We start from the raw sequence: 119964 nt of genomic DNA, 5'->3' as shown, positions 1-119964 counted from the left end.
AGATCTGAAGCAGCTTTAAGTGCTGTTTATATGATGGGGACAGTTTTGGTGTCTATCAGGTCTTGCACAGTTGTTAGCACTCATTTAACCCTTTAAATGGTCAGGGCCCACCAGCAGGCCCAAAGTTTTATTCCGCACTTCTATAGCCTTAGAATAGCTCAGCCAGTTTGTACTGAATTCCCTGTAGTTACTGAAATAATAACCTTAGTAGGTTATTAGTCTGGGATTTTAAGGGGTTAATGAGAGTTTTGGAACCTTCTTTTTCTTTCACTTTCTCCTTCTTTAGGCAAGTGGATTATCTTCTATCTAATCTCCTCAGAAACACCTTCTGAAAACAGAACAGCTTGGGATGGAAGATAAATGAAGGGACTTTTGCACAGTACTGCAGCTTATAATACTCTATAAAGTCACTTGACATTCTTATGAAGTGGTGCTGCTATGAAGATTTGCATCTTTTCTATTCAGTTAATTCTTAAAATTAACCCTAATGTTCAGGCTGAAGTCACGGAATAGAACCAAACCTAATCAGTATTTTATACGTTATGTTCAAAAGTATCTTGTTTTTAGTCAAATCACATAAGAACATTTACGTTAATATATATTGGTAAGTTGACTACACAATAAATATTACAGTTACGTCTGTTCTGTTATCAAGACTCAAAGCCTTGTTCTCATGAAGTGTGACATTTGAGTACCTTCCATACTTCTCATCTACCGTTTGAAGAATTTCATGATTTTGGACCATGAAATCATTTTGCACACTGTGCACCTGAAAGAGAGTGTGATAACTCTTTAAATCCAATTATTTGCAGACCTTTATTCAACCTGCAATTAAAAATGACCTCTTTTACCTTGTGAGTTCATGTCTCCTTTAAGAGGGTTTTATGTGACACCAAAATGGGCTCTACTATGGTTACGATGTCACTCGTAACAGTAGAAGAACCCTTTTTGGTACTACATAGAACCATGTTCAAAAATGTGCTACACAAAACCATCTACAGCACATTCTCCATCAATCTGAGGAACTCTTTTAAGATAATCAGGCAAAGGTTTCCTTGAGTGTTCATGGTTCTATATTTAAATCCGTTTTCTTTACTAAAGACATCTTAAAGAATAATCTTTTTTAAGTGTGTACTGTTTAACAAATCATATGATTTTGGACTTATATTTCCAGAGCACAAATGTTGCCATATTATTCAGAGTACAACTATGTGATTCCAGGCATCAATCAAGTGTATTATATTAACTCAAAATATGTTTTTAATATTACCATAAAAAGGTATTGCAGTACCAGTAAAATGAGTCCATTTCATTGAAAAACTAATTTTCCTCCAGTTTTTAGATTGATGTTCACTCTCAGAAGAAAGGTAGCAAACTCTCACATTACATTTTCTAAGTTGTACTGACTCCACACACCCCGTCTCGTCTCCAGGCTTTTTATTTTATTGTTCTGTTTTAAAACATTCGGTGATGGACAGGTAAAAATACATACTTTTAAATTCGTTTAAATTTATTTAAGGTGCACAACTGAACCACTGTTGTACCTTTGAGGGAACATTTACACTGTACCTTGATGAATGAAAAATGTACCAACAGTGTAGTAAGTTGTTAAAGTTTCAAACATTAAGTTTCAAAACTTTTTGAATTCAGTGTTCTCCGTGATGTCACATATACCTCTCTATTCACCCTACTGCACTTTAGCCCTGCCCACTCGTGCTGAAGTTAAAAAGTGTGTTACAGGATATCCAACCCGAACAAAGGTCATTTACATATTTCAGTCTTAAAGGCACAATAACAAAAATAGGCTTTTTAAATTCTGTGGACAAAAGAGAGTAGGAACTGTTTTGCTACATAAAACCACAGAATTTTTTTGTAAGTGGACATCAAAGTAGAAAAAATACAAGGGAAATGTAGGATATTAACTTCATATTAACTAAAATCATGTTCAAAAGTGCAAATGGTTAAGAAATTCAACCTAAATGGGAACACTAAAGCATATAGTAATCTAATTGGGCCATGGCAACCTAATCTCCATACATGGACATATATACATGCGTGTGTGTGTATATATATATATATATATATATATATATATTTTAAACGTGTACATATGTACATAGACATAAGTATTAAATAATGGACATATATGCATTATCAATTAATTATACATACATGGATTACTATTATATGTTTGCTTTTAAATATTAAAATATTAAATTATTTAAATGTGTCAAGGAGCAACATTTTTTATTTCTTTCATTTTTGAATGATTTTATTGTATAGCTTACAATGTATATGTTTTGAGAGTTTAGTTAAACAGCAACAAAGAAGATGCATAGAAGCCTTACATTGTATAATATGAATTTAGCATTATGAGTAATTTATTTGATTCATATTCAAACCGTGTTTAATATCATATATTGTTAAATATTTGTGTTACACATAATTGTTTGTATATGTTGATATACGGCTGAAACGTCCCATATTATAAAATGACCAGTTTCAAATATGTTGGCATGTATGTCACATATATGTCCATATATCACAAATATTAGAGCTGTGATTAAAGAAAAATTTTATATATGCTTATATATGTCATATATTTGAAATCTATATATTGCCATATATCAGATATCAGATGGGAAAGTTAACTAGATTTAATTTAATCTAGTTAGTTACATTACCAGATTATTCTAGATTACTTCTTGTATTTGATGTGCAAATTTTGTCATTTGTAAATAAAAGGAAAAGAAGATGAAAAGTAAAGAAAACATTTTTTATTTATTTATTTAGCGTTTATCATGTGTAAACAAAAGCAAAAGAAGAGGAAATGGGAAAAGAAAATATAAAATATTTATTTATTTACATTACTTTTTTCATTACTACATAAAGGGAAAAGGTGCAGAAAAGCAAAAAGAAAAGAGAAGAAAAAATATGTATTTTTTTATGTTAGTTTTTCATTTATAAATTAAATTTAAAGATGAAAAAAGAAAAAAGGAAAAATGAACGAATGACGAGAAAGAGCGAAAGATCCACCGGAGGTTCGTTTGAATGAATTTCCCCGAAGCATCGCGTTAGTCCGCTGTGTTGTGCTGCCCCCGTGTGGAGCGGATCGGCATTACATCCAGCGCGCCGGTCGTGCTGAACCGGTTCACTCCGCTATGGACTCACTGACCCCGGCAGCCTCGCTGAGCTGAAGGCTGCCAGTGCACAACACCAGGTGCCGCGGACAAACGCGCGTTTTGACACGTTCAGTCCTCTCTCTCCTTCAAAACACTGCCCCTGTCCATTCCGCACCGAACCAGGACACCCGAGCCATCCCCGGCTTTTGAAGCCTCCCGCACCAAAAGCATGTCTGGATTATGGCATCCCTGTCGCTTTAACGCTCCAGACGGAGCGCCCCATATGATTTTGGAGCTCCAATCACCACTTGCCCTCCGCCAAAGGCAGCCGCCGATCACTCTGCATGCAAACATGGCGAGAAAGAACCGCCGTCCGAATCAAAGGACGCCGTTTAAATACAAAGAGTAGCCTTTCTGTTCTGTTGGACAGGAGCCGTCCGAGCGCTGAGGAGGGGGAACCAAACGGAGCTCCTTGGAAGCAGCTAACGCCTCCGGATCGCAATGGTAGCGGCTCGGTCTCCTCTTTGATGTGTCGTTCTTGGTTGGTCTGAGATTTTGGGAATCCCGTTTAGGCCTCTGCGTTTCAGACAAATCCTTCATGCCGTCAGTGTGGAGGGTGGGATGGGGCATATCTCGCCCCCAGCTCAGCTTGGTTGTTAATCATTTTCTCACCATTCAGCGCTGTGTAACTTTTTCTAGGTTGCACCCTCTCTGAGCTCTGGGTAGTGAAGGTGCGCGACGGTCTCCATAATTACCCTGTAGATTCTAACAGTTTTACTCGGTTTAGTTAGCCTGGTTTAGATTTTGCCTTGGTACAAAAGTCTTCACACTACATTCCCATCTTCAGATCTTCAGCCTAGAGGCACCAAACTTGGAGAGAAACTTCAGAATGTTAACTTGCAGTTTTGTATTTACCTCAGAAATACAGTGTCTGATTAAAGGGGAACGTCACTTATTGTTCAGCACTTCTGAATAAATCAGTTGTTGGGATGTAAACAGTCATTCAGGGCAGTTTGTCTGTAAAATGATTCTTTGTAGAGAAACTTACCGACTGAGATTTCTTTACAGTGGCGGTGATGGGAACCAGGGGTCACGATGATCCACAATCACCAGTGAACATACATGTGCCTTCTGAGTTTTTATATATAATATTGATGGTGGTTAATTTTTTAAAAATGTATTTTTATTTGGGACTGTTTTGATTTACTACACCCTGCCTGGATCTCTGTGCCATGGATGCCTTTTAAAATGTGCTTTAGGCCAAAATCTTCTCTCAGAACAGCATCTGAGACATCAGGCAACATATTTGTAACTGTTCCATGTAATAACTGTTTGTAAGGGAGCTTTTAAAGGCAGACATCAGGTTTCTGTCACCACCACTGAACCTTAAACCAGTCTGAATGACTTTGTTTACATTTTAGTGACTTAATTTTACAGACATTTTGTAACATCAGTGAAATTTCTCTTTAAGGTATTCTTGTTTTCATCAGAAATTTTGTTTTTGGAACAGATTCATGATGTATTCTAATCAACAAAACAAAAAACGTTCCACATCGAGAATGCTTTGTGAGCCTTCAAGGGGAATTCCACCCATTTTTCAAAATTTCTGCATAATTCAGTCGTTGAGATGTAAACAAAGTCATTCAGAGAGATGTGATGTGAAATGGTTAATTGTAGAGAAGCTTACAGAGGTAATGATGGCAACCAGGGGTCACAGTGCCTACAATGCAAATATAGACACTTTATTTACTATCCAGAACCACCAGTGAACCTACACGAGTCGTCTGAGTTTAGATGGAATGTAGATGATGGTTTAAAAAAAAAAGAAAAAGAAGTTTTCTTTGGGGGGTGGTTTCCCCTAGAACACCCTTCATGTACCCCTCCACCGTGAATGGATTACATAAATTGTTTTTACACTGAAACCTTATCACAAAACTAGACATCAGACTATATGAGTATTCAAAACCACTTCATGTAATACCTTTCTGTGAGGGAGCTTTTAGAGGTGGACGTCTGGTTCCTATCACCACCACTGTGAACAGTCCTGACTTTGTATGTTTCTCTAGAATGGAGCATTTCACACCAAACCACTCTGAATCACTTTGTTTACATGTTAACCATTAAATCATGCAGAAATGTAAGAAATCGGTGGAATTCCCCTTTAACCTTCTGTAGACACATGTCCGCTTACAAGTGCTGACATCATGCTGTGTGCATGCATTTAAGAGTCATCTAAAGTGCCTCATTCACAAGGTCACTGGGTTCAGATGCTAAAAATGCTCAGACTTAGCCCTCTAGTAGTTTGAGCGGATTGCCAGCACACTCAGCATCTTCAGAATTAAAGGGGACTTCCACAAATGTTTCAAAATTTCTGCATAATTCAATCACTGAGAAAAAAATGAAGGAATGCATTGCAGAGAAGCACACAGCTGTTATGGGTTTATCCATGGGCTGTTTTTGATTTGTCTATTGATCGAACTAGGGCTGGGCAATATGGCGATATATATAACGCTATCATGATAAATTATGGCACAATACATTATGCTTTTCTGAACATATCGTGCATATCGTCAGTGTCTGTGGAACACTGATCAACTACCTGTTTGATAATAAAGAGAGCAAAATTAGTCCCATTTAACTGGATTTAGTGCAACACTAGGCCAAATATTGAATAAAAATCATTGTATTCATAGTTTTTTATAGCATGAGCAGTATATATTATAGTGTAGTAAAAATGTAGCATTGCTGTTTTTTGTGCTCCACCTGGTCAGATGTCTGAAAAAATAAATATTGTGGTATATGGTGTATCGTGAAAATTTCTTGAAGTATCGCAATATTGCAATATTTTTGCCATATCACCCAGTTCTAGATCAAACCGTTATGCCTTCCATGGTTTCCTCTCACTTTGGTGGTATTTTCAAAATACTACCCCACACATTCCACACCAAACCTAGACGATCGAACCAGCGCCAGTTTCTGAAGCCTCTTGAAAAACGTGGGCACTGACAGATTTCTTTACACTGGTGGTGATAGGAACCAGGGGTCGCCATGTCTACAACACAAATATAGCTATTTTATTTACTATCCAAAGTGACTAGTGAATCTGCACGTGTCTCCTGAGTTCTTAAATGTAATGTTGATAATATTCATAATGGTTAAATAATGGCAGCTCTCTGGGTGACATAATTTAACTTAACTATAATTTATGTCTCAGGCCACAAATTCAGTATAATTTTGTGCAACTTTTACAGGCATTAAACTCTTCAGACAGTTCTGGCTGTAAGCTTCTCTTGAACAGAGCATTTCACACCAACCTACTCTGAATGACTTTTACATTTTAACCACTTAATTATGCTTTTTAAAAGTGGAGTTTTCCTTTACATCACAACTGTTTGAGCGCTCCTCAGTAGGAGCCTATTTGCTATTGTATCTGTCTTTATAGAGGAGCTGAAGGGAACCAAATAGAAATGATTGGAATCAAAACACTGTTTTCTAGATACCAAAACAGGAGTGTCGTCTTCATTCGGATCTTTTTATCACATTCAGCTTATCGGCCTCTTTTTCAGTGGTGCTGTGGTGGAGTACAGTGAAGTAGGCGTAAATGTCACTTATTTCTGTGCTGAGTTATGTGGGATTTAGAGCCGAAGGCAGTGTTTGCTGTAAGAATGTGACTAGCCGTTGATAAATCGTGATTGTATCAGGGGCTGGTTAACCATTTATCTGTTGGAGGAGCTGGGCCTTGCTGAAGGCAGAGCTGAAAGATTAATCCTTTTTTATTGAAATTGCAATTTGAAGTGCAACTTTCAAATAAGAGCTGCTGTTTTAGCTACAAGAGGAAAATTCATGAACAAACTTCAAGTTGGCTTGACAAAAACAGCTAAAAACGCTTGGAAAACATTTAAGCGATTGAAGATAACTGTCAGTTGTTTTTCCAGGTAGCTGCTAAGGTGTTGCTAGATTATTGTTATGTTATCCCAGATGATTGCTAAGGAGTCACAAGGCCATTACTATGGTGTCCCAGATTGTTGTGAAGATGTTGCTTGGCGATTCCTGTCGTTCCAGGTGGTTGCCGAAGTGTTTCTAGGCCAAAGCCATTGTTATGGTGTCCCAGGTGGTTGCCGAAGTGTTTCTAGGCCAAAGCCATTGTGATGGTTTCCCAGGTGGTTGCCGAAGTGTTTCTAGGCCAAAGCCATTGTGATGGTTTCCCAGGTGGTTGCTGATGTGTGGTTAGTCCGTTGCTAGGGGTTCCCAGTGTTGCTAGCTAGTTGCCTGGTACTCCAGGTGGTTGATAATGTTTTGCCAGGCCAGTGCTGCGTTACCTTAAATGGTTGCTAAAGTGTTGCTCGGTGGTTGCTAAGGTGTTGCTGTGTTATTACAAGTAGTTTCTAAGGTGTTCTAGACCGTTGTTCGGGTATCCTTGCCAGAAAAACTGGATATGCTGGTCTACTTGGTCATAAAAACTCTTAATTTATAGGAAAAATTTCAGTTTAAATTGTATTATAGGGCCAAAAAAAACACAATTAGATATTTTGCCCAAAGAGCCATATAGATAATAAATGGCTAGTCTAAAAATAAAACAATGTGTCTAGCCCTCAACATGGTAGGATGGTCGTTTATGCTGCAGGACTGAAGGACATTTAAACAAAAAGCAATCTGTGTTGCTTTCTTCTCATAGCCGGGGATGGTCAGTCCATTTTCATGCACAACATAATGAAGAGTGACCTCAGTAATCAAATCTGTGCAGTGATTGACAGCCAAGAGGTATGAAGGTATAGTCAGCAGTTATGTCAGTAAACACAGTAGCACACAGGGGTTAACTGCACAATCCTTCTTCTGTTAATAATAATAAAAAATATTGTGCTACAGTCGTGTGCAAAAGTTTGGGCATATTTCGTGTTTTGTTGATTTTTTTTTTTTTCCTAAGTGAAAATAATTTGAATGCATTTTAATGCATAATGACTGTTTATTCGTGGAACTTACCAAATTGAAAAAAAAAACACTTAAAATTTGGGCTGAGGTTATTGAGGGTGATTCAGTCTGGACTGTTTTTTGAATGCGGCACTAAACTGGAATAGAGATAATTTACCTTATATCGGTCTTAAAGGCACAGTAACAAAAACGGCTGATGTAGTTTTATATATTTAATAAGGAGAGGTTGGAAAATGGTCATGTTTCAGGCATCAGGCAGAGCATTCATAACCATTTCATCCAATAACATTTTGTGAGGTAGCTTTTAGAGGTAATATGTCTGGTTCCTATCACCACAACTGTGAGCAATTTTGACTCATTTCTCTAGAATGAGAACCTCTCTGAATGACTTTGTTTGCATTTGTTTACATATTTGTTGCATCCCTAAACATAAACTTTCCTGTTTAGCTGATAGTGGAGAAGACTGCTGACCTCCCGTCTGTGGAGTACTCTGTGGTGGAGGATGTGGCCCTTCACTGCACCTTCCTGATGGACCGTCTGAACGAGCAGCGCCTGCTGCAGCCGGACCTGTGCGACGTGGACATCGTGCTGCTGCGCCACAAGGCCACCTTCCAGGCCCACAAGGGCGTGCTGGCGGCCTACAGCCCCTTCTTCCACTCGCTGTTCGCCTCCAGCAAGGAGCTGCAGCGTGTGGAGCTGTCGCTGGAGGCGCTCCGGCCGCAGGGCCTGCTGCAGATCCTCAACTTCATCTACACCTCCAAGCTGCTGGTGAACAGTGGAAATGCACAGGACGTGCTCCGCGCTGCCACCGTGCTGCAGATGAGCAACATCGCCTCGTCCTGCCGCGAGCTCATCTCCCGTGGCTCGCTGCACGCCCGGCCCACTCCAGCAGATCTGCCTAGGCACCAGGATGCTGACGACAAGGCCTGGAGCAACGGCAACAGTGGCAATGGAGGCAGCGGCTCGGCGGGCTCTGCTGGTAGGACTGGGCAGTATGGACAACAATCATGATATGTTTTTCCATGTTGTTTGATATCTAGAATATTAAATACATTTCCTAATGCTCAATAATAATTTGGAGAAAACAAAAATACACAGTATATATACTCTTTAGAAATACCTAGTTTTCTAATTGGTCATAAAATGTGATCTTCACAAGCGTAGACGCACATAATGTGCTAAAGCTAATGACACAGTTATAATCCTGTGTGTCTTTATTGTGCACACCAGCTTAACATTCACAGTACCAGTGGAAAAAGTAAGCAAACCCTTGGATTTAATAACTGGTCGACCCCCTTTGGCTGCAGTGACCAAAAACAAATGCTTCAAGTATCTGTAGATCAGACCTGCGCAGTGTGCAAGAATAATACTGGACCATTCTTCCTTAAAGAACTGCTTTAGCTCAACCATATTCTTTGGATATCTGAAGTGAATGGCTCTCTTGAGGTCATTCCACAGCATCTCTATTGGGTCTGGGGTCTGGGGTCTGGGGTCTGACTGGGCCACTCCACAAAGTGAATTTTATGCTTTTTTAAGCCATCCTGTAGTTCATTTACTTTGGTGTTTAGTGTCATTATCCTGCCATATCACCCAGCTTTTACTGAGCTTCAGCCAGCAGACAGCCACCCTGACACGATCCTTTAGGATACTTTGATAAACTTAGGATTTCATTTTTCCCTTGATTATGGTAATCGGACCAGGCCTAGAGGCAGCAAAGCAGCTCCAAATCATAATGCTCCCTCCGTCATACTTCACTGTGGGGATGATGTTTTCATGTTGGAATGCAGTGCTCTATAACCTTAGTTTCATAAGTCCACATAGCATAGTCCCAGGAGTGTTTTTTAAATGTTTGGCAATCTCCTTCTTCTGTGGTGTCCTATCATGGACACCATGCCTGTTTGCATGTTTTTCGTATGGTAGACCCACCAAGAGAGATGTTAACCAGTTCCAATGGTGCCTTTAAGCCTTTAGGTTGTACTCTAGGGTTCTTTTCTACTTCATCGAGCATTCTGTGTTGGAGTGATCTTAGCTTTGGAGTGATCTTGGCTGGATGCCCACTTTTAGGTAGACATAGTTCTAAATTGGCTCCATTTAGAGATACTTTGTCTAACTGTAGACTTATGAACATCTAAACTATTTGAGATTACTTTGTAACCCTTACCAGCTTTATGGAATTCAGCAGTTATTGACTGTAGGTTTTCTGAGATGTCTTTTTTGCGAGGCATGATTCACATCGGCAGATGCTTATTCTGCATAGCAAACTCAAAATATTTGAGTGTTTTTATCAGTCAAAGTAGCCTTACCCACACCTTCGATCTCAATTCTTTGTGTGGACGCTGTGCAGGTTTGCTAACTCCTGAGTCCAGTTAGCTGTTGTTGAAGTCACATATTTTTTTGAATGATATATTCGGTATAAGGACAAAAACAATACTTTTATTTTTTGTGTTATAAGAGATTGTGTTTGTTCTTTATCACAACTTGGATGAAGATCCCACCATATTTTAAGATGACTTTAAACATAAATGCAGATATTTCCAAAGGGTTCACATACGTTTTCTTGCCACTGAAATAATTTATTTTCAGATTTATATCTGTTGTTCACCAAGTTATGAGTTCTCTTTGAATTTTCTTTCAACACACTTGTAATCATCAGATTCATCAGCACGGAGAAGGGGTCCAAAGCACTACCCATGTTATGAAATGTTCATCCACATGTTGCATGAGGTCCCCAAATCTTACACCATGTAGCTTTTAAAAATCTCATTGTGGTGAGGAAATAGTGTGCAAAAAAAAAACCAAATATATATATATATATATATATATATATATATTCCTTAATTAGTTTGTAAGATGTATGGGCTTAAAAATAGACATGACTGTATTGGCTAGGAGATACTAAGGATGTAACAAGAGAACCAACTCATTAAAATCCACCTATTCAGCCTACAGCAGTTAAGCTCCGCCCATTCACACTGAAATTATAAAGGGTGTTTCTGTCCAGGCCCCTATTTTAATGAGGCAAAATATTTTATTAATTAATACAGTTAATTAAGACTTTTGCACATGGGCTTTTAATGTTAAAATCGTCATTCGTTTCCAAGACGTAGAGGCTTTAAAAAAAGTGGGAGTGGCCTTAATTTTTGCTATGGAAAATGATGCTAGCTAAAATTTAGGGATTATTCTTTGGTTTAAACATGCAAACAGAGAACATGTGCATTTTATGTCTTGCTAAAAATTTGAAAAAGAAAAAAACAAATTGTGCATTTAAACACTGAAGCACATTACATTAACATTATCCCCTGCAAATAAAAAGGTATTCAGTCAGAAACTTTTTAAAGAGGCAATTATTCTGTTTATGTGCATTAAACAACATAAAAAAAATAAATGATGGCCATCATTTTATCACTCAGGCCTAGGCACCAGCTTTTATGTGGAGATCAAGGAGGAGCAGGACCTGTCCAGCGCCAAGATCTTTGCAGGGAAAGGCGAGAGGAGTCCGTATGCTGTTCACATCGGAGATGGACAGGCGGGACAGTCATGTAAGGTGGAGGAAAAACCGGAGGTGTCAAGAGATTCCGATGACCTTGCAACGTTCAACAGAGAGCAGATTATCGTGGAGCTGAATCTGAACAACCAGACCCTCAATGTGTCCAAAGGTCTGGAAGGGGGCAGCTCTTCCCCTACTGCAACTCCTTCTGGCTTTGAGACAGAGGAGAAGGACAACATGGATTCAGAGGAAGAAGATGACCAAAGCGAAGGTGATGATGAGGCACCTGGAGGTACCAGCGAAGAAGAAGAGGCTGAGGTCCTCAACCTGCCTGAGTTCCTCCCTCAGAGGTCGCGCAGACAGACCAGGACCTCCATGGACACCATGGCGACGGTTACTATGAGAACGAGCATGAGAGTGAGGCGGGGTGGTGGCGGGAGTAGGCGTGGTGAGGAGGAGGAGGAGGAAGATGAGGGTCTGGGGCAGGACGCACAAATGAAGGAGAGGCGGAGCTTCCCATGCATGAGGTGCCCGCGGGTCTTCACCAGCGGCTGGGACATGGAGAAGCACGTGAGCGTCGCACACAGCCACATGCAGGTGTGCGACAAGTGTGGCAAGCGCTTCCTTTTGGACAGCGAGCTGGTGCTGCATCAGCAGACTGACTGTGAGAAGAACATACAGGTATGAATTCACACAACTGCCCAAATCACAGTCAAAAAATATAGTAGAATTGGCAACCGTACAGAGCCGATGGCTCCATGTAACGATGTAAACGTTGCCGTGGTAACAGCATAACTTGTGTCTGTGGCGATGGTGGTGCCACTATTTCATGTAACTCTAATGTTTCCAATGGTATTTGACATTCATGACTTGATGTACGTTCACAGGTATGCCTTAACTATGAATATGACCGTTCAGCACAATAAAAATCCAACATATGGTTTATTCCACCCCCACCATCAACAGCAAAAGTTGGGAAAATGGAAATTGTGCTGGAATGTTCCACATCACAGTTTACCACTGCAGCTAGTGGAACAATGGTGCTAGCAGTGGCCGAATTTTCAATTGCTGCTCCAGTAAAATAACAGAATATCCAGTTTGCCATCTACTGCTAAAATATGAATGCAGCAAGGTTACCCTCAGATACTAGGTGTGGGCTACGTTACTATAAAGCTGTGGTTACATGGTGGTAGGAGGTCGATGACAAACCAGATATTCCATTGTTTTCGATGAAGCAGCGACTGCAGAGTACCGCGGTGAAGTCATGGTTGTAGGAACATTTTGTCATGTTAGCATGTTGGCATTGAAAATGCCTTATTCCATACCTCAAAGCAGTACATGACCAACAGCAGCACACAGCTGTGGAGACAAAAATGGTTAATTATCAGAGGACAATTTTAGCAATGGCGATTCCTTATTTAAGGTCTGCAGCCAGGTGCTATCGGAATCACTGCTCCATGGAAAACAAAGGAATATCCACTTTGCTGTATGCCGCCAACATGTAAACGCAGTATCAATACTCCAGGTTTCTCAACTTTTGCCTTCAACTATGGCAGTGGAATAAACAGAAACAAACCAGAGGCCATGGTTGCCGAGCATCTCATTGTTGAAGTCCAGACGCACCAAGTGTTAAATAATCAATAATAACAGAGTACAGAGGATTCTCCTTACTGTTTTTCCCACCTTAAATATACAGTTAACACTGCTAAAGCTGTACTTTGATATTCCTCCATTTTCACCAGTGGCGCTGTCACCATGGCAACATTTTCAGGGCTGCATGTCGCCGTTGCCAAGGCACGAAACTATCCCTTTTTTCGATGCCAACATAAGCTCCCCGAAAAAAAAAATAGTCACCTTGCGTGTTTAAGGTGGTGGTAACTTCAGGCTCCTGCAGATGGCATTGCACAAGGATAATCTGGCTATAAATAGCTGCAGGGTGGGCGACAGGATTCATAGATTGAGAAGAGATGGTACAGTGCAGTGAATGTCTTGTTCAATGTGTGGAAAATGGGTCGCAAAGCAGATGTTAATAATTGGGGAAAAAGGAGTGGTTGCATTTGGGCAGCCAAAAGCCATAGTGTGAAGGAAGTAGCTGAATTTGCTGGTGTATTGAAGTGTACAGTCATATAGGTCTCCCAGCAATGGCAAAATCGCAGTCTACAGAAAATTCTCGTCAGAATTGTGTCTGAAAGACGAAACTGACAGACAGGGACCGCTGGTGTATTTCATGGCTTGTGAATAAAAATCGCCTCACTTCCAGGCAAGAATTGCTTCTAGAAGTCAACGCAGGTCCTTCACAATCATTTTTTGAAAGAACACAGTGCCTAAATTGAGCTGCTGGACAACCCGCACCATGGGAGTTGAGAGATTTATTCAGCAGCCTTTGTATTTATCCAAGCATTCTTCGTTATGGAGCGTAGCGTGGGCATCTGAGCACTTGCAGCTCTGTCCAACAGCCAGTTCTGCCCTCACTTTCACAGCACAGCCATTGGGGCTGAGCACTGGCAGGCTTGGGAGGCAGTGCTGCCGAGAGTGGTGCTGAGGAACTCACTGCTGGCCTTTTGGTGCCCTCTGGGGCACTAGGCAGTGCTTGGTAGCTGGTTGCTGGTCTGTCAGTTCCCTCTTGGGCTCTATGTGGTGTTAGAGAGCAGGGCACTGGCTATTAGTGCCCTCCTGGGCATTGATGTACTACATAAACAAAGTTTATGCATGCCATTTACTCCCTACTCTGTACAATACATATATAGAAGCTAAGCTAGAGAAGGTTGTGATGTCACAACCAAACAATTGTTATGACAAGTAGGAACCGAATCATATACGAGAAAAATTTCCCCTTCAAAAATGTCCCCTTTAATTTTGGCTTCCTGTACATTTTGTTTATAAAGCGATGATGTCATGCTAAATGATTTCACTTTGCATCAAACAAAATGTGTCACATTGTGCTGTAATGAGGCGAGAAGTGACAATATGTACATATAACTGACACATAAAACCACTGATGCACATCTTCAAAGAGGAAGATGTTTGTTTGTACTGGACTAACTTTATGCAAATGAGATGAGCAGCAACCATTCAGATTGTTGATGCTTGGCACAGTAACTGCTTGTGTCCACAGTCACACAGTGTGATTTAACACTGGAACGCACCTTGAGGGGAGATAACGGTTGATAAAAGTTTATTTTCATTTCGCTTTTGGAATGAAAACTGGTCTAAAATACAGCCGTATTTCCAAAAAAGTTGGGACGCTGTGCAAAATGTAAATAAAAATAAAATGCAATGATATGCAAATCTCATAAACCATATATTTAAAGAAAAATACTACAAAGACAACATATCAAATGTTGAAACTGAGAAATTGTATTGTTTTTTGAAAAATATATGCCCATTTTGAATTTGATGCCAACCACACATTCCAAAAAAATTGGGACAGGGGCATGTTTACCACTGTGTTTCATCACCTCTTCTTTTAACAACACTCTGTAAGTGTTTGGGAACTGAGAAGACACTGCTGTAGTTTTGAAAGTATATACTGGCTTTTGAACTGTGTCCTGATAACAAGCTGAGGGGTCTTTAGCTCAGAGGACACAATGTCCATGATTTCCAAAAAGAACTTAAAATGTTGATTTGTCAGACCACAGGACACTTTTCCACATCACCTCAGTTCATTTTAAATGAGCTTGGGCCCAGAGAAGGTGGCAGCATTTCTGGATCCTGTTTATATATTGTTTCTTCTTTGCGTTTTAGAGTTTTATCTTGCATTTGTGGATGCAGCGGCGAACTGATTTCACAGACAGTGGTTTTCAGACATGTTTCTGAGCCCATGCAGTGATTTCCACTATAGAATCATGTCTATTTTTAATGCAGTGTCACCTGAGGGCCTGAAGAGCATGGCCAGCCAGTATTGGTTTTTGGCCTCATCCCTTGCGTACAGAGATTTCTCTGGATTCTTTGAATATTTAAATTTTATTATGTACCGTAGATGATGAAAAGCAAAAGTTCTTTGTTATTTTATGCTGAGTAACATTATTCTTGAATTGTTGCACTGTTTGCCTGCGCAGTCTTTCACAGAATGGCGAACCCCTCCTCATCTTTACTCCTGAAAGATTCAGCCTCCCTGGGATGCTTTTTATACCCAATCATGTTACTGACCTGTTGCCAATCAACCACCAGGTGTTTTTTTAGCATTCCACAACTTTAGCAGCCTTTTGTTGCCCCCATCCTAACTTTTTTGGAACGTGTTGTTGGCATCAAATTCAAAGTGGGCAATTTTCAAAAACCAATAAAATTTGCTGAAATAAGCACAGTTGAGTCTACTACGTTCAAGTCTTAGTATTATTTATTTTGTAATCCTGAAATCGGGGGGCTGCAGAACCCTCGGCACCCTCCCTTCCAACGTCCGTGTATCAGAATGCCTCCCACATGGTGTTGTGCCTCTTTCAAATTGAAGTAGCCAACTACATGTACTGTAGTATGTATATATTTACGTTAAAATCTCTTCTTTCTCATCATTTTTATTTTCTTTTCTATTTACGTCTCTTCAGTGTCTTGCGTGTGGCAAAGACTTCAAGAAGCTCTGGTCCCTGCATGAGCACAATAAAATTGTCCATGGCTACGCTGAGAAAAAGTTTACTTGTGAGATATGTGAGAAGAAGTTCTTCACTATGGCTCACGTTCGCAAACACATGATCGGTGAGTTACGCCTTCGGACTGTTCTGTTTCTTCATCGTGAACACATGACCTGAACTCTCCTAACCAGTTCTCTGTGCTTTCAGCTCACACAAAAGAGATGCCATTCACCTGCGAGACCTGTGGCAAGTCCTTCAAACGGAGCATGTCTTTGAAAGTTCATTTTCTCCAACATTCAGGAGAGAAGCCCTTCAGGTGTGAGGTAAAAAACTTTCCCTGGAGAAAAATTGGGCAGCATTTGACATACTGGATATCCAAATTACAAGTATCCCACGCTCATCAAAGAGTTTTTCAGAGAAGCACTGAGTTGTTACAGTGTCACCCTGAGGCAGACCAGTAGCTCAGCTCTTTTTATGGGTAAAAAAGGCTAAAATAAACAAATTAATAGTTATTTTTCCTGAATTCATCATTGAGAATATCTGTTTCCATAATGGGCACCATAACACCATAATATGTTTATTTTCAGGGACTTTTTTCAGGAAATTTTGATTTTGGTGTTATCGGGGGGGGGATCCAAAAGCTTAGTTATGGGGTCCTGGACCCCCCCAGCACTACCTGTATTTTGTTGGCTACCAGGCTAACATAGCTAAGAAGTGAGGAAAACTTATACTATGCTATTTTACCTGGTTGAGTTGTTAAGTAATCTCAAATAGACTTGCTAATGAGGTTTGTGTCACTGTATGATATACACATACGTGTGGTATTAGGGTAATGTTTGTAGCTTTTCTCATGCTTTAGAAAAATTTGCTATGCCAGTCATCTCTTAAATCCCTATTTTGCAGAATTGCAATGAGCGTTTTCAGTACAAGTACCAGCTACGATCTCATATGAGTATCCACATCGGACACAAGCAGTTCATGTGTCAGTGGTGCGGCAAGGACTTCAACATGAAGCAGTACTTTGATGAGCACATGAAAACCCACACAGGTAAGAGTTCGGGTCACACACAGTGTATTTGAGCCATTCTGTTCCAGAAGCTCATAGCTTAGTTTAGAATTAAAAACTGTCTTTCATGTTCGGACTGTGGTAATCTTTGTGTCGAGTGTTATGCAGCTCCCGGATATTGATTATAATGATGTGTGGATGTGTGGTGCTCTTTTCTGGGGACTCAGTAGAAAAGCTTTTTTTTAAGCCTGTGCATGTAGTTTAAAAACATGAAGCACACTGCAGAGGGTAGAAGTGTGCTTGCTTTACAGTTGCAGAATGTGTTTCTCCATAGACTACAATAAAAACAAGTGTGCTTGAGAGTTTAAAAAGCCAGAAGTAACAAGCTGTTCCTTAGAAATCAGTGAAATGATAAAGGTTTGATAACAAATGTGCTGCTTTCACATATAGTAACACACGTTTCAATCAATCAAGGGTGCATTTCCCAAAAGCTTCCTAATGCTAAGTACTTTGTTAACTCGAGTGTATGAATGTTTGTTAATTAGTGTTTCCCAAAATCCTTCTTAACTAAAGTTCTGCCCAAATTTGTATGTAAATTAATAACTAAGCTTATTTATTTGTTCTGCACCAAAAAGACCCCACTTTCAGTAAAAAAAGTATAAATAATAATAATTTAATACAGTAAAATATAATATTAAAATAATAAATATATACAAATAATATAATTATATACTACTGTTGTCATAGCCAATAAATATTAAGTTCATAATAATGCTATTAATAATAATAATAATAATAATACAAATGTACAACTTCTCTTACTAATAATAACATTGGGCCTCATTCACCAACCGTTCTTAGGAAGAAATTTCTTCTGAAAACCCACTTCTGCAGTTTTTTTACATTTACCTGTGTTTTCTTATTTGGGATTTGTTCTTAGGTAAGAACAGGATCTACACACACTCAGGAGCACAAAAGTGTGAACAGTTCTGCCCTTTAAGAACACATGACGAGTCTGACGTAGACTTTTTTGTAGGGTTTTTTTCAGGAATACAAACTTAGGAAGGTATTGAAGAATGAGGCCCAGTATTTAGGAAATGATATTTTTATTTGCCGCATAGTATTCTGGGGCTATTATTTGGGAACCACTGACAGAAGATTTCTTAATAATTACCTTAATGATACCTTGATAGTTGTATTAGCAACTATTAGCAAAAAATGCTAATTACACTGTTAATCACAATTTTTTATATGGCAATTAATTAACAGCTATGATTTGCATTGGTCCTAATATTGAAATAATGGTTACAATTTAGTTATTTGCAGTAAAATTTCTCATTTGGTGGAATTTGCTTTTAAATGTATCCAATCTCACAATAGTAACTACGAAAGAAGTTTGTGGGTGGAGCATGTATTGGTCAATGAATAAATAAATAACAGCCAGGTATTGTTTAAGGATTTGTGTCGCTGCTATCCTTTTTTGCGCTGACCCTATAATAATATGTCGAATAATAAATGAAAAATTTAGCAGAAACTCTGTTAAACTCTGTACAGTAACATTAGCTCCTCAGACCTCAGCTTCTGCATAATTGTGACTGTTCAAATACTTGTTTTTTGTAACACAATAAAATATTCAAATAAAATAGACATAATAGACAACAGTATCCAAAATAAAAATGTGTGTATGTGTGTATATATATATATATATATATATATATATATATATATATATATATATATATATATATATAATAATAGTAATAATTATTATTATTATTAGGAGAATATCGGGATATTATTCGGATATGCTTGCAAAACTGACTGATTCTCATGTCCTTCAATAGTTTGTTGTTATAAGCTAAGATCCATCGTTTTTGGGAAACTCACCCCACACTGTGTGGTTGGAACTCACTGTTACATTTGTAAACCACGTGTTGACACATTTCCCCCAATTTACATGTTCTTAATATTTTCCTTGGCTGTTAAACTGCTTGTGATTTACGATTGTGTCTTAGGAGAGAAGCCGTACATATGTGAGATCTGCGGGAAGAGCTTCACCAGTCGACCCAACATGAAGCGACACCGGCGCACTCACACCGGAGAGAAGCCGTATCCGTGCGAGACGTGCGGCCAGCGCTTCCGCTTCTCCAACATGCTGAAGGCCCACCGAGAGAAATGCTTTTCGGTCAGCAACCTGCCAGCCTCTGAGGCCTCTCCCACTGAGTATGACTCCGCGGAGTGTAAAGACACTGGCCTACCTGCTCATTCAGCAGCAGCAGTGCCGCAGTACCCCTCACACCTGCTTCCTCTGCCGCCTCTGTTCCCCAACGCAAGGACCGACTCTAGCGAGGCCTAGCTAAGGTTCTGTGTTCCCGTCAGGCTACAGGTACTCGTTGTGTAGCGTGTTAGGCTTTTCTATGTGTGTGTATTAGGGATGGGCATTTTCAATATTCATCAATAACTGAATAGTAATGTGATTATCAATCAAATGGACATCTTTACAGCACAACCACAAACACAAATACCCTATATGAAGCATAAAAATGATTCAGCAATTGACCTGTCAATGCTCCGCCCACAAAAGCATTTTGGATTGGTTTGTAGCTACTTTAGTACTGTTGAGCAAGCTCGACAGAATGTTGACAAAAAGCTCATTGAACCTAATGAAACATTTTTACTCACAACTGATTTTGTCAAAATACTTATAATTAGAGTGTTTTGTTACTTTCAAATGATGCGCATGCGAAGAAAATATCTTTTAGAAATTAATAATGCACTTTATTTAGCAGGTTGGAACCCTCAGAGAACAGAAAACAGATCCCAGCTTGTATTTAAACTCTGCAAGTATTGCAGTTTACTTTTGTGCAATTGTTAAGTTTTGGATGAAAACTTCTGGTGCCTGAATGTGGTAGACTGTAACTTAAGGTGGAATGGAAAACTTCAGCCTCGTCAGAAAGTGTTCATGTCCATCACCATTAGCTTAGCGCTAACAAACTACTAGAATTCTATAGAGATTCTACCACAAGTTGGCATTACCACTGAGGTGGCTTTTTACTGACATTTATAGCATTTTCAGCCTGAATTGAAGGCCTAGCTCTAATATTCAAGGTTCACCCACTGCTATTCCGGTATTTCAAGCTGTGTGTTACAATTCCTCATTAGGTTAAATGAGATTTTCGTTACCATTCTGTGAAGCTTGTCCAACCTTGCAACGGTGGGTATAAAAGAACCCTTTTTGCTATTGGTCAAAAGAGTAAATATATAACCGCAGTGCAAAAATATAAAATGTTGGGTCAAATTTTCAACTTGCTGTTTAGCTTTTTTTTCAATTGTCTCAACTTTGTTTAGTCAAAAGTTCTACTTTCGTGCATCTCAGTTCAGTCAAGAAAATTAAGTTGAGCTTTCTCAGAAAAAAAAAAAAAACAGTGGATTGTTACTCGTTTCCTCTCCCAGTGTAATCATTGCTAATTCCCACCCACAGGCTGTGACTCCCACTTATCACAGTAGAGCGTGGGGGTTGGGGGGGCTTCTAGGACTTCCTCTTCTCAGACTTCTGACCATAGAGGACTGAGACCCTATCCACACATATACGGATATTTTTGATAATGTATTTTTTTGCTCTGCATTTTGGCCTCACGTTCACAATAACACGGCATTTTAGGTGACTAAAAATGGATTTTTTTTGAAAACGCTCGAGTTTTGAGACCTCTGACTTCTGTGTTTTTATGTGGATGAAGATTTTTTGAAAACGGAGGAAAAACATTTTTTTTAAATATCCAGGGGCCTGTCTGAAAACGCTCTCCCCCGAGGCTGTGGCACTGTGTGACAGGGGGGTCGTAACCTGTGGGTGGGAATTACCAACGACTGTTAAACTGGAGAGAGTAAAAGTCCAGCAAAAAATTAGGCAAGTTCATCAACCAGAGTTGCTGGGCTTCTTCTTTTTTTTTTTCAATGTAAATTGTTACACCAAATTGCAATTGCTGCAATAAAACTACCAGTTAGGTGAACTTTTGAGGAAATATTTATTAATTTAATATCATAATAAATAAATAAATAAGCTATACAGCCAATTGACCTGCCATTTTCTTCTACATTGACTCAAGTCTATATTGAACATAATTCGAGCGACAACTCTGTTAAAGGTTATTACAAAAAAAAGACTTTACATAAACAATACAATCAGCTCCTCAAACCTCAGCTTCTCCGTAAAGTGCGAGAGATCAGACTCCTTTTTTTCATGCCCATCCCTAAAGTGTGTAAGTTCAGTCTCCTGACCATCTCTCATCTCATATCATCTGTACAACTACATTTAAAAAAAATCTGTCGTCTTTTTATATATAGTGAAAATCACCTCCACGGGCAAAAACGTGATTGTGCCATCTTTGGTATTATAGTACATAACTCTCAAATGTATAATGAAACAAAACTAGACTAAAAGTAACCTCGAGGTATATATGTATGTAATTATAGTTATATTTACTATATATATAAATATATATTCAATATACTACAGAGATATAGAGCTATAGTTAATGACATCACTTATACTATATGTCTAGTATCACAGACATGTTAGCATTCCACAGAAATCCAAGGTTGAAATGCAGTCTTCATTTAACATGCAGTGAGTTCTTCAAGTCTATTTTCATACTGAAGGTTGGGATGGAAATGAAAACCATTAAGTGAATGAATGTGATTGTTACGAAGGTGTGTTTTCTGTTGAAATATTCGTCTGTAAATGGATCTGTTTATTCAGTACCATCAGAGAGGAAAAGTTACGGCAAACTGAATATTTTGGATTGTCGCTTATTGTGTTTTTATTATTTTGTGAATCTATTTTATCTCCAAGCTGTTATAGAGACAGATATACTAACATTTTGCACCATGGCAAACCCTATTTTCGTGTTAAAAAGTAGCTGTTATACTTAATATACTGATATACTTAATAGGCGCTTTTGCACTTTTGCCTCATTAGTTTTGCATTTATAGGAATTTTGCTCTCAGAGCGCAAAATGGAAAGAGATTATTATAATGAAGCATCAAGTCTGATTTACTGAAGCTGATAGTAAATACTGAAATGTTGTAAGTGCTGAAGAAACACAGTTATTTATTTTTGATTATTCAGAATCTGATGAAGGAAATAAAAAAAAGCTAAAAAATACTTTTCCAAAAGCAGTGTTTTAATGTCATTCTCTAATATTGTGGGTTTATCTTACAGCTCTGTCAAAGAGCAGCTTTTTCCTAAGTAATGATTCAACAGTTTTTTTTTCCCAAATGATTGTTTAAAGCACATATTGAGCCTCTTTGACTCCTCAATCCCTGCTTAACCAAAGCTACTCCTTACTTTGTTATTTGTTTGCACTGTAGACAAGATGTTAAGCTCAAAATCATAGTGTTCAAAAATGACCAAATGACATGGTTTCCAAATGCATTTGGCACAGAACACAAGTTCAGCTCAACCCAACAGCTGAAAAATGAACTGTGTTTCAAAACAGTCAAAATAATACTAATTTTTCATTCTGATGTCAAAATAGCATCATATTTTCCATGGGACTACATACGTTTAAATAGTCGTATGCTTTCTCAATGAGTAATAACTCATTGTTTTGACTTAAGTCAAAATAAGTCATTTTTAGTCATCTGGAAATAAACAGGCTTTAATACACAGCATGTGAGCCAAACACATGCTAATAATGTGTTGGTCATGTAATAATTACAAAGTTGGACCCATGTTCATTTGCATGGAAGTTCTTAATAGATAACCTGCTAAACTGGCCATGAAAGTGTCGGTAGACTGTCAGTAATTAGTCTCTCTTAGTAAATCTGGCCCATATGTTAAATCACAAATATTGTCAGTTATTTAGTGTTTTACAGATTTTACAGGTTTGTTGGACTTTTTTCCATTTTCATTAAAACTACACTGTATGCGTTTTGGGGATTTGGAGACCTCTCTGGTCGAAATGTGTAATTGCATGCAACATGCGGAAGAACATTTTGTAAGGTCGGTTGTGCTTTGGACCCTTTCCCAGATGATTGCGAGCACGGTTTTAAAACATGAAGATGTATGATAGCCCAACAGCTCTAATCTCTAAACCATTATTTCAGGCTTTACACAGCGACTCAAATGCGCACCATAATTTAGCATTTTTTTCCCAACTTAATAATACTATTTCTTTCCATTTTAACAAAATCATAGTACATAGTGCAGCTTTAAGAAAAAGAGATTTTTTTTTTTCCAGATTTCAGTTTGTACAGAAAATAAAATATATAAACATAAAATTACAAAAAATAAGTAATAATAGGATGTTTTTATACAAATTCCCACTCCACTGGGATTAGATGTTTGGCCAAGATTGTGAAAGACTGTTTCTAATGCCAGTGCCAAGGCAATTCCCAACATCCCTCAAAGCAGACTGGAGTTAAAATAGTTTTCTATACGGTCATTTTAGGGTTTTCTCAATGGATGTAGCCACATGGTACTGTATGTTCGTATTGCTAAATGTGCCCATGTTAAAGAATGGCATATTCATTTGTTGAAGTCATGTATTACGTGAAAAGCTTTTATTTTTTATATTCTCTGTCCTAATAAAATTAGGCTAAATATAAGGGCAGAATTAGTTCAACAGTCCAGTGGTTTATCCTTCTAGTATGGTTGCACTGTGTGGTTTAGTGTTTTCCCTCCTCTAATACAGCCAATTCATCTAAATAGGTCTTGACAACTGGCCTGTCCGTGCTCCGTCCACAAATGCGCTCTTGATAGCTACTGCTAAGATTTTAACTTTCAAGTTAATGTTGTTAATTTTTGACATAATTAAAAAAAAAAAACACGTTCAATTATGCTGTATCTAAATTTCATTTAGATGAACGGACTTGTAGAAATGGTCCAACATAACTTACAATAAAATCTTAATGCATTAACTCACATTGAAAGTTAAGGTTTTTATCTTCTCCTTAAAAGTTACTTTTTTTGGAGATACAATGTTTTGTTGCAACAGTGGCGATATGATTCTTATGTTTCCATAGCTTTTACAATACCATGATTTTTAAACAGCATCATCAAATTTTACCACTAAAAGTGTCAGGTGATGCAACCACATGTTAATAAAAATATACTTTAAAATTATTTGCCACTATTTTATATCAGTATAAATTAGTCTGTACTTGGACACCCATATAAACTTTAGTCCTTGAACTCAGGTTTATGCATGTTTTTGAAATAAATGAACATTACTATGATAATAATTCTCTACAAATAATTTCCTTGCCTTAGTAATACACGTTGAATGGTTTTCCTGGGGTCGCACCACCTGACTTGACTCAAAAATGACAGTTTTTTTCAGTATTTGTGAAAAGTCTGCTGACCATGGCATTGCACCATGAAGGTCACTTGGGGTCTCCTTTATGGGGCAATACCCTGGCCACTCCTTCTCAAAATCATGTCAGATTTAAGGTTATAATTTCTCATTAGGTTGAATTGAACTTTTGCCGGCATCTGTAAAGCTCATCCAACATTTTCTACGAAAGAACGCATTTGTAGGTGGGACATAGCTGGGTCAGTCAGCTTCTATCTGAGTTCTATGAAGTATTATTAAAACTGATATATTGTCTGTAACATCAGGGTCAAAGACTAAACTACACAGTGCATGCGATTCCCCCGGGGGGATCGTGTAAGCCACTGCAGTAGGCACTTTAAAATAGTGGTTTTAACATGTTGTACTGTATACAGTTGTTATGGTGGCTTGTAGCCCAAATACATATGTATCTACTCTTATGTCTTTTATATTGTATTCCTTGTAAATTATAATGGCAGTCAGAGTATATATGCTGCTTTCTGAACATTGTCACAATGTCTTTGCCAGTTTGTTTTCCCCAGTTGAACTTAAAATGGTTCAGGTATTTCTAAACCGTTCTAATTGGAGAATTGGAAAGTGTAGTTCAACTACAAGTGCAATGTTTTCTGTACCAGAAAGAGGGGCCTGTACTGTTAAAGGGGCATTCTGGCCAAAATGAAAAACGTAACTATCGCTACATCTGTTCTAAACATGCCGACTTGCCTCTTACAGCAGTGCTGCATAGTCTTATGAGGAAGATCTCCTGGTTTAAAGACTAAAAAAGCCCCCTTTCTGATTATGTATTTTGAAGGAGGAAGTAAATACTTGAAGTCTGTCAAAGAAAGACAAAGTTTGACGACCAATTGAGTTTAGTGTTATATCACTAATGCCAGCTAACACAAAGTTATTTTTTAGGTCAGTGGCTAACAGTGAGGATTTATCGAGTGCTGGTGGGATTCCCAGTGATTGTGATGTATTTGCGTAATGCATGCTGGGTATTGTAGTGAGAAAACAGTGATGGACAAAAACACAAAATCTTGATTTCGGTGAAACGAATGAGAATGAGGGATGCGAAGCTGCTATACGGAATATTACATAACATGATAAATAACATACTAAATAATAAGTTTTAAGCCAGAATGCCCCTCTAAGCTGCTCAGGTTCTTTTTGAAGCAGCTTGTTTTTGCTACTTTGTCAGTTCTGGATGGAAAAATGTCAGCTGTGAAGTAAAAAGATACAGTATGTTGGTTAATCATACTATAAAAGAAGGTGGTAAAATGGACAGTTTGAACGGTTTTTGTAGTGATACTGGTATGTCTAAAGTTTTGCTGTTACATGAAAGGCAATCTTTTATGGAAACTATGGAATCTAAAGGTGATGTTTATATTCCGTCATCTACTGTACTGCCTATTATATCTGTAAAAACCTAAAGGAACATCCTTGTTGATTCTCAACACTCATGTACTTCAGATTTTTTGGATGGATGAACACTAATTGCTTTGTGTACAGTTATGTCCTTTCATTTTTCTTTGTTTGTGGAGCACTGTGCAGAAGTCAGAGACCACCCTTCATTAAATTAGTTTCCAGTCAAAACATTGAAACTGCACATTTGAGATGTGGGGTACAGTTTTATAGACTGGTGAGCCTAAATTTGTAATTGGGATTGTGAGATAGTGAGTCTCCTGAAAAGAATTGAAGCTGTAAAAGCAAAGAGGACACAATAGATACTGAATGTTTTATATCACCTCACAGCCAGAAGGGCCTGGGTTCGATTCCCCGTCCAGGCACCTTTCTGTGTGGAGAATACATGTTCTCTCCGTGAAACCTCCAGGTGCTCCAGTTTGCTCACACAGTCCGAAGACATGCAGTCAGGTGAATTGGAGATGCTAAATTGTCTCTAGGTGTGTGTGTGTATGTGTATGGCTGTGTGTCTGCCCTGTGATGGACTGGCCACCTGTACAGGGTGTTACCTGCCTTCCGCCCAGTGACCACTGGGATAGGCTCCAGCACTCACTATAACACAAGAGGATGAGTGGCTATGGTGTGTCTGTGTGTATCATCGCTGTCCAAAGAAAAACATCTCCAAAACAGTAACTTTACAAGAAGGAATTCTTAACTTTTAATATGTTAATGTTAAGGTTTTATTCCAAATGATTTTGGAGCATTTCTATTGGTCTATTCATCCCAAAATTTTCACGTAAAGGACAGTTACCATTTTCAAATGTCATAGAAAAATAAAAATCAAGAGAAATGGAGACACTTGCTTTTTTTGTTTTGGACAGCGACAATATGTTTTCTTCTTTTTTTTCTTGTCACTGAAAAACTTACTGAAAACTTACTCACTGAAAATGAAGTAAATGCAGGGTGTTCTCTGACTCTTGCACTGTGCAGTACATATTAGACTGCCAAATATCATTCAGTTTCATCATGCAAGTGGATGGCATATGGATATCTGTATTTTCACCAACTTTATATTCCAATCTGTTGTGATGTCACGCATTGTAACTACTACATTTGTTATTTTTCACATGGAAATCATAGAGCGAATATTATTCAAATTCAGCATAACTCAAATAAAGATGTGAATAATACAAATACACAAACATGGACATGTAAATTGCATCAAACTTTCCTGCAGTCCAAAAGTTCACCATGAGTTCATGTTTCCACGCATTGCTTTGAAATCCTGTAGTGGTCCATTCTTTGTCTCCCCCTGCTGTCCGGCTTTTACACTCTTCCAGGAACATACATTATCTTCAGAAAGTGTGTGCACTTTATATGTGACCATTAAAACCTCTCAGTATATTCCAGTACTCTAAAATGAATGTACATTTCTGTCTATTAGCTTATGAATGCTGTCGATCACATCTTGGTGAGTCGCAAAGCATTGAGATGCACTCCTAATACTGTGGCTCCGGAAGCGTAGCTGATCTCCCTCAGCATCCCGTTCCAGCAGTTCTCCTTTTCATCGAACCTGTGAGGCACAGTACATCTTTATATGAATATTACAGTGATTCGATTCAGTTATGATTCTTTAAAAGAATGCAGGCACCACTGGCCTTAGATCACAGTGCTGATTACCTTCACTACTGGCCAAAAGTTTGTAATGGACAGGAGATAATTGAGGTTCAACATAGAAGAGACAATTATGTCTAACCAAAGTGTTCTTATTTGCTTTGCTCTTGGTGATTCTCCTGTAGAGTTTCATTGCAGCTCTAATCATATCAACTTGATTCACACATTCAGATGACAAATGGTTCATTGAAGGGGATTTACATTGATTTTTCAAAATCTCGGTACAGTTGAGTTCAATAGTTGAGATGTAAACAGACATTTACAGAGTGGTTTGTTGTGATATTGTTCATTGTAGAGAAACACACTGATTTCTTTACAGTGTAGGTACAGTGTAGTGTAGTGTAAGTTTGTAATGTTTACAACACACATATAGCCATTTTATTTACTATGCAAAACCACCAATGAACCTATGTGTGTCTTCTAAGGTTTTATATGAAAATGTTTCCTTTGGGAACTATTTTTAAAAAAACTAATTTTAGGCCAAAATCCTATTTTAAAATGTGTGAAGATCGTAAAATAATTCTCAGACATGAGGCAATGTATTTATAACCCATGGTTTCCTGATTTGGGGCAAAAGTAACAGAGCATTTTTTATAGGGAGTTGAATAACAGCTTTTATCATTTGTAAATGTGTGTTTAATGTTATAGGGGTGTAATAATGAAGGCCGGTGCTGCACATTTACTATTTTAACATTGTGGAAATATCCTGTGACAAATAAGACATTATTTTGACATAATTAGTCATAATTTCTGGATAACAAACCATATTTAGACAGTCAAACTCTCAGGCAATTATTTTGACATAGTCATGATCTCAAGAAAAGAAGCCATCATTTTGACAGTCAGTCAAAGTGATAAAACAGTGATAAACAGTGATAAAATTCTAATAAAAGGCATCTATATTATAGTTGATGACTCACCTCCAGATATCATTCATCTCAGTGGGCTCCAGCTTCTCAGTGGTGTCATTGGGCATCACGGCGAAGCCTCCCACTGCGTACAGACAACCGGCCAGCTCAATCAGGTTCAGAGAGCTTCTCTCCTGAGGGAACTCAGTGAACTCTGACCACCTGCGACATCAGGAACGTATGAGACAACTTTTGATGCTTTCCCATAGAAACATTACCATCTATGTCGTAATTTGGTGCATGGTTACAGTCCGAAGGAACTGCAGTGTAGATGGGTCTTCAAGGGTTCTTTAGTAAATGCAGTGTTTTTTTTAGAACGATGAGTTCTAGAACTATTTCATACTTAAATGGTTCTTTGCATACTGAAATGGTTCTTTAATGTTTGTATATGGTCCTTTAAAGAACCTTTTTTTAAAATGGTTTTACATAGCAACAAAAGGGGTTCTGCTATTGTTGCAATGTCAAGCTTTTAATAATAGAAGAACCCTTTTTGGTCTATATATAACCATATAAGACATACTCCATCAATCTGAAGAACAATTTCACGATGCAAAAAAAAAACCTTTAAGTATGAAATGCACTCTTAAAAAAGATGGTTCTTTGAGGGTTCCTTAGTAAAGATATATCATGGATATATGATATATGATGGTTCTATATCATGAACATTCAAAGAACCATTTGCATGACTAAAGGGTTCTTTGCATGGTGAAATGATGGAAACTGCTGCAATGTAGATGGCTGTATATGAAAATGGTTCTATGTATTACCAAAAAGCGTTCTTCTATTGTGATGTCAAGCTTGTAGCAATAGAAGAACCCTTTTTGGTGCCATATAGAACCGTTTCAAAAAGATTCTATATAGAACCATATACAGCACATTCTTCATCAATCTGAGGAAACATTTCATGAAGCAAAGAACCTTTAATCATGCAAGGGTTCTTTGAGTATTTATGGTTCTATATAAAACCATTGCCTTTACTAAAGAACCCCTAAAGTACCATCTTTTTTACTTCTGTTGTCCTGTGGATCTCCACACTGGTTAGCATAAGTAGTGACCTCTACAGTAGGATTTTCCCATTTAAAGAATAAGAAAACCACCTTCTGATGATGCATCTTGAAGGTGGGAGGATCGTTTGGGAAAACTACAACTCCTTTGGGATGGACTGTTTTTTTTTTTTTCTTCCTTACTAACTAATGCAGAAGGATGCCCATTAGCTAAAAGCTACTATATATTAGCAGTTGTCATTTGTATTGCCATAAAAAGATGGTTCCCACTTGCATGCTGGGTATTGTAGTTAGAGAACACTGATACACCAAAACACAAAAACGATACAAAATTGTGAGTCAAATTGATGAGGTTGAGGGATGCAGTGCTAAGAAGATTATAACATTACATGACAGAACGTTACCTAACATGACAACTAGCATAATGAATGCTAGCGGTTTTAGGCAGCAATGCCGCTAAGAGGTTGCCATGGCAGTTTGAGATGTGTCACTTACGTATTCTTGGCAATGTCGTAAACCTCTGAGCTGCTGGTCAGGCCGTTGTCGGTGACTCCGGTCACCACGTAGATTTTGTTATTATGGACGGCAACACCAAACAGGGAGCGAGCAGTTTTCATAGGGGCCAGCTCCTTCCACTCAAACTTAGATGGGTTGTAAACACATACTCTCCTTAAGCACTTCCTTTAACACAACATAAAACCTTCAGGTGAGGGCATGACCTCAGACATTTTCTCTGCAGTAATATACAGTTAGTTTGTAAAGAGCATTATGTATTTGTAAAGGCAATTCTTCACCCAAAAATGCTAATAAAATCATGACCAAGTGCCTAATGCTAACTGGCTGCCACCCTTAGATAAAGTGTTCCCTTATTTAGGTTAGAATAGACAAGAAAGACAAGCATACTTGCTCTCTGATTTTCCACCCAGTACATAGATGAGCCCATTATGAGAGACGGTGCCGTGCCCATAGACTGAGTATGGAAGAGGGTCTGATTCTCCCCATTTGAATGATCTGTGGGCAAGAAAGAAGAACAGATAGTGTCATTCTAAATTCTTAAGAAGGATTATTAACAATTCTTGAAGGACATTTGTAGTACTGTGCAACAGTTAGAGACCACCTTTTTGTCCATTCTGTTTCTGGTCAAAACTGCCATTAATTACTAGTTATTCATTTTTGTTACAGGCAAATAAGTTTCCAATGCAGAGAAAATGAGATTCCTAACAAACACCCGCAAGACCTGGTAGACACCAAAACTGTCCTCATCAGATAAACAGCACTTAAATCTTTGAGAGAGAGGAGAAAATCAAGCTGCTTCAGATCTGAAAACATCCACAGGTGTTTCTGTCCATCCTTCCACTGTGAGAAGACGACTCAGCGCTATGGGTCTGAAAAGTTTTATAGCTGTCAAAAAGCTGTTACAAAGAAAAGGAAATAGACAAAAAAGAAGAAAAGTTGCACTGCAACATCGAAAATGGACATCTGAGATGTGAAGTAAGATTTTATGGACTGTGAGAAGCAGAAAGTGGAAGCAACTTCTAAGACCGAACTTTGGAGACTCGGATTTATGCAGATTTCTTTGCAAAACCGAAAAGAAGTCTCCCAAAAAGAATGGAAGCTGCAATAAAAGCAACATTACATACTGGAAAAAAAGTAACATTTTTTCCAAAATCAATAACTTGTACTTAATGGCTGTTTTAACTGAAAATTAAGTAAATGGGCGGTCTCTGACTTTTGCACAGCAAATGCGACATAATTGGGCAGGAAATCAATTGATGGGATTTTTATTCCATTAGTAAGAAGACCATGCTGTACTCACTGTCTGTCGTAGATCATAACAGAGTGTAATGCGTGTTCTCCTTCTTTCAGCTCTTTTCCACCCACGATAAAGATGGAATTGTTGGCTTCGGCCAGCCCAAAGAGGCAGCGGGGGTTGGGCACTGAGGGCATCCCCAGCCATTCAGAGCTCATGGGGTCAAACTGGCCGAGAGAGACATAAGACAATGTACAGCATACAAATGAGCTTGTGCTGTTCCTTTCTGTGATCACTTACAAAATGTAGATGTGTGGTTTTCAGTACATACACTGAGTTGCGCAAACTGCTAATTCAGGACGTTTATAACATGGTAATGAAGTCAAAGTGTGTCATGCAAAATGTAGCCACATTGATAGATGAGCTATGTAGTCGTAACAGCTGTTTTGATCCCTGATGAGCAATAGATGAATCACTGATTGTGTTTAGAGCCAGTGATGTATGACATACTATATTCATTTGTAATGCAGATAAATTTAGTCATGTCGTGAAGGGAACAAGGTACGGAAAAGAATAATGGAAAGATGAATAACAGTGTTCCTGTAATGTTACCTGTAAGAAGTAGGAGCTGAAGGCATCCTCTGTGTTCTGCTCATTGTATAGGAGACCTCCAGCCACAAAGATCTGATTCTCCTTCGTCACCAAACTGCAGTGATTCTTTGGGATCTCGGTTGATGAGGATGCTAAGTAGCATTCATTTTCAGCAGGGTCGTAGGCGACTGTCCCCGTGTTGCTGATCATGAGAATAAAGTCTGTTTGAAACATTCCAAAGCGTGGGTTATCGTTCAGAATGCCTGGAAGCAGGCCCTCCTCCTCATCCTCATCTTCATCCTCCCCATCCTCTGCGGCTCCGGCGGCTCCTGCCTTCCTGCCGGATGACCCTTTGACTTTAGGCAGCTTCCCTCTTTGCACATCCTTGATCAGTTGCAATTCTTTCTTGATCTCCTGGTTGACTCTGATCAACCGATGCCCCTCCACTTTCTCCTTGAAGTAAACTGGCGCCATCAGGCGGAACCGTATGCAATGCAGGAGGTCGGGCACATCCTTCAGCCTTTCCCTTGGATCGTACTCCACCCAGTCCATCAGAGCCTCGAAGACTGTCTCTTCCTTCTCCACGTTCAGGGAATCGCAAGTGATGATGGCAGCTAGTTCTCCGGAGCCCAGCTGGTGGAAGTCCTTGTCCCTGACAATGAGCTCAAAGCGGTCGCAGATGTAGTCCCGAGCTGTGGCGGCCAGCCTGGGGCACTCCAGAAGTAACCCCAGCCTAAAGATGGCCAGACAGTTGCTCAGGACCATCTTCTGCTCCAGGTAGGACACGCAAACGCTGAAGATAGAAGGGATCTGGTACATGTTGGCCACCATGAAGATGTCCTGGACATTCTGCTCAGTAAGGTTGATGTCAGAAGTGTAGATGTACCTCAAGATCATCCCCATGATACCCGGGTCCACATCTTTCAGCACAACTTCTCGTTTCTTGCTCTCCTCCACGTCTGAGAGGAATATTGCCTTGAAGTACGGACTGCTGGCAGCAAGCACCAGCCGGTGGCATGGGAACTCCTGGTCATTGATCTTCAGGACACAGTCCACAAACTTGTCATTCTCCAGAAGCTCACAGAGCCCATCTTGCAGGAGTGTCTGCTGGTACATCCGCGGCTCCGTCACTGGGTCTACTAGCTCGGCGGCCATCTTGTCTGGGTTTTCGGAGCACTAGCGTGATATGGCAGTAGGAGGGTCTGGGTCTCCTCTCCCACCGCTGGACTGACTGCATTAACTGTGTGACCCAAAGAGAGAGAAATGGAGGCTGGCGTGGTGGCGTGGCTTCTCCGTTCAGCTGTCATGGACCATCAGCTGTGTTTATTTTTAGTCCTGAGCAAAGCTGTAGGACTCACATTTGGAGAAGCTGTAACCCGAGTCTTCTGCCCCCCCCCAACTTCTTCTCCACCATCTTCACCAACAGGCAAACAGCTGACAAGTTGCCAAAGAAGACCATCACACATTAGGTCTTACAGATAACATAGTGTTTTTCTTGGGGGTGCAAAGTTCTTACTGACTAAAGTGGGAGAACAATGACTGTTGAGCAAAGTCCTGGTTTGAGGTCAAATTAACAGCTCTCCAAGGAACCAGTCACAATATACTCTTCCACAGGACTTTTGCTTGATTTAAACACTATGCCACTAGCAGGCAGGTTGCACTGTGAATTGAATATTAAGTCTCACTTAACTGGAGAGCATGGAATGATGATCAGATATCAAAACCTCACAGTACATCATGTTGTCAATTTGGATTGCAGTATTTATTACATATCACTCTTTTGTTTATTTCCAGACAAAAGGCCACTAAGTACAAGTTATTAATTATTTTTTCAGTGTCAGAAGAACAGAAACATATTGAACAGAAATGTCAACAACTACATTTAAAATTTAATATGAATTTATTCAGCATTTAGAGACATGCTTTCAGTTTTTCAAATAAATCTGCAGGAATATTGTTCAGTTCAGTAGCTGGTTGCATTTTCTGCTTCTCACAATCCAAACAAAAGTAAACACGAACATATGCAATGATGCAGACTCTGTGGTGGTTCTGAAAACATCAGCAGCCTTTATGTTTTCAAAATGTTTCCTTTTTTGTCAATGTCTTTTTAACTTTATCTTTTGTTTCTTTCCGTTTCTGAGTTACTTTCAGCTACACATCCTTTCAGACCCATAGTGTTGTGTTCTCATAGTGTGGGATGGTCAGAAACACCTGTGTATGTTTTCAGATCTGAAGCAGCATGTATCTGATGGTGATAGTTTTGCTGGGCTGTCAGATTTAGATTTCTCTAGATTATGAAGACCACATCATACATTTTATTGTACTACAGCACAGCCAAAAAATCTGTAGCTGGTGCAGGTTACAGGCTTATTCACTGACCCTATTTCCCCTGTGGTACCCGCAGTCTGATGTAGGGCACTCTCACAGACACATTTGTCCATATTGTATCATGTGACAGAATAATACAAAACTGTGTCAGTTAATCCTCTCACTGAGGATAACAAGGGTAACTGTAGTTCACAGGCTGAACCCATTTGTGTAGTTTCTGACATTTTTGCTTTTTAGTGACGCTGCTTTTCAAACAGGGCCTCCATGAAAAATGCCTAAATAACTGATTTTTAATTCATACATTAGGTTAAACCAAATTTGATGAGGAGAACAACAACAGACAAACACAAAATGGCATTTCTGGCTTTAATGGTTTTATATATTACATCTGCATAAAATATTTGTCAAGCCCATTCTCTGAAGATCCAATATAGTTTTAAATAAAATGAATTAAATAAAAAAATGCACTTGGTTTCAGTGTGTGAATGTGAGAGTCTGTGGTAAAGGGCAGTTGGCATTTACACAGCAAGTGCACTTGAGGACTTTTCACAGTTAAAAACGCCTTGTGCTTAAAAAACAGGCTTGTGTTCAGCAGTGGTCATGGTGACGGGGGCTGCTCAGGTTTGGTATGAAAGCTTGGACTCAGTGAACCGTCACGTTGCACTTGTTTAATCAGTTTTGGGTTTGCCAGGCTCTGCCGGTTCCGGCTCCTCCAGGAGAGCCAGTTTTCGCTCTCGCTCCTTCACCAGTTGAATGCCGCAGTAGGTCACAAAGAGCACCAAAAGAGTGGACAGAGGGAAGCCTGAGGGAGAAATAAAAGCAAACACAGCTGGTTTTAGAAGGCAGTGTCTCTGTTGAATGTTTTACTGTTGCACAAAAACACATTTAAGCTTAAAGAAATGTACTGACTATATTGGACTGTGGATAGTGCTCTGCTTCTGCGCAATACTTCAGTAATTCTGTATTACTTTGCATATTATTACAGTACAATATGTCACTCACCCTTGAAAAGCAGTCTCTTGGCCACCAGCTTAGCAAAATCAAGGCTGTTCAGGGCGAGGACGTTATAAAGGACAATTTGCCAGAAGTTGACAGCATTGAACAATCCCCTGATGCGGCGTGACATTGCCTCAGACATAACACCCTTTGAAATTAAACACAAGAATATGATAATGCCATTTGTCCTTATTGAGCTTTATCACAAAAAGTTTAAATTGTATTATTCACCTCTTAAAATCTTTTATTTTTATTACATTATTACGATTATTTTTAGCAATTACAAGGAAAACAAAGCATATTCTTGAGTTATAGAGGTGATGAATGCAAGTCTGTAACCACCGGCAGTTCTGTGGAGTTTAAGATGTTATAAGGCCCAAACAACTGTTCTTCTTTGGTGGATTTAAGACTTCTGTCTCTCTTGGTGAGACGCTGCTCATTCAGCACAAAGAGTCCAATCTGTCCATCATAAAGGATTAAGCTATATTTGACTGACAGGTGTTACAATCTAGGGTGTTCCCAGAATCTTACCTCAATAGTAGACAAAGGTGGCAGAGAGAAGAGCTTAGCCACCCACAGCTCAAAGTTCAGGCCAAAGCAGTTGAAGAAAGACCAAATATAGACCAGTTCACAGGGTCCAAGCCACAGAGTTGTAATGGCAAAAGTAGAGATTGTCGCAACCAGCTCCTTGAAGATTCCATCATGATTGCCTCCAATGTAGTCATAGACGTACCTTGATAGTAAATAAAGGATGATAATTTCTAAACCTGTTGATATCTGAGATACAAGCATGTGAAGCACTCATAAAGAAAAAAATCCTAGTGCTTGCCAAAGATCTGAGTCCAGCTACAATGTATTCAAGTTTTCTAATTACATATCACCAGTGTCAAGACACAACCTTGTTTTTTTGTTTGTTTGTTATTTTGTTTTTTACAGAATTTGAAATTGCTCTTTACATTGTGTGAATAATTCATTATTTCATAATGAATGGTCAACTAGAAATTGTCTAAAATGTCTTGGAAAAACTTCCACTGAGGTAAAGAAGGTTTTTTCCTTCAGTTTTCAGTTTTCAGTTTTTAAGTTACCATCTTAGAGATACAAGGTTTGGCCCTGACAGTGAAGCTTTTTAAGTAGCAAAATACAAAATCTTTCAGTACTGCATTATGTATACAATGTACTATATTCTGCAGAATTATCACAAACAAAAAACAGAAAACTAGCTGGCAAAAATATTTTGAGCATATATATTGATTGACATGAATGAATATTACTTACTTGCACAACCAGTCATTAATTCCTCTGTCAAAGTGCCTGTGAGATGGAAACGATACAAAAATTGTTAATTAAAAATAATTACACTATTCTATAACATTTAAAGTGCAAGATAAATACGAATACTTACGTTTCAGCAAAGACATACAGCATGGTGATACATTTAGGAGGCTGGGGAGGGTCCAGGTGATCGAGTTGTGACACAGTGTTGATAACACCAAACATGACAGCTGATTTCACCCAGTCATATACAAGGTTGGAATAGGCCAAACCAGCTGGAAGAATGACAAAAACCATTCATTAGTCCCACCCAGAAAATAGTATGTACTGTGTAGAATGTAGTTAAGGCCTATTTTTTATTTAATGGAATCATCATGCTTGCTGTATTTGAACTCTGCAGGTAATCCAGTAATATTTTAATTTCACTGTTTAAGTTTTGGTTTGTAACAACAGGGCTTTTGTCCAATCAGGATTTTTTTTCCCTGCAACATCTACGTGGATTGCAAGCTCTTCCACTGGTTAGGCCTTCAGGAGCTGGGCAGAAGGCCTCACGCTTTAGATTAACTACCAACATCATTAGGAAGTGACGGTGGAATGAATGAATGAATCGTGTTTTAAATTAACAAGGGGTGGGACCAATTTTGTGAGAAAAAAATCATTGTTCTCTCTTGAATTCCTAGATACATCACTGACTGTGAATGCCACTGGTAGTTTAAATAATTTTTAATCAGTCATTAGCAATGGAGAACAGTATTGCCAATTCTATGCCAGGGGTGTTAACCGAAAGACACACTGTAAAGCTGGTGAAAGGTAAATATATATGTTGATGTCTCTTGAAAATATAAATAAAACATATGCAATGTCTTTTATAATCTTTAAATGCGTGTGTGTCCGAAGTGAAGGCCTAACTCTAGTAATCATGGCTTGCCACTGGTAATATCCAATGTATTTGCAACAGGTATAAATAAAATGCTCATTTTTATTATAAAAAAACTGACCCAAAGACCAGTCAGAGAGCTCTTTCACCAGCTTCATGTCGCTTGGGATGGTCAAAATATACAGAAAATGCAAGAACACATCCACCACTAAGATGGCTCCCAGGTGCACCAAAGCATGGATGGTTATGTTCCACATTTCTCTGGGTTTACGTGTCAAGTTAGGGTCATTAGCCTGAAAATACAAGAACACAGTGTTATGTAGTGAACTATATCAATGCACAGATGATATCTGAATATCAGATATACATTTTACAGAAATAGAATGGTTACAAATAAGCTTGATGGTTGTGGTATCAGAGTGGTATTAACAGTACAAGGGAAATACCTGGACGTGGAATCGATCAAAAGTCATGATGGGTCCGAAGAAGAAGAAGGGGAGGTAGAAGTTGTACTTAATCAAATCCATGAAGGTATAGTTGCCATCCTTCTTCTCACAGTTCTCCAGGGCAAAACTCATGCAGCGCATGATGGAGAACCCACAGCCTCCATAGAACAGGATATCCTGAAGCTCAAATGTGCCAGTCACAAAACCAGCCTAGAACCCAGAGAATAAATAACAAAGCTTAATTAAGTTACTCAGACTTAGTTTAGATAGATCTAAAATGAAGAAACAGTGTGAAGACTTTAGACCATTCTGTGCTTGTGTGGTGCATGGCTCTACTACTAACAATTAACCGCCAAACTCCAGGTAACTGTGCACGGTTTAGGCAACTCTTTCTCATGACTACATAGATTACATATTAGTTTCATAACAGTTACCAAATAATCAGTAGTATTTATTGAGTAATATAATAATATAATATAATAAACCTTAGAGCTAGTAACTGAATAATAAATCTGGAGTTTAAAAAGTTAATCATTAGTGCAATCACTCACCTGCCAGGAGTTGAAGGGCTCCATCTTGAAGGTGGCCAGACTGGTGAGGCCAGCCACAAAGCAGAGCCACTTCCTCTTGATGAGGGCCACACTGTAGAGGATGATGCAGTGGGACAGGATGAGAGAGATGTATGTCCAGCCCATAATGATGAGCACCGTCAAGCAGCCATAGAGCATGTAGATCAGCGACCTGTTCTGTGGATCAGGATGTGAAAGGCTATGGCATTAGATAAGTGTCAGGGAAAGACAGCATAACTAAATGTTAGTGTTATTTTTTTCTAGAATGTGTGAACGTACGAATTAGGATATCATTAAATGGTTATCATGAAGGGGGTGTATTAGAAGAAGTAAAAGATGTATAAATTAGATTCATTTACAAATCTATGTCCCAATTAATAAGGTAATAGCACAATATACCTGAGTTATGATGCACATGTACTTAGTAAAATTATACTTTTTTAAGTAATTCTCTAGTTAGTAATCCTTTAATAAGCACAGAGTTTTTAGGAGGACCTAATGTAAATCTGTCTTCAAATGCCTCAAAATTGTTACCTTACACCCATCAATACCCATCTTCAGTGGAAGCAGAAAACAGAAAAACAACAATGCATATAACATTACAATGCACAGAAATAAGGAGTAGCTTTGTTATGGATTTCTCACAATTGACATTTTCTTTAGTAATCAGCTTCCAAAGCACAACTGATATGTATACCAGCTGATGCAATCTTAAAATGCACATGAATTTTTAATAGCTACTAATGTTACAGCACAGCACTGCTGGGAGAGCTCTCAGGAACAATGTCAGGAACAAATACCCACCTTGGGAGAAATCATGGAGCAGATTTTGGCAAAGATTACATGGCCAGAGAGGGCAAACAGGATGTGGTTGCGGAAAGTAGTGAACCACATCGCCCACTCAAAGTCAGTCACATCCTAGAGAGAGAAAATCAATTAATGCGCAGGTGAGATTTCATCGTAGAACAATGATCACCACACTATATGTCCAAAAGTATCTAGACTATTGCCAGTGGAACTGGAGGCTGTGAAGCATCTGCACATGAGCCTAAGGCCATCATACACAATGCCAATCATCAGCTAGCGCAGGGGTGTCAAACTCAACCACTAAAGGAGCCATATCAAAAAATCTCAACCAATCTGGGGGCTGTAGAAAAGAGTGTTATAACCCGGACTGGCCATTGTTTATTCAACATAGCAAAAATTTCAGTAAAATATAGGAACTTGTAGTAGAATACTTGAAATATTTGCTTGAATCTATTTGCTTGAACTAGACACTTGGCATCCTTTTTTTGCTGCAAGTTCATTAATACTTGGGCTCAATTTCTGAGCTGTTGAGCTGACATTAGGTGTTTCTATTGGTTGAACTGCAGCTGAAATGCAGCTAGTGTGTTTGGTGATATGACAAGTGTGGAATTGTGTGGATCTGAGGTGTAACCACTATCCTTAGATTGTTGTTAGGGTAGTAGAATAGTCATACAGCATCTGTACCTGAACTCACTAATGCTCTTGTGGCTGAATGCAATCAACAAAGCAATGTTCCAACATCTAGTGTAAAACCTTCCCAGAAGAGTAGAGGCTGTTACTACATAAAAGGGGACAAACTCCCTGTCAACATCCTAGATTTCAGAAGAAATGTCGGACGATAAAGTGTCTTTAAACACTTCTTTGGACACGTAGTGTGGTTCAAGTCAAAAACGTGATATATATGCTAATTGAGACAGTTCGGTTTCATGGTTATATCTACAGCTCTCTCAGTAAGGATGCTTAGAATGTATGATTCCAGTGTAGTCTTTTTTACCATTTTTCTTCCAAAGTAGTGCCATCCTGGTGTTACAGTCTCCTTAAAGGTCTTCCTGTTTACATTCTCTGTAAAGCAAAGGGAAATACTTCACATTCCAGCCTCCACAAAGCAAATATTTTAATTTGCATCTCAATTATTAGTTTTTTTTTTTTGTCCAATGTGCAATATGTCAACTACATTATGTATATCTATGTAATGTATACATAGACTTGGAAAAGTCTTACATAGCACAAGAAAGTACAGTTTTGTCAGACACAACCCTTCATTTATATTTCTGTTCAATGTATGATAAGTACAAGATATACATTTTTCAGGAGATATGTCTGAGATTAGGTAAAAAATAATCCACTGGCATAAGGAAGGTGAAGGTCAAAATAAATGAAAAACAGAAGTTGATTAATGGTCAAAGATATGTAGAAAACTCCTAACAGCTGTGGATGACCTGGCAGACCATCATAACTGCCACCATCAGATAAAAAGTACTTAAAGCTTTGATCTTTTAGAGAGAGGAGAAAATCAAGCTCCACTCTTGCTTCAGATCTGAAAAAATACACCATTGTTTTTGTCCATCCTTCCAGACAACTCAGCGCTATGGATCTGAAAGGATGATAATAGATAATGGACAAAGAGAAAAACAAATAGACGAAAATGTGAATCAAACAAAGAAGCTGCTGGGATTACTTGTATTGTAAGAAGCATTAATACAACCGATTTCTAAGTCTTAAGTTTCATTGTATGGTGTGGGAAAATCTCTTTGCAGATTTCTTTAGAAAACTCAAAGCAAGCCTCCTCAAAAAGAATGGAAGCTGTAATTAAAGCAAAGAGTGGATACACTAAATACAGTTTTTTAAACTGTATCTAGTGGTTGATGTTTATGTGTAATTTTCTGTGGAAATCTATTGGAAATAGATGCTTTCTGCCTTTTTTCCTGATGCTGAAAAATGAAGAACTTGGACTTAATGGTTGTATTAACAAGAAATTAAATAAATAAATAAAAGGTGATCTATGACTTTTGCACAGCACTGTATGGACTTCTGTGAGCAAACTGATTAGGACAAGATATTTGTTTAACACTGCAGTAATCTAGGGCACCAGATCTATTTCAGGAACATCTTGTTTGTTTGTTTTTTGGAATGCAAATAATCATAACATAATATGTGTCACTGCATACTGGTGCTGGTGGTGTGTGTTTTTGTGTGAGGGTGGTGATGGGTTAACTCTTGGATCGATTTTGCCACATTTGCACAACTCACTATGAACAAATGACTTTTCTAAGAATTTGATGGCAGAATATATTTTGCTCTCATGCCAGCACAGTGCTTGGCACCCTTCAATTGCTAAACCAAACTGCCTGTCCATGCAAAATGTAGGTCAGCATGCTGCACAGGTCAGTGATGACATGGAAAAATGAAAGACCTTAAATACAGAGCACAGTTTATATCTTTTTTTCCATGATATGTGCAGAAGTGATGCTTTTCAATATATAATACTGCAATTACAACTGTGAAACGATATTTAAATGTGTTATTTTATTTTTAGCAGAGTTAATTCATCTCAGTATATGACGATGAGAGAAATGGTTCAGAGGCACTACTGGGACAACATTAATTGGGTCTTTTCCTTCAGGGATAATATAGTCTAATCCTCGCCACAGGCTAAAACTGCACAACCCTTCAGAATTGAGTGTGGCCTTGTGTTAGCCATATTTTCATCACTTTTCAGAAAGATGGCATGACTTACCACTTGATGCCTCTATGATCCAACTGCCTGCCCATAAAAGAGCTAGTGCGAGGACAGAGGTGTAGAGGTAGAGCTCAGTCTTAGGAAGGGCTGTCTTGATCCCCATTGTCAAAATCTAGCACCGAATTCTGAGGGGAATCTGTTTGATACAAAAGAGGGACAGTTGTGTTGATGAACAAAAACACAGACAAATAAATATTATACACTTATCAGCCATAACTTTTAAACCACCTTGTTTCTACACTCGTTGTCCATTTTATCAGCTCCACTTACTATATAGGTGTACTTTGTAGTTCTACAATTACAGACTGTAGTCCATCTGTTTCTCTGCATACTTAGTTAGCCTTTTGTAACTCTGTTCTTCAATGGTCAGGACCCCCATATGACCACCACAGAACAGGTATTATTTGGGTAGATCATTCTCAGCACTGACGAGGTGCTTGTGTATTAGTGTGTGTTATGAGTGGATCAGACACAGCAGTGCTGCTGGAGTTTGTAAACACTATGTCCACTTTCCACACTATTAGACACTCCTTGTTGGTCCATCTTAAAACTCACAGCAACTGCTGTGTCTGATCCACTCGTACCAGTGCAACACACACTAACACACCACCACCACGTCAGTGTCACTGCAGTGCTGAAAATGATCCACCACCCAAATAGTACCTGCTCTGTGAGGGTCCTGTGGGGGTCCTGACCACTGAAGAACAGGGTAAAAGTGGGCTAACAAAGTATGCAGAGAAACAGATGGACTACAGTCTGTAATTGTAGTGCACCTATATGGAAGGTGGAGCTGATAAAATGGACAATGAGCATAGAAACAAGGAGGTGGTTTTAATAATATGGCTGATCAGTGGATAACTAGGCCACACTAGCATATAACAGCCCTAATGTTAGCCCATTCTATATTATCTGTAAAGTATGAATATAAAACAGACAAAAAAATATATAGCTAAGCCACATTCATGTAACGACACCTATTATGACCAGCTAGCAGCGCAAGCTAACTTTTCTCTTACTCTATTGTCTGAGAGGTTTGGTCACCATAAACCAAGCTAAGTTATATTTCTAACTACCTTACAGTGAAACCATTTCATTTACAGAACAATGATAACATTACTGTATGTTCAGATGTGAGACATGTTAAAATATTGATATTTCACTGTCTTTGTAGAGCCCAAACGTGCAGAGAACCGTTTCTAAATCCATATTAAAGAGTTCTGTTGGATTTTTATTATTTTTCTTATCCTTACAATTACACTATCATTATCTCTCAGAAAGCTAATGTGTAAAGAAAAGCCTACTCACAAAATATGAAGGTTACGGTGGGAAAAAAAAACAAGATCATACACTAAACATAAAATGTAACTATATCCAAAAAACCATCGTTTTTATAATCTATAATAAGAGGCTAAAGGCGTTTGATGGAACAACAGCTATCAAGATGCTAATAACGGTAACAGCGCGTGAGTTTTGTTTTGTTTTTTTCCTTCAGTGGAATTCGAACGTTCCAAACAGTTCCGCGCGCTGATTGGCTGACTGATTTTGGCGCGTCGATCGCGCGGAGGCAGCAATCATTAATCCACCCTTACCTGATGTCGTTTAAAGCTTTGGAGCCAGTTACATTCGGTGGCCGTGCAGCCACAGTAAACAATTCTGAGTCGGTATTTCACAACAAACTACTCTGAATTACTTTACTAATATGTCAGTTTTTTAAAAAAAAATCCCCCTCAACACCTGTGAGTTTTCTTCTCCTGGCTTTTAATGGTGTTCTGTCCACATTACAGTCTACGCAGTGATGTCTTTGCATGACTGTGTAGCTGAAACGTTGTTGTGAATTAATCAGTCAGAAAGGCTGTCAACCTAATGGAACAGGCGCCTCAGGTTTTAATGCTTTTCACCCAGATTACACCATTCTAATTTTTTTTTAGTTTATAATACTCTCAAATATGCAGTCAAGCAAGTACATGCATACATACATACATACATACATACATACATCATCTAAACCGCTTATCCTTCTGGGTCGCGGTGGGGTGCTGGAGCCTATCCCAACTGTCATTGGGCGGAAGGCAGGATACACCCTGGACAGGTCGCCAGTCCATCGCAGGGCAGACAGACAGACATACACATTTACACACTCACTCACACCTAGGGGCAATTTAGCACATCCAATTGGCCTGACTGCATGTTTTTGGACCGTGGGAGGAAACCGGAGTACCCGGAGGAAACCCACGCAGACGCGGGGAGAACAGGCAAACTCCACACAGAAATGACCCTGGTCGCCCGGCCGGGAATTGAACCCAGGCCATTCTTAGTCAAGCAAGTAGCTCAAGTTATTTGCTTTCTGAAAGCTGTAGATTGCAAGCCAGACCAACTAGCCCAGGTTGCGTCAGAAACGGGCATGGACATTATAATAACCATGCAAACCATTAATTCAGTCAATTTTAGCCTTTCATTTGAAGTCTTATGTGTCTTTATGTCCACGTCTGTAATGCAAATATAGCCATTTTAACCATCAGTGAACCTACTCGTGTCTTTTGAGTGCATACATGTAATGTTGATGATGATAAAAACAGTAAATCTTTGGGGACTGTTTTGCCCTGCATGTATCCCTCCGCCTTGAATGGATTAAAATAAAGGGATTGACGAGACGTTTATGCCAAAAATGTAGCACAAAACTACCGTAAAACAATATCTCAGACATCAGGCAGCGTATTCATAACCATTTTGTGTAATAATGTTTTGCGAGGGAGCTTATAGAGGTGGACGTCTGGTTCCTATCACCGCCACTGTGAACAAGTCTGACTTGTAAATTCCTCTAGAACGAAGCATTTCAGGCCGAACCACTCTGAATGACTTTGTTTCCATCCAAACCATTAAATTATGTAGAAATTTTGAAAAGTTGGTTGGAGTTCCCCTTTAAATTAACTCATTCATGCTCACCCCCTAAAATTAGTACCACATGGAAAACTGCTTCTGTCCTGTTTGATCGAAAGTGAGAAAATGTTGTATGGCTGTGCCTTGAAAGAACATCAAACAGCAATCATTTGAATTATATTATGATTGACATCTAATTTTCATACTTTCAGTCACAATGGGGCTTATCTATAGCATTCCCACGTGACCAAAAGACTGAATTTAATGCGAGAATTTTAGTGGAGGGTGAAAAATAAACTTTTATCCATATGGTTTAGTCGATTTGATAACACTTCCGTCAGATCTGTGCTCCGACAACATATAGACTGAATGTAAATGAAAAGTTTAGACATGGACATGAATGCAACTTCATTCTTTAGCCCAAGCGCATAAAGGTGGAAAGGTGGATCAAAAACTCAAGCTGGTTCTATAGAAGTACAGTCATTCGCCCATTAAACCCCAGCGGACTGTAGGCTCGAGAGTTAGTGACTTAAATGGGAGTGCCTCGGTTCACAGCTCCTCAGAAAGAGCACCGTCAGCTGCTCTGCACAGCCTTCTTCCTATTTTAGCTACAGCGCGCGGCATCTGCTGTGCTATGTGATCTCCAGCAGCAGATAATTCACAAGAAACCCCTGTAAAGCCAGCTTTGACTGGGTGCTCATTAAAGTTGAGCAGAAAAAGCAAAAAAAAAGCACTATGAGCGAGCTTTAATGGACGGAGGTGAAGAGAAGCGCATGCACGCTGGAAATGCCACTGTAAGGCAGTGCTGATTAGGGCAGAGATGCACAGCGCGCGCTAGTCCACTGCACTGAAAGAGTAGCCCCTATAAGTGAAGATGAGCTTTTAAATACTGACCTTAGGTCCGCTTTTCTGAGGAGGTCAAGCAGTTTTGGAGAGCAGATGTAGACCCCCACAATAAAGGAAAAAAAAAGAAAAGAAAAAGGTGGGGGATGAGTGTTGGGTTTGTCTTAATGCATCCGTGCTGATTGTACAGTGGGGATGTGCGGTGGCTGGTGTGGATGTTGTGAACTGCGAGGTGCGGGGTGTCGTGGTGTAAGATGTGGGGAGGGGGGTATATTTAGCTCTTTTTTCAGTCCAGTACTGCAGTAAAGGGGGGGAGGGCTCCAGTGCTGCCCGTCACTGAAATGCAGCTAAATGTAAAAGAGAACCTGAGTGGAGCACGGCGTTCATAATCTGTGTATTTTTTTAAGTTGTGTGTGTGTGTGTGTGTGTGGGCATGCATTTAGCTCTTTGGGGGGACCCAACATGATGATCATGATCCAAAACATGCAAAATCTGACGCTGGTGGGACATCCAGCTGGTCTCCATGCACAAACAAACAAAAACAAATGCATTCAAACAGCCCAAAGACACCAAGATTAAAGGGTAACTTCACCATTTCTTTTCAAAATGTCTGCACTATTAAACAGAGGTGTTGCCAAGAGGTGGCCAGGGTGGCCAGTGCCATCCTAATAAGAAGCTTGGCCATCGTTAACCCTTGTGTGGTGTTGGTAAACATTTTAAATGTTTACCAAAAGACAAAATGATGCGATTTATTATAATTTCAACCTCAGGTTTCTTGGCCTTCCCTCATTTTCTTTGAAGAACATATAAAATAACACGTTTTCAGTGTCTTCACTCTGTTCACCCCCCACACATTTGTATTACACATGTGGTGTTGGGTGAACCCATGGGAATAAAAGTGTGGAGGTGCTGTGTCCTTCACTCTGTTCTCCTCCTATATGGCCTGCTGTTAGTGTGTGTGTGTATGTGTTTGCATATGTGTGTGTGTGTGTGTGAGGGTGGACAACATGGACAGGCTGCTGACTGGCTACACCTGCTAAAGGAGAACCCTACGCTGGCCACGTGTGATATTTTAAACATCTGGTATTTTTACATTAATTGTGATGGCTTGTTGTTTTTTTGTTTATTTGTTTGTTTTTTATTAGGCTGATGGCGCTGCAGTTAATAGTTAGTGTATCTTAAGGCGAGCTACATTATGAAGTAAGCTGTGAGATGGTTAGATGAGTTAACTATCAAAAATTAGCCTGTTATAATCGTTTATTATGCTAACTACTTTTTACAGTTGAACACATGCATAGCTTTCCTGACACAGTGCTGTCGGGCTAGCTTTCTAATCATTAGACTCGTGAGTAAAATGTTTTTATTAAAGTCGAAGTTATGCACTGTACAAAAGTGATGCATTTAATTCACTTGATTCAAATACATTATTTCCTCAGGAATGACTAAAATATGTTACATCAACACATGCATTTATTGGCTCAGTTTTATATTCAGAAGTGTATATCCTAAGGCAAAAGGCCAATTTTTGTCACCTTCGAAAAGGAGATGGAACATTATATTGAACAAATCCAGCCCTATTTAAAGCAAAAAGCTATAAGAACTGTTAAAGCATGCATGTACTTCAGTATTTTAGTGTAATTATGTATATCCCCCTATCAAATGTGTGCATGTATATACTATATTTGTATATTTTATATGCATCTGATACTGCATGCTGTGTTTTGCTGTCAATAATAAAAAGTTACATCAACACAGTTTTGCTTTTCTGTTTACTTTTGGCAATAATTGTGCTGATGCTATATTTAATTCAGGTACGGATAGATTTAGTTATGCACAGAAAAAACAACGCATCACTTTTTGTGTCATTTTAATGCAGAAATGCTATTTTATTTCGATTTTTTCTTTGCAGTGTGCCACACCAATAAAACCTCTGGTTCTCACCTGTCCACCCCATTTTAGAAGTTAAGATGTAAACAAAGTCATTCAGAGTGATTTGCCATGAAATGCATAATTCTAGAAAAAATAACTGAGTCAGAAATGTTTACAATGGTGGTCATGGGACCACCTCAACAGGGCAAAATGTATTTTAGAACATTAGATTATATTTTGTTATCAGAATACTTCAAAATACAACTTTAAACAGAAAATAAGAATTTAAAAAGTTACATATAGCATCATATCATTTGCTGAGGGAGTGGTGGATTAGGGTAACTTTCTGGCAGGCCAAATCAAATGGCCTCACAAGCCAGCTTTGGCTCGTGGGAGACAATTTGGGCAGCCCTACCTTTTAGGAAGCTATTACATGAGGGGGTACAAATATGCCGTCTGAGACATTGTTTTATGACAGTTTTGTGATAAGGTTGTGGCCTAAGACCGTTTTACACCACAGCCTTATCACAAAACTGTCATAAAACAATGTGTCAGGCATCAGGCAGCATATTTGTACAATCTCACATTTACTTCTTTTTCTATATTTCTATATTCACTTCTCTGCCCTGCATTTGTTTTACAAATACCTTTTAGTAAAAGATATTTGTCAAATAAATGCAGGGTGGAGAAATAAACGAAGGGTATTGTCAGGAAAAATAGACGCCAAAGTAAACATCAGATTTAAAATTATTTTTTCACAATCAACTTTGCATATAAAACTTAATGTGAGTCTCTGGTCAGTTTGGATAGCGAACAAAATGGCTATATTTGCACTATTGAGAGTGCGAGCCAAGGTTCCCATCACCACCACTGAAAAGAAATTTGAGGCAGTAAGTTTTATCAGAATGCATCATTTCAAATCAAAACAATCTGAATGAATTTAGAAAAGTTGGTGGAATTCCCCTTTAACTTGGTTAACATGAACACACTGTACTATATTTACATACATTCATTTTTTTGTGTGGTACATTTCTAGGTGTAATATTTCTCCATACATTTTAAAATAAATGTATTTCAGAATATATTTGGTTAATATGGAAATATATTCTGAAATACATTTTAGTGTTTGGAATGTATTTCACCATGAATTGCAACGTATTTGAAATGTATTTTTAATATATACAGTATATACATATATTTTTTCTAGATGGGTTATTATTCTTTGGAATAAATCTTCAGGGTTTAATTAAAGTGTTAATTTGTGTCCATCTGGTGTTAATCCATCACTGGTTGGACACAGGTGACCATTTTACAGAGACATCTCAACACCGCTGATTTTACGGCATGGTTGATGGAGCACGTTCACTTCGAGCGTACAATAATTATGTTGCACTGTCAGTGTTTAAACACTAGAGGGAGCTGGACTACATCTCAAAGAGTGCTGAAAGGAAAATACCACATTTAAAATAAAAACATGCATTTAGCCATATTTTAGTTCATCTTTGTAAATCTCCTTGTAAAAACAGATTATTTTGGTGAGGTAAGGCCACAGTAGTTATGGACAAATGTGTGAAAGTGAAATTAAAGATATAAATAACACAGCATACGAGGCATTCAACTCTATGACAAAGGGGAACTCCACCCATTTTTCAAAATTTCTGTAGAATTCAGTCCTTGATATGTACATAGAGTCATTCAGGGCGGTTTGGTGTGAAACAGTTAATTATAGAGGAACGTACTGACTCTGATGTCTTTACAGGAACCAGGGGTCGCGATGTCAATGGTAAATAAAATGGCTATATTTGTACTGTGGACATCGCAACACCTAGTTCCTAGATACACCACCAGGAAACCTAAACGTGTCTTCTGAACTTTTATATGTAATGTTGATGATGGTAAAACTGGAGTAACGTTGGGAAAAAAAGGTTTCCTTTGGGACTATTTTGCCTTACATGTACTCCTCCGCCAGGAATGTGTTAAAATGCATTTTTCTGCCAAAACTATCATAAAACAATGTCTCAGACGTCAAGCAGCAAATATCTAACCATTATATGTAATAATTTTCTGTTAGGGAGCTTTTAGAAACATTGAACTCTTCAGACGTCTGGTTCCTATCACCACCACTGTGAACAATTCTAACTCGGTAAGTTTTTATAGCACGAAGCGTTTTACACCAAACCACTCTGAATGACTCTGTTTACATCCCAGCCATTTAATTACGTAGACGTTTAGAAAAATCGATGGAGTTCCCCTTTAAAATGTGAATGAAAATGCACTGAAAAGTGGCCGGACGATGATGTTTTCGTAACATTAAAGCGTTTTTATTCAACTGCGTCAAGCATAACATCAGTTATGGATAAAATAATCATTGAACGGTTCGCCTGGGGTCATAAAAGTCCTTGAAAGCGATGAGCGCGCAGCTGGACCATGCTTTTATTTTTAATGTGAGGGGAGGAGGAGGTCTCCTCACATCTATCTGGCGAATTTCAAACACTCGCCGCCACCATATTGGAAGCAGAATACAGAAAACAGACCTTTGGCTTAAAACACGGGTTTTTTTGACGACTTAAACGTATATTATTATTGGATATCAGGCACTCCTCTCCACATTTACTACGTTTAATCAGGCGTGTTTACCGTTACACGAAGCGGCCTGTTTCCTCAGCCCGTGTTTACTATTGCTTTTATAGTTTGGAACAACTAACGTTAGCTGCGACCAGGTTAGCTTAGCTAGCAGCGCGAATAGCGCGAAGTTTTTTTGTTTGTTTGTTTTGTTTTATTTTATTCATCTTCAGAACATTTTTAGGCATTTTTTGGGAATATTTAACCTTTAGCAGATGAGTACGTGCGAAGCTCAGTTCGGTGCTAAAAATACTGGCGCGTTTAAGAGGGAGCGAGTGGCCGAAAGCTGACTTCAAAACAAAACGGTTTGCTAACTAAAGCTGGCTGCAAACTCAGTTAGCAGCTACCTCGGACGGAGCTAACGTTATCTAGTTAGCTTGTTAGCTTGCAAGCAAGACTGCCTGATTCCCCATGACCGTAGACAGCTATAATAACTACAATAATCGTACGGCTGTATTATTTTTCTCCTCAGGACTTAACGTTAGCTAGCCAGTTCGTCTCTGCTCTCCGTCTCGGGCACCGTCGCTACCCTTCGTTAGCCTTCTATCGTTAGCTCGACTACAGTTGAAGTGGAGAAGAAACTAGCGGAGTTAGTAGCTTGCTGCTGGGGAAGAAAGAGGACTAACGCATTTGTTTTCCATGGACAACACGTCCATAATAACGCAAGTTACGAATCCTAAGGAGGAGGAGATACTATCGTCAAACCCTGAAAAAGGTAAGGTGGATTTGGCGAAGTTAAAAATGCAGTTTTATCAGCTGAACGACCGCGTTGCGTTCTTTGGCGAGGCTAGCGAGCAGAAATTGTGAATGGGAATGCTTCAGTGCAGATATCCGCTGATAATCCTTTCGGGGGGAATGACATTCAGTTATCTAAAATTGGCAATAATATAACCTATAGGTCTCAGATAATTAAAGCTAGCCGCTGCTGACATATAGCTTTTGTAACTGCAGGGAGAGTAGCTACTAAACAGCTGTAGCTACGCAACTGGCTGGATTTAAAGGGCAATTCCACCAGTTTTTTTTCTCCAAATTTCTGAATAATTCAGTTACTTGAGATGTAAACAAAATCATTCAGAGTGGTTTGACGTGAAACGGTTCATTGTAAAGAAACTTAGAGACTCTGCAGGCTCTGATTTCTTTTAAGTGGTTGTGATAAGACCCAGGAGTCACGATGTCTGCAACACAGTTAGCTAGATATAGCAATTTTATGTACTGTCCAAAACCACCAGTGACCCTACACGTGTCTTGAGTTTTTATATGCAATGTTCATGATGGGGGAAATAGTGGTAAATCTGAAATCTGAGTTTTCTTTGGGGCTGTTTTGCTGTACAACACCCTTCATGTACGTATCGGCCATGAATGGATTAAAATAAATGGAATAAAATACATTTTAAGCCAAAACCTTATCACAGAACTATCATAAAACAATGTGTCAGATATCAGGCAGCATATTCATAACCATTTAATGTAACGATTTTCTGTGAAGGAGCTTTTAAAGGTGGACATCTGGCTTCTGTCACCACCACTGTGAACAAATCTGACCCTTTAGGTTTCTCTAGAACAGAGCATTTCACACCGAACCACTCTGATAGTTTTACATCTCAGCCATTAAATAATGTGATAAAATTCGGTGGAGTTCCCCATCAAGAGGATCTACCTCTGGTTTATAGTAACTGTATGGAAATAGTCATTTAATTTTACGAGACATGTCTTGTAAGCAGTTGCTGTCTTTTATTGGTTGTAGTGTTTATAGGTACTAGGATCAAGAGTGTGTGTGCAAAGTCCATGCCTTGATATCACATCATGCAGGTTGGTGTTACATAATTTTTATGCGCCGTGACTGGAGCTGGGACTAAAGTTTAGGGCTTATCCTGTGATCAGTAGACTGGTGGTGACCATGTCATATGTTTAATTTTGTATTTTTCAGTGTTTTGAACTGGGAATGTAATGTAGGCCTGTTTCTGGGAATCAAGAAGCAAGACTATTTTTTTCCCCTCCATGCTTGCTTCGGAAAAAAAGACTTGCACCCTTTGTGGATTTAAAACTATTAAAAAGCAATAACTCACCGCAGCTAAACCTTTATGAACCATGCAAAGCTTTGTTAAAGTGGGAAAAAATTTGCTGTTTTCTTTTGGCAGTCGAATCAGTATTTTCCCCTTTTTTCTCCCCCCTGTCTGAGCTTGGCTCTGAAGTCATATGTGCATAGGTTTGTTTCAGTTGAGCAGTCTAAAACAGGACGCTGCACCTTGCGTAAAACTCTGGCTGTTTATGGTAAGCTATCTGGGGTGAAAAGTAACCCAGGGATGGTGGCATTTTTGCCCTGTGAGTCAGTTTGAGATGCCCTCTGTCCTCCTTGCTGACCAAATTGAGGCCTGAGTACTTCCAGGTATTTACCTTTTGACCTCTGGCTGTGTGAGGATAGAGACCTGCCAGCAGCTGCCTTTTCATTTAGACAAAGAATGAACTAGGCTTGGGAATGTTTTGTAGGACATGTCTTAAGGTTCTCCCGACTGTAGCCTACAGCAGATTAGGGCTGGCTGATATTGATGCACTATAATATTATGTTTTCCAAATATATCATTGCACCGGGTTATATACGTATATATAACATGAATAAAATTAACGTTAGCATTGCTCAAGTAGAAATGCTTGGGTACATTAACAGAATGTCTGACAAGCCTGATATATAATAAATAAATATGAAAAAGCCTCGCTTATTTCGGTTGGAATATTTTGCTCTAATCACACCAAAGTGAATCAACGTGGATTCACTAAGAATGTGTTACTAAGGTTAGTATTAGCAAAGATTAAACACTTTTCCAGAAAGAGAACCTACTGTTTATTCAATCTCTATGGGTTCTTTATTAACAGGTCCTAGGGAGCCTGAGTAAAGGACAGAAAATAGAATTTAAAACTGAAGACAAACCTCTTGGCAGTTGAAACACTGCTGTTTTATAGACTTTACATTGTGGTTATCATTACTAATCAGGTATATTGCTTACAGTGGCCCCAAAAGTATTTGGACACTAGCAGTTCAGTCATTGGTAAACTTTAATGAAGTTCTTAAGGTTACTTTGTAAAGTGTTTAACAAAATGATGTTTGTTTCAGAGAAAAACACTCGAACAACAGCGAACAGATAGTAGACTCTTTGTGCAGGGAATTCCAACTAGATAGCACTAAAGCCACTGAAAAGCACGGGGACGGAAACGTCAAAGTATGGGGTCTTTTTCCTACATTGCTGTCAGGGGGGTTGTGCTCATTGATGGGATCATGAACTCGGAAGCATACAGAGGCATTTTGGATGGAAACTTGCAGAAGTTCTGCAAGTCACTTCAAACAACAACGGTCTTGAATAAATGTGAAAAATTGCGTTGCCAAAGAGGAAGTTACAGTATTGGAACAGTCCGTTTAAAATAAATGCCATTTGAACACAAGTATGGCACAAATGTCCGATTACTTTTTGGGGCCAGTGTATATCGCTAAAACTGAAAAGCAGCGTCACTGTATATTTGTACTAATATGTCGCTCAGCACTTCTGCAGACCAGCTTGTTTGATTTTCAATCAGAAATGAGAAAGGAGATATGTATTTAAGCTGGGCTGGCAACTTAATATGGTCATAGCACTAAGGTGTCTTTGAATAGGAGTAGGGGAATGAGGAGGTGTAGAGTAGAGCGAGGGAGTGGGTGAACGAGTAGAGAGCAGTTTGAGGCAGCTGCATTTTAACATAGCTTCAGCTCCACTGGTGCCTCATTGCCTGCAGTGATCAGTGTCTTTTCCATGTTGTGTGCCAGATATTTTCTATTATCTCTTTATATAGCATGACTTGGCACTTGTGATTGGCTGTGCTGTTTTGAAAAGATACTTGGATGCTCTTTCGATAGCACAGTGATTGTAACACCCATTAGATGTTCAGATTGCCTCCTTTCTCCATTCCTTTACATTAGCTCTATTAGTGGTGTGGAACTCTTACACTGTGTCACGTCGAACCTTATTGCTACATGAGGTTTTTTAACCTTAAGTGTATTCTGTGCTGTTTGTGAATTCTGTCAGCCTGCCATCTGCTGCACAGCCATCGTTGCTTGACCGCATTGCTCAAACAGACCTCAGGGCTACACTTTAACCGAAGCATATTCAAGCTCTCATTCATGTTTAATATTTGACAGGACCATTTTCCAACCTCTTATTATTACTTAAACAGGTGATTTTTGTTACTGTGCCTTTAAGACTGATATAAGTAAATTACCTCTGTTCTGATTGGCTGCTCTGCAGTGGGGTTCATTCAAAAACCAGTTCAGACTGAAGCACTCCCTACAGCCTCAGTGTCAATGGGTGGGGCTAAACTGCTCTGTGCTGAATACTGTCGTATGCAAAAGTTTGAACAGCCAGTTGATTTCCTAAGTAAACAGAGGTTAACACATGTTCTACATTTATAAATGTACAGATTTTAATGGAGTTTCTATTTTTTGGTGGGTTAAACATAAGAAACAAAAATATAAAATGTGCCATAACTTTTGCGTAGACCGCATTTTATGTTTTGCTTTTTTCCCCCAAAGACGGTAAGTTCAGTAAATAAACAGCAATTGTGCATTAAAGTATGAAGGAGTGTTTCCAATAGATTTATTTTTTCACTTAGAAAATATACTTTGAGAGGACTTTTGCATACAACGGCCTTTTTTTGCAGCTTAGACTTACTGTATTGACTGGAGAGTGAATTTTGAAACTTTAACGGTTTTTAACATTAAATTTTATTATTTCAGTTTTCCGTGGGCCCTTTAATATAGTTTGTGTAAGAATTAATAAGCTGTTTCATTTCTGTTGTTGGCAACTTGTAAATAAAAGGATATGTTTTTCTAATAAATTATCTTATCTCATTTGTGTTTTGGGTGTATCAATTGTATGTTTGTTGCCAAGTCAAACATTCATAAGCAGTAATGTAGATATAACTAGAGCAACATTTGAGGTGAACACTGTTTTATGGAAAACAGTATGCAGTTGGTGGCATATTACGCAAAGATGGTTTCGTGACCTGTTTTCCAACATAACTCTTATATTTGTATATGATAATGAAGTGTACCAATAAAAGCAAAGTCTATTGATGTGTTCATGAAATGTAGTTTGGTAAAAATGTTGTAGTTGTATGTTGTGAGTTTAAATATTTAACCACTGGATATGAAGTTCCACAAAGTATTAAAGGTCCACTACTTTCTGTTGTTAATTGAAGTAAACCAGCACTAGAATTACACTGTATTTCATTTACAATTAAAGAGATTAGTATTGATACAAAAACTAACTTCTTGCCATACCATTTGCTATCATTGTGATACACTTATAAGTATCAATATCAACGTTGTGCTATCGAGACATCCCTAGTTTAATGTATATTTTTGTTTTTCTTTTTTACTTGAGGATGATTTTGACTGGTTAAAATGTTATTCTGTATATTGTGCAAATTGTTTCCATATATAAAATGTATGCACTACCATGCAAAAAAGGGCCAAGCCTAAAATGGCAAAACAATAAGCTTTTAAAACTCTTCACAACAAATCATTAAATAAGTAGATAAAGTTACTTAATATGGAATATTTTTCCCTTTGATTTCTTCCAATATTAAAGTCTTGCAGGTAAACTTGCAGACAACCTTTTACAGAAAGAACAGTCAGTGTTGTTTCACTCAACACTGATGGCTTCAAACAGCTGAAAAACATTGCCAAGCTTGTGTTTAAGGTGAGGTCAGATGTTCTCTGTAGGGTAAATCTGGACTCTGACCAGGACAAAACCATCAGTAACAACCATTATTGTTTTGGTCTTGGCCTATTTTTTTGCATCTCAGTGTATATAAAATGATCCTTAATTGCAGGCAGTGAAGACAAACATTGACCCATAAAATATTCATAATATTGGAGTTGATTCACTTCTGTCTATCCCCTCAGCACGTTCTCTTCTGTATATGTTATGACTTGTTTGTAAACAGTGCAGTTACAGTCTTCACAATTATATTTAGCTACGTGAGCAGTGGGTGGCAAAACCCCCAAGAATCATAGATTGCCACACACGATAAATATAACCTTGAAGTATTCACTGTAGCTTTGATTGCATCCTACACTCTGAGCAAAGAGGGTTCTTTGTAGTACCAAAATAAAAGTTCTGGGAACCCTTTTAACAGACTTGTGTAAATTATGAAAACTCTTTACAACAGCTTCTCAGTCATGGAGATTATAAACAATATAATAATAATAACATTAAGAATATTAATAACAATAAAGGTAGGCCTAAAAAATTGGCAAATGTAGCATAATTAGAGTGGAACACAAAAAAACCCAGAATCAGCGAAGCATTCGAATGGTTTGTCATGGTTTTAGAAATTTGAACTATTGTTTTTATTAAGGAAACCCTGAAGAACCCTTTTTTTGTTTTTTTTTTAGAGGGTACCATTATAGACTGGGAAGTTTCTTTTTCTCCGAAATGTGATATTTCGGTCTGAAGAACTTCAGCTCTGAGCGAAGGGGCGGGAGAGGAATACAGCCTTTTTATTTGCTATGTAGTTCATCTAGCGCCGCCTCCTTTTGTACCAGCCCCTTCTCTCTCCCTCCTTCCTTTTAGCTCTCGCGTGCTCTCCCTGCTCCATGCCGCCACAGGAGTCGTCACTCGAGCTCCGGAAAGAAACAGAATATGTGCGTGCTCTTAAAATGGAGCTGCAGGCGGCAGCCAATGTGTATTAGGGCCCATAGAGGACTGGGTGGAGTCAGGAAGGGAGAGGGTCTTGTTTCTTTCTCTTTTCCTTTTTTTCTTTTCTCCCCCTCCCCATGTCTCTATTTTTAAAGGACATTCTCTCTCCGGTGACCTCAGCGTAGCCGTTTAGAGTGTTTGCTGTGGCTTTGGTATGGCAAGAGATTATTATTAGTGTGGGATTGAAAGAGTGACTTTGATGGCATCTCACTGTCTGCTGCTGTGTGCCGTGGTGTCCCCAGAAAAGAAAAGTACACTTCTGTTATACACAGTGGTGGGCAAATGCTGCTGGGGATGAAAAACAATAACAAATGGGGGGAAAAAGGGACCAAAAATTAGCAAAGGGCTGTAGGCTTAGTTTTTAGATGAAATTACTGGAGGTTAAAGTTTGAAAACATGTTTCATTATTCAGGTAGAGCTGAGGGGAAGCTTTAGATGAGTAAAAGCTGCTTCTTCAGAGGAGCTAATGAGCTAACAGAGCTAACCAGTGCAACCTTGAATGCTGACGACACTACACAAAGTATTTTCTCTTCAGTGGACGACTTAGTTTGAGACATGTATTTTCACTGTTTTTAGATGACATCAGTTAGAGTACTTAGCCTTTGGTTAGCTTTCATGTTTAGGAACTCGTGTTTCATAGAAGCAAAGTGTGATACGGTATACTTAAAATATGAGCCACACAGTCTCGTTTTACAGTGCTGTTAAAATGTTAAAAGTGGTGCTTCCTTGAATTGTTAGCCTGTACGTTTCCCCGTTTTCTCATAATGCAACACAACCTTATACCTAAATAGTGATTTCAGTATTTTAATATTGACCCCTCGTTTTTTGAGAAACTAAGTGCTTGTGCAAATATCTGTTGAGAATATTCAGTTTTCCTGATAAGTTGGAATGGATGAAAAAGAGCCAGTGGTGCCACATTTTAAAAAATAATATGAAAAACTGTGAACACAGTTATGTTCATTCGACAATTTACACACTGCATTGCACAAAATCCAATTAAACAGGTCTAATTATGCTCTTTTTAACGAAGCATGCAGTTGGTCACAGTGCTGGACTGCAGCCTTCAGTTCCCCACCCCTGTTGCTTCTGATAATACTGACACTCCATTACTGGTTCAATTTATCCCTAAAGGCAGCTTAAGCTCTTATGCCATCAAGTGTCACTTAGCTTAATGATTTTTGACTTCAATTTCACAGTCTTGTCATGAAATCATAAAGTAACCTTTAGTGTCTCCCCTGAGATGTGTTATGAGTGGGAATACATTGAGTGTTTTTGAATATTGTATTTTGTTTATACTAAAATACAATGCATGTACTGTGATTGGCATTTCAATTCTGGTCTTCAGTTAAATTTAAAAGACCATTAAGAAGTCATAAATTATATTACATGCCTGCAAACACTTGTTCTATTTGTATGACCACTGTTATGTATTTTTTCCCATGATGTTTTGTTCAGTTCTTTTTGGAAGTTTTGTTAGTTTATCTTTGACAGTAGTTAAAAGAACTCTGCTGAAAGGTCAAAGGTTTTGTGATCAATTAGATTGTCAACATCAGAGGTTCATTGGAAATACTCATATTTCAGTATTTGTTACAAACAAGCAGCACTAAACTTTACAAACTATACATTTTCACTTTCCAGAGTTCTGAAGAATTTTAATTACTCCCCCCATTAATCATTGTTTATTAACAGTGTTTTATTTATTCTTTCAAGCCTAACGTGTTTCCTCTTTTCTTTGGGCCAGTTTCGCTGTCCAGTAGCAGCTTAAAGAAGAAGAATCGCCGGAGTCTCTTCAGCTCGTTCTTCTGCTGCTTGCGGAACTATGAAGCTGATCCTCCTGCCACCACCACCAACAACAACACCAGCCCTCTGCCTCCTCCTGTGGAGGAGAACGGAGCTCCTCCAAAGGTGAGAGTACTGAAGCCACCCCACCATGGCTTTACTGGGGCTTGTAATTCTTTATGAATTTGAAAGAGTCAAGCTTAGGCTCAAATTCCAGTTGGGTGATGTTCATTTTACTAAAGTAATTAAAATTTCCAGCAGATGATGTCATTCGTACGAGAACAAAAAGATGCATTCTAGCCATCTATAGTCTCATTTTGGTTCCTAGAATAGGTGCTGTTGAGTAATTTCATACAGCGCTTGCAGACTGCATGTCTAGTTACTTTGTGCACTCTTTCCATATAAAACTCACAGTTTTGTACTGTAATAATTGGTGGATCTGAGTCTGACTCATGAGTGCCTTCTGTCACACCATTAATCATTAATAGGCAGTTTGGTGCCAAACCTGCCGATCGCCATCTCAACAGAAATTACATCAGGAATGCTGGTAGTATCGTCCTATCGCCCAAGCCTACTGAACAGCCACTGTACATTTTTCTCAGCTGTAACACTCCCTTTGTTAGTTCAGTTGGGTTTTTTAGAGTAGGGAAAGCATGAAACTCTTCAGTATTGTGGCCTCCCTGGACTGCACTGAACGAACCCTGGTGTAGGCCTTTAGTCTGTGACACAATTTACTCTCTTTAATGACATCTTGAAAGAAGCTTTCGACCGTCTCACCCCGTTTATGTTTAGTTTTGTGTATAATCCTCTGTGTTCACTTTCTCCTTAAATGTGTTCTCATTTCAACCTCATTGTTACTTTTCTAGACTGGTACACGTGTCCTGTGTTTGTTGTATCACCTCACACTCTCCTGTTTGTATGTCTCTCTGTGTCTTCATCTCTCCTGGTGTGTCGTGGCCCAGTGTGAGCAGGCTGAGGTCATCCCTGTTCCCGGTGTATGTATTACCCCTTTCTGTTTCCTCCTGCTTGAGTTTTTGCATGCAGAGTGGAGAGAGACGCAATTCAGAGCCATGTTTCTGAAATGGGCTCTGCTGCTAAAGCACTTTTACCATTTTCTTCCTGTTAGCCTTGGACTGCACGCACTGCATTACCTTTCCAACACTACTAGGCTGACTGAAGTGATTCTGGCACAGCTTCATGGGTCAAGACTGTTTGAAACACAGGCACAGGCCTCACACTCTCATGTACCAGAAGCTGACATTCTGAGAAACAAAATAAAGACTAGTGCACAAGCGTAATGGTTTTAGTAAAGTGTCAAAAAAATAACTGTGTCAAAATTTAATGCTATCCATATGGTCACCAGGAGTCAGAAACAATTTGATGGCACTTAATAATAATAATAATAATAATAATAATAATAAATAATAATAATAAAATGAAATTTAACATCACTAATTTGCTCCTCCGAGTGTCTCACATTTACCATCTTTGCTGGAAACCACTGTCAGTGGGCGTGCTCCGTTTGCCTGTGCCAGCTTTCCATAGCGGCAAGGGAGGAAATGCCCTTTTAAGTAGAGTCTCAGCTAACTTACACCACCTTTTGTGTAAATGATAATCTACAATTACAATACAAATATCAAACACAAGAGTTACAAACTAAGGGTTGGTGATTTGGGGAAAAACAGTATATCACGATACTTGTGCATTATCACAATGCATTATAAATATCAACGTATAACATGTTGACAGAAAAAATGTGCTAGCAATTCCATGTTGACTGCTGTTGTTCAGTGATTTTTTTTTCAGTGTTTTACAAACTGTACTGTATTAAATCCAGTTAAACATCTCCCTTCGTAGTGAAACATTCAGTTGGTCAGTACTTTTAAGTATTGAATAAAACATATTTTATTGTAAATGTAATAATATCATTTATGTACTGTTGCTCACCTCTACTAGAAACTATTGTAGCTGTCTGTATTGAGGGCAGATTATCACTTGTGGGTTCAGAAAGTACATTTCAATATTACCATCCTTTGCCAGAGTTTGCCAGGATTTCCCACGTGGCGTTTATGATATGACACATTCACCAGCTTAGCTGGAGCTTTTGGGCAGCCAAAGCAGCAAAGGCTGGATCATGCGCCTTAAAAAAGGAGTGGAAGCCATGCCTGATCAGCATGAGTGATCAAAACTAGGCACCTAGGTGCAACCTGTCGGAGTAAAGTAGGTAGGGAGGGGGTGGGGAATTTTGGGGGATGACATGGCAGGTGCTTGTTATGGGCACTTCTGTTTATCTTAGTGAAACCAATCAGTGTAGTGTATATAATAAGAGCTCTGTAAAATCGACAATTTTATCACATGCATATCGAAAATCAAATTTAATCTTAAACCTGTTAATACGTACATTGTTATACCCCTTTTTCGCTTTACCCTGATAGGATTCACCAGAATGTACAGTTTTCATTAGGGGTTTCCATGAAAGATTGCAAATAAAAAAGCTCAAATGCTTAGATTTGTGTGTTGCTGGACTGTAGGCTCAGTCTTAATTATAAATGTCTTACGGTTTCACTGGTGATTTATCAAGGCCAAAGTGAAGCAGTAGGGTTTTATAGGCAATCCTCTGATAAACAGGCTAAAGCAGAGGAGTGGTCTGCTTTATATCTTACCCCGGTATACACAGGAGGCTACTTATTTTTATTGTACTTCTCACCAGAGCTGTAACTGTGATGTTGGAAATCTAGTTATTTACTTATTTTGAAAATAAATCAAGTAATCAAAGATTTCAAAATACTTCATTGGAAAGTCCAGAGTTTAAAGTATAGATTATCATAATGCAAACCAGCAACTAACCATTACTGATTCATCGGGAAGTTTAAATTTAATCAGTTTTTTGTGTTCTAAACTAACACACTAGACTGTATGAGTGTTTTCTGGAGTTTTGACGAGCCAGAGGCTGAGACTGTTCGAGCTGTTGTCCCACAGCTCACCAGGACAGGTTCGTTAGTGCACTCAGATTTACTTTGCTGAGGAGATTAGATTGGTTCATCCACTTAAAAAAGACAAGGATTATAGATTAGGTTAGCACAACAACATAAGCTTCTGTACTCCAAAAGCACTGCTTCTGTGTGCTGCAAGGGGGTTACTCAAACAAATATAACAAATATTGAGACAGTACAAAATATTACAATAAATGATTTGCTTTTTTTCTATACCTGCTTGCATAATTACAAATAAACCTGAACGATTTCATTGATTTTTAAATAGATTTGTAAGTGACCAAATTCTCAATACTGCCACACAGTAGATTTCAAGATAAATCTCTCAATAATGCCCCCCCCAACCCCCCACCTTTTCTCTTTTAGAAGCTGTATAGTGTTTTCGGGCTGTTTTAAAGCAAGTAATTAAAAATGTTTTCTCTCTACCACATGTTGACAGTCAATGTTTTCTCTCTACCACACAGTTTTTTCACTTACATAACATTTCCTTATTTTGGTTTACTTTCCTTACAAGGAAAACATTGAAGTAAACAGATTCAACTGTTAAAAGTAATAGAAACTCATTTTGTCTGATTGAAAAAAAAAGATAACGGCTTTTCATAACCAAAAATTTTGTTCTTACAATGCAGTAATGAGTATTAGGGTAAAAAACTTGGGGGAAAAAAAAAGAATAACAACTTTTCGTGTAATATTTAGAGCTCCAGTTGATTTACTAAATTAAATGTTGTTCATCTGTGTGATAATCGACACTCACATTATTCTGGACATTGTTTGAGGCTGTTCTCTGAGAATGACCCAAGTCAGTGTGGTCATCACCTCTTGGGTTTGTGACCAGTTTGACCCATCTCCTGTTGGTCTCAGTGTGAGAACTAAAGCTGCTAATTCTTGCATTAAGCCATAATAATAATCCCCTCTGTCTTTCCTTTTTATGGAGTTTGTGGCATAAGACTGGAATACTGCTGGAGTGCATTAACATTTTAACATCCTTAAGCTATTGCTGCTCACTCCATGCAGTTTCTCAGCCATCCTCCCCTTCTGTCTTGACAGAATCTCCCTTTCTGTCACGCTCATCCTCCCTGTGTTCTGTTTCTGCAGCCTCCGGAGAAATACCTCCTCCCCGAGGTGAACATCAACGACTATGGGAAGAAGTGTGTTGTAATAGACTTGGACGAGACTCTAGTGCACAGTTCATTTAAGGTATGCCAGTTAATAACCCACTGCTGCTGTACCACCATGGATTGTTCTCCATTAGGCACCAAGATAATCACTGCGTAGGTTGTGCAAGGCTTGCACATTCTGTAACTCTGCTGAAAGGACTGCTGAAGTGAGGCTTGGTTTAAACATGATGATGCTTGTGACCCACAATGACTGTTTAAATCGACACTATATGCATGTGGATTTGAGCGGTCACGGTGCATTTACTGCTGCTCCTACTGGAAGAGAGATTTGGAGAGCAGTGCTCATTTAGCAGCCCTCAGCATCCGTATGCTCTGAGCATAGCATTTGTGGACGAGAGTGGCCAGTAGTCAGAAAAATCTACATGCCTTCACTTGATTCATTCCGATTAAATTTGTTAGTCTTTTACATAATACAGTTGTAGTGCTGTTGAGAAAGAATGAGAGAAGGGTTAAACAGGAGCCCATGGGATAATTTATGAAGGCAGATTTCTCAACTAGCCAGATAATTTACGCCAGACGTTAAAATGAACTAACAGGCAATTATTTAAGGATAAGTATGTTGGGCAGTTTTGAAATTGGTTTAAATTATCCAGCTTTTTGGGAAATGCTTTTTGAATTATCCTTGCAGTGCATCAGTCTCAGTATGTTTAATAAGCACACAGAATAATTTTTGTATTATTTTTATTAGTCTTGTTTTGCTTTATAGGTGCACTGATGCCACCTTGTGTTCGTTTTGATTAATGCTGGCATGATGTATAAATGAGTGTACAGTGTGCATTGCAGTTCCTCTTGGTAAACTGTAAAATACTGCTCTGTTCATTTTCTCAGTGTCATCTTTGATTGTTTTATTTATTTTTTCTCCACACAGCCCATTAGCAATGCTGACTTCATTGTCCCAGTGGAGATAGATGGCACGGTGCATCAGGTACTGTAACACCTGCAACAGTGCCTTGCTTTTCTGATCATAACTCTCTGAATATCCCACTTGGATCGTAACTTCTTTATTAAAGCACATTGCAGTTATAAGAACTGCTTGTTTTAGATCTTCTGAGACTTTTTGTGCCTTTTTATGAATAGGTGGCCTTTGGTGAGGTAAGCATGGTTGTTACCTTGTTCAAGTAATCCAGGATAGGCTGTGTCTGTCCTGTTTGGCCTATTCACGATTACTTGCACTGGGTGGCAGCTTTTTGTCTCCGAGAAATAGTTTTCGTCAGTGTGCAGCGATTACTTGTGCATTTCTATAGCTTTAACTCCTGTGGTCTGCCTTAGGAAGCAGGATTGATGGCTTAGCCAACTAACTTGAGGCTTAGTTTGATTTAACCCTGGATTTTCTGTCTCACAATGGTGAGTCACTTTTTACCGGGCTGTACCACCACGGGTGCTCTGAGGCTGGTTTTGTTCGGGATTTCGGATAATAAACAGCTCTACGACCAATTAGGGCGCACATCTGACCAATCAGGATCAGCCCTCTGAAAGAGGTGTAGCCCTCCGGTCCTTTTTGGCTCACTTTTTGTGTCACAAATCTGGTGAAAAATATTGATTTCCAGGAGAGGAAACACAGATATTAACAATATGAAACAAGTATTACTGCAATAAGCACTAAAAGGATGGCTGTGGCAACATAAATGCTTTACTTTCTGTATGATTTCCTCCTTCTTTGAAGACTAATCTTGACAAGTTCTTATGTTTTACATTATTGGCTGTTTGTCACACTTTCATGTGGAAGGGATGAGTAATTTAATCTGGGCAACAGAAAAAGTTGTAAACTAGATATGTTCGAAATCAGACATTAACCTTGATTTGCATTTGTTAGGCTTTGTAAAGCTGAAACTTTAAGCCGTATTGGAGCTGTATTAGTTTTACCTGGGGAGGTGCTGCAATTTGATTGATTACCAGTGAGATCCGTGATTTTAATCCAATATGCATCTGTCAAGTCCATAGTTTTAACTCTGAAGCGAATGACCTTCAATGTCTAACTCTGAGCTCTTTCATTAATAGGACCGGGAGACAAGGCTAACTGCTTGAATAAAGTTCAACTGGGTTCCTTCATCCTCAAGTTCAAAATATGATTACTATAAAATAATGTAGAAGGAGAATGAAATGAAAGTCTCTGAAGGTACCTCGCACAATGCAGAGTGATTTCTGTCCTGTTGGGTGGTATTCAAGTTAAATTTGCCCGCTTTACTAGCCTAAAGCTGCTCTATCTTGTACTAATAGGAAGTTTTATTTGTTTATATGAGACTGTTTAATTCTAATCTTAACTCTGAAGTGAATGTCAGGTCTATGGTGCAATTTGGGGAAATTACACAGATACTTTACTCCTCTGGCAAAACTAATCCAGCTCAAAAATGGCCTTAGTTAGGAACCTTTTTTAAGTTGAACATGCTTAATGAGACAGACCACTGATCTCCAGTTAATATCCATAACTTGAATGGAACGTGAATGTGTTAAGGTGCGTGTCTGTGTTCCAGGTCTACGTGCTGAAGAGGCCGCATGTGGATGAGTTTCTGCAGAAGATGGGAGAGTTGTTTGAGTGTGTGCTCTTCACAGCCAGTTTAGCCAAGGTTTGACTGTTTCACAACACCCTTTTAATGCTGCGGTTTTCAGAACGTGGGGGTTTCAAACCATATGCTCATACTATAAACACATTGCTTACTTTGACCTTTGGCACACATACTGTGTGCACACAGCTCCTCAAATTTGACTGACACCAGTGCCTTAAATCAATGCACACAGCTGTCTCATGTTTAATTTCTGCATAATTCAGTAGTTAAGATGTAAACAAAGTAATTCTGAGTGGTTTGATGCGGAATGAAACCGTTCTAGAGATTTCTTTACAGTGTTGGAACCAAGCATCCCAAGGTTTAATGCTTCTAAAAGCTACCACAGTAAGTGATTGCATAGAATAAGTTCGCTGCCTGATGCCTGAGGAATTATGCACAATGGTTTTGAGAACGCTTAAGTCTAAAGGGGTACAAGCGCTGAAGCAAAAAGTGTTTTTTTTTGTTTTTTTTAAGATTTATCACTATTTTACCATCATTACATTTTTTTTTTTCATGATAGTAAATAAATTGGCCATATCTGTGTCGTAGACATTGTGACCAGGTTCATATCACTACCTCTGTGAAGTTTGAGTCGCTTAGTTTCTCAACACTGCACCATTTCACATCAGACAACTCAGTGGCTTTGCTGACATCTCAGCTTTTGAATTATGTAGAACTTTATGCTGAGAAAAAAAAAATAAAAAAAATCTCAAATAATCTGTTATCAGAGCCCTTCTTTATGCCATCACAGTAACAATTTTGGGGAAACTAGCCCTATAGTATTCTTATTATTATTAATATTATTATTATTATTATTATTTACTTAATTTTTTTTAACCCACTACAAATGAAGCATAAGAACCTCCCTCCACTGTGGCAGGGCTTGTTGATTGTGATGCTTGTTTGTAGCATGCCTGAAGGCTTGTGAATGGGTTGTGAACTCTTTTGCTCTCCTCCTAATATCTGACCCACCCCTCTTTGTCTCTGTGTGGCCAGCATTTGTTTTAGCTGCTAATGCATGGGTAAGTGTCTCTATTGCCACCACGACTCCATGCACCGGTAGCATTAGCCCACAGAGCCCTAACCGCAGATGCCGCCAGCTTCACCTACTTTGAAAGCTTACGTTGTTTTTAGTCGGGATGCTTTGCAGGCCATCGTGAAGTTTCCTTTGTTGCTGTGACTGTATACAGTGTCTCAGACGCTGCTTTTTTGTCTTGTTAGTGGTACATGGCACAATAGTTGTTGAGAGTTGAGGCTGATTGTTCTAGAGTAGTTTGCATATCTTAGTTGCTTTGTTTTTAGGATGCCCTAGCCTGCCTTTTTTGTCTCTGAGGCTGAGAACTCAAGTGGCTGAATGCTTAATCTCTTCCAATTTTAAACTGTCATTTGTATTTAAGTTGATTTTAATTACTCAGGTAAGTCTCTAAAGGTTACGGCCTGTTTTAGGTGAAAGACCCGCATGTCCCCGTGGTTCTTTGTAGTTTGTTTGTTTGTTTGTTTGTTTGTTTGTTTATTTATTTTTTGTAGATGGACCATGTAAGGATTTTATAAGTTCATTTTTCATCTGGCAGTAGGCAGTTTTTGTCACTGTTGTCTTACTTGTGAGGAGCAACTTACCATTTGTAGTTACTTTAAGTGCTGTTATTCTTTCAACACAATGAATTTTTGACCCTTGGACTTTGCCGCTGCAGTACGCTGACCCTGTGGCTGACCTTCTGGACCAGTGGGGAGTGTTCCGGGCACGGCTCTTCCGGGAATCCTGCGTGTTCCACAGAGGAAACTACGTCAAAGACCTCAGCCGGCTCGGGAGGGAGCTGCACAATGTCATCATAGTGGACAACTCGCCTGCTTCCTACATCTTCCACCCTGAAAATGCTGTAAGTCATTTACTCACTGCAGTCTTCACTGAAACTAAACAATTTCTGTTGTAGTTGTTTGTTAGGGGTGTACAATCGATCTGAAGGTGCCAATTGAACTATTTATTTTTAAGAAAGTTAAGCACCCTTTATAGTTGCTTTATAAAAATATTCAATAAAGTGTTTTTTCAAAGGTCAGAATCCACTAAAAATCTACTTTCGTAAAACTCTTCGACACCCTTGCCAGAATGAAAAATGTAACCATTGCTACATTTGTAAACATACTCACATCTGCAGCAGTGATGAGATTTTCTGGTTTGAAGACTAGGAAAACCCTCTTCTAATGATGGGGGAAGGAACTTTTGAAAAGCTACAAATGCACTGGAATGGATTTTTGAGGGCGAACCGTTTAATTTTTTTTTCTCCATTGGCCGTTGAATGCATAAGTAAGCCGGAGAGCTATGTTACCGCTATGTAACTGTCTTCATTACAATGGATGGATTGCTCAAATGACAGAAATGACTCTTCCAATGAGGAGGACAAAAAGCTAAAAGTTAGCAAGGATGCTACCTGGGTGTAGAGATAGCTTACTTCAGTTTGTCTCCTTTACTCCAGCTGAATGAATAAAAAACTTTGGCATCTGTTTGGTATCAAATAAAGGTAGAGAATCACTTCTTTACAATTTTGTTCAATGATCATGCAAGTTACACTAATGCTAGTTTGGTATTTATTAACCTACAAGATCAATGACTAACAGTCAGACACCCCAGTGATTCCGAAGTGAGAGAACATTGATGAATGAAAACATGAAGACGATGTAGAATTGTGAACCCTGTCAAACTGATGAGGCTCAGGGTTATAATGCTGTACTACAGAATACTGCATAGCATGAGAAATAGCTAATAAACATATTAGTCTACTATTTTGCTAGAATGCCCCTGTTTATTAAGCATAGCTTTTCCTTTTTATCAGTTTATGGATTATGAGGACAATAATGAGACCTCCCTTTACTAAAATTAATTTGCAAGTAGTTTTTCTGGTCATATTTGTGAATTCAGCAGTGCTGGTCTAAATAGCATTTTACAGGCTTTAAACACTTGTTCTCAATATTAGCCTTAAAAAATCATAATTAACTTTATTATAAGTGTGTTAGTTTGTTCATTTTATCTAGTTTGTAAATGTAATGAAAATATTTGTTTTGGATTTGTAAAAAAATGTTTTACTTCCCTTTTTCATGGATGTTCCAAAGAGGGCGATAGCAAGATGTGCTCCAATGTTATGTCAGATACGGAGGCAGAGTCGTCTGACTGGATTTTTGCTTTACCTTGACCGCAGTTTTTGTTTAGTCAGTTTAGCTGGATTACTGAATGAATAGCCAAGTTCATATTGCATTGCAAATGAAATAACTTAAATAGGCAAACATAAATCTCGTTCTGGGTTGACGACTTATTGATGAGTTATTTAATGCTTTATACTAAATTTGTATAGATTTATGACCGCTCATGTCCTATAGAAATCAGATAAACTGATTAGCTAACCTCCTATTGCTGTCTCTAGGTGTGTCCAAAACCGCATATTATCATACTAAATATGATGCCAAAATTAGTACACCATCGTTAGAAGTGCATTCATTAATATAATAGCATTTGGTTTTGGATACAGTCTCTCTGTCTCAGTTTCGCAGGGACAGGCACTCAGCTTCTTCACCTGAATGACACTCAGCAGTCAAAACTACAGCCAAACAAATGAATGTTTCCTTTTTCTGTAAACGTTGTTTGCCATTTTTCTTTGTTCTCTTTATTCGTTCAAAGAAAAGGTGTGAATATATTTTTTTTTTTTGTGAAATCATAGTGGGGAGTATGGCAGAGTTTAGCCTATAGCTGACAACTACATCTATCATTAAGTAATTGCCATTTTTTTGGTTTTATGAGTTTATATTTTGATTAAAATAATGATAAATAAGCTTCCAACTCCAAGCCTCCACAAAAGTGTTCTAGATTTCTGTTGGGGGCTGAAGCAACAAAACACAAGGCTTTTAAATGCTAAATAAGGAAGGAAATGCTAAATAAGGAATACTAACATAACAAATAAATACTCAGGTATTAAAATTATTCATTGACAACCCTGATAAATAATTCTGAGTTGTAATCAAATTAAATCGTGATAACATCTTGATTCATTCAAACTGTGTGGTCAGAGACTTACTCCCCAAACATTTGGGTTTAAGAAGGTTAAAACAAAGCATGTTTTCTTCAGCATTTTATCCATTCATGCACCCAGATAAACAAGCAAATGTCATGTGTCGTTTCCACAGGTTCCAGTGCAGTCGTGGTTTGATGACATGACTGACACCGAGCTCTTGGACCTGCTTCCATTCTTTGAAGGACTGAGCAAAGAAGAGGACGTGTATGGAGTTCTGCAGAACCTCAGAGCCAGGTAGCAAGCTGAGCTGCCCAGCCTTAAGGGGGTGCAGTGGAGTGGTCCGACAGAGGGCGACGGGGCGATTACTTCCATCCTCTGCTCTCCCAGACACCACTTAACAGCAGCCCACTGCTTACTACACAGGAACAGCAGACCACTGTCTGCAGCCCACCAGGGAGACCCATACAGTGTGATGAAAACTCCACTACACATGGACCTTCTTCTCAAGAGACCCACATTTGGCTCTCATATTAAGTGCTTAATAATAAACCAAAAACACCAACTCCTTTTTTTTCCCTTGAAATGAGAGACTCTAAGCGCAGATCTTTGGGTTGTTGCTATGCAGGCAGGCTCGATGGCCTGTAGAAGTTAAAGGACTGTGGGTTTTTTTTCTTCGCTTGCCCAACGAAGTGCCTTTTTTGAATGTCATTTTTATGGGGGGAGGTTGGGGGGGGCATGTTTTTGTACATGGCATATTTCCAGAGAGTCTTTTCCAGAATTCTACTCTTTAAAGCAGCGGCAAGTCAGAAGCGTTTTTTTTTGTAAAGGCACTGTTACCGAAGCCAGAGGGTTTTTTAATTATGGATAAATGTCTCCATCTGTGTTCTTGTTTTCTTTTGCTTTAGCTTGTGCCATCATATAGACATGGTCTTTATCGTTAATTCTTTATAGACGTGCATATTTGTTTGTCTTAAAGGGCAAAGGAATACATTTGCACTTGTTGGAGCTACTTGTTTTTTCTTGTTTCTTTTTAAGATGATGAGCAACAATCTCAGACTGAAGATTGTACTGTGCCAACGGATGGTTGTTTCCACCCCATTTTTATGCCATTCACTTGCTGAGGCTCGTCATCAGCATGTGGGTCCACTGAACTTAGTGTTGAAATGTAGGGTAGAAATCGGTACGGCACACGTCGACAATAGCGTCTGGCCATTTCAGCATTCATCCAGAGATTATAGCAAGTTAGAGTCATATGTTGAATTTTAGAGTTCATGTGTTTAGAGTGCATTTTAAAGAGGTGATTTAAACAGTCTGCCTTCGGTGGTATAGCTTAGACTCCATGCAGCTTAAGCCCTGCCCCTGCCCCGCCCCCTTTAAGTCTGCTTAAATGGGGAAGCATCCTTTTCCTCTCAGGATGCACAGTTGCAAATGTATTTCTTTTATTCTTTTTATCAATTTCATTGTTTGTTGTAGTAACTTTTCTTGAATGTGGTTAGTTTGAGCCACCTGTATGAGATTCGCTTTTGTTTTTAGTTTTTCAATTTGTTTAGGACCTGCTGCTGCTAGCGCACAGCAGATTCCAGTACATTACAGACGCCGGAGAAGCGTGTGGTTCGTGTCGGGGGGGAAACCGGCGAAAGTTAAGGTGATAACCGAGCCCTGCAAGGCCAGCGTGAGCAGTTCGCCACCATGCACTCAGGTGTCCAGAACATTTTAGTTGGAGTAAGGGGCCATTCAGAGGTGTTTGGAGTGTAGGCTCTTGCTGAAACGTAGATTCCAGATGAGTGCAGCCCTCAAAAGGACGTGGGTTTTTGAAAGAGAGGTGTGGTTTTTTTTTTTTTTTCGGCTCTGGGTGCGCTGTATGTGTGGAGCCTCCTTCACCACGGTGCCTAGGAGAGGAGCAGTTGCGGCTTATGGAGAAATGCCGCCAAGCACGCAATAACCTCTCTGTCTTTTCTTCTACGCCACACTTCACTCTCTACGACCTGTCAGTGTTTTTTCTTTCACTTTCTCTCTCTGATAGTTTGTCCCTTTTTTGCGCTACCTCTCTCCATCCTTCTCTAATCTCTGCACCCAAGGCAAGAGAGTATTTCATTGTTTTCATTATGATAATCTGTCAGTATTTGGTTTAAAATGTTAAACATCCATATTATCCTGCTGCTGTTGTTTCTTCCTGTTTCGGCTCCGTGCAGCTCCTTGTGCGGTTTCTGGTTTCAGATCTGACAATTTTTAGATAATCATGGTCTTCTCACAGTGTAGAATTTGAGAAGCAAGAATAGATTTTTATCCTTTTACTTTCACTGACCGCGATTGCATTTCTTCTCGATTGTATCGTTCATTTCTCCTAATGTTAAATGACCTTTCGCAGTTGGAGCACTTTGGTGTTGGTCGAGGATGTTCTGTTTCTCCAGCAGGTGTTTTTCACTAACAATTACTGGCACGATTACTTGGGGTGTCAACATTACTTGTATTATCGCTAAGCATTACATCCACTTGGGGTTCTGTCTTTTAGATCTTTTTAAATTTCTTTCTTTCTTCCTATTTGGAAAGCCATGTAGACGTGTTGACAAGTCGAATGCGATCACTGCAGTTAGAAACCAGTAACAAGGGGCTGTGCTGTGTCACATTTGCAGTATGTTTCGAGGTGATATGATCCATGGTTTGTTGCAAAATTTTCTTCCAGACTATGATGTTATATTAAAGCACCTTTTTAAGAAAAAGAAATGACTTTCAGTCTTAATTCAACATTCATCAGTTTCACTGTTTTTTGGAGCTGGGTTTATATATTTTACTTTTCACATTGACCAGCCGTAATTTATTACAATTCATGTCAGCGTGATTCTGGAATAGTGAAGGCAACACAGATGGATAGTAATATGATTTCCAAAAGAGAGGCTACCTGGTACTTACATTTTAAGTAATTATTATTTTGAATAACTGGACTTTGTTATTTACGTGTAAAACCACTTTTTTGAAGAGTTTAATGTAGTATGTAGTAAACAGTGTGTAAACTGTTGATTTCACTGTTTCTGTGATGTTATGAGAACCAACTAGTTTACATATCCACCTATTCAGCCTACAGCAGTTTAGCTCTGCCTACTTAAGCTGTTATGAGGAGTTATGAGGAGTGATTCAGCCTGGAATGAACAATACAGGTCAGCCAATTAGAGAAAAGCTAATTTACATACATATCAGTCTTACAGACACAGTAACAAAAACATCATATTTAATTCTAAGAGATAAAGAGAGAAAATGGTTGTGTAAAATTAATTATGACTGCTGTACATAAACGCACAAACATAAAAGGACATTAAAAGAAATGGGTGGGGTGGTTTGGGTGGGTGGTGTAAGATTTAAAATTCCTAAAGCTTGTGTCTCCCCCTTGAGGCCACAGCTGCCAACTACAACCTTAATTGTGTCTTGAAATAGTCGGAGTTTTTAGTTTTAGCCCACATAGCCTGTGTGTTGTGCACACTTGCATGTAAAGGGGAATTCCACCAATTTATTCAAATTTCTGCATAATTCAATTGCTGAGATGTAAACAAAGAAATTCAGAGTGTTTTGATGAAATTCTCCAGCCATTCAAATTTCCAGCTTTTTATAGTGGTGTGAGAAACCAAGGGTTGTGATGTGTACAGTCCAAATATAGTCCTTTTATTTAGTATCCAAAATGACCGGTCAACCTACACTTTGAAGTTTTTATAGGCCTGTATAATGTTGATAACGATAAAATTGTGGTAAATATGATCAAATAAGTTTTCTTTGGGTAATACTTTGCCTTAGAAGGGCTTACATGTACCTCTTAGCCATTTATATATATATATATATATGTATAAACATTTTAGGCCAAAACCATCCTAAAACCATCTTAATGTCTCCAGCATCAGACAATGTATTTATAACTATTTTGTGTGATTACATTCTTTGAGGTATCTTTTAGAGGCATTAAACTCTTTGGACATCTGGTTCCTATCACCACCACTGCGAGCAATTCTGACTCTTTCTCTAGAATGGAGCTTTTCACTCCAAATGACTGAAATGTTTATGTGATGATTTATCCAGGAAATTTGGAAAATCGATGGAAGTCATCTTTAATGTACAGTTGTTTTTTCTATACTGTCTTCCGAAGCAGCAGAAAAAGTTCTGTGGCAGCAAGAAATTTATGTGGGCTTAATATGGCTGTGTCAGTAATTTACTAACTGCTGACAAATGGAACCTGGAGTGGTTTCATGTTGCAAAGACTAAGAGTGAATAATGTTCTCATGGTTGTGTGGGTGGGGTTTCTCACGCGTCTTTTGTACACATTCTCTGTTGACTCTACTTTTGATATCTAATGCACGTCCTATTACTTTCCCATACTGCTCTGTGATTTGACCCCCTAAGCTCACCAGATGGCGTCAGTGGAGAGAAACTAGCACTTTTCTTAGAGAATTCTTGAAGAGGTGCCAAGACTAATGTTACCAATGAAGAACACAATGGCTTTCTTCCTGGTTCTGTGATAATCCAACGGGAAACATCTGGGGATGATTACAAAGTGATACGAACGCAAGCTGGCCGAGAAGACTGTCCTAATAAAACTGTCTTTACGAGACTGTTACAACAAGGTTTACCCTTTTATTTTGGAATAGCTCTGTCTATGCAGTGAGTAATGGGCTTCCTGCATGCCATCGTGTTAGAAAAGGGGTTGTTTACGCCTCAACAAAAAACAGGGAGAGTCAGCTTGTGGTCTTGACTACAGCTCGCTTTTTTATTTTTGTATTCTTTTCCCTTTAACTTCACTGACATGCATTACAGTTTTTTCCCAATTATTCTCCAATGTTCCCTCTTAGCAGTACACTAAAGCTGAAAGCATTGCGCAACCAGTATTTTGTTTTTTAACATAGAAACATCAATTAAAAAAAGGTAGGTCAGTATGTGAAATGCAACAAAAAAATATTTTTAACAATTATTACTAACATTTATTTTAACCTGTATTTAAAACAGTACAAAGACAAGATATTTTAATGTTTTACCTTATCAACCTTGTTGGTTTTTGTAATTATATGCTCATTCTTCTCATTGTGAAACTGCTGCCTGCAACATCTAACAAAAAAGTTGAGACACAGCAGTTTCAAGCTAGGAAGACTGAAATGTCCAAAAAACATTAAAATCATTTTGCATTTAGTATAAAATGAGCAACCAGGAACGGCCTCGTCCTTTACGAGCGAGAATGCATTTTGGGGCTCGCCACTTTGCCAAAAGAAGCCAACAATTTAAGAACAACATTTCTTAACGAGCGACTGAGCCTCGAACGGCACTGCGTTAAAAACACTCTCGCTTTGACGTCGTCGTTTGTCGCATTGCGAGTGACACACAAGACACTTTGAATTCTGATTTGAGCGGCCAGAGGGTCCAGACTGAGACGCATCTGTAAAAATCTGATTGGAATCGCATTTCAAACCACATCCACATGTGGTTTGGAGCTGATTTGCAAAAATCAGATTTCATGTGGTTTTCAGCTGTCCAGACTATCAAAAATCAATCTGGATACCACCTGGATATGCCAAAAATCAGATTTGGGGTAGCAGTCTTAACATAGCTTTTGATAAACTACTGTCATTAAACACCCTTCTTTGCTGTAAGTTAAGACTGTACTATTCACAGCAGAAGCCACGTGTCAGCAGTGTCCAGAAACACCGCCAACTTCTCTGGGCTCATCTGAAATAGACTAATACACAGTGGAAAAGTCTGTTGTGGTTTGATGAGTCCACCTTTGAAATTGTTTATGGAAATAATGGACGTCATGTTCTCTGGACCAAAGAAGAAAATAGACTGGCCTGTCTGTACTTGTTACAGGCAAGTTCAACAGGTAAAGCATAAAATATTGTGTTTTTGCATTAGCGTTTCACATACTATTCCAACTTTTTTGGAATTAAGCTTTGTAGTTTGTTTTGAAAGTTTAAATTATTAAACGGTACTTTATCATATATTGCAGACTCTTAAACCAGTGTACTAGCTTATCCTGTCCTTTCAGTGTATTACTAACATTACTAACACAAAGTGTATTATTAACACTTAACAGTTGACAGCCGCTTGATCAATGGCTGATGTGCTGAAAGGGGGTAAAGCCATAGAATGTCTCTGATGTCTACAGTGGTGCATGGCATAAGACTGATGTCTCCAGTCCAGTCCTTGAAGGTTCATGTTTTTGTTCTGTTCCAGCTCTTACACGCCTGGGCCTGTGATCAGTATTTTTAGCGCCTTTGATCACCCGGCTCAAGTCTTTACGGAACAAAAATGTGAACTGGATTGGGAACCAGAAGTGGGCAAATGGCTTGATTATTCGGCATCTACAGCCACTGTATGAACAAAAAGTCCAGCTGAGGAAAGGAGGTCCCCATTCTTGTTGAACAGAGGCACATGACGATATCCTGCAGATGAAACCAACAAAGAGGTCAAATTAAAGAGAAACAAATCACATTTCTCTTCTAAATTCCAAGATGTTTTTTTAATGACAGCAGCCCTTTTTCATCAAAATTGCATAGAAATGAGCACAGATTTGACTGTCCTGAATGATGCATGAACTGCTCAGTGTCTGATTCAGGAAACTATCCTACAGCAGAAAAACATGGTGATTTGGGCAAAATTGATGAATCAGCTTCAATCTGCATGAGTATCTTTTTTTTCCCCCCCATTTTTCCTCTTATATACAGCTCTAATTGATGCAGGCATTTCCCTATTGAGCCAGTGATAGAAAAGCATTCATCAGACCCATGTCCTCATTGGTGGGGTTTGGGGTCGAGCAGGATGTGCGCTGCATCCAAACTGTCCAAAATTTAATTTGTTTTAAAGTATAAAATTACAACAATTGAAAAGAATGAACTGTGAAATCAACAAAATGTTGTAGCCCTTTTTTCCAGATAGGGTGAATATTTTCACTGGCTGCTTAAGTGACAACATTGCAGTATTCTAAGTGGCTTCTGCTGTACTAGGTAAGCTTTGTTTTGTATTTTAGAGAGGTAGTTATTTACTGTTTCAGTGGTATAAAGCAAAAGTCTTTAAATGCAACATGTCACATTTTACATCAGTGTGCATGTAAAAAAAATGAGTACATCCACATTAGAACAAGGATTGGCTATGTGCAGTTATTAGTACCATCATTTTCTATTTTCACTGTTTTTGCTGATATCCTTGATGTTATTGACAGTCGTTTTGATTATTTAACTACACATTTTTCAATTTCAGTCTCATCATACACAAACGCCAAAGATGAAACTGAAAAATAACAAAACTCTCAGTGAAATCTGCGTGCAGTCATTGTACAATAAGACTTTGTACGCAACTTGGATGAATAAGGGCCAACGTCTGTGAGAACAATGTCTATCTAGGATAAGTTAGTGACCTTTTTTGATTATAGCATGATGAAAATGCTTTGGCAACTGAAACAACCCATAAGAATGAGCTTTTGTTGTGTTGCTTTAATGCTACTGAGGAATACACCACACTGCATTATCTCTTAGCACGCATGACATTATTTTGTGGTTTGCTATTTTTGTAACTTGTGTTCTCTGTTATTTCAGTTACTTCCAGTTTTTGTGACGACTCCAACTTGAGCAACACAATGTATTGTTCTATTTCCATATCATATAAACTATGTATTATTCCATTTTGTGACACCCCTCTCCCCAAAAAAACAAAAAACATAACCAATACAGACATATTCCAATCATTTCAGGAAAAATGTAGACAGTCTCAATCAGCCATGCTGGGGTGAGGCTGTTACGAAGGTAAGCGTACTGACCGCTCTGTAGGCTGGTGAATGGGACCGTGCACTGGCCGATGAAATCGTTGTTGGATACAGCGTCATAGTCTTCCACAACAAAGCGCACCAGCGCAAGTTCAGGCACATACAAGTCGAACTGGAAATTCTCGTTCCACATGGGGTTGAAGCCTTTCATGAAGAGAAGTAGTACATTTGTTACTTCGTGCTTTTGTCCTTCTCTTTAATCAGCCCATTCACAGGGAAAAACACCTCATGCTTGTGCCAAAATGACCCAGAGCTATGGATTTCAGATGTTCATTTCATAAACATAGTCTCGAATTATAAAGGCACATTAAACAGGAGCAACTGAGACACGTCCCTGCACTTAGGTAAACAAACTGAGAGAAGAATATGTAAAATAACACCTTCGGGACATTAACACACCTGGAAAAACGCCTGATTTTGTAATGCAAAACCTTTGCAACATCCATTGACACCTGGAAAAAGGCCTCATTTTGTACATTAGCGCTGCTAAGATTACTCAACAAAAACAATCTATTAAAATGCACCTTCTTGATTCTGCAATGATAAGTTGGCAATTTTAGCAAAGATAAAGTACAGTGGAACACTCCTGGTCATGATATGTTTTGTATAAAGTTGAAGTAAAACATCCTCTACTTATATATGGTATTTAGTGCACTGTTTCATATTTGTTTACTGAGTTTAACATATTGAAAAAAAAAACAAAAAAAAACCATAAAATATAAAATGTGCCATAACATTCGTATAGGCCAAATTTTGTTGTTTTTTTTTCAATATGTTCAGTTGAGCGAACAATCGGAAATTGTGCACTCAAATGTGCAGAAGTGCGGATATTTTATTTTCACTTAAAAAATTAAAAAAACGTAATTTCATCAGGGCACTCAAGCTTTTGCATAAGGTTGTGTAGTTTAAATTCTCTTGGCCTCTCTTACAGTAAGAATCCAAGCCTGATGGACACATGCCTTTAAATTCTTTGTAGTTCCTTTATATATATAATTTTTTTATTAAATCTTTATAGGCATCACAGTTGATCTCTTCCCAATAAAGTATAAAACCCAAGTACCTGATAAAGCATCAAAATAATGAGGGTGACAACCTTATTGTGTTTAAACTGTCACCACCAGTAGTGGTGATCCTCAAGGAACAGTATTAGGCCCATTTTTGTTTCTTCATCACTTTTAGAATAATGAGGAACTTGGTCACATGCAAACATTTCTGTTGACACTGCAAATATTAGAGGCATTACTGGAGGAGATACAATGTACATAACCATCACTGAACCATATAACCAAAAATAATTTCAAAAAACTAAAACACAGTTATAGTATGGAAAGGCAAATACATTTCAAATGAAATTATAAAGAAATTATTAGTAGTAATGAAAACCAAACTAGATGACCATGCTTGTACTTCCTCAGGGAGAGGCTTTGAAGCTTGCAATAGTTGGCATAGTTTTCTCAGTGTCTAAGCTTCTACACTGACCAGCCACTTCATTAAATACACTTGCTTGTTTCTACACTCATTGTCCATTTTTTCAGCGCCATTGACCATGTAGGAGCAATTTGTAGTTCTACAATTACAGACTGTAGTCCATCTGTTTCTCTGCATACTTTGTTAGCCCCCTTTCACCCTGTTCTTCAGTGGTCAGGACCCCCAAAGACCCTCACAGAGCAGGTAGTATTTGAGTAGTGGATCATTCTCAGCACTGCAGTAACACTGACGTGGTGGTGATGTTTTAAGTGTGTGTTGCGCTGGTCTGAGTGGATCAGACAGCAGTGCTGCTGGAGTTTTTAAACACCTCAGTGTCACTGCTGGACTGAGAATAGTCCACCAACCAAAAACATCCAGCCAACAGCGTCCCTGTGGGCAGCACCCTGTGACCACTGCTGAAGGACTAGAGGATGACCATCACAAACTGTGCAGCAGCAGATGAGCTATCATCTCTGACTTTACATCTACAAGGTGGACCGACAAGGTATGAGTGTCTAATAGAGTGGACAGTGAGTGGACACAGTGTTTAAAACCACCAACAGCACTGCAGTGTCAGATCCTAACAGATCACCACTACGTCAGTGTCACTGCAGTGCTGACAATGATCTGCTACCCAAATAGTACCTGCTCTGTGGTGGTCCAGTGAGGGTCCTGATCATTGAAGAACAGGGTAAAAGGGGGCTAACAAAGTATGCAGAGAAACAGATGGACTACAGTCTGTAACTGTAGAACTACAAAGTTCTCCTATATGGTAAGTGGAGCTGATAAAATGGACAGAGTGTAGAAACAAGGAGGTGTAGTTAATGAAAAGGCTGTAAAATCATGACGTTACTCACACTTTTGATAACGTACCGTCATTGTGAGCTAAGACAGACTGGCTGTTGAAGTGGACACACATGCCAAGTTTTAGCTAAACAAAGTCTGGCATTTTGAATCAGTGCTTAGCCAAATCCCTGGGCTAACAGTTGTCTTCACTGACTTTTACTTACATCAACATTACGTGATTATATTCAGTTAACCCACATGTCGTTTCATTCAGAAAGGCTGAGCCACATATTTGCAATTACTCTAATACATTTAAAAACTCAAATTAACCCCAAAATAGATTGTTGTTTTAATAAGTTATATTCAGTAATGACAAAAAGACAGAAGTCCTGACTCTGTTTTACAAATGCAATCATTTTTAACATGAATTTATTGTACTATAATAATTTATTAACATAACAGTTATTAATAGACATTCGTATTTCTGAAAGTTGAGTTTCTCCTAGGCAAATTTACAGTAAATCACAGGCAACTGAGCTGCATTACTTTTACAATTGTTATGTTACAGTTGCTGTTAATATAGTCCCATAAATCACTATAGTAGCCAATAATTTATGGTGATACAAAGTGTATTATTTGTGTTTGTATTTTAATATATACGTATAAAGCATTAGTCATTATGACAATAAGATCATGATAATTGTAGGCAAACTTTGTTAGTCTTACATTAGTTTTGCATTTACATTGCTTGACTCTTGGCCTCCTGACATTGCCGACTTGTCAGACCAGATTTCTACCCAACATATTTTCACTGCATATAAGGATCATAATTTCATTTTAAGGAATCAGTAAACACTGTTCAACTTGTAATATTTATTACGTGAGCCATATCACACTACCGGCAGTGTTCATTACTGTCTAAGCACTAAAAGCAGAAGTGGTGGTGAAAAGGTACAGTACCATTGTTCTGAATGTGTCGCGTTTCTTTCTCAGCTTCATCTGCTGGCACTCCGTGGATCTCCACTCGCACCAGAGGGTCCACTATAGAGGCCGTTTTCTGGCTCACCTTGGGTAACTGCTGCGCTGAGATCACCTACAGCATAATAAGATAAACAAAAATAGGTTTGTTTACTTAGTACTTTTCATATGTTTCAAATACAACTCAAAGGAAAACCAAATCAGTTACAAAGCATATTAAACTGAAGCATTAAAGACTAAAAGCTTAAATTCATGACAACATTTTGGAGTGAAATCATAGCTTAATGAAACAATGACGTTTATATCATAAAACCATGATTTCAAAAAGCTAACCTCCTCAGAAGGCATTCATAATCTTCAACTCTCTAGTGCATAGGTCTCCAAGTAGTAACTCATACTGATGAGCAGCTTTTGAGGAATTTTGGGTAACACTTTCTATGAATGTCGCATTTGTAAGCATCTATAAACACATTTATAATATGTTATAATGTATTCATAAGGCATTATAAACATGGTTATAAATATTTATAAAAAAGAATTACACTGAATTACACTTTATAGCCATGCTTATTATATATTATGAATTGTTAATATAATGCACTATAAATAATGTTAATAACATGTTATAATGTCAATGCCAAAGAAGTCAGTCCCAGCTTGGAGAGTGTAAAGTAAAGACAAATACCAAGCTAACGGTGGTGTACATTACCTTTCCAACATTGGGTAAAACACTGATGGCAGCACTAGTTTAAACTCTGACATTTGAAGCCTGTAATGTGCTTTATTGTGTATGTTTTAGTGTTTCAGTAAATTCCTCAGTAAATACTTCAACTTGAAGCCTCACTCTTAACACTGGAGGAGGCTTTAGTACAGTATGCTTCACTTTACTTGGCGGACAAATACAACTTATGAGCTCTTATAACTTGTTATGATCAGTACTTATTATGTATTACGTTAACAATTCATAATGCATAATAAACATGGCTATAACATATAATGCTTTTTTATAAATATTTATAGCTATGTTTATAATGTCTTATGAATGCATTATAACATGTTATGAATGTGTTTATAGATGCTTACAAAGGTGACATTCATAGAAAGTGTTACCAAATTTTGAAACATAATTCATTACATTCCAAAGGCATTGTAATTAATACCGCCGCCTGAACCACAAACCTCAGTACTCAATTTATTGCATGCAAACGGATTGGGTGGAGGGGGGGTTTGGGTGGAGGGGGTTTTGGGTGGAGGGGAAAATAAATAGGCAACAGTTCAGATACATTACATAAACATCATTAACATTCCAGCATGAGATCTGTGTCACTAGTTAATCCTGTGTACCCAAAACAAGTTTCACTTTTAGAAAGCGGCTCACATGTTGGTTGTAGAACCCTGGTTTAGGCTTTAAACAGCACTGAGTTGTCAAACTGTTCACTGATTTTTCAAAATGTCTGCATAATTAAATGGCTAAGATGTAAACAGTCGTTCAGAGTGGCTTGATGTGAAATATTCCGTTCTACAGAAAAATTTTTCAGAGTGGTGGTGTCAGGAAGCAGACATCTGAAGAGTTTAACACCTCCAAAAGCTCCCTCCCACAAAGTTATGACATTCAGTGTTCATGAATACACTGCCTCATGTCTGAGACATTGTTTTATGATGGTTTTGTGATAAGGTTATGGCCTTAAATGTGGAGGGTGAAGAGGTATTGGCATCGTAAGGTAGAATAATCCCAAAGAATCGTGTTTTCTTTTCCAAATTCACCACTGTTTTATCATTACTAACGTTATATAGAAAAACTCAGAAGACAAACATAGTTTCACTTTTGTGTAAATAAAGTGGCTATATTTGGACTGCCAATGTTACAACCCCTGGTTCCTATCACCGCCACTGTAAGGAAATCAGACTTAAGTCTCTCTACAATCAACCATTTTACATCAAACCACTCTAAATGACTTTTGCTGCCATCAAAACAAAACCTATCTCTATTTTTGTAGTTCAGTTTCTGGCATAATTTGAAAATGCCTGATTTCCTTTACATAGTGTGTAAATGTCATGATGAATGGACCAAAAAAAAACAGCCCTTACTTGGAAAAAGTAGAGGTCTGTGCAGGACTATTTTTTCAGTCCTGCTCCCACACACCTCCACAGAAATCAGAATCATTTGTCCCGCTCCTGCCTGCACAGTTCTGTCATGGTGAACTGACACCCCATATCTGACACAGTCTATTCACAAATACATTATTCTCTGCTGAAATAACACGGCAGTCATGATCATCAAGCTCAATGTGAAGTAACTTCACCGAACAACATGTATTCCCAGTAAAAACAAAGCAGGAATTAAACCACAGAGTGGTTATTTTTAGTGTTTTGCTGGGCTCGGCAGCAGTGGCCATCGGATTAAAGGCTCCGCCGTATCTGTAAGCTACAAGAATTTGTATGCTGTTGCTATGTAGTTGCTTCACAGCTTTTTAGAATGACTTTATTTAGGGCTGTTCATTAACTTGCAGGATTTCTCTTCATGCGTGCCTCGGCCACTCCCGCCTGCAGTGGGCTGGTTTCCGCCCACACTTGCACGCAAGACTGAACATTAGTCCTGCACCACAAAATATTCCGTGGGAGTGCAGCCCTCTAGATAACAGCTTTGGCTCCGACAGAAGCGCTTTACATCTGAATGACTAAATTATGCAGAAAGTGTAAAAAATAAGTGGAATTCTCTTTTAGGTAATCTCAAATAGACTTGCCTATGAGGTTTCAGACACTATATGACATACTGGTCTCTATCAAAACTGACAAAAGTGCATTGCACAGTTGTACGTTTTTGCCTGAATTGCTCCACTTTTCCCTTTTTAAGATACCAGTGTGACATGCATTGTTAGGAACCACATCAGCAAGTCTGTGTGAAATTACCAAACAACTGCACGAAACTCTATGAGGCAAATGTGTGATAACAAGAATTTTTAAGCTTCCATTATGTGTCAGCAACATTAGCCTCATAGTTCTACTAATGAAGCCAGCTTTGGACACCAAACATGTCTTGGCTGACTACATTTGGGATAAAGGGAAAACTGTGCCAATATAAATTTGACTTTAGAGGCCGATCACATTTGCTCACCATCACATGAAGCTCCTTATGTTTGAGCCATGGTCCTCTGGTCAGAGTGATGGGGTCGAACTCTGATGCCTTATCTCTGAGGTACGATGGCTTCAGGATGTAGCCACACAGCCCGTTCCGGCCAAACAGGCCTTGGTTCAGATCCATCTCTGGGCCTGGCGTCTGAAAGTTGAGGGCCACTGAAGGAAAGGGTACACAACACACAACGATAATAAAGACATCTGACAGTCGTGTGATGAAACAACTGCTGTGTATTTGTTAAAAATAAATAAAGGTAGTGTGTTTCAGACTTGTAACGCATGATTAGGCAATGAAAATTCCCTCTTTGTTTATATAATTGCTATTATTTATTTTTCAATACTTTTTAATCTCACCTATCTGGCAGCCTGCGTTCCACAGAGGCACCGGGTCATAGTTGGAGGAATCGGTTCTGTATGCCGACGGGTAAATTCTGCTCAGCTTGTCCAGATTATGGTGAATGTACTCATTTGCTGCAAAACAGTCGATTGGTTATGCATAGTAAAACTACAATCGTACACAAAAGTCTGGAAATCCACATGCTTTGTGATGAAAATACACTTAAATATGGCCAATGTGCAATTTGACCAGGGGTGCTCATACTTTTGCATTCAACTGTACATCTCTGTGTGTGAATGAAGCAGTAACTGATACCGTTTTAGGGATCTATTTTTCAGCAGCTCTTACCAGACTTCTCTGCAAACTTCAACGCGTCCCCCTCTTTAAAAGAGCACATCTCATAAAAGGCCTGGTGGGTCCGTGAGTGTTCGAATCCTTGGAACTTGACGCTTTTGCAGTAGATGATGATGTCCGAGAGCTCTTTGGCTAGCTTCAGCGTCTTTGATTTCTAAACCCATACATAGTTCAAAATGAATGATGCTGATAATGCTCTTTGGAGTCAGTAGCACAAAGTGAGTAAACTGCATAAATCAGTGTTTCCCAACATGGTCCTTAGGGTCATCCAGACAGTCCATGTTTTTCCTTCATCCCTATGTATTGGTAGTCAGGTTGAAGCATAAATGTGGACCGCCTGGCGGACCCTGAGGACCGGCTTGGTATACGCTGGTATATATGCATACATTTAAGGGTGTAACGATACGCAAATTTCATGATACGATATGTATCGTTGTTTTGCATGATACACTTTCGATACAGAATAAGTAAAGAAATTCTGACAAAACTTCAATATTTATTTTGAAGTCATTTTCTTAGAGGACATGAAATAAATGAAACACAATACACACAAAAGTGAACTATCCATATAAAAATAAGCAACAAATGTAAACTATAAATTTACATCTCAACCATGATGAGCTTTACAGGTCATATATATATAGCGAACTGCAGACTCCACAACTGAATAGAGGTGCACAACCACAGCTTTTAACATCCCTACAGAGCAAGTTATTTGTTTCGGCCATCCAGAACCAGCACTTAATGGCCTTCCCGGTGGGTTCTGGCCATTTATAAGAGGTTAAGCAATGTCAGTGCACTGTCATCAGTCTGTCTTCCATTCTGTCCATCATTACTGTCCTCATTTCAAAAGGCTTCATTAATCAACTATCCAAGGTAGGCTAACCAAACCAGTTTGTGTACAGTTCTGAAAGCTGTCCAGTGGAGTTTTTTATGTTTGTGGTTACCACTTTCAGGAATATGATGGACTGTATTAAACAGAACTGAAACCATTAGAAACCATTCCCGGTAACATAATATATATATTAACATGCGCATCATGACACCCCTAGTATACAAGCAATACAATAGCATATAGCACAAAAGCACACAGGTCTGTATGGGTTCTTTAATTGTATGATACATGATACATGGCTATGATACAGACCAGGACCCTGTTTCATGAAGCACGTTCACCTTAGACAGAGTTTCAATTTCGACATGGTTCCTGTTTCAGCTTCACAAAACATCAGTTAATGAAGTTTTATGATGGTGGTTTCCTCTGCTGGATTGACCCCACAAAAGAACCCTAAGTCTATCCTTCATTGATCTGAAGCTCTGCCCTGATTGGTTTATAATCTGTAATCCCAAACTTAATCTGTTTTGGAACAAGTACAGTGTGCTGCATAAGTTCCCCAATAAAACATCATCAACCGTCATGAGACAGAAATCCCCAGGTTAGATCACACTACGCTTAAGGATATCTGGCTAAAGAAGAAATCCTGCTTTGTGAAATAAGCCCCATGAACTAATGCAAGAAAACCAAACACGCACACAAAGCATTGCCAACGTAAGTCCAACCTGTACGAAACACAGGTGGACACACTAATTTGGAAGGCAAGACAAAAGGAAGGTGGCAACAAGGAATGAGACAGGTCGAGGGAGGAGCTTGGGAAAAGGAGGAGGAGATGAGGGTGATACACAGAGGGAGGCAGCCCTCGAGCTTTTGTTAGCAAGTTAACACATCTGAAAAATAATTCTGTTTTTTAAAAACAATTGTCAATTGTGCAAAAACCAATCGAATCGAATGTAATCGTGCTGAATTCTACGACCCTACAATGCACCGGATCATCGTCCGCAAGAACTGTAACTGAACTGAATCACTATGAGGACATAATTTCAGCGTCTACCTTAGACGAGTTCCTTTCACTCTCCTCTTCATCATCACGACAGTCCTCTTCCTCCGTCACAGTCTCTTCCTCCTCGGCAGCGGCCTGGTCTGAGAACGAGGCCTCCAGCTTGTTCAGCCGCTTCCCTTTGATCAGAAACCGGCCCTTCAGCTCCTGAGAGAGATACAAAAGCTATTGTGGATAACTGAATGGAAGTTGATGGAAATTTGAATTCTAAATACTGGCTGCTAACTAGGCTAGCGAACAGAAGTTAGCAGCATGTGAAGAAGAACATGCCAAATGGGATCCCCAAGGACCTGATTGCCCATTGCTAGTATTGTTAATATTTGGTGAAATATTGCTTTAAACAGCAGAAGAGTCCGAGGCAACCCCCCAGAGGAGATCACTCTACAGCATTGTTGAAGTAGGTCAGAAACTGAAGGCACACCTTCACCAAGGTGAATAGAACAAAACAATAGGTCAGCTACAATTACCCAGTTCCCTGCAAAACAACTCCACGGTCATTATAGGCACCAGTGTGTCATTTCAGGATGAGCTCAGCCACCAGATGGTTATGAAACGCTGTTACCATCATGTGCAAAAGTTCTGGCGTCCCTAGTCTAATGACATGTTTTGAAGATTTTGACTGAAAGTCAACACATCCTCTACAGAGAACACACTTCTGCACTATTTAACGCACAATTACTGTTTGGTTTGATGAATTCAACATATTTACATTATAAAAACAAACTGTAGTCTGTGCAAAACCGTTGGTAAAACCGTTGCGCTGCACCGTAAAGCCTTGAAGTACTCATTTAAACGTCAGAGGCGTCGGGTTGGGAGTTTTTTGGACGACGCCATGCATCTTGATGTATTAACGCCACAGGCACAGGCTCAAAAATAAGGTGCGGCTTGATGTTCAGGTCTAGAATGTAAAATCAACATTATACTGATTAAGAGATGATGACGATAGTAGATAATTCACTCATATCTTTGGAAGACACGTCCTTTACCTTTTCTTACCTAAGGTGAGACTTGAACCTGCTGATGCCGGTTTTAAACTATAATTAATTAATTGTAATTAAGTAACTACAATTAAAAGGAACAGAAATATAACAATATAATGTTACACACGGTTTAATTTAAAGGGTCCATATCCTACATTTTCTTTCTGTTCTTAATTTTTTACACCTTTCATTTATTTATCAGTTTCATTTATCATGTTTATGCGGTTTTATGTACCAAAAGTAGTCAAAATTACTTTTCCAACCTCACTTTATCTCTTTGAACTAAACAGGCTATGCCTTTAAGATTGATATATGTAAATGAGCTGTGTTGTGATTGGCTGTTCTGCATTTATATACTACATTAAACACTTTTCTTTCAAAACAGTGAGGAAAACTCACTGTTTTCCATGATATGGGCCCTTCAATATGAGCCTATAATTTTAATACGCACAGGCACCAAATGAATAATTATCGGACTGGAGCAAATAAAGTACTTATTCTAATACTGATTATACTGCATGAAGTATAATAAAAATGAAACAGAGCAAGCTCACAATGAAGGTGAGTTACTCTGAAAATATGGCTTACTTCAAAATCGAGAGCAGGGAAGAAAAGGACACTCCCCATAAATGTATATCACCTCAGGGCTAACATATTGGCTCAGGGTAAACTCATTATTATAAATTATTCAACTCAAATCATCTAATAAACTGGAAGCGGAAACATAAACATGTTAATATAATGCAGATTTTCAGGCAGTTACCTTTGCTGTGTCTAAAAAATGTACAGAATCGAGGCGCCACCGTATTGTACCAAACTGGATTATGAATTTTGTGAATTGTTACACCCCCTAAAATGACTGTAATAATTCTATACTCATTTCACCCATTTCACTAATTCTGATCTGACTGTGCTGCTGCAGTGAGGCTGAGGAGCGCAAGCAATCCCAAGTGGACACCAGCTGCATACATTCCTCACATTCCACAGAGTGAATTCTGGGATGAGAGGCAATGACAATTTCCTCCTTTAGTCTGCATGACTAGACACAGAACTTTTAAAGGAACAGTTAGGCCAGAAAAATCCAATTTACTCAATTTCCACCTTAATCGAAATGTATGTGAGTAGCTAAGACACTTGTGGTGTCTAAATTCTGCTTCTTCTTTGAAACTGGTAATAGAAGCATCAGCATCGAAAAGCTCAAATAATCACATATGTGATTGTTGATCATGTAATGCAACAAAACACTGGGAGCATTTTACAAAGAAAGCCGACAGTGTGCTTTGCTGGTACTGTGCCTATTAATACTCATACATTTGGGATGATGTGTTCACACATGTTCTCTCTCAGTGTGCCAGCAAGAAAACATTAACAGATCATTTCTGGCTTGCAGCCAACTGCACTAAAGGGCCACTTTGAATAAATGTGAATGCAGCTATCCAGCAGGCATCATCTAGAATGATCTTATTTGCATAATTTAATGTGGTGGTCATGAGCTTTTATTCACTATCAGCAATGTTAATGCTGTTAGTCAGACATGGTCAGACTGTTTCTTAGAAGCCTTAAATTATTATTGTTGTTTTGCTATATTAATTATATATAATGAAATTATTACACAATTATTTACATAGTTAATAATTACTTTTACAGAATTTCTATTCTGCATTAGAGGCTTCGAATCTTCTTCTGAAATTATCCATCCGCTTTCATTTTCATTCTTAAAACATAATGTAAAAAATGTTCCTTCTTTTTTTGTGCTGTATGCACAGCAATAACTTTTCATCCGGTCAAATCATAATAAAATATCTGCTCTTCTGCTTCCAAACACAAACACAGAAAGGACTAAAAGTTCACAATCTGCACTTTCAACAGAATTTCTATAAGCTACAGGTAAGAAATAACTAAAATTACAACATGCTTCAATCATCACCCGCAATAACAGTGGGTTAAATGCTTTGTGCTCTGAGCTGTAAGTCACCTCTGGAGAGGGGAGCTCCGTAGGCATGTGCTCTCCTAGGGGTTTGGTTACTAGAGCACTGCCCAGAATGGAGGTCATGTGGTGGGCCATCAGCTTCTGCTGCTCCACACTGCAGTGGTTCTCCAAGGACAGGATCACTGGATACTCTGACGTCTGAGGAGAAACAGAAACAGTCTGTCATTGTTGCTGTTCTACAGAAAACAGTCTGGTTTACTCTTTAGATCTGCTGACAGAATGGCCTCAACCATTAGGCTGGTCAAACCAGGCCTATGTATTCTATTTGAACTTCCAGTCTCAATTTCTGCTGAAGATAACTAAAGCATGTTGTAATGTTATATTTTTAAATATTATTTATAATATATTAATCGTATGTAATTATTTAAAAATTCTATGGAAATGGCAGAATGTAAACGTTTAATCAGTATCACATTTATGTTTGGAGGCAGAAGAGGACATATTCTATTAGCATTTGAAATTGCTGAAAAGTTAATGTGTGTACAGTCTTGTAGAAAAAACATCTTGGGGTCATTCTGTCTTTGAGGTGGCCGAAGTTATCCTGCAACTTTGAAGCCATGAAAACGGGATCAAAACAAAAATAAACTACAGAACGTTGTCTGTGGATTCTGTGTCCTATTCCTAAATTAACCAGCAGAAAACTATGATAATTCTTCTTTTTAAAATTTTATTTTACTGATTTTTAATTTTTTTGTGATTTTTTTTTTTTCATTTGAAAACGAGCATGTCACAGCATTAAAGTACTGTCTATACTAAGATAAAATTAAAATGCATTAAATTTATTATCTGTCCTTTTTAAGATATAAATACAATTTTATTTTGCTCACTCTTTTCCCAAGATTTTTTCTCAGTGGTGTTACAGAAATATAAAAATGTCAGTCAAATAAAGACAGGAAGGTCTTTTTTTGAATTACTTTTGTATGGATAACTCAATGGAAGAAAGACCAACTAAGAAGTTCTCAGTTAGTGAAATGTTTTTTTTTTTTATATTTCTGCTAAATCAGGCAAAAAGATTGTGTCAGTGGTGCTACTCGTGAAACATTAAGTCATTTTAAAAACTGAAATAAAATGAATATGAATGTAGTATTTGTAATTTTCAACAGACAATATGACTTTGGAACTAAAGTGGCTGTGAAGTGTATTTTAGAAAAGCTCAGATTTTCTGTATTTTTGTCAGCGGTGTTACCATCAGTGGTGTAACACACACTTTACCCTTCAATTACATTTGTACCCTATTTGCCACCTCATTACTAGAATGACCCATTTACATGATTTCATTGTCAGAAGTGCAGACTACAACCGCAGAATGTAAAATGAATATAATTAATTACACATGTAATAACGTAAACTCACTGACCACTTTTTTGGGTATGCCTTCCTTGTTTCCTACACTCATTGTCCATTTTATCAGCTCCACTTACCATAAAGGAGCACTGTGTAGTTCTGCAATTACAGACTGTAGTCCATCTGTTTCTCTGCATACTTTGTTAGCCCCCTTTTACCCTGTTCTTTAATAGCCAGGACCCCCACAGAGCAGGTAAGCGTGGTCTTGTGTTAGTGTGTGTTGTGTTGGACCGGACACAGAAGTTGATCAGACACAGCAGTGCTGCTGGAGTTTTTAAACACCTCAGTGTCACTGCTGGACTGAGAATAGTCCACCAACCAAAAATGTCCAGCCAACAGCGTCCTGTGGGCAGCGTCCTGTGACCACTGCTGAAGGACTAGAGGATGACCAACACAAACTGTGCAGCAACAGATCAGCTACTGTCTCTGACTTTACATCTACAAGGTGGACCAACAAGGTACAAGTGGCTAATAGAGTGGACAGTGAGTGGACACAGTGTTACCTCTCCAGCAGCACTGCTGTGTCTGATCCACTCGCACCAGCACAACACACCACCACCACGTCAGTGTTACTGCAGTGCTGAGAATGATCCACCACCCAAATACTACCTGCTCTGTGGGGGTCCTGACCACTGAAGAACAGGGCAACAAAGTATGCAGAGAAACAGATGGACTACAGTCTGTAATTGTAGAACTACAAAGTGCTCCTTTAGTAAGAGGAGCTGATAAAATGGACAATGAGTGTAGAAACAAGAAGGTTCTAGGCTCTAGACTTTTATTGGTTAAAGTCTAACTCTACATTTCTCCATACACTTGTGTGAACCCCACTTAAATGCTTGGTAGAAATGTTCCTGAGATGAGAGAAGAACTACCTTAAAGGCATACTCCTTGATGGCTTTGATGGCATCTTTGAAGAGGATCTTGGAGGTGAGCGTGTAGCCGTGGTATATAACTGGCTCTCCGTCAGAACCGTCCCAGATGTCCAACTCCACACAGCGGCAGCTCTTCATCAGGGCTCTGTTAGGAGGACATAACAGCTCAGTCATGACACGAAAAGAAAAGAACAGAAACCCAATTATTTAAGACACTGTTATAACAGAAATCAATGGGCCGATGAACTCAGTGCCCACTGGCTTGTATTATCAGTGAGCTTTGAGTCGACAGGTTTTCTGTTCTCTTCTGTTTTTTAAGTACAGAGAAATCAGAGTCTGCAGTAACTGTACGCTACTGGTCAACAAGCTGTTATGACATACACTAAACGTAAAGGGGAATTCCACCCATGTTTTTAAATTTCTGCACAATTAAACGATTAACAAACTAGCAAAGTAAACAAAGTAATTCAGAGTGGTTTGATGTGAAGTTCTATGTTCTAGTAAAACTTACAGAAATAGGAACCAGATAGGAACCAGACATCTAAAGTGTTTAATGCATGTACATGAGAGGTGTCCAGTCTTATCTGCAAAAGGCTGGTGTGGTTGCAGGTGTTAACTCCAAACAAGCTGGAGCACACCTGATTCTACTCGTTTAATCATTTGGTCTTCATCTTCAAACATTTCATCAGGTGAGTGAAAACCTGCAGCCACACCGACCCTCTGCGGGTAAGACTGGACACCCCTGCTTTATATGATGCCACACAGAAATTACATGCAATGGTTACAAATACGCCAGCTGATGCCTTAGGCATTGTTTTATAATGGCAAAATAGTCTCAAAAGAAAACATATTTTACCAGATTTATCTCATTTTACCATTATCAACATTTGATTAAAAACTCAGAAGACACATGTATGTTCACTGGTTGTTTTAAATAACAAATAATATTTGCGCTGCAGATGCTGCAACCCCTGGCTCCTATTACCAACACTGTACAGAAATCAGAGTGGGTTAATTTTCTATGAACCACTTCACATCAGACCACTCTGAATTGTCTTGTTTACATCACGATGATCCAACTTTGCAGAAATTTTGAAAAACTGGTGGAATCGCCCTTTAAGTATAACCTTACCGTATATAGGCTTCAGTGCTACTGGGGCCTTTGAGCTGGTCCTCCAGCAGGTAGGTGTTATGAGAGGAAGAGATAAAGTACTGGTTTAACGGCTGTTTCATATCCTGGTACACACGTTTATGGGCTGGGTTCATGATCAGACCCTCAGGCTGGTGCAGGTACATCAGAAAGCCATCCTTCGTCATCTGTTGCTTTGCTTTGGCTGTCGAGGTGGAGTCAAGACAAATAAATGCATGTGTGCAAAGCCTCAGTTTAAATGTGGGCCAAAGAACTACCACCAGCCTGTCAGAGTATAAGACATAGATATATCTTCTTACACATTCACATTTATTACACTAAGATACAGTGTAATGGCCTGGTAGACAACCAAAACTGTCCCCATCAGATAAACAGCACTTAAAGCTTTTATCTTCGAGAAAAAGGAGCAAATCAAGCTCTATTCTTGCTTCAGATCTAAAATCTGCAATAAAGGCAAATGGTGGACGCACTAAATACTGGCTTCAGTGTTGTTTTCTGTTAAATACACGGTTTCTGCTTTTTACCTGATGCCAATAAATGAATTGTGCTTTTTCGCACTTGTACTTTTTTACTAAATATTCAATAAACAAAAGGTTGGTCTCTGAATTTTGCACAGGCTGTACCCTATATGTCCAAAAGTATCCAGACCTTTTTAATTGGTGAACACAGCTCCTTTAAAGTGCACCCACTGCTGACACAGGCGTTCAGTTTCTCACGTATAGCTTGTATAATCTCCAGAGAAAAGCACTATCAATAGAATGGGGTGCTCTGGAGCAGCAACACATGAACCTAAGGTATCCATGCCCAATGCCAAGTGCCAGCTAGAGGGGTATAAAGCCCCCCCCAGCATTGGGCTGTGGAGCAATGCAACTACATTCTCTGGAGTGATGAATCTCCATCCAATACCTACAACCTACTACCTACTACCTGCTTATGAGTTGTGATCCAGAACTGACCATCCAACATCAGTACCTGACCTCACTAATGCTCTTTTGGCTTAATGCAATCAAATCATCACAGTAATGGTCCAGCATCTAGTGTAAAGCCTTCTCAGAAGAGTAGATGCTGTTACTGCAGCAAAGGGGGACAAACTCCCTATTAACACTGTTGATTTCAGAAGAGACACTGGATAAGCAGGTGTCTGCAACTTTTGGACACACAGCTGTCAGGTCTGCTAGATTATTAGAGAGGCTTTAAAAAGTGGACACATTATTGAATGTGAATAGTGACCTGTTTCATCCACTTCGTATTTCTCGATCAGCTGAGCGGCATAAGACAGATCCACCTGCTCTCTCTGCTCCTTCTGCAGGAAGTCCAGCAGGTTGGCAGCACTCATCAGTCCCTCTGTCTTCGCGTACTCTCCATAAACCACATCAATCTCTTCCCTCTGGGTCAGGATCTCATAGAAATGCTTAATTTCCTCTCCCTCCAGAGAGCCACATTTGGACTGGTCACATTTCTGCAGGGACAAAGACACACAAACATGAGCAGCTCCAGCTACACAAAAGCAGTGCAGAAACGAGAGAGGTCATCAATGTGGCCTGTAAATGTCAAAACATGGTTAAAAACAAGAAAAAAACAAATAATGCTAATTTATGCTAACACGTAAAGGTGGTGCACATTAACATACTTTGTTCATCACTATTAAAAGAGACACTGCATTTGCACAAACCATGGCGTTTTATTTTCCAGCAGTTGTCGGCCACAGCCACGCCACACATAAGCGTTTTTGCCTAATATCTCGGACTCTAGCCCAGCTCAGCTGGTTCCTAGCTCCACCCTCTACAACAAGAGTCCATAGCAAAATGAACCAAGTACATTAAATGCGAGAGCACATAACTAACATAACCAAAACTAACATGCCAAAACATTTCTTGAACATGCTAGAATATTTTTGCCATCTTTTCCCCCAGTTTCAATTTCACCCACTAGCAAAGTCACCCCCCAATCACACGATGCTCGTTGACGTTATATGTTCTCATGTTTAACAACTATTAGATGTCTGAACTCTATACTCCACCAAAGGGCAGTGTAACACTTAACTTGTGGTCAGAGTTTTTCTATTTGACTACTGCAGCCATCTAAAGGCTACTGCACACCAGACAAGAAGCATCATTCCGAGTCGCATAGTCGAGAGCTTCAAGCGCAGCTATAGCACAGCTAAAAGCGTTCATTTTATGCTTTTCGTATAGATTTAACAGAGTAAAACTTTAAACAGTATTCAGAGAATTCCACACTTTTTGGTATCTTCTCAAATTCACTGTTTTTGGACCAAATATTACAAGGTGAAATAAGTTCAGATGTGACTATGGCGCTAACATTACCTAAGGTGAAAATGGACTATCAGCATTTGTCAGTTTATCTTAAAAAACTTCAAAGTGGCTTCCTTTCTTTGTGTAAATTTCAAGCCACTTGTCACCAATTCATTGATTTTTGTCTGAAAATGATCTGAAATAATGAAATGCACAAACACACAAATCAGCATCTACAGTTCACCTGACTGCATGTTTTTGGACAGTAAGAGGGAACCGGAGCACCCGGAGGAAACCCACACAGACAGAACATACAAACTTCCCACAGAAAGAACCCTGGATGCCTGACAAGGAATTGAACCCAGGCCCTTCTTGCTGCAGGGGCAACAGCACTGCCCACCATGCCACCTACATGCGCCAGACAATAATCGGATGTCTGCTTTGCAACCGGCCAATAAACTCACAGAAGAAGATGAAACATAATGTAAAACTCAAACTTTATGCTGCGGCTTTCCTTTAAAAACGTCGCATCACTTTGCCTGAAAATATAAACATACATCATCTAGAAGATGAATAATAATTAAGTCCTTAATTTCGTCTAGCATATATCTTACGGCAACACTGCTCGCTTATTTCCGGTACCGCGGTCTGTTGTTACACACATGCAAATCTGAAAGAAATCAGAGTAAGAGTTTACATGCGCCAAAAAATCCGATTACTGAGCTAATATCCTGCTCTCTTTATCGAATTTCTTAATCAGATTTTCTAGTCCTTACTCCAATCTACTGAGCTGTTTACACGACCATTTGAATAATCAGATAACTACAGAAATCTGATTATTATCAGATTATTGAGTACATGTAAACACACACAATGAGGAGTAAAGGAGTTTTACTCCTTCAGTAAAGAGACCTGGTAAAGAACATCCACAAGTTTTTTTGATTTCATTCAATTAAACCAGTTAGATCATGGCTTGTATTCACAGTCGGTGACATATCTAGGTCTTCCAGACCTGGAGTAATATCGTTTCTCACAAACTTGGTCCCACCTATTGTAAACAAAAAGCATGATGGGAGAGTGAGCTTGGCTAGATACCATGGGAATAATATTCCTGATAGATTAACTGGATTTTAACCATGAAATCAGAGTATTACTACAATACTTGTAGGATTAAATACAACAAACTTAATGATGCCACAAAAAATGCATTTTCAAATTAAAGACATGTATTTTTTAGGTGCTAGAAAACAACAGGCCTCCTCCGAAGACCTTGGGTGTTCCCCCACACCAAAGTGACTGTAGCATGCTGTGTACTGATTCACTGAATGGAGGTTAAGTGGTTTCACTTTTAGTTAATGTGAAGGAAATAGCACCTCAATCAGCATCTTGACATATTCGTCGTCCACCTCTATATTGATGTCATGCAGGAAGTTCTTCAGTTCTTGTGGACTCATCTTGTTGTCACAGTTTATATCAGCTTTCCGCAAGCAGTTCAATATCCAGCTAATGCTCTGATGTAAGGGGCATCCGCATTACAGAACATACATTACGTTGCAAAGCTTTAAAATAAATGTGATATTATGAGAACCTCTTAAAATGACTGGTAACTTATATTAGTTTCATAGCAGTTATTATATAAGTCATAGTAGTTACTGGGCAGTAAGCATTAAGGTTAATAACAGAATAATAAGCCTGGAGTTTAAAGGGTTAAAAGGATCAGTTACACCATAGGCACAATACAAAGGGTACCCCCCTCATCCAGCTCATGGTAAATTGTCATAAAATGCTGCAAATGCTGTAAACAAACAATAAGACAATTGTTATAACGTCCGTGTACCACAACCGTAAACAAATGCATTTCTGTTCCACAGAAGGTGGTAAGAATAAGGATACTGTTCGGTTTTACTCCGCTGACTGAGGTTACTCATATTGGAGATGATTTTCTCCAGGCCAGAGACCCAGTGCTTGGCCTCCTCCTCCGAACTGGCAATCAGGTCCAGGTTTTTGCGGCGGCCTTTGAACAGGATGGAGAAGACCTGCGGCTCCAGTGCCTCTTCTGTGTACTTCTTGAGACCCTCGGTCTGACGGCCGGACCGCACCGAGTCAATATCTTCAACGGAAACTGGGTAAAGCAGATGAGAATAACTATCGTTCATGCAAGATTACAGCTGTAAACATCCACCAATGCAATGTGTTGCACTGATCTGAACAGTGTGAATCAACTGCATAAATTTTGGAGTGTTGGTTCGGTGTAATTAAAATAAGAGGTTTCTTGAAAATAAACGTGCTAACAACATAAAACATAGTGTATTATGCTTATTGTCTATATTCCACTACTAGGTAAATACTTCCCACAGTCACTATTATGCATTATTTTTAAATGAAATTCTGAATTGTACCAAAATAACCCAGTACTGTAAATTTGCGGTAGAAACATGGCAGTAATATACAAAAATAGCACTGTGTGGGAGATACAGATCAAGCTTCAAAGAAGTCAAAGAAACTAAAACGTTAGATTGTACAGTAGTTAGTTATTATTTGCATGTTGGGGAAGGAACCAATAGTTTTAATCAGTCTACAAACCCAATTCCAAAAAAGTTGGGATGGTAAGAAAAATGTAAATAAGTACAGGCAGCAGTGATTTACAAATCATTTTTGACCTGTATTCAATTGACAGATACAAGATATTTAATGTTTCAACTAATTAACTTGTATTTTCAATATATACACTTATTCTGATTTATTGCCTGCAACATGGTCGAAAAGGTTTGAACAGAGGCATTTTTACCTCTGCATTACATCCCATTTCCTTTTAACAGCATTCAGTAATCATTTGGGAACTCAGGACTCCAATTGTTGTAGTTGTGAAAGTGGAATTTTTTCCCATTCTTGCTTGAATATAACATTTCTGCTTTTCAACAGTTGTTTGTTGTATATTGTGCTTCATAACGCGCAACATGTTTTTATAGGGAGACAGGTCTGGACTTGCTGTCTTACTATGAAGCTGTTGCAACATGTGCAGAATGTGGCTTGGCGTTGTCTTGCTGAAACAAACAGGGACATCCTTGAAAAAGACGTCGTTTAGATGGCAGAATATGTTTCTCCAAAATGTCCCCAACAGTATTAATGGTATCTTCACAGATGTGCATGTTACCCACTAACACCCCCACACCATGACAGGTGCTGACTTACAAATTTTGTTTTGGTAACATTCAGGATGTTTCTTTTCTTTGTTGACCTGCAGAACACAATGTCTATTCTTTCCAAAAACAATGTGGTCTTGTCAGACCACAACACACATTTCTACTTTGCGTCAGTCCATCTCAGATGAGCTTAAGCCCAGAGAAGTCAGCAGCGTTTCTAAATGTTGTTGATACATGACTTCTGTGTCACGTAGCAGAGTCTTAACTTGGGATTTGTAGATGCAGCAACAAACTATGTTTACTGCCAGGGATTTTCTAAACTACTCCCGAAATCCCATGTTTACTATATGGGCTCGGTTTTTGATGCAGGGATCAAAGGTCATGGGCATTCGATATTGGTTTTTGATCTTGCCATTTACGCACAGAGATTACTCCGTTGCTCTGTTAGACTATTCACTCACCACAAACTTCACAGTTTTACACTGCCCCTGTGCCAACGTCTTTGGAAGGTATTGCAGGTAATAAATTTGGAATTAGCATATATTTACAAAAATCAGCAGAGTTGACAAGGTAAAATATTAAATATGTATCTTCTATGTTCTGTCTTCAATAAATACCTGTAAAGACAGTTTACAAATCACTGTTTCTGCTTTTACTGGCATTTAACCTGCTTTCCAAACTTTTTTATGTAATAATGTAGAGACTGAGATGGGCCTTCCCAGAATTCATTACATTTCTTGCTAATTAGCTTTCCTTTTTACATGAGCAGTTCATTTTACAGAGTCTTTTTGTTACATTATTCTCCACCCCAAAGAAAAATATATTTTCGATGTGTATTAAATAATTTAGAAATACAGTAAACTTCAGAATACAAGATGCAAACTGTAAAGAAATCAGAAACTCCTAACAAGCTTTTAGGCAGTAAATGACATTTTATACAAAATATTTACAGTCAATCAAATCAAACTGACTTGGGGTGAAATCTGAGGTTTCATGATGCAATGAATCATTTCCTGAAGAATCCTAATCCAATACAATTAGATCATTGAAGTCACAGAGCTAAAATATGCTTGATCAGGACTGGAATCAAGCTCTCCAGATGGTGCTCCTGCAGGCCAAGCAAACATGCCAATTGTGAACTTTGATCAAATGTAATAAAGCACAAGTCATTTTCACACTGATGTCATGTGATTTATAGCGTAAACACTACACTTAGTCTGAGATTTTCTAAATGTATCCGGTAACTTTTAACCACCAAATTAAAGATGTGGATTGTGCATTTTTGTCTTCATATCTACACAAAGTTTGGTTTGACTTACTGAGTCAGAACTGCTCACAGTGGAAGTGACAGGAACCAGATGTCCTTTAAAAGCTCCATCACACAGTTATTACATGAAAAGTGCCTGCTGCCTTTTTTTTACAATCGAAAAAGGTTTTGAGCAAAGAAGAGGCACATGCAGGGTGCTGGCTGTATGAGGCAAAACAGTACTTTCTCACAATTTTACCATTATCAAACTTACATATAAACTCAGAAGACGTGTGTAGATCCATTAGTCATTTTTGACAGTAAATAAAATGGCTATATTTGTGTTGTACACATCATGACCCTTGGTTCCTATTACCACCACTGTAAAAAAACTGGGTTTCTTCACAATGAATTTACAAACCAATCTGACTCTGTTTACATCTCAACAAATAATTTATGCAGCAATTTTGAAAAATTGGCAAAATTCCCCTTTTAAAGGATATTATTTTTTAAAAAGCTGTCATCACCCGCATAAAGCAAAATAGCAAAGTACAGTAGAGTAGTTTGCCTCACTGCGTTATCACATATTAAAGCAATAAAACCATATCGCTATGGCAACTATCATGTTTTCTTGCTTGACACTTAGCTTGTGATTTGTGATTAAGAAAAAAAAAGTTAGCTTCACAGAGATGTGATCAAGCGAATAAAACAAACCTATAATTAATATGAGCCAAAATACTAGTTATATGGTCTACTCTACCAAATTAGTTCAAACTGTGGTCCCACAGTAAAAAAAATATATATTTAAAAAAACAATTAAGGATTCAGATTATAGATATGAAAAAGGATTATGTTATGATCTATTTAAACGCAAGGCATTAATTCAGATACATACAGAATATTATGGGTATATTTTAAAGGGTACTTTCTACTGGGAGGCGTCTGTCCTAAACCCTAAACCCCACATTTACACTTCTGAACATAATACTCACATCTTTTATTCATTTTAAGTGAAGTTTAATTTTGAAATAAGAACACTTTATTTTAAAAATGCATGTCACTACCGAAGCACAACAGTTATATTCCATGGGCGGAGTCTTATTTTAGCCACACCCCTGCATTTTAGAGCAGGAAGTCAGTCTGCATCCCTGTCCCTCATGGCCACATGGTGAGCAGCTGCATCCCATTGTTTTGAAGCAAATGTATCCCAAAGTCTGAAAATCAGGGCGTAGCTTTAAGAACTGTCACTACAGAAACACCTATTTCTGGAATTAGGTAACTTCTTTTGTGTTTAATGAAAAATACCATGATTTTATGCATATAATTGTTCAAAGCTGTGTTTGCTTATCATGTACTGGCTAGCGTTTTTCAGTTCTGCTTTAAAATGAGCTAAAATTTTCACTACCAAGACAGTCACTACTGAAACATTTGGTAAAGTGTCGGTAATGTTAAGACTGTGACAAAATAGGATGTTCAGTGGTTTCGTTTTAATAAAATAAACATAATTAAGGTATAGGGTCACTCAAAGCTAAAAGGATTCCAGGTCCAAGTCAGTTACAAGTCCCAAATGTGTCAACTCTGACTTTAAACCAATTTGGTAGAATGATCCATATAACAATATGCATGTATTATGTATGTAATAAATCTCATAATACAGAATTTAAGCATGGCACAGATAAGCCATGACCTCTAATCTAATCTAATCATCTAATCTAACTGACCTATGTGTCTGTCTTGCCAAGCAGGATACTAATCATTATTTTGTTCATAAAACAATAAAAAGAAAAACAACACAAAGGAATAGTAAGAGCTATTGCTATAAGAAATTAACTTAAATTCTGTCTAGTCAGCAGTGGTCCTATGGTGGTCTCTTTCCAAAGAAACTCTTTCCAACTATAGTCAGTAACTGTGGTCAGTAACTCTATAATAATGAAGTGCACCTATATGGTTGGTGTTTCTGATAAAACGGCCATTGAGTGGCACCAAATAGGCAACTCAGTACATACAGACACACCTACATGTGGGTTCAACTCACATGTTTGCTTGGAGCGCAGGGTCTTTTTGGACTCGTGCCACATAGTCTTGCAGTCCTCCTGCAGCTTGTAGAAGCGCGTCTTCTTCCACGAGCTGGAACGAACTTTCACAAGCCCCGCGCCGCTCAGCAGAAACTGCAGATCCGGATCATCCTCCATGCCTAGAGCCAGGAAAGAGGCATGAGATGGGATAAGTTAGAGTCCTTTTCAACTTACCCTGCAATCATTCTCCATCCTTCTCTTAGAGATGAGCTGTCTGAGGGGCAGGGTTGGTGGCTATTCCAGGGGAATTCCACCAGTTTTTTCAAACTGCATAATTCAAGATGCTAAACACAGTCTTTCAGAGTGGTTCACTGTAGACAAACTTAACAACTTGGATTTCTTTACATTGGAGGTGAAAGGATCCAGGAGTCAATGTTGACGACGCAAATACAGTCATTTTATTTGCTATCCAAAACTGCCAGTGAACCTACATGAGTTTTCTGAGCCTGTTAATGTAATGAGCCTGTTAATGTAATGCTCATGATGACAAAATAGTGGTAAATCTGAAAATGTAGTGTTTTTTTGGGGACTACTTTGCCTCACAACACCCTGCATGTACCTCTTCACCTGGCATGCAGTGTGAAAATACATTTCAGTTAAAACTTTGTTGCAAAACTATTGTAAAACAATGCCTCAGGCATCAGAAGGCATATTCATAACCATTTCTTGAGATAGCTTTCTGTGAGGGAGTTTTTAAATGTATTAAACTGTGCCGGTGGTGTTCCTATCACCACCACTGTGAACCATTCTGAATCTGTTTCTCTAGAACGGAGCATTTCACACCAAACCACTCTGAATGACTTTGTTTACACTGGTTCCATTTACTCAGTTTCATCTGCTGTAGTTACATTTTTTGACGTTTTTACTTTTTTCCAATAAACAGTTCTTTTCCTCAAGCACTTTGTAAAGAAAGTAACCTACTATTTCATGCCTCTCTTTGGTGCTGTAGAATTTTATTTTACATAACCAGGTATGTGGAGGGGTGTTGAGGGGGCTGCAACAACCCCAAATATCAGGACTGTTTAACTGTAATGAAAAATAATATTTGAAATGTAACAAAGACCCATGTGCACTCACGTTAGGGTGAAGTTTTTTTAACATATAAAATTCAGCTGACGCAATAATGCCCCACCTATTGAATTCATAGCCCTCCCACATATCTCCCGCCTGGTGTGTGTCTGAAGATTCAATCTCTAGAAACAATTAGATACTCCACCACATATCAGCAATCTGGCTGGTTGTAATTCATAAAATATGGTAGGAGCACAGAGTAGTTTACACATCGTCTACAGGGGGAAAAACTTAAATATGGCTTTTTCTGCATTTCAGTCCACAATTTCCATTTATTTGCTCAGTTTAACATATTGGGAGTTTGTGCCGTGACATTTGCACAGGTCATATTTTGTGTTTCATTTTACCCCAATATGTTAAATTCAGCAAGTAAACTATTAATTCTGCATACAAACGTGCAGAAGTGTGCTCTCTGCTTTTCACACAGAAAATCAACGAATCATGGAATTAGACGGGGCGCCCAAACTTTTGCACTCGACTGCACGCATCCACTAAACAGATCAGACATGTGCACAGACTAGAACATTTTTTTCAAAGAAAATAAATATGAAATACATCCAAAATAAACACACTATATGGCCAAAAGTATATGGACACCTGAGCATCCCACCTATACAGGCTTGCTGGATGTCTGATTCCAAAACCATGCACTTTAATGTGGAGTTGGCCCTCCTTGCAGCTATAACAGCCTCCAGTCTTCTGAAAGGCCTTCCACAAAATTTTGGAGTGTGTCTGTAGGATTTTAGGCCCGTTCAGTCAAAAGAGCATTAGTGAGGTCAGACACTGATGTTGGAAGAGAAGGTCTAGCTTGCAATTGACACTCCAGTTCATCTTAAAGGTGTTTAGTGGGGTTGAGGTCAGGGCTCTGTGCACGCCACTGGAGTTCCTCCTCACCGAACTAGTCAAACCTTGTCTTTACAGAGCTCACTTTGTGCACAGAAGCACAGTTATGCTGGAACAGGAATGGACCTTCCCCAAACTGCTGCCACATAGTTGAAAGCACATAATTGTCCGAAATGGGTTTTTATGCGTTAGCAATTCCCATCACTCTTCACTGGAACTAAGGGGCCTGAAAAACAACCCCAGCCCATTATCCCTCCTTTACTGATTGCACTATGCATTCTGGTACGTAGCGTTCTCCTGGCATCCACCAAAACCAGATTCATGGCAGCATGATTCATGACTCCAGAGAATACGCATTCACTGCTCCAGAGTCCAGAAGTGGCATGTTTTACACCACTCCAGCCAACACTTGGCATTGCACATAGTGATCTTTGGCTTAGGTTTAGCTGATCAGCCATGAAAACTCTTTTTATTACACCACCCAACGCACAGTTTTTGTGCAGTCTGGAACTCTGTAGTATTACACTTACAGTTGGCAGGGGCAGGTCTCTTCTACCCATCAATTTCCTGGAGATGCACTTGCACCATCATGCTACATCATTCAATCTGTACCAGTCCGGATGTTTTTATGGCGCAATAACAGCAAGAACAGTGCAAGACAGCTTTACTAACCCCACCACAGCAACTTGAAACCAAAACCAAGGACACATTCATTATTTATATGGAGATTCGCTTGAATTTTTTTTGTCACACGAGCAGCACTTTTTCCTGCTTTCGCATGACAAAGCCAAGTAAACCTGTGTGACTTTGAATTACTAGCATCACTGACACTGTATTAAAGGAAAATTTCACAGATGTTTCAAAATGTCTGAACAACTGAATGGTTAAGATATAAGCAAAGCCAATTCAGGGCTGCATGATGTGAGACGCTTCATTATAAAGAGTCTCAGAACTGGTCACAGTGGTGGTGATAGGAACATCTAAAGTGTTTCATGCTTCTAAACATTCCCTCACATAAAGATATTACATGAAATGGTTATGAATATGCTGCATGATGCCAGAGACATTTTTTATTATAAGTTTTATGATAGTTTTATGTTAGTTCTTTTAAGTTATATTTACATATATTTTTTTTAAATGACATCTACATTTTTAAATCCATACTTCAAGACGTTTTCATGACACAATATGTCAAGATATGTATTTTCTTTCTGATAATTGATAAATTGGAAAAGACAAAAGTAGTGCTACATTTAAAAATGACTAATTAAAACTATGAATACAATGACTCATATTCAGTATTTAACATACTGCACTGCACTGAATCCAATGAAACAGTTCAAATGGTGCTTTTTTTGTAATTACATATACTTGGGAAGTGATTTAAGTACCACAATATGCTCAGAAAAGCATATTGTGATGTTATTTTAGTTAATTAATTAAAAACTGTCAAACTGCCCATCCCTACCCAACACACACACACACACACAAACACACACAAACACACACACACACACACACACACACATCATCTAAACCGCTTATCCTTCTGGGTCGCGGTGGGGTGCTGGAGCCTATCCCAGCTGACATTGGATGGAAGGCAGGATACACCCTGGACAGGTGGCCAGTCCATCACAGGGCTACCTAATGACACGCCCCCCATTTACCTTTATCATCATTACATATCAAAGCTCAGAATACTCTATACAGTGTAGTCACTGTGACCCCTGGTTACCATCACCACCACTGTAATGACATCATTAATTTTATCCACAATGAAGCACAACCACACCAAACAACCCTGACTTACTTTACGTCACAACCACTCAATGATCCAGATGTTTAGCAAAGTCGGTGGAATTCCCCTTTAAGAAAACAAGCAGCTGCCGAACGTGATTCCACCAGAACCAAAACACCGCGCAGAACTGGTTGATGCCGAAAGACGACGCCAAAGGCTGAAAAGGTGAAAATGATGATCCTACCCAGCAGCTTCGAGTTCAGACTTGCCACTCTCTGGCTCTGGGCTTGATGCAGTAATTCCTCCGACTTGCTCCTGCTTGTTTGCTTTCTTATGCACTGCATCTCGGCGCTTCTCTCCCAAGCGAAAGCATCGAGGACGCACGTCTGCTCCGCTCCCCTGAGGAAGTTTGTGTTCCTGTCTCTCTTTTTTTCTTGGGCGTGTACCATCCAAAGTTCACTCCTTGTGTTACGAAGCAGCAGCAGCCTGTTACACGGCGCGGAGGAGCTCGATCATCTTTACTCAGCGCCCTGTCGCCGTTCACACAGGGCTGTGAAGTGTTACAGCTCACGTCTACAGTTTAAAGGGGAACTCCACCAATTCTTCAAAACGTCCACACGATTAAACGGCTGAAACGTAAACGTAGTCGTTCAGAGTGGTTTGGTGTGAAACGCTCCGTTCTAGAGAAACTTGCCGGGTCAGAACTGTTCACAGTGGTGGTGATAGGAACCAGACGTCCACCTCTGAAAAGCTCTCTCACAGAACGTTATTACACACAATGGTTATGAATTCACTGCCTGATGCCTGAGGCATTCAAAAGTTATGGCCTAAAATGTCTTGTTACTCCGTTTATGTTAATCGTTCATGGCGGAGGGGTACATGCAGGGCGTTGTGAGGCAAAAAAGTCTCCAAAGAAACTTAATTTTAATTTTCCATCATTATAAACATTACATATAAAATAATACAAGACACGTAATGGTTTACTGGTTGTTTTGGAATAGTAAATGTACTGGCTATATTTGCTTTGTAGAGATTGTGATCCCTGGTTCTTATCACCATCACTGTACAGAAATCAGATTCTGTAACTTTCTCTAAATTAACTATTTTACATTTTACTGTTTTACACTCTAAATGAATTTCTTGCGTCACAATGACGGAATTATGCCAAAAAATTGGAAAAATGGGTGGAATTTCCCTTTAACAGCCTGCTCTAGCTCTACAATTTGCATTTTTATTTTGGGGACCCTGCGAAAAAAATCATCATAAAAACCATTCAAAGTGGTTCCTGGTCTCTAATGGTATTTTGTGTTTTCCTAGTTGGGTGATATCACAGTGTAAAGGACTCTAATGATTTAACAGGTGTTCTGGGACCGATTCCAGATGCATTTGATGGTTTCCTAATGGGATCCAAAGGTGACTTACAGGAAATTAGTGGTCTCTAACAGTAACCATTAAACCAGTGCCCATTAGAAAGCAAAATCATCGGGTTTTAATCCTAGTGGTTCTAATGGTGTTTTTTTCTAGCAGGGGAGGTTTATAAAGCCATATCGATGCGTGAATCATTAAATAAACATAAACAGTTAATACACAAAGGAAATCATTCTTTTTTAATAAAAAAAAACAGTAAAATGACCTCACTACGAGGAAAGCGTCAGTGGCTTGTATGTTTTTTTGTGAAACTTTGGCGACATCTAGCGCCCGACACGTGTAATACACGGCCTGGCGCTGCTCCGACTTTGTCGTTGTGATGGAAAATTTCAACCTCTGGGAAAACAAATATGAGCTCACCCCTGTGACTACTGCCATTTTCGTAATGTGTACATATGTTTACAAATGTACCAAGTTGTAAATGAACGCTATGAGGCCCATCATTGCACTGTTTTACTAAAGGGAATATATCACAGTCCCCATTTACTGCAGGAGAATTCCACAGATTTCTGCATAATTAAATGGTTAAGATGTAAACAAGGTCATTCAGAGTGGTTGAATGTGGAATGCTCCGTTCTTAAAAAGCAAAAAGCCAGAATTGTTCCCAGTGGTGGTGACAGAAACCAGACATCTTAAGTCTTAAATGTCTATATAAAGCTCCCTCATGGAAACCTGTTACACAAAATGGCTACAAATGCCTGAGCCACTGTTTTATGATAGATTTGAAGTGAGGCATTAAATGTACGTACTTAAAATGTAGTCATGGTGGACGGGTACATGCAGTGCATTATAAGGCAAAATAGCTCTGTAAAAACCTCTTTATTCAGATTTAGCACTATTTTACCATCATCAACATTGCATATAAAACTCAGATGACACGTGTAGGTTCACTGGTCATTTTGGTTAGTAAATAAAATGGATATATTTGTGACCCCTGGTTCTTATAGCCACCACTTTAAAAAAAATCCAAGATGGTAAGTTTCCCTACGATGGACATTTCGCATCAAACCAGTCAGAATGACTTTGTTTACTCATCTCAGCGACTGAATTGCGCAGCAATTTTGAAAAATTGGAGGAATCATCCTTTAATAAGATACTACGCCAACTAATACTACTATAGATTTCAAGACAATTTGGATATATTTATGTAATCACTGGCACAATGAATGGCATCATCTTTGATGTAGTCCTCATATAATGTGTTCTGACCCGATATTTAAATGACCCAGTGTGAAGAATCCATTAATTGACACGCTTTCAGAGAACATCTTCCTACAGCTCTGCTGCTATACAGCCCATTGCTGGGGCACTTTATATGCATGGGCATTGTGACCTTGGGCTCAAATGTGGCTCCTCCAGAGCATCCCACTCAAGGTCAACAGGGTCAGTGCTGAACGCTGGCAATGGCCTGAGGTAGGCAAGGGCAGTGGGGTATGGGTCAAGCAAGGACATAGCAATATCTGTATATAATCAACTGTATTAAAGGACCACTATAACATTATTCGACCTAGTCTGTATCTGTAGTCTGTATTTACTGCACCTATTAAAAGAACAGAAAACCTCTGAACTCAATACAATTCTAACAGAAGTCAACGTGCAGGTGCTGAAGTGAATTGTGGCAAAACATTTTATCTCCACTTTCGTTTTTCATTCTTCTATAGAATGTTTTGGGGCTCATCCAGGATCACAGAATCTCTTGTAACTTGGCATTTTATTGTTTTAATGAGCTGGTGAAGTTTGGTGAAGGTGAGGAACTTCGTTAGATAATGCTAGGTGTGGCTTCATTTACTCAGCTTTTGGAGCTGCTTTGTAGAAAGGATGAGCTTCTACACAGCCAGTCATTTCAGTACTTCTATTTCAAGGCTGCTTGTTTATTAAATTAAAGACGTAGTTTTAGATTAACTGAGCTTTGGGGTCTTGTCTGGTTGAAAATGAAACGCCAGCCTTACAGTGTGTTAAAAATTTACGATGAATGGACCAATTGAAATATTCCAAAATGACTTGTCCCATTAAATTGAGTTACGGCATTACTGAAGTTTGAGGAACGACCACGCCTGAAACTCCTCCTTCTCAATTCCGGCTTCCTAAAAATACCAGTACTCCACTCCTCATTCTCGTGACAAACTGTGCACCCCACCTCCTCCCCCCTTCTCCTCCGCTTTATCCACGCCTGCACATGGCCTTCTAGTGACCCGCAGAGGCTGTATAGAGCCCAAAATTCCCTCCTCTCGTTATCTCCTTCAACCCAATGTTTTCCCTCCTCCTGTACCTCCTCCTGTGGCATTTTGGAGATACAAGGTTTTGTCACGACACATGCAGCAGATACAGACTGGGTGGCAAAATGCTGGTGTATTGATTTAAATGAGTGCTGGGAAAACCAGTTTAACCTTGTGGCTGTTAATTTAGCTCTGTTGACGTTGCCATGCTGGAATTACAAAAGAGACACATATGTTTGCATATTTTTTAATTATTACTGCAGCACATAATTCCTAATTATTGGCTGTTTGTTAACAACAAATAACCCACGTTATTTGTCCAGCCCAACACACTTTTTAAGTGGCCTTGCAATAATTGAGTACATTCTGCAAACTGTGTAATATCACACTCTCCAGCGGGATGTTCCTCTTAGTACGCTGTTGGACAAAGGAGCAGTCAGGGTAAATGTTAGTCCCCTTAGGGTACAAACAATGTAAAGCCAGGAGTCAATACAGGGTGTGTGGAGTCAATGCAACTTAAAAAGCACAACTGTAACAAAATACAGCACAATAATGTTTCCACACTGAAGATACTGAAGACGTGTCCTTGAGGGTTCCACCCAAGTGACCTGAAAGGAAGTTTTTTTCAGTGAGTGTAACTTCCTCATAGTAAGGGGGCTTAGTAATAGAAATAGAAAGCCCTTCGACTTGAACCATATTATAATAGAAGCATTTGCCTGTTGGCTTCAAGTGTGTTTTGAGTTATCAGGTTTCCTGTTCTTTTCCTGTTCTAAATACAGTGAGGGGAAACAAGTATTCAGATACCAGCCTGTCCAGTGTACATAACCACATCCGATTTGCACTTAATGGCCCTTATTCATCAAGTTGCAAAAAGAGTGCACTTTTGACTGCCTTTAATGATGTACTAACATGCATGGTACTAAACGGGTGGCCAACGTGGCCAGTTCTACCCCACCACTTTCGACTGGCCACCCCAGAATTTCTACCACATCACTGAGTGCGTTTACATGCACTTAATAATCCGATAACTGGAGAAAATGAGACTTTGTCAGTAATCCGATCAATTCCTTTTTTATGCACTTGAGTAATCAGAAATAATGTGAAACTCCAGGGTCTGCATGAGTCAGACAGTAATCGGATTTCTGCTTTGCAACCAGCCAATAAACTTCATGCCATGTTTTTTTTTAAAAACATCGCGCCACTTTACCTGAAAATATGAACCTTCATCATCTAGAAGATGAAGAAAACTAAATGTTTTATTTTATCAAGCATGTAGTTGGTTTCAGCGTCGCTCCAAAAGCGTTTTGCTGTGTCTCGCAGCAACACTGCTTGCTTATTTCCGGTACCGCAGCCTGTTTCGTACATGCACAGACTCAGCAATCAGAAAGAACTCAGAGTAAGAGTACACATGCACTGAGAAATCTGATTAGAGCTAAAATCCAGCTCTCTTTATGTGATTTCTTAATCGGATTTCTAGACCTTAGTGTGCAGTTTACATGACCATTTGAATAATCAGATAACTGCAGAGATCCAATTATGATTGGATTATTGGGTGCATGTAAACGCACTCATTGGCTTCCACCTCGCTGTGGGGCAGGTGTTAAGAGGTGTGTGTGTTTCAATGGCGTCAATATGCAAAGTCAGTAGGCATTCTGCATGCAAATTTGTGGATAATTGCACTGACAGAAGTGTCTGAATACTTATTTTCCCTCCCTGTAACTGTCTGTGGTGATCAACCACACACCACATATGCATAAGATGGAGATAATGAAAACCGCTGGAGTTTTCCTTTAACAAAACCGAGCAACTGTGTAACATGTCATGTGATAATGTGTTGGTCTAAAGCATGTTATTATTTGTAGTGTGTCATGAACTACCTATCAGTATAATCACACAGGTGAGCCTATGATTTGAGGCACCGTCCCGTGAGGGAATGCGAGAGGAGCAGGGTGGATTATGTGTTATGTGACCCGCTCCGCCTGCTTGCTAGCTGGAATGTCCCTCCGGGCCAACTCTGGAGTAGCACTTTCAACTGAACATTCAGAGTAGGGCGTTTGTGGACGCGGTTTACATTAACCCATATTTTAACCACAAAAGAAAACAGAGTTAATCATACATAGAAGAAAAACAGCTCCTACTGGGCACACAGTCTGCACAGGGCCTTGTTAGTTATCTCTTTGAGTGAAGCTGATTGTATTGCATTCACTGTAATCTGCAATGATGCATAACATAAATATTTGATATATTGCGTCAAAGATGGACAGGTCCACCTTGGAGCTGTCCATGGTACCACGCTGATATACTGAAGTCTTTTTAACCAGTCGAGCCTTTCTAATGCTTGTTCAGCTTCAAGCATTTCTACAACAGATTTTATTTTTCAGTGAAGTTTAATAACAGCCTTATCAAGCATCAACATCAATCAGTTAAAGGAGATTTTTCATACATGCATAATAGAAGTTAGAATAGATTGATGTAAAACACTTAATTGCAGTTAAGCATTTCACTGAATTTCTTTACAGTGGTGCTGATAGGAACCAGGGGTCGCAATGTCTACAACGCAAATCCATTTTATTTACTATCCAAAATGGCCAGTGAACCTACACATATTCTGAGTTCTTAAATGTAACGTTGATTATGGCAAATTAGTGGCAAATCTGAAAAAATAAGTTTGCCTTTGGGGACTATTTTACCATACATCACCATGCATATACCTCTCCGCCGTCTTTATTTATTTAAATTAAACACATTTTAGGCTAAACCCTTATTTCACAACTACCATACGACTTGTCAGGCAGCGTGCAATTTCTCATATTAAATTTCATGTAATAACTTTCTGTGAGGGGGCTTTCAAAGGCATTAAACGCTTCAGACACCCCCACTGTGAACAACTCGTGATGCATGATGCATTATGTGTGTTTCCCTAGAACAGAGCATTTCGGATCAAAACAACCTGAATGACTTTGTTTACATTTTAACGGTTTACCTATGCAGACATTTTGAAAGAATCAGTGGAATTCCCCTTTAAGAACTGATCCGTTAAATTAATGTATCCAAAGAGAAACTGATTCAGAATTGTACAAAGTGGTGGTGATAGGAACCAGACGTCCACCTCTAAAAGCTCCCTCACAGAACGTTATTACATGAAACGGTTATGGATACTCAGTCTAACGTCTGCTACATTGCTTTGTTGTAGTTGTGTGGTCTAAAATGTATTTTAATTTACATTAAAAGTGGATGGATACATGATGTTCTACAGCAAAATAATCCCCAAAGAATTTTTTTTTTTTAAGACTGACCATTTTTTTAGCATTATCAACATTGCAATAAACATTACAAATACTCAGAAGACGCGTGTAGGTTCACTGGTGGTTTTGGGTAGTACATAAAATGGATATATATGCATTATAGACATTGGGACCCCTGGTTCCTATCACCACCACTGTGCTGGTAAGCTTATCTACACGTGAATTATTTCAGATCAAATCACTCTGAATAACTTTGTCTATATCTTAAACACTGAGCTATGGAGAAATTTGGAAAAGTCGGTGGAATTCCCCTTTAACCCAGCTTCGCGTGAAATAACGTGCTGTAGCAACACGCCCTTTTTCACTGAGCATGGAATCACTAAATTAGAACTCATATTCTCATAAAACGACACACCTTCAACGCAATGTGACCTTGAATAAAGCATGATTTTAGATATTTACTGATGAAGGCAAATCATTTACAGTGCAAAACATCAGAAAGGTTAACTTCACTGTTTATCTCACCATGCATGATCACTGCGCCGTTGCATTCCATTTTCCCGTAAATATCCACAGAAGATCCTACGGTCAAGTAGCTTTTTCTTCAGGGCTCAAACTAAGATATTAGTCGTGACAGTTTAAGCAGAGACCAGGATTTTATAGGATCAGTCTCAGAGAAGTTCACACAGCGTCCATCGTTGGCAAACTGGCGAACTTCCAGCCCGCACAGTGAAAATTATGCAAAACAGTGCCGCCTTGTGGAGACCAGTGTTAATGCACCGATTTAATATGTGTGCGAGGAAAATGAGTTAAACAACTCTGATCCAAAAACTCTTTCAGTGCTGAGCTTCATACAGGACTGCAGAGGAACTTATTAGTTCCTTCATCGTCTATTAGCACAGGAACTGAAATTTCTCTTTTTGGTCATCAAGAAAAAAAAAAGTTAAATTGAATTATGCGCAAATGTGATGGACTAAAGCGGAACTGATTCCCTTTTTTGCAACTTTTCAAAGGTAAAAGTAAACATATATTATCACTTGAAAATGCTTAGAGAAGTATAAACCAATTTTTTAAAATTTCTCCATAATTCAGTGTTTAAGATATATATATACAAAGTCATTCAGAGTGATTTGATGTGAAATAGTTAATGTGTGGTGTATCTTACCAGCACCATGGTGGTGATAGGAGCCAGGGGTCCCAATGTCTACAATACAAATATATTGTTGATGATGGTAAAATGGTGAAATGGTCAAAAAATCTCAAAAACGTGTTTTCTTTAGGGATTATTATGCCGCAGTACATCCTTTATGTATCCATGCACCCATGAATGGATTAAAACGTTAATTAAACATTGATTAAAATACATTTTAGACCACACAACCACAGCTAATCAATGTATCATATGTTAGGCTGAGTATTCATAACTATTTCATGTAACTTTCTGTGAGGGAGCTTTTAGAGGAGGACGTCTGGTTCCTATCGCCACCACTGTGAACAACTGTGCTTTGGTAAGTTTCTCTAAATGACTCTGTTGACATGTTTACAATTTAATCATGCAGATTTTTAAAAACTGCTTTAAAAGCTGCATTGTTTGGATAAATTTATTTAATATATCAGTTCTTAAATAGGTTCTTTTTCTTGGGTAAAAGTAAACGTATTGTCATTTGAAATCACCTAGAGAAGTACAAATCCATCAAAACTGAGAAATCTAGAGTTAGACTTGTTTACAGCAGTGCTGATAGGAACCAGATTATTAATGTTACGTATGAAATCAGGTTCACTGGTGATTTTGAATCATTTAAAAAATGACTATATTTGTGATGTAGACATTAGTACCTGGTTCTTATCACCACCATAATATAAAAATACGAGTTGGCAAGTTTCTCTACAACGCACCGTTTCACATAAAACCACTCTGAATGACTTTGTTTATATTTGCACACTTGAATTCTAGAGGAATTTTGAAAAATTTGTGGAATTCCCCTTTAAGTACTGAGTTTCTAACCACCTCTGTCTTACAGTGGGGACACATTTTTTAGTAGGATGATTTTAAGATGATAAAAGGTTGTCTTTATAGCAAAGTGTCATTTTGTAGACTCAGGAAATGAATAACTGAATTCATGTATTCATTAATGGATGATCACTGGAGTCGGTCATAACCAATATAACCATTGTAAGAAATACTGAATTGGGACGCTTGCACTTTCTAGCTTAATCTACTCTGTATTAACAGTCCAGCTCTAAATTGCCTCTTAGCCTTTTACTTGCTCCTAACCATCTGAAATGCTGCCGCTACTCCTCCACGCTGAGAGGAGCCAGTTGAGGTGGTTCGGGCATCTGATCCAGATGCCCCCTGGATGCTTCCCAGAGGGGGTTTACCAGGCATGGCCTACTGGGACAAGACCCTGGGGTCATCCTAGAACCCGCTGGAGGGATTATATCTCCAAGTTGGCCTAGGAGCGGCTTGGGGTCCCCTGGAATGAGCTGGAGGAAGTTGCGGGCGGACAGGATCCTCTGGGATTCTCTGCTCTCCCAACTGCTACTGCGACCCTATCTGGACTAAGCGGTTAATTGTGATGATGAATGATTGATGAATGATAATTGAAAATAACAGGATCATTTCTATAACAGGATTAAAAAATATATATTACAAACAGAGAACCGGGACTCCTAACAACCATGCAAGACCTGGTCGACCATCAAAACTGTCCTAGATAAATAGAGGAGAAAATCAAGCTGCTTCAGATCTGAAAACTTCCACAGGTGTTTCTGTCCATCCTTCCACTGTGAGAAGACGACTCAGCGCTGTGGGTCTGAAAGGAGGTGTAGCTGTCAAGAAGAACCTCACTGAGAAAAGGAGACAGACACATCAAACAAAGAGGCTGCTGGTGAATTGGTGAACTGGTGAACTGACCACTCCAGAGTCCAGACCTCAACGTCACTGAATGAGTTTAGGATCACTTGGGTAGTGAGAAGCAGAAAAGGCAACCAACTTCTAAGACTGAACTTTGGAGGTGTGAGATTTTGTGACAACTGAAAGTGAGTCTCCTGAAAAGTCTGGAAGCTGTAATAGAGATAAAGAGTGAAATATTGCCAAAACTAATGTAATATAATTTATGCTTTCTGCCTTTTTTCATAGTGCTTAAAATTATAACTTATACTTAATAGCCATTTTAACTGGAAATTAAATAAATGAAGGGCAGACTCTGACTTTAGCAAAGTACTGTATCTTTATTTATTTGTTCTTATGAATGAAATGCCTGATTTCTTTTGTACCCAAAAGTTTTTTGTGTAGACACACTTAACTGCACACCATGGAACAGTGATATACAGGTGCTGCATTCTCAAAGCAAGGGAGTACTTGAGCAGAACAAAATCATTTGTCCCTCATGCGGGGAGGTTTTTGTGGATATCTTGCTTTTCTGACCATCCATGTGTGGTCTGGGGCTGTTGAAAAAGTGATGGACTGGAGGGTGGCTATGTGAGGTGGCTATGTGTTCTTGTGCCACTCAGCACTCTAATTCATTTGTGGCTTACGACCCCCGCAGAGTCAGCGCTGGGATGAGTGCACTTTAACACTGGCCCAATCTGCAGCTTCTCCACATCCATCCATGTGTTCAGGGGGCCAGAGGTGGGGAAGAAGAAGGCATTTCAAGTTTAGGTAACAAGAGCAATTCACACAATTTTTCATACAAATTCATACAAATTTATGCAAAAGCCAACATGAAGGGTCTTAGTAAGGTACTGGGCCACTAAAAGCCACCAGAGCATCAGTACCAGTGCATCTTGGTATAGATTTTAAGGCCCGATCCCATTTCACTTAGCCCTCACTCCCCCGTTTTGTGTGTTCACATCAAAGGGTAGGGTGTCCTGATTTTTGTTGAGATAGAGGGGTAGGGTGAAGTGTTAGACCTACATGGCCCTCCAAACAGAGGTTTTTCAGAGACTCCAAACAGTGTTATGAGAAAAAAAGAAAAACCTGCAAGATGGCTGCGCAAGCGACCAAAGAAACCCACAAATGTGAGAATTTTCTTCATTAAAAAATATGAAAATTTGAACAAGAAGTTGGCGAATATCTGACTTCAGCTTCACATCACTGAAAAAACTAGGAGTGGACGTTAATACATAATTGTCCATCCCCTTTACCCTCCTCTGCTGTCACTGCAGACTGGCAGGGTCGCATACAGAACGCCGCTAGTAGCCTGTTAACGAAGTAATGTTCTTTTTATTTGAGGGTCCCATTTTGTAGGGTAGCAGTTCCAAGAGTCAAGTTGACACTCAAAAACAAGGGGTAGGGGTAAAAATAAGAAATAGGGATTGGGCCTAAGTCTCTGGAACTGTAGGCCTACTGGAGGGATCGGAACACCATTCTTTCAGAAGATAATCTCTCAGTTGGTGTTTTGATGGCGGTGATGTGACCTCTAACATGTTCCTCTACCGACTCCTATAGGTATTCAACTGTGTTAAGGTCTGGTGGCTACAAAAGCCAAAACACATGATTTACATCATTTTCATACTTATCAAACCATTCAGTGACACCTTGTGTCCTGTGGATGGCAGCACTGAGGCCACTCCCAGCAGTATAGAAGTGGTTCTTTATTGGATAAACGTGATCAGTCAGCATTACTTTGTACCGATTTGCAGTGACCCTTACCGGTAAGTGAAAAAGTGGGCCCAGATTATGTCTTTCACCGCATAACAGAGCCACTGCCCTCACTGTAGGGTCTCATTCGGGCCTGCACTGTTCTCTTGGTGTACGCAGCACAAGCACTCCCACTTGTGGTGATCATATCACACTTTTCCACATCTCTGTAGACCAGAGTCTGTGGTTTTAGCACTTATGACTTTTTTAGTGAGTTAATTATGTAGAATCCTTGAAACAATTTGTGGGGTTGATGTTTAATTGTTGTTAGATAGACAGCAAGAAGTATATGAGAAGCAAAACTTGTGTTTTGGGGTAAAGAACTGCTAATCAGCTTGGGGCAACCAAAGAAGCTCAGAAATTAATTTGCTACAGAATGAACAGTTAACATAAGAAAGTGTAAGCAATGTAAGTAATAGTTTAAAGGGAAATTCCATCGATTTTACAAAATTTCTGCACACTTAAATCATCATAATTTGGTAAATAAAGTAATTCAAAGTGGTTTGGTGTGAAATGCTCCGTTGTAGAGAAACTTACCAAGTCACAGGTTTTCACAGTGGAGGTGATAGGAACCAGACATCTGAAGAGTTTAAGGGTGCAGTGTGTACGTTTTAGGGGGCTCTATTAGTAGAAATTGAATTTCTTTAGTGTACAGTCTGTAACTATTAATTGTTCTGTTTTCGTTAGCTTCGAATGAGCCCTTCATATCTACAAAGGGAGCGGTTCCTTATCCAATACAGGCCACCATGTTGCACCTCCATGCTTCTACAGTAGACCAGAATGGACAAAAGAAATGCTGGCTGTAAAGAACCTTTCATGTTTCTTATGTTGAAGCAGGAGCTTGAATTAGGATTAGAATTTGAGAGCCAACATTTTCATAAATGGTTCTGCTACACGCTTGGAAATGGATGGGTGAGGGAGGGGCATTCATTTGGTTCCAATCTTCAACCTCAACGCTGGATGCCACTAAATCTTACACACTGCACCTTTAATGCCTTTAAAAGCTCCCTCAAAAAATAGTCACACAGAATGGTTAAGAATGATGCTTTATGACTGAGACATTGATTTGCATTGTATACATCACAACCTGTGGTTCCAGTTAACACTACTTAAAACAATCTGTGACTTCCTCCACTGTGAGCCATTTCACATCAAACCACCCTAAATGACTTTATTTTCATTTCAGTTCCTACAATCAATTATAGATGAATTTCAAAAAATAGGTGGAATTGCCCTAAAATAAATTAAACAAAATGAACAAAGTAATATGTGGACATTACCCACATATAACCTCCTTTTTTAAACTGCATTAAATATTATAAATCTAATTGATGGTTTAATTAATTAAGTGAGCATATATAAATAAATAAGCAAATTAAGTACATATCTGATTATAACATTAACATAATGGCAATTAATAATGTATAACACACAAAATTAACCTAATAATCATGACTTAGCCTTTCTTTTGCATTGACAGCATAGCTAACCTTGTGGTCTGCTGTTTTGGCAAGCTGGGTGGTCAGTCATGTGTCCAGCAGTGAGTCAGTGATGTATGACTCACACGCAAAATATGAGCATGCACCTTACACCTTTAAGCAGCTTACCCTGGTCGGTCACGTCTGCTGTAGGTGCCATTTATTGGTCATTTATAGGGCTTTCTTAGGGAAAGGCTGCAGATGAGCTATAATCATCTGCTTTGTTAAATATCTGGTTTATAAATTTGTGACATGTGATCATGCGTAAATATTATGCACTTACTATTTTATAGTTATGATTTAAAGTTACAGTCCTTACAAACACAAATCCTATTCAAATATTTGAAAAGTAATCTTGAGATTTGACTGTTAATTTGAGAAAATCAAACTTTTGGAACAGCTTTTCTCCACAGACTTAAGCCAGGAGTCTTGTTTTCTTGAATGTCCTTGCGTCTCTTTATAGTGTAGCCTTTTTAGACAAGCCTCTCCTAAGAAATAAATAAAAGTGCAGTTTTGAATGCAGTTAGATTTATTAAAGCTCATTTATCACACAGGAGGTTGCATAAGCACGTGAAACACCTGGTATATATATTAGGTGAAATAATAATTGTTACGTATTAGATGTTATTTTTAAACCAGTACTTATTGTAGATTATTTTTTATTTATTTGAAGCTACATTTATTTGAAGTTCTTTCATAAAGTGACACATAAAACTAAAAAAGAGTTTGAATAAGCGCTACCTTTACACAATCATGGTCGCTGAAGCATCGTAAGGACAAACATGAGGCTTATGCAAATCATGCGATCTACATACCACACGCGTCCGCTGCGCAAGACATCTATGACTTGGAGATCTGCAGAACGCGTAGCGTTGGAGAGCGCGCATGCGCCGGAAGCTCACTCGCCTTGCTTTTTAGTATGGCACACGAAGTTGTTTATGCTCCGCGCTCTCTACCTGATAACCGTTTTTAGGGTCGATTAAAGCGTCTCCGTGTTGGGCCACCATGGCACACAGATATCTTCGCCTCTCCAGAGGCTGCAGGAACTTTTTCGGCGCTCTCCTGTCTAATTACAGAGCCACAAATTGTGGGCGAGTGGTAAGGTGCAGCCTCATTGCTTTAGCTTGTTGTGCTAACCAGCTTTAGCCACTGACAGCTGAGCTTTAACCTTCACTACCATTATCTACAGATACAGTTTAACTGGCCTTATGTGTCTATTATTTATAGGGTCTATAACTGTAAATATTAGGGAGGTGGAAACGAGTAACGCTGGTGAAGTTAGCTTCTCGTTTTCTGTGAGGTCAGTCACTGTAATACATATTTAGTTTGCTACTGTGTAGAAAAAGGTTTTTATTATGTATTTTTGTTGAGTGTCGTCCTCATTCAGTAGTGCTGAAATGAATGACAATGAATATTTCGACCACTCAAGCCATTTGAGTGTAGAGGAGAAACGTTTCTATATTAGCATCAAGGCTAAGGGTAGAACTGTCAGTGGTTCCACTGTAGGCAGTGTGGCTAAATAAGAGGGAAAAAGGTTATTTATTGCAAATAATAATTAAACATTTTGAAGCTTACAGGGCACAGATCCATTTTATTGTATTATATATTCCCTGGAGTCCACTTATGCCATTTGTATGGGTTCAACACTCATAATTTATGTTTACAAAACCATTTCCAGCCTGATTTCAATTGTGATTCAAATGCGATTATTATAATATATATATATATTTTTTGGGGTTCGGGGACTGTAGGCATAAATCACCATTATGATTTCAAAAGATTAATCATTCAGCCTTACCGACTAGGCTGAATATTTGTAAATTTGACATCACAAAAACAATGAATTAATTTTTTCCTTATATGAGCCCTTTAATAATCTCTTTTATTCTCTTGTGTTAGTGTCAGCACATACACCTCCTGTACGCTTATTGTTCTGTGTTTTTCTGAACATTTTGAAAGAATCGTTAGTAAAGTTACCTTTTGTACTTATATTTAGTTGGACTAAATGACCACTTTGGGCAGCATAGCTATGCTACTAAACCTAAAGATAGCTAACTGTTATTTGGTTTACAGCAGTAGGTCTGTAAACCTTAGGCTTTACTATACTAAAGTTATAACCAATTGTAGTCTTTATGATCAATGGATTAGTTAGAAGTACTGTTATTCCCTTAGTAATCTTACTGCACTGTTAACTGTTTGGTTGTGGCTATAAAGCCCCAATATTATGGTGTGACCTTTTTTAGAGTTATAAACGCATTAAGAGGTGATTCCCCGCCGACA

At 38.8% G+C, this 119964-nt stretch overlaps 6 protein-coding genes across 9 annotated transcripts in view; 3 read left to right on the top strand and 3 right to left on the bottom strand.

The window, feature by feature from the left end:
• The first annotated feature begins 3236 nt into the window (after positions 1 to 3236).
• On the top strand, positions 3237 to 19999 carry zbtb47a (zinc finger and BTB domain containing 47a). Its single transcript, XM_036556285.1, has 7 exons — positions 3237 to 3626; positions 8499 to 9030; positions 11462 to 12219; positions 16080 to 16227; positions 16311 to 16426; positions 17007 to 17151; positions 19125 to 19999. The coding sequence occupies exons 1-7, from the start codon at positions 3624 to 3626 to the stop codon at positions 19463 to 19465; spliced, it is 2043 nt and encodes a 680-aa protein (XP_036412178.1). The 5' UTR covers positions 3237 to 3623; the 3' UTR covers positions 19466 to 19999.
• A 6875-nt stretch (positions 20000 to 26874) lies between these two features.
• On the bottom strand, positions 26875 to 33075 carry klhl40a (kelch-like family member 40a). Its single transcript, XM_036556284.1, has 6 exons — positions 31790 to 33075; positions 31244 to 31404; positions 30331 to 30438; positions 29923 to 30108; positions 28436 to 28585; positions 26875 to 27414 (listed from the first exon to the last, which is right to left on the bottom strand). The coding sequence occupies exons 1-6, from the start codon at positions 32921 to 32923 to the stop codon at positions 27303 to 27305; spliced, it is 1851 nt and encodes a 616-aa protein (XP_036412177.1). The 5' UTR covers positions 32924 to 33075; the 3' UTR covers positions 26875 to 27302.
• Positions 33076 to 34448: 1373 nt separating this feature from the next.
• On the bottom strand, positions 34449 to 45757 carry hhatla (hedgehog acyltransferase like, a). Its single transcript, XM_036556638.1, has 12 exons — positions 45575 to 45757; positions 41801 to 41939; positions 40058 to 40125; positions 39061 to 39174; positions 38239 to 38433; positions 37688 to 37897; positions 37363 to 37534; positions 36495 to 36639; positions 36368 to 36403; positions 35624 to 35825; positions 35099 to 35240; positions 34449 to 34898 (listed from the first exon to the last, which is right to left on the bottom strand). Exons 2-12 carry the CDS (start codon positions 41904 to 41906, stop codon positions 34765 to 34767), a joined length of 1524 nt encoding a protein of 507 aa, XP_036412531.1. The 5' UTR covers positions 41907 to 41939; positions 45575 to 45757; the 3' UTR covers positions 34449 to 34764.
• Positions 45758 to 49822: 4065 nt separating this feature from the next.
• On the top strand, positions 49823 to 71957 carry ctdsplb (CTD (carboxy-terminal domain, RNA polymerase II, polypeptide A) small phosphatase-like b). Of its 2 annotated transcripts, XM_036556555.1 has the most exons (8): positions 49823 to 50729; positions 58484 to 58647; positions 59484 to 59516; positions 62610 to 62711; positions 63561 to 63617; positions 65164 to 65256; positions 66927 to 67112; positions 69406 to 71957. In XM_036556555.1, exons 1-8 carry the CDS (start codon positions 50654 to 50656, stop codon positions 69529 to 69531), a joined length of 837 nt encoding a protein of 278 aa, XP_036412448.1. In that variant the 5' UTR covers positions 49823 to 50653; the 3' UTR covers positions 69532 to 71957. The 2 variants fall into 2 exon arrangements, with proteins under 2 accessions (XP_036412448.1, XP_036412449.1); XM_036556556.1 differs by lacking the exon at positions 59484 to 59516.
• A 2518-nt stretch (positions 71958 to 74475) lies between these two features.
• On the bottom strand, positions 74476 to 112269 carry plcd1b (phospholipase C, delta 1b). 3 transcript variants are annotated; one of them, XM_036556553.1, is made up of 15 exons: positions 112090 to 112269; positions 100984 to 101142; positions 96453 to 96681; positions 95933 to 96062; positions 93538 to 93766; positions 92290 to 92491; positions 91158 to 91302; positions 88927 to 89079; positions 85966 to 86118; positions 84071 to 84230; positions 83740 to 83856; positions 83366 to 83544; positions 80233 to 80365; positions 77014 to 77163; positions 74476 to 75643 (listed from the first exon to the last, which is right to left on the bottom strand). In XM_036556553.1, exons 1-15 carry the CDS (start codon positions 112118 to 112120, stop codon positions 75552 to 75554), a joined length of 2262 nt encoding a protein of 753 aa, XP_036412446.1. In that variant the 5' UTR covers positions 112121 to 112269; the 3' UTR covers positions 74476 to 75551. The 3 variants fall into 3 exon arrangements, with proteins under 3 accessions (XP_036412446.1, XP_036412445.1, XP_036412447.1); XM_036556552.1 differs by lacking the exon at positions 112090 to 112269 and adding an exon at positions 104920 to 105221; XM_036556554.1 differs by lacking the exon at positions 112090 to 112269 and adding an exon at positions 104748 to 104873.
• Positions 112270 to 118582: 6313 nt separating this feature from the next.
• afg3l2 (AFG3-like AAA ATPase 2) overlaps positions 118583 to 119964 on the top strand; it is a 14729-nt gene continuing 13347 nt past the window's right edge. Inside the window, exon 1 of the mRNA XM_036556218.1 lies at positions 118583 to 118782. Within this exon, the coding sequence (XP_036412111.1) occupies positions 118690 to 118782 (93 nt within the window). The 5' untranslated portion in view covers positions 118583 to 118689. The remainder of the gene's footprint in view (positions 118783 to 119964) is intronic.

This window comes from Colossoma macropomum, unplaced genomic scaffold, assembly GCF_904425465.1.
Source record: "Colossoma macropomum unplaced genomic scaffold, Colossoma_macropomum, whole genome shotgun sequence".
NCBI lineage: Eukaryota > Metazoa > Chordata > Actinopteri > Characiformes > Serrasalmidae > Colossoma > Colossoma macropomum.
Note: the sequence above shows the minus strand (reverse complement) of the source record. Positions and strands in the feature narration are given on the sequence as shown.

Coding starts and splice junctions, on each gene's coding strand:
- zbtb47a (XM_036556285.1), top strand. Junction 9,031..11,461: donor CGGCTCGGCGGGCTCTGCTG/GTAGGACTGGGC, acceptor TTTATCACTCAG/GCCTAGGCACCAGCTTTTAT. Junction 12,220..16,079: donor ACTGTGAGAAGAACATACAG/GTATGAATTCAC, acceptor ACGTCTCTTCAG/TGTCTTGCGTGTGGCAAAGA.
- klhl40a (XM_036556284.1), bottom strand. CDS start 32,923: ATGGCCGCCGAGCTAGTAGACCCAGTGACGGAGCCGCGGATGTACCAG. Junction 30,439..31,243: donor GTTATGATCTACGACAGACA/GTGAGTACAGCA, acceptor TCTTGCCCACAG/ATCATTCAAATGGGGAGAAT. Junction 28,586..29,922: donor TACGACATTGCCAAGAATAC/GTAAGTGACACA, acceptor CTGATGTCGCAG/GTGGTCAGAGTTCACTGAGT.
- hhatla (XM_036556638.1), bottom strand. CDS start 41,906: ATGGGGATCAAGACAGCCCTTCCTAAGACTGAGCTCTACCTCTACACC. Junction 35,826..36,367: donor ATTAATGACTGGTTGTGCAA/GTAAGTAATATT, acceptor TTTACTATCAAG/GTACGTCTATGACTACATTG. Junction 34,899..35,098: donor CAAGAGACTGCTTTTCAAGG/GTGAGTGACATA, acceptor TTTCTCCCTCAG/GCTTCCCTCTGTCCACTCTT.
- ctdsplb (XM_036556555.1), top strand. CDS start 50,654: ATGGACAACACGTCCATAATAACGCAAGTTACGAATCCTAAGGAGGAG. Junction 62,712..63,560: donor TAGTGCACAGTTCATTTAAG/GTATGCCAGTTA, acceptor TTCTCCACACAG/CCCATTAGCAATGCTGACTT. Junction 67,113..69,405: donor TCTTCCACCCTGAAAATGCT/GTAAGTCATTTA, acceptor TCGTTTCCACAG/GTTCCAGTGCAGTCGTGGTT.
- plcd1b (XM_036556552.1), bottom strand. CDS start 105,124: ATGGTACACGCCCAAGAAAAAAAGAGAGACAGGAACACAAACTTCCTC. Junction 89,080..91,157: donor TCAAGGAGTATGCCTTTAAG/GTAGTTCTTCTC, acceptor GTTTCTCCTCAG/ACGTCAGAGTATCCAGTGAT. Junction 86,119..88,926: donor CGGAGCTCCCCTCTCCAGAG/GTGACTTACAGC, acceptor TATCTCTCTCAG/GAGCTGAAGGGCCGGTTTCT.